This window comes from Oncorhynchus gorbuscha, linkage group LG13 (assembly GCF_021184085.1).
Source record: "Oncorhynchus gorbuscha isolate QuinsamMale2020 ecotype Even-year linkage group LG13, OgorEven_v1.0, whole genome shotgun sequence".
Classification (NCBI taxonomy): Eukaryota; Metazoa; Chordata; class Actinopteri; order Salmoniformes; family Salmonidae; genus Oncorhynchus; species Oncorhynchus gorbuscha.
This window is the reverse complement of record NC_060185.1, coordinates 49860178-49999831: the sequence shown is the minus strand read 5'-3', so window position 1 is coordinate 49999831 and position 139654 is coordinate 49860178. Positions and strand designations below refer to the sequence as shown.

Here is a 139654-nt window from a genome sequence, read left to right as displayed (position 1 = left end):
AGAATCAGAGCAGGTAGTCAGTCCAGTTCAAGTGTTGATGGCTTGTAGATAGAAACGGTCTCTGAGCCTGTTGGTATCAGACCTCGTGCTCCGATACCGTCTGCCAGGGAGAACCGATCCCTGGGAGAGCAGGGAGAACAGCTCGTTCCAATGGCAGAATGTTTGCAATTTAATTTACTCCTTTCCTTTTCATCAAACCTTTCTCTTCCCACGTTATCTAACTATCCCTCTGTCTCTCTCTCTCTCTCTCTCTCTCTCTCTCGTAGGATCATTCTGGAAGAATCCCCAGTTCCAGCTTGTCCTTGCCGAGCAGGACAAGGAAGAAGATGATGATGATGATGATGAGGATGAAGAGATGACCCCGGAGGAGAAGATGGTGGCAGAGAAGCAGAAGAAGAAAGCAAAGCAGTGCACCGTGCTGGTGGAACTACTGCAGAAAGACCGGAGAAAGAGGAATAAAATTAACTTTCTCCACATCGCCTTCCACATCTACAGGGTGAGAGAGAGAGAGAGAGAGATGTGTTGTCAATTGTATGTGCTGTGAATGTGAACGTTCTACATTTTCAGTTAATATGATGTCTTTCCTGTATCTGCAGGTTCCTCCAGAGGTGAGTATTTTGTAGTAAAGTATTTGAAAAACACAACTATTTACTTTAGTTAGATTACACTTTTAAATCGACCAACCATGGTCGCTGCTCCCTCTCTCTCCACCATCTCCTTTACTCCATATTTTCTACCTCTGCCTTTTTCTCTCTCCTCTACCCTCCCACTCTCGTAGCTCCAGGGCCTGTGTTTGGACCAGAGTTTCTTCTCTAACCAGCACCCTGTGGGGCGCTCTGGGAAGTACCAGCCCCTCAGGTACTTCAGTAGCCAGTCTTTACTGCAAATATGTCACATTTTTATGAAAACAGTCAATACACTTATTATTAGATTTTCTTTGGAGCCTTTATTTAGGCAGAGGAGTCCCATTGAAACCAATGTCTCCCTTTCAAGAGAGCCCTGCATAACAAGACCAAGCAATTACACAGACACTACAATCAAGGCAGGAGTATAGGAAACACACAAAGAAAAATACAAAAACCACAAATATAAAAGGACCTCCATATATACTTTCATTCATTCATTTACTCCCATAGACGGTTGTCTTCTTTTTTGTCACCGTAGGGCTGTGTGGAGGAAGGTGAGGCTGGACCCGGGAAACTACGTGATCCTGGCCTCCACCTACAGGCCCAACGTGCCTGCGGAATTCTTCCTCCGCGTCTACTCCAAGACTGGCAACAATCTGGGGTACAGAGAGGAGGGTGGTGGGGGGGTAATGATGATGATGAAGATAATTAGTAACAGACTGATGGTGCTCCTCCTTGTATTCCAGGACACAAGACTTCACTTGCTCCACTGGCTTCCTCATGGTGAGTTAAACCTTTTCTGAAGTCTACTTCTACTGCAGTCCTGCTCTCCAGTTCACCAAGCCAACTGTCTGTGTGTGTGTGTGTGTGTGTGTGTGTGTGTGTCCTTCACAGGTAATGTCAATGCCACCAGTCTTGCCAGAGGATCGCAAGAGAGTACAGAAGACCTTTGATGAGGTGGCGGGCCCGGTAGGAATTCTCTCATCTCTAAATCTGACTGAACCACAGAAGATAAATGTCTCCCTTAGACAGTCTTAACCTCCTGTTCTCTCTCCCTGGCAGGATGACAAGCTGAATGCTAAGGAGTTCATGAAGCTGGTTAACTCAGGTTAGATCATTCATGAACCCATAAGAGTCTAAGCCCTGTCTAATCCGGAGGGGGGTTTAAGACCCCTTGAAGTATCCCAAAAATATATTCAAAAATAAAAAAATATACATTTTTTTAGCCTTACTGCTATTGTTCAATACAAACACGTTGAATAACAGATTCACAACATGAAACAACAGCTAAACGATGAATCTTGTGTGGCCTGTGGGTATGTGTTCGTGAGAGTCATATTATTGGGCAGCCCAAACTGTTTGGACGCTATAGACAGACGTTGTCAGATTGGCTCAGATGAGGAAGGGCGACGTAGGCGAATGTGGTGGATTGAGACGCTTGTTATTATTATGCTAATTAGATTTCCGTTGACATCAACCTTTGGGGGTTTAATGAACTCAGGTTGTCATTACAAGGTGATATGTTAATTTAGTCAAACCATGTTGCAGAACTCTTTAAACTGCTGCAATGAAGGCTACCACTATTGCATGTTGCTGGGGAATATTCGTACACAGCAGTACCAGTAAAAGCCAGTAGGTGGGAGCAGAGTAGTAAGAGACACATTTTTTGGGGAAACAGATTACTTTTCTAGGCAAAACCTCATAGCTAGTATACCATTACAATCCTCTGCCTCGTTTACCCCTCCCCTCTCTCCCTCTCTCTCAGTTCTGGAGAAAGACTACCAGCTGCCACTGGAGACATGCAGACAGCTCATCTTTGGAGAGGAAGTATCCTTTAATTTGGCCAGTTGTCACAGCGTTTCCCCTTACATCTCACAGGCTTTGTTTTTCTTGCCAGGACCCGTATCCACAAAGCATATTCATAGTAGATCTGCTGATCTAGGATCTGTCCATATAATCTTATTGATTATGATCTAAAAGGCTAATCTGATCCTAAATCAGCGAGGTTGGATGTTAGCTCATTAGAATATTGGCCACATCGAATGGGTGTCACCTCTGTTATATATAGCTTACAGTGCCTTGCAAAAGTATTCATCCCCTTGGCGTTTTTTTCCTATTTTGTTGCATTACAACCTGTAATTTAAATATATTTTTATTTGGATTACATGTAATGAACATACACAAAATAGTCCAAATTGATGAAGTGAAATGGAACACCATTAAATCCATTATTTAAAAAATGGAAAGAATATGGCACCACAATAAACCTGCCAAGAGAGGGACGCCCACCAAAACTAATGGACCAGGCAAGGAGGTCATTTATCAGAGAGGCAACAAAAAGAGACCAAAGATAACCCTGAAGGAGCTGCAAAGCTCCACAGCGGAGATTGGATTATCTGTCCATAGGACCACTTTAAGCCGTACACTCCACAGAGCTAGGTTTTACAGAAGAGTGACCAGAAAAAAGTAATTGCTTAAAGAAAAAATTTTGTTTGCCAAAAGGCATGTGGGAGACTCCACAAACATATGGAAGAAGGTACTCTGGTCAGATGAGACAGAAATTTAGCTTTTTGGCCATCAAGGAAAACGCTATGTCTGGCGCAAACTCAACATCTCTCATCACCCCGAGGCCACCATCCCACCATGGTGGTGGCAGCATCATGCTTTGGGGATGTTTTTCATCAGGGACGAGGAAACTGGTCAGAATTGAAGGAATGATGGATGGTGCTAAGTACAGGGAAATTCTTGAGGGAAACCTGTTTGTCTTCCAGAGATTTGAGACCGGGACGGAGGTTCACCTTCCAGCAGGACAATGACCCTAAGCATAATGCTAAAGCAACACTCGAGTGGTTTTAGGGGAAACATTTAAATGTCTTAGAATGGCCTAGTCAAAGCCCAGGCCTCAATTCAATTGAGAATCTGTATGACTTAAAGATTGCTGTACACCAGCAGAACCCATCCAACTTGAAGGAGATGGAGCAGTTTTGCCTTGCAGAATGGGCAAAAATCCCAGTGGCTAGTTGTGCCAAGCATACCCCAAGAGACTTGCAGCTGCAAAAGGTGGCTCTACAAATACTTTTTTATTGACTTTAGGGGGGTGAATAGTTATGCACGCTCAAGTTCCTTTTTTTTGTCTTGTTTGTTTCATAATAAAACATATTTTGCATCTTCAAAGTGGTAGGCATATTGTGTAAATCAAATGATACAAACTCTCCAAAAAATCCATTTTAATTCCAGGTTGTAAGGCAACAAAATAGGAAAAATGCCAAGGGGGGTGAATACTTTCGCAAGCCACTGTAGCTGTAGAAGAACGCACATCTGTACGGTTTCACATTGTACATCACTCTGACGTTTAATGACATGAGCTTTGAGTTTGAGAAAGACTGTGATGAGAAGGGGTTCCTCTTGCTGTTTGCAGCACAGAAGGTTGTTTAGGAATCTTTGAGCTTACTCAGAGTGAGGTTGTTGCAAGTCAACACCTTAAACACAAAAACAAATTTGCTGGAGCACGTTAGCAGTTATTGATACAGATTGCACCTCGCCTGTGAGTTTGCCAGTGAGAGTTGGGAGAAGGCACAAATGAAAATGAAAGTTTGGTATGATAGAAAGGCCCTAAACTGCACTTTCAGTGTGGGTGACTAAGTTCTGGTTTTGTTTCCTAATCTGGGGTCAACGTGCAAGCTTGCTTTTCAGGCCATTACTCCATAGTACAAAATAAATGGCAATCTGGATTACATCATTGCCACACTGGAGCGCAGGAAGAAACCCTGGCTGGGTCATGTCAACATATTAAAACCATACTACCCCCGTTACCATCCGGCGTGAGAAGTCGGTGGAAACCGGTAGTGATGTTCTACCTGTTGCCACTGCTGTCACTGTTGACTATAGTCTTCCTCAAGAGCATGAGGAAAGCCCAATATACCCTGTGCCCGTGGGATGGCTGAGTAACTCAGATTCTAGATAACCTTGATGTCTTTTTGGCACACTTGTCTCTGGAGGAAAAAGTCAACATTGTTGCACTGCTTTTAGAATATCAGGGTTTATTCTCAGGTGTGCCAGACATTGACATTGACATTTGGGACTCTGCCCCAATCAAACAACATGACTATCGAGTACATCCTGAAAAGAGAAAGAAACTCCACAGTGAGTTGGATTTTATGTTTGAACACGGCATTGCAGATGGGTCTCTGCGGTTTTGTTTCCGACAACTAAGTCGGACAACAACTAAGTCGGACTCCTCCCCTTCTCCCCAGAGTCGACGATTGTGTGGACCGTGTTGGCGCTGCTAAGTACGTTAGCAAGTTCAATCTGCTGGAGGGATATTGGCAGGTCCCTCTAAACCGAGCACACCAAAGAGCTGTCTGCTTTTATCACACCTGATGGTTTGTTTTCCCGTTTGGGTTACAAAACGCTGGAGCCACTTTTCAAAGGCTCATGCATATTGTGCTACGTGGTCTGGAGAATGAGCACCCTTTTTCAAAGCAATTGGCCTGACATCAAAAACAGTACTTGACTAATTGAAAAAAGATGCTCGCTTGGGGAACCGGCTCTTCAGCACTTCAAGGTTTATGTATCGGTCTCCACCTCTGGTGGTCTATACCGATTGTAACCCTGTCGTTTTGTTGCAAAAGACGAGCTCCGTGAATCATCGACTCTTTCGCCGGAGTCTCATATTGCAGGAGTTTCCTGTTGAAATCAGACAACTTGGTTGCTGATTGCCTTTCAAGGGTAGGCAGTCCATACGTTGTATATTTAGCCAGTGTGTAGCCCTTGCCAACATTTTATTTGACTCCACATTTTGCTGTATTGGAGATTTGTTTTGGTTGAGCTCATTCCAAGGGGAGGAGAGTAATAGAAATGCATGTGGTTTTACCTCTGTTTCTCAAAAGAATATATATATATATATATATTTTTTTTTTGGTCTTGTATTTAAGTATTGATAGCCAGTAGATAGCATGTTTATATTGGAGAAGGTGACTTGTTTAAGTAGAGACGCATTTAAGTCAATCATGTTGTGATATGGAAGTGGTTTTCTGTTGGTTGTGAGCAAACTTGTCCAACAAAAATATAGGATATATTTGTTGTCTTAAGGGGGGAAGGTGTTACAGGCTTTGGTTTTCCCATTTATGTTCCGAGGTTGGAAGTTAGCACAATGGCCACAACTAATGGTGTCACCTCATTAATCCGTATGTTTTACACCTGTGCTGGCTTGTCATCTTGTTAACCAGGTGTTTCACCTGTACTGGCACAAGTGATTATTTAAGAGCTGCTGGCCCATTACTGCACTTGGCTTGAGAGATGTGGAGGGTTAACACCTTTTAGTTGGCACTCCCTATTTTTTTTCTCTCCAAATAAACCTATCCTTATTCTGATCTTCCCTGTTTTCGTTTTGTACCACTTTTTGGTTTGCTTCCGGCCTAAGTTTGGTGTGGGGTTTTATTTTGTTTGCCTCTTCTTGGGCAAATTTAGCGGGCCGCTCATGGTGAGTGTCTTTTCCGTCCCAGTTGTTGCTCGTCAACTTTCAGTGGACACCTCCATGAGTGTCTTTCAGAACCCCTCCTAAAACCCCACCTGTCTCGTTTGGATTGTCAGTGACTTTTGTTAGTTCCCTCTTCTGTTTGAGCGACAGTTTTTTAAAATGTTCTTTTCTTTCTGGGACACGGAACAATCGGCACTCATACTCTGATATGCTTTGTGGATACGGGCCCTGGCACTTTTGAGTACCTCTGTCTGTGTCTGAGAGCGATCCCTAACCCACCTGTCAGACTGGGGGGCGTAGCAGTCTGACCCGAGAGCAGACAGAGCCTGTGCTGGCCTCTCTTCGCAGTCTGCAGGTACGACTGCATTGCTTGCCGTTTAGGGTTTTAGGCTGGGTTTTCTGTTAAGCACTTTGTGATATCTGCTGATGTTAAAAGGGCTTTATGAATAAATGTGATTGATTGACTGCTTAAGGGACAAGCCCCAAGGTGTTAAGCAACAAGTGATTCCGGAACTGAAGTCTCAATCCTCGTTACCATGGTGGTATTAAATATTAGCAATAGGGATATTACTGTGCAACGTAGACCTTCTATTTTCTCCCAAGATTGCAAAACCATTCGTATGTTGATGTAGTGCAAATCCGTTTGGAATGTATCAACCTTTGTGCTGAGAAGTCGTGTTTTTACCGTCAGTTCCGAGTTTCAAAGAGCACCAAAAACTACACTAAACACCTTAGCATTTCTGCCACCACAAAAATAGACCCTGGGTCAGTTCTAACGCGATCAACAACCACGGAACTACCGCGAGAGTTTGGAGTTATGTTTTGAAGCCAGAGGATGAGTCTGAGTTGTATATTTCACTGTTTTACACGTTTTGTACATTTTCCGTTAGTAAAACGGACAATGTTTATTTTTTAAATTAAAATAACTGATGTTGCGTGTATTGTTGCTTGTATGTGTGTGCTTACTGTGACTGTCACCCTTATATTGGCTACACGAGACGTGGGAAAACGACTTTGCGTAGTAAAATGCATCAGTTAGACTCCGGAGTGAGGGTTACAGTCTGGGACAAAACACTGGACCACTTAACTAGCGAACAGAAATTAGAAACGCAACACCTCGGCCAATCCCAAATCGACCCTATGCACTTGTGGAGATCTGAGAGGATTTGATTGATATAAGCAATAAGGTGAATCTTCCTCATAGCCTATCGAAGGGCAAGGTGGTGCCTATACCATATTGATTGCGTCTGTCAAACCTTCTCAGACAATATATTAGTGACAACTCTTAACGCTGGAAATACATGTCCGCAAAGATGGAAGGCAGGCGGGAGGTGGCGAGATCGGGTGTGTCATGGGTGTGTCGGATCCAGAACAATAACAGAGGGGCGTGGCCTGTTGGAGCCCTATAAGGCCAGAGGGGTTGTGGTATATTGACGTTCTTAGGCACAACGTGAAGCAGAATGCCTGGATACAGCTGTCTTATATTGGCAATATACCACAAACCCCTGAGGTGCCTTATTGCTATTATAAACGGGTTACCAACTTAAATAGACCAGGAAACAATTTTTCTGTCTGATATGCACACTAGTGATGCGCAGATCGACTCATATCCCACTGGCGGGTTTATTGTCATGAAATATTGCGTGGATGAAGGAAGGGTGGGCGAGTTTAATAAAGAGAAATGAATTCATAAGAGAAAAGGGAACTGTACAGCGCATTTTCTGTATTTGCAGGTTCGGCTACAGCTACCCAACCATCCTTCATTGACCTCGCTCTCTCTCTTTCAGTCCATCTTCTTCAAGTTTGATCAGGACTCTTCAGGGACTATGAGCCCCTTTGAGCTTAGTCTGGCCCTCCAGGCTGCTGGTGCGTACACACACACAATCTCCCCCTCTGTTTCTGCCTCTTATCCTCACTCCCTAACTCAATCTCTAACTCAGAGTTTACTCCGTGATTTTTTAACAAGGTGGTGCTGCGGAGTACGGCGGGGGGGGGATGTTTGTGTTTCTGTAATGCCCATTTCCTGCAATCTTAAGCGGAACAATACCCTATGGGTGCGATGCCTGTCCTTAAACGATAACAAATCAAGTTTTACATAGTGGCGTAGCAAGTCCGCAGCGCCACTCATATTCTCTGGGGAGAGAACCCTGCCATTCCCTCACTACCTCACTTTCATATCCTTGTTTACATTTCACACTTCACCCCTGCTGAACAAAAAACAGCATAGACCAGCACATGCTGCTGGGTTTGCTAGTGACCAGCCGTCGTTGTGTTTTGGACATTTTGATGCTGATATGCTGGTGACCAGTTTATGCTGATGATACTGGTATTGTCACACCTGCTCCCTCCCTCCGGCGACGTCGGTCTACTAACCACCAGTCCTGGCAACCATCACTGCGCACACCTGCTCCCTGTCGTTAAGAACACCTGACCTTCAATACCACCCTTATTACTCTCCCTTCATACAGCCCTCAGTAAGCCTCGGTCGCCAAGCAGCAGTTCTCACACGTTCGGCACGCTTCTCGCTGTTTTGTATTCTTTCATTATTAAACTCACCTTCTGCACCTGCTTCCTGACTCCCTGCGTGGACGTTGCAGAATGCTGCCTTATTACCGAGGGCTATCTGAAGGGACCGGTGACGTCGAGCGTTGGAGGGAGCAGGATCACAGTGCTTAATCATATAAGACAATACATTACAGATATCATACATTGAGGGCATAGTTTTTCCCCATAACACAGTGGCTTCACCCACAATCTGCATTCAGAATGACTGCCAGGGTTAGAAAGATGAATAAATGAGACGACCAAACCATCTAAACTGGAACAACTAACAGATTGGATTGGTTTGACTGATCAGATCCTTTCACATCAGATTTTTTTCAGAGCTGATCTGATTGGTCAAAAGTTGAGCCAAATAAAGGCTGGTCCGACCCGGACCAAATCTGAACCAAACATAGGCATCTATGATTTGGTCTGGACCGGACCAAAAATCTACGTCTAAAACCAGTCAATGTCGGTCCGTGCTTAGTGGGATGCTGGTCAGACCAGCTAGATCAGGGGTGTTCAACTCTTACCCCATGAGGTCTGGAGCCTGCTGTTTTTTTGTTCTTCCTGATAATTGCACCGATCTGGTGTCCCAGGTCTAAATCCGTCTCTGATTAGAGGGGAACAATGAAAAGACACAGTGGAACTGGCTTCGAGGTCCAGGGTTGAGTTTGAGGGAGCTAGACCATGCTGGACAGGCATAGACCAGCTTGGTCACCAGCATTGTGGGATCAGCATGACCAGCTAGAACCAGAGATGGGCAACTCCAGTCCGAGGAGGCCGGAGTGGTGGAACACTTGTTCCCCCATTCCTAGCAAATACAGCTGAATAAAGAAATTGCATTCTAGTCTGATTAGTGATTAGTTGATTATAGGAGTCCAGTGTGTTCGCTGGAGCAAAAGTGTGACACCAATCAGGCCCAGAGGACTGGAGTTGCCCATCCCTAAGTCAGACCATGCTGGTCAGACCAGAATGACCAGCATCAGAACAGCACGGACCAGCTTGAAATGCATGCTGGTTTATGCTTTTTATTTTTCAGCAGGGACTCCACTCTTAAATGGATAATAACACATTTCTCTCTCCTTCCCTCTCATCTCTGCCTCATCATTCTCTCCTCCCCTCTCTTCTACCTCCTTCCTGCTAGGTGTGCAGTGTGATGGCCAGGTCATACAGCTGCTGTGGGAGAGGTTTGGCTCTGGGGAGCTGCACCTGCCTTTCCATGGGTTTGTGGCCTGTGTCTCCAGGCTGCGCAAGCTATTTGGTATTTCAACACACACACACACACACAAACACTTAGGTGTGTTCTATTTTGTAGCAGGTTATGATATTGTGTTTGTTTGTGTCCCTTCTCCCCAGCGTTGCTTAAATCAGAGAGCAACCCAGAGATCAAAGGCGTAGAAATCAATGCCGTGAGTCCTCCTTGACCGTAAAATCAACCAAAACCCTGTCCCGAGCCCTGTCCACATCCTGGTTCAACCCTAACCCTAGCCTAAACCACAACCCTAACCCTAAACCTAGCTTCATGTCCACATCCTGGTTCAACCCTAACCCTAGCCTAAACCACAACCCTAACTCTAAACCTAGCTTCATGTCCACATCCTGGTTCAACCCTAACCCTAGCCTAAACCACAACCCTAACCCTAAACCTAGCTTCATGTCCACATCCTGGTTCAACCCTGCCTAAACCACAACCCTAACCTAAACCTAGCTTCATGTCCACATCCTGGTTAAACCCTAACCCTAGCCTAAACCACAACCCTAACCCTAAACCTAGCTTCATGTCCACATCCTGGTTCAACCCTAACCCTAGCCTAAACCACAACCCTAACCCTAAACCTAGCTTCATGTCCACATCCTGGTTCAACCCTAACCCTAGCCTAAACCACAACCCTAACCCTAAACCTAGCTTCATGTCCACATCCTGGTTCAACCCTAACCCTAGCCATAACCCTATATCTCGACAGTAACCATGAACCATAACCCTCACCTGTCCTGTGCCAGACCATATCCTCAAGCCTAACTTATACAGTACCTTGACCCTGACCCCACCTCTAATACAGACTATACCCTTACTAATGCCCTCTAACCCTGAATAGTTGCTGTTCTTTTACAGTGGCTGCTCCGACTCCTGACCGTGTGAGAGTGCTCTGTAAAGGAGGTTTCTGCGTGGGCACTGCAGGGAAATTCTATCTGACCAGGAACATATGATAACATCATGCCTCCATAACATCATGCCTCCGCTGGCACATATTACACAATCCATGTCTCAGTCTCAAGGCTTACAGATCCTTCTTTAACCTGTCTCCTCCAACTAATCTACACTCAGTGTATATCAGCTATTTCAGCTAAATATTTCCAGTATTCCTGTTATATATATTCAGTATTACAGCCAAGTATTCATGTTCCCTCTTTCATCGTTTGACTTTTAAATAGTGAAAATGTAGTTAAACTGTTGAAAATTATCATAAAATGTATCCCAAAATAAAAATCTGCTTCGATAATGTAAAATTATTTCTGTGTTTATAAATACAGCCCAGCCTCACATACACGGTGAGTACGGCCTGCCCTGGTGAGGGAGTGAAGGTGATGTCTCAGCCGCGCAGCACACACAGTCTCTATACTTATCATACTGACGCCACGTACAGCATCAACACGCACTTGCCGCCTCCTCCGCTACTTCCCTCCCTCCTTTGCGCCCTCCCTCGCGCTCTCTCTAGTAACTCCGTCTCACAATCTGCCTCCTTCTCCCTCTGTTACCCTGTGTGCTCTCAAAGTCACAAAAACACACAAGCATGTATGCTCTTGTCCTTTCTCCTGATGCTCCTATAAATAGAAGCTTTGCTCAGACACAGCGTCCTGTTCATCTTTAGGTAACTACACACAGGTTGCCCATGGCAACAGTCCATCCACCTCAGGACAGAAAGGGGGGATAGTCGACAGATCATACATACACACACATACACACATACAGTGGGGCAAAAAAGTATTTAGTCAGCCACCAATTGTGCAAGTTCTCCCACTTAAAAAGATGAGAGGCCTGTAATTTTCATCATAGGTACACTTCAACTATGACAGACAAAATTAGAAGAGAAAAAATCCAGAAAATCACATTGTAGGATTTTTTATGAATTTATTTGCAAATTATGGTGGAAAATAAGTATAAGTAAGTGGGAGAACTTGCACAATTGGTGGCTGACTAAATACGTTTTTTGCCCCACTCTACATACATACATACATACATACATACATACATACATACATACATACATACATACATACATACATACATACATACATACATACATACATACATACATACATACATACATGCATGCATGCATGCATGCATGCATAGGTGAGTTAGTGTGACAGCAGTGGTCTTGCCCAGGCTGGGCCCAGCAGACATAATACACATGTATCAGGATGGGGTACTCCTCTCTGTTTCTCTTTCCACTAAAAAAACAAATACAAAAAAAACACACACAACGTAGAGGCTGAATCAGTTCAAGCCAGCAAGATAATAGAGGTATCCAGCACTCCCCCCCCACCTCCTGTGAGGTGCTGACTGTGATGCTATGACGTAGGCTTGGCGTCTGTTCTTGGAGGTGCTGTTATTTCTGTGCCGTAGTGGCAGGAGAGGCTACAGGAATAGTGCTGGAGTTGTGGTGCAGTGTGGGGGTGTTTTCGGCTGTACAGCCGTGGTGGCTGGGGAGGGGGGGGGTGCATACGGAGACTGCCAAGCTGCTAATTTAGCCCAGGTTCACTTGGTCAGGCATAATGTGATGAGGTTACGCCTATCTCAGTCGTCATAGTGAGGTATTTAAGGATGTGTGTTGGCATGGGACACAGAGTGCATGATTTACCAGAAGAGGTGATTTGAGACGCAGAGAGACGGATCTACATTTACTGTACGCCTCCTCTCTGTCTTCTGTTTCTCATCACTCTGTTGCTATTTATTCGTCAGACCGTCACCTATATCCTTGGCAATTTACTAGAAATTGTGCTGTAAAAGTGACCGGTGTGCCACAGTCACTGACTGCTAGTTGAAACAACAACTAATTGTGAAATGTCAAGCAGATATAACATGATTTAACAGTCTGTAAGAAAAGCATGTGGTCATAGATGCTTTCACTTGAGTAAAACTTTGACAAGATCATGTAAATATTTTGACAACTACATTTGACTGAGTAGCTACAGATGAATTTATTCTTCTTCATAGTCAGGATTAGCCCCTTTTAAAAAAATGTTGCATCACAAGCCAAATCAGTATTTAAACCGTACTAAAGTCACATCATTCACTTCACTGGTATATACAACCCTGTTACAAAGGGATAATTCAGCCAAATTACATATTGTTTTCCTTACCCTGTCAGCAGTCTATGGACAAGGTAAAACAGTAATCCATGCTTTGGGTTTTGTTTAGCTGACCACTGTCTCCAGGGAGCATTTAGGCCACAGAATTGCTCCCTTAAGCCTTTGTGGGCCATAACCAATGCAAGTCAATGTCCTAAATATGAACATCTGTTTTTCCCTTGTCGGTGTCTAAAAGGTAAAGATGGAAGGATGCAGACACTGCAGCCCTCCAGGGTTGGAGTCGTGTTTCCCTGCTCAGAAGTAAATGCACTGTCACGTTTAGGTTAACGGTTTAAGGTCATCCTTGTGCTGCGGTATGATTTCCAAGCCCTGGTTTGCATGGCTATGCTGGCCCAGTGAGTATGTTGATGCAGAAGCAGTGAGACTGTAGCAGAGGAGGAATGGGGGTGAGGATCAGAGATGGGAGGGGGGGGGTACACTATTAACAAAAAGGGTTCCAAAAGGGTTATTCGGCTTTCCCCATAGGAAAACCCTTTTCGGTTCCATGTAGAACCCTCTGTAAAGGGTTCTACGTGGAACCAAAAGGGGTTATTCGATGGGTTCTCCTGAGGACAGCTGAAGAACCCTTTTAGGTTCTTATTTTTAAGTGTGTAGGTGCAGAGTTGTAAGAGGGGTGAGTCGTAAAAGAGGTTGGGTGAGGAGTATAATGCAAAAGCAGTGTGTCGGTAAGGAGCAGAGGGGAGTGTGGATGAGGGGTGAGGAGCAGAGGGGAGTGTGTGGATGAGGGGTGAGGAGCAGAGGGGATTGTGAGGGATGAGGCCCAGAGGGGAGTGTGTGGGTGAGGGGTAAGGACCAGAAGGGAGTGTGTGGGTGAGGGTTTAGGAGCAGAGGAGTGTGGGGGTAAGAGGGGTGAGGAGCAGAGGAGTGTGGGGATAAGGGGTGATGCGCCGAAGGGAGTGTATGTGTGAGGGGTGAGGCCCAGAAGGGAGTGTATATGTGAGGAGCAGAGGGGAGTGTATGTGTGAGGGATGAGAAACAGAAGGGGGTGTGTGGGTGAGCGGGGTAAGGAGCAGATGGGAGTGTGTGTGAGGGGAAGTGGGGATTGTGTGGGTGAGATGGGTAATGACGGTGGAGATGGGGTGAGGGGAAGAAGGAAGAACATGCAGAACTCTTTGTCTTGACATCTCTTTCTCTCCCATCCAATCTCATTTGAACTATCTTTCCTCCAATGTCTCTAAATTCTTATTTTCTCTCTCTCTCTCTCCCACTCACTCCCTATTTCCCTCCTTGTAAAGTGCCTTGAGAAATAGGGCATCCCTTATATAAGTAAGAAGGGGAGGAGGTAGGGGAATATGGAGATCAAGAAATAGGTTGAAACAAAGACATCAGGAGAAAATTAAATGGACGAAGAGACACAGTGAGCGAGAGAAAAGTGAGTGGGGGGAATAATCATTTTGGCATTCGACCCTCTCCTCCATCTCTTCCTCCCTGTCTGGCAGTTGGCCTGTTGAAAATAGGCTAGGTTTGACGTGCTGTCTGAGTCACGAAGAGCTGCGGAATACTAAAACCCACTGATTGCATTTAACTTTGGGTACCCAACTCATTTGCAGTGCATGATACAATAGATCAAGCCATGCTCATTTCTGCTGACGGCTAAGGATTCACTCAGACAAAAAAAGGAAGTCAATTGAAAAAAGAAAAATTATGCAGTCGAGCATTATAGACACGGGTATGTATTGACAGGCATCCCGTCTATATTTATTGTATATGCTCTTACTAAAACGTATGTTAGCAATTAAATAGATAGAACCTACAATTAGTTGCAAATACTTGACGTACCCAGTTGCGGCCCACTTTCTGGAAGCGAACCACACATATTTTGTCACTTTGCTCTATCAGCATTAAACACGGCACCCTCCCTAGGAAAGAGCGTGACCTTGACAATTTATTGTTAAAACGAGAGGTGCCTGGATCTTGCTCCCTTCGGTCCCAACGTAGACTTTGATCTGAAGCCATTCTTGTGTTTATCTTGTGTTTATCCATTGTAAATGTTTGTAGGCCCATGTAGCCACATTGTATCTATGATCGTATGTTATCCATTCGTGGTCTTTATATGTTATAGTTATATCTGTAAATCAACCAATGAAATCAAGCCACACCCTGCCATGATTACAGACACCTGTGTGTGTCCTTTCAAAGTATATAAATTAGTGACCCACAGTGTTTGTCATTATATCCTGATGAAGACAGCTTGTCTGTTGAAAACGTTGGATATAAAATTAGAGTGCAAGGCTCTCCTTTTCTTTGTGAAGAACCTACAAGCTATCCGCAATATTAAAGCTGATCCATTTCCCCATTTTGAAAGTCATATTGTTTTTGTGCATCTCTGAGCCATGTTCTATCGATTCCCGGGGTCGTACTATACAAAACTTGTCATCCTGGCTGTATTTGTGCTTGCTTGAAGGGTGAATAGCTCGGATACACATGAAAACAGGAAATTACCCCGGTAATCGATAGAGCATCACTAAGAGATGCACAAAAACGATATAACATTCAAAATAGGTGAATATTTGCTTTAACACTTGTCTCACTCCAGCATTCTGAGTTCATTATCTACCACAAGAGAAAGTAAAAGTTAATGACCCTGGCTGTCTGTTTATTTGTCTGTCTGAACACCACAGAGCGACGCAGGAGGAGCAGAGGAAGGATAGGTCTAGTTAATCAAGTTATTTCAGTCTAGCCCTTGCAAATCCTTTGTTTTACACTCCCTGGTCTGTGGTCCAAGTATAACACAACCCAGACAGCTCTACAGTGAGAGAGAGAGAGTGCAGGAAGGAGGTAGCGGTATGACCTCATTCTGCTCCCAGACATTCCAGATGTTTCCAGGCACGACTGAGTGTTTCGCGAGATACCGCCACACAGAGGTGGACAGGGGTTCCCCGTCTCCCTCCCCAGATAAACAGAGTGTGGAGACATGATACCTACTTAACTGTAGTTATGGAAGTGTGAGGTAGAGACGTTACTCTTTCCAGTACATACCTCCGATAGTTGCAACGTTTTAATAATAGGTCAACACTAAACAGGGGGAGTGTTCAACATAGTGGTAATATATCATAGTTTGACATATGTATTAAAGCAACTGTAGCCAGAAAAAAGGAGGAAGTTAACAGATTTTAACAAACAGAAAAAGGAGAAGTCCACAGGTTCAAAAGTTTGAGGGTCATTGTGAGCTCATAGAAGTTTCGCTCAAGCGGCCAATGGTATTCATTTCTGCTATATCCCAGTTAATATAACAAATACAAGTCATGTTTGCTTAGGCTGAGGCAATGGCCCATCTATGCTGCCAATAAATAATTACTGGATTTAACGGACTAGGAACAGAGAGGAGAGGTTGTAGGGGCAGAATTTCTCCCTTATATCAGAAAAATACGTACTGCCATACAACTGTGTAGCCAAGAGCTAACCCCCAAAGCAAGCAATAGCCCCGTAACCTGCCTGCCTCAAAGTCCTGAACTATTCTGCAGAACTTGTCCCGCAAACCAAGTGAGTAGCTGCAACAGACAGAGAAGGAAAAGGTTGAGAGTACTTTGGAGATAAAGTTAGCTATATTTCTGTGGTTAACAGGAGGGGGTGGGGGTTGTGGTGTGTTGGAGAGCAAAGAAATCCAGGTCAAACTTATTTCAGTGGGGAAAGTCTGTGAGAAGGATTATGCAATGTTGTTGGGGTGAGCAGACAGAAGGGGTGTAAACAACACCATTCTGGAGTGGGACGGGCCTGGCTGTTGCCTGGTAACAAATATTTGGGTCAGGAAGACTAGGGAAAAATGCCACGCCTCTCAAGGAAACAGGCACAGGCCTCATGTTAGCAAATTTAGCAGCTTCCCGAAAATACGCAGGGACAAGCGAAACAAACCACACTGAGGCACAAGACCGATCTACTGGTTCATTACAAATTTAGTACCTCTGGAATGGAAAATGCATGAACTCAGACACTGATAGAAAATGTAAAATCTCAACAGTTATGCAGGTTTATACAGCACTTGTAACACCCCTGTGGTGTATATTGCTATACATTTGGCATTTAGGCTACCTGATATCAATGAGACTGTCTCAAATGCTTTTGGTACACTAGATACCAAAAGGAGTATACTGTAAAACTATAACATTAGGAGAATAATAAAGTCATCTGCATGGTGGTTCATACTGATTTGTTTTCCACGTTGCAAGTCTCTAGTGCACACAAAACAGGTCATAGGCTGATCCAAGGTGTGTGTGTGTGTGTGTGTGTGTTTTAGAAAACTATTTTAGACTGTTATGGGTCGATAAAAGAACCATACTAGATCGTGGGACCAGGCTAAACAGGGCACATATGAGAAACAACTAACAAAAATGTGGGTAATTTTCTTATCAAATGTATTTTGAGATTTGTATTTTATTAAGAACCGGTTTCCCTGAGTAGCTTACAATACCAGTTCAGCCTCAGTCATTTGCTTAAATCAAATCAAATCTTATTTGTCACATACACATGGTTAGCAGATGTTAATGCGAGTGTAGCGAAATGCTTGTAGTGTAGCGAAATGCTTAAGAAAATGGTGAATGATAGTCAAATAATATAGCCAACTATGACCTTGTGGAAATTGTCCCTAACATATTTTATTGCATGAAAATTAGTATTAACAACTCTTGGATGCAGATGACAACTGAATGGCTAACATCCTGAATGGCTAACATCCTGAATGGCTAACATCCTGAATGGCTAACATCCTGGGCAGAACAATGTACACTATTTCAATGTACACTATTTTGAAGAAATCCATTCCCGACCAAACCAACTAGCCACGAGTAGCAACCAAGAGGAATCTCGTGAAAAGCAAGTTGGGGGACAATTTAGCTTGCTGTAGCTAGGCTAGCGAGAATGCTTGCTATGCTGCGTTGTTGTAGCTAGTATCTCCCGACGCTTCAAACGACTACAAGTTAGATGTATGCATGCAAAACCATTAACGTATTTGTAAACGGAGATGGCAGGGCTATAAAACAAACTTTAAAACACGCAAAATGAGCTGTTAAACGAGTGGATGCGAGGAAAAGCTACATTTCAGTCAGCCATGTTATTCCTGCCTCAACTACCGCTCTGCCCCTGCCCTGTCACTCAAGAACTGGTTACTGCGGAAACCGGTTGCCAGGCAACAAAAACAAAAAAAGACAACAGTTCTTACGTCTCTACGTCAGGCGTGTTGGAACTGTATCTCCACGGCAACGCAACGCTGTACAAACATGCAGCAGACGTGGTGAGAAAGGGATTGTGGTGAGAAAGGGATTGTAAGCACATGGTTGGTCTGTAAAACCGATGTAGTCTTGTTTTAGCCGTTATATAACATAGACAAGTCTCGTTGATTATATATGTATGCATACTATACACAGCTTGGCTTTTCTTGTTTATGTCTAGCTTGCCTCAGCTTGCAGTGCAGATGTGTTTATGACAAGGGAATTGCTGTTTGCAGATGCTTTTTATTTATTTAACTAGGCATGTCAGTAAAGAACAAATTCCTATTTACAATTACGGACTATGAACAGTGCGGCCTATGGCACTGCCTTGTTCAGGGGCAGAACGACAGATGTTAACCTTGTCAGCTCGGGGATTCGATCTAACCACTAGGCTATCTGCCGCCACAGTCCATGCCAACTATCCCTCAATTCAACGACCTTTTCCTTTCTTAAACAGCTTAATGGTAGTTGTGGTTGTTAGTCAGTGCAATAAGAATGTGAAATGTAAGGTATGATATTGATCTCAATAATAGCCCGCCAGTCCTATCTTCTTGATAACTTCCCTGATTATGAACCTCCTTCCTCTAATATAATACAAAATTTGCTGCTCTCCTGTGTAGGTAAGAACATGTACGCGGTATTGTTATGACCTCAGAGTTTACCATGGACCATCTGTACGGATTAATCATTGCGATTGAGCACCGACAGAGTACAGAACGTTCCTCATCGGTGACGTTGTAGTGCTAACTAATTGTTGTTATCCCCACTATTCCCAGTCATTTAACACACCGATGTATTCTACAACATGCCTGCCTCGGTGACATTTTACGACATTTTACCCCCCCCCCCCCCCCCCCCACACACACACACTCCCTCACACACCTCCCACCTGCCATATTCCCATTGGCGTCTTTACGTAGAGAGGAGCAGGCTACAGAAACGAAAATCAATCATGTTTATATACAGTTCGACAGAGGATGATGTTTGCAGTGACAGCAATGTATTTCCGTCACTACTGCCCACGATCCGTGTCGGAACGCTCTGCTTCAATCTGTTTACATATTTTCTGGTGTTAAAAAGTTTGGAGACTCTTGAATAAAGAATTACCCCTCGTTGGAATACCTAGGATAGGATAAAGTAATCCTTCTCACCCCCCCTTAAAAGATTTAGATGCACTATTGTAAAGTGGCTGTTCCACTGGATGTCATAAGGTGAATGCACCAATTTGTAAGTCGCTCTGGATAAGAGCGTCTGCTAAATGACTTAAATGTAAATGTAAATGTTGTTATTCTGGGAACTTGTGTGGGGGAAAAAATTGACAACATAATCATTGATCAGCGACGCCCTCTGCACATTTCACACACCACGCTCATGAATAACACATAGTCTATCTTGCCATCTTCTAGATGAGTGCATAGACTCACCGTCCATAAGATGAGTTGCCTGAAGATGCTCCACTCATACAAACACATGTCGGATGGAAGTCCAAAAACACTTGCTTATTGCTTCACATGCTTTGGCTCGACCTTCTCCATTTCAGTCTAAAAGAGCAGCTCATAAACTTCTATTGATGATATTTGATGCAACGATAAAGAACAATAAATGTATGCGTTCAAACTTGCCAGCGCGAAAAACCTGTCGAAATCCCAGCAGCAGATGATCCCGTTCTAGAACGAGGGATTCCACGGCCTCTTCAAGAAAGGGAACTCCCGAGGGCGTGTCCGTGAGAAAGTTTATCCGAGAGGATTTCCTCTCTTTGCCTGGTGGGTTTCCTTCCTCTTGTGAGCGATGTCAAACCAACACAATTGCGTAAGAAATGGACAATGGAATGTGTATATGTTTATAATGGCCAACCGGTCTAAATACGCCTACTTGAAATGTGCCAGCACGTTCATTGATGTACCTTTAGAAGTAATTTCAGTAATATCCCATTTCATTGTCACTAGGCTATAGCCTACAGTATATACTAGGCTATATATCTGCTAACCCTGCTAGCCCTCAAAGTTGTACCTGATCTGGAGCTTAACTCTACAATATTTAGGCTTTTTTACTGAGTAGAAAATAATTATTAGTCTACATGAGCAGACACCAAAATACTAAGAACAAGTGCATTTGGATGATCATTTCATCTGCTTTTACAATAAATCATTTGGCTACGTGCACACTAAAACATGTTGTTTCATTAAATTTACTATCCGAAAATGTTTACTGGTTAGAAATATTTCGTGGCTGTGTTAGTAACATTTTCTATTCTCGTCTGCTGTACCGTTTCTGTGGGAGAGGGAATCCCTAGCTAAACGTCATTACCAAGGATACCAAACAAAAACATAACCCCATAAATGGGCACGTACGTCAGCGGAACTCCGAGGCGGGACTTCGTGTCCTTTACAATGCTTCGCTCGTACTCCATGGATTCATTCATAAGACAAGACTCGCTTCTGTGGGCCGAGACTCTATATCGCTGATCAGTTTATCCATAGTGGACTTTTACATGGATCTATAATTGCACATTGGAAAAACGGACAAAGGACATATTTTAGCGGACTCTGAATTGGATCAATGAGTTTTTAAAATCCGGAACGTAAGGACTGTTTCCATTGCAGCGAACTGGATTTTATTCTTCATGCAACTTTTTTGGAAAGAGACCAAGAGCATCTTACCGGAGCAGAATAAGGAACACATTAACGGTAAAATACTTTCTTAACTTGAATGTTAGATAATGCAGCAACACGGTTCTTATTACGTTATTTTCGATATACATGTAGGCTACACGTAAAGCAAGGTTTCCAGTTATGCATGTTTACTGTTGACCCTATCTTAGATACATGAGATTGCATTTCAATGACAGCAAACTGACAGCTGTCTCACCTCTCTCCCCCTGCCCATGTGTGTGCGCTCGAACTGCAGGTGACGTCACACTCATTCCGGGAACTATAGGTTTTTCACTCCGCTCCTCCGGGGTAATGTTCCAAGGATTCCCCGGTGACTTTGATACCATCTCCCGTGGAAGTTCGTCCCCGTCTATTGAGTCTCAGTACCTTTCCTCCGTGGACTCCTTCGGGAGCCCGCCGGCCAGTGCCTCACAGGTAGGTCCAATAAGTCCAATGTCTTTACTTTGAGCAATGATTCGAGAAAGGGAGCTTATGTGTCCTTTCCGCAAGTTTATCATTATAATATTGAGGCAACATTTCATTTGACAGATGTTTATATAATAATGCATGAAGTCTGATGTATGTTTTTTATGATGATGGTGCCGTGGGCTGTAATTCCAGGAATATGGGTTGAGTTTCGAATGATTTCATATGATGCTTTACAGTTCAGTAGCATTTGCAAATGCTGGTGCAGTTATACCTTGTCGCATTAGAGTTCAACCATGCAGAGTTTGGATTTATTAACCTGGGTATCATCATTATTATAAGCTTGTTATTACATAGGTTATATGATAGGGAAAGGCAAGAACATTTCCCATTCACGTCGCATCAACAATGCTAAAGATATGCTGCTAATGTCCTGGAAAATTACAGGGACTTTAACATGATTGAAATAAAGGCTGCCGGCCGGCATGATCTCGGACTCAGGCTTTGCCAATGCTACTAGCAACGTGTACTGTCTTTGGAGGTTGGTTTACAGCGCCCCGCGCAACGGATGACATCGTTTTGGCACTCTCCTACGTATGCACAAAAATACTCCGCCTTTGCTCGCTTCTCTCCACGCTCCCAGTTCAGGGCTTGCTGTGACGTAAATGCGTTCTATTTTGGAGTGTTACGTTGCGTTGCTAAGGGAACGCCGGGGAGGAGGAAGGAGGAGGGGGGGCTTTTTTTGAGCGAGTTGATTGGTTTAGGCGGTCTCCTCAAAGCTGCATGCCCCCTTGCCTTACACGCTTTGATATGAATATTAATGTATTCCGAGTTTACTACAGCATCACTGCTCGTCTCAGTTCTAATTAAAGCAGAGAGCCAAGGATAGATTTGGGCACCTAAATCTATTATTGCAGTGATCTATTTATAACGTTGTTCTGCAGGGATTTTGGGAGACTCCAACTCTCACTGGCATTCAATCATTCCATAAGAGTGACATTTCCTGATAAGCTTTATTACTTATTGTAAGCTTGTAATGAGCCATGATGTTATTATAAGGGTTATACATGTGTTACATTTTAACACATTTAAATGGATTGTTGTTATTAAGTTAGGATCATAATGAGATCATAATAAGACATTATAAGGGGGACATACAATGCATTTATAACAGTATCATAATGCATTATACCAGTCAGCTTCTTATCCACATGGTAAATGTTTGCATTGGTGGAATTTTATTCAACGTTTGTTTATAGATGACTTGCAATTAGAATGGGTGCGTCAAACTGTGCCCTAAAGGGTGTGTCTTATGGACATCAAGGCTATGCGATCTTCTGCTGTGATATCTACCCTCTTATGTTCAAGGAAATCAACATCTAAGTTGTTCACAAAGCAATGTTTAAAGAGCAAGACACTTTGTTGTCATTGCATTGTATAGCAGCATCACATTTCTCTGTCTGTGTTCAGGCCTAACCCCTCCATCTCTGTGTGTTCCAGGATTGTGTGTCTGCTGGAGGCGGGGACGGGGTAGGCAGTGGAGGAGTGGATATGCCAGGCTCCTTTGTGCCCACAGTCACAGCCATCACTAGCAGCCAGGACCTGCAGTGGATGGTGCAGCCAACTCTCATCTCGTCCCAGGCCTCTGGCCAAAGTGGGACCCAGTCTGTGTCCCTGGTAGACCCTTATGATCTGCCAGGGCCCAGTTATTCCTCTGGCTCAGGTTTTACTCCCGCAGGCTCTGATACCCCGGGGCAAGGCTCAGCCCCGGGCCCCATCCGCCAGTCTAGGACTCGTAGTCGCCGTGTACGAGACGAGTCTGTGAGTGACGATGGAGATGTTGGTGTGTTTGTAAGTGTGTGTGTATGCCCTGTGTGTCATTCTTTATATGTAGAATGGGTAGACAGCAAGAGTTAACACATTCACCACATTTTTTTTAACGATACTGTATCTGATGAGATATCTGTTATTCTAAGCTAGCGAGATAGAGGCAAAGACCAAGTTTGGGTTTTGTTTTAATCTCTCCTTATTCTTTTCCTCCAGTTGACTTCAGAGGAGCAGGAGAAGAGGCGTGTTCGACGCGAGAGGAACAAGCTGGCAGCCGCCAAATGCCGAAACCGCCGGCGCGAACTCACTGACCGACTGCAAGGGGTGAGCTTGGCTGGGGTTCTTACTGTCAAAATGACTTATGGTAATAATTATATACAGTGTGTTACGCTACATTACTAGGCTTATGGTAATGACTGTTTATGTGAGTAATAGGAACACAATGTTATTTAAGTGGCTGGTTATTAACAGAAGTTGAAGTGAGCAAAGATGATTATAGTGCTTGTGAAGGTCTATTGTGCCTACAGTTGTTATAGTCTAATTTACCAGTCCTAGCATAGGCTATGCTATCTATTCCAAGGAGGAAACATGTAGGCCTATCTATATCTAGAAAGATAGCCATGCATCCATCTACATAGACATAGAGGGTTAGACTATACAGCGTTTTGAATCCTATCTCTCGCCTGTCCTCCTTCCCTCCACAGGAGACCGACATCCTGGAGGAGGAGAAGTCTGAGCTGGAGGCTGAGATCTCTGAGCTGCAGAAGGAGAAGGAGCGCCTGGAGTTTGTCCTGGTGGCTCACGAGCCCAGCTGCAAGATCCCCTACCAGGAGCAGCAGGCCTCAGGCTCCACACAGCTCCAGCATCAGCCCCTACTGCCCCAACAGGCCCCCGTCTCCATCGTGGGCTTGACTGTGGAGGACACTTTCTACCTGCCTCCCGCCTACACCTCGCAGCCTTCTACTTCGCAGCATCAGCAGCAGCCGGGGATGATGCAGGAGGTAGCGTTTTCTAGTTCTTTCTATGGCTCAAGCGAGCCTGCGCCGGGTGGGCCGTGCCTGGTGGCCGACGGTGGGGGTGGTGGTCACCATGATGGCGCGGCCGCTGGCAGCTACAACCCTTCATACACATCTTCATTTGTGTTCAGCTACCCAGAGGGAGCCTGCGGGGTCAGCGCTAACCAGAGAAACAGCAGCAGCGAGCAGTCCTCTGGTTCCCTGAACTCGCCCTCGCTGCTCGCGCTCTGACTGACCGACAGAGACACACACCACGCGCGCGCGCCCCTACGCCAATCACTTATATACGGCAAAAAACAGTTGCTCATGGTAGACGAGGTCAACAACATGGATGAACATACATTATATAATGAGCCAATCAAAAATCGCACACATTCAGACCGAGTAAACATGACATCAAGCAAAGTTTGACCACATAGCATTTAGTGCACACCATTGTCCTCATGAGGAAACTAAATATAACTCATCAAGTATTTAAAGTGAATTCAAATTGAGTCCAAAACTCTGGGCTCTGAGTTGTCAGTCGATCTGTGAAAACATTCTCCTACATCATACCCAGGTTAATTCACAATGAATCTTTCAACGTCTTGTGACGTGCACGTACAGTGCACACAGTAAATAGAAAACATGCTCACCTGCGATCCAACAGGCACACTTGTCCTCCCCGTTGTTCCCTCTGTCGGTCATTCCTCTCTCACTGCTCCTGCTCTCATCTTCTTCACCCCTCCTCTTCATGCTGAATGTATTTGTGCAAGCGGAAATAGGGAAGAAGGACTTAGGTTTGGGTCTTCTTTTGTGAGGCCAGACTGCTGAGCTCTTGCTCTCCCCTCCTGCCTTCCTCATCCTCTCGGTTCCTCTTGCTTCTTCGTCGTTAGTTGTGACTTGGAAAGGGGAGGGCGTCACAGCCTCCAGCTATTTGGCTCTCTCTCCTTTTTATCCCGCCGTCTACTCTTCGTCCATCTCTCCATCTTTGTTTCTCTCCTCTCTGTCTCTCTCTCTCTGAAGTCTTCGAACCCTGAGAGCACGCAGAGCCCTTCCAGACCCTGGGACCTTGACTGAGCGCCGGCCCACCTCACACGTCCCCCTTGCCCCCCCCCCACATGGACACGGACGCACCCCCCACTGAGGAGCCCTGGAGTGTTTCGCTCAAAGTAGAGCTTTAAAAAAAACAAAGCAACAAAACAAAACAAAAAAACCACATTGAAAAGACACAAAATAGGATGGACACAAATGCAAAAGGGTTGTCACTCTTTTCATTCTTCTCCTGAGCCATTGTTGGATGTTGAAACGATGGAGATGAAATGTTGCGCTGGTGAGATGAGGACGGCAGGAGAGTGAGAGAAGAGGCTTTAGCCGAGGTAGAGGTCTAGAGGGAGAGCTGAAACTTTGGCAGAGACAAAGGATGAGCCCCCTGTACTTTTAAACCTAAATTGAATTTTAACCCCCCCCCCCCCCCCCAAAAAAATCCAGCTCTTGCCAACTGTGTGGATGGGTTACCTCTTACTGGCATAGTACCGCTGCCATACTGCAAAGTCTCTTCACCCTGGGCCCACACAAATACTCATACCGTCGCTTTCAAGCATCTGAATTGTCCTTCATTCGTTACTGATACTATTGTGTACAATGTTCTTCCCCCCTCCTTTATCACCAAGTATTCTCTGTTGTCGTTTTTAAGTCTTACCTTTGACAGAGAAAATGTCATGATTGAAAAGAAGAAAAAAAACATTGAGAAAGGCATGTCCTTTTGGTAAAGAGCTTTTTGTCAGACATGAGTTTATTGGTATCAGATGTGAACCATTATATTTTTATTTTATTTTTAAAGATACTTTTAAAAGGAATATTCAACCAACCTCTGAACATTGGGATGAGCGGCCTCGCTTCCTCTCCTAGTGGGAGGTGCATTTATTGTGAGTGTATCCCACTCTGAGCCACTTGGCCCGCTTCTATCTTTCTTTTGATTGAGGTTGACACGATGTTAGAGCACAATACAGAGGCCGGACACACAGAGGAGACGAGAGGAGGGGGTGTTTGTGAGTATGTGTTCTTCATTCGCCTGTGAATTTGTTCTTTTTCATTTTCAAGTGACATTTGTTATGTTTTATGTATAAAAAAAAAAGTTTGGTTTTGTCCTCCGCTCTTACCTGTGTTGCCGATGCCGGATGTTTTTGTTCTTTCAGGGGTGGTTTCCCCCTTAATGTTACTATTATTATTGCATTGTGTTGTTATTAGATTTTTTCAATATTATGTTTGGCAACTTCAGAGGCATGTGCACTATCATAAAATGTTATATGTGTCAAAAGTATACTTAAAAGCATACGCATATACATACAGAAGATATGTATATTGAAGTGTATGTACAATGATTGTAAAGTATGAATGTTTGAAAATATAAAAATGGGATATTTTTGTCAATGAAGAAACAGAGGTGGTTGTTGAGGCTGGTTTTAAAATTGATATTTTTCTAAAAGAACAAACAATTATAATAAATGACCGTACTTAACCATTCCCTCAATATGACGCACATGATCACTGCCTGTGCTCATACGTTTTATATATAAAGCACATTATTCATGATAACTATATCTAACACGTGATACTGCATGTACTGCGGCTCGTCAGTATGATGAGATTATTGAGGTGGTACTATTGCCTTTTGGCTTTTACATTTGCCTGTCAGTCCCAATGCCTACACCACCAAAGCTTAATGTCACCACTTAGTCCCCTTTGGATCCAAAATGAGGAAACTAATATGAATTGAATGTCAAAATACATATTAAAGTATTCATGATGCAAATCATTTTTTAATTGAATGTTTTTTGTTGAGAAGTCTGTTAAGAGTCTAGTGTGCATTCTTGTTCAATAAAGTAGTTATCATGCGATTCAAATCGACAGACATTTTTGGAGAGCTTTTACGAGAGTTGCTCTCTTTAAAATATTCACCTCATAGTAGTTATTGTTGAAATATCAATGGAGGTGTGATAGAGGGAAAAAAATATGTTTGGCTTATCATTAGAAGGGCTAAAGTCTTAGTTGTTGAATTCAAAAGAGGGCCCCTCCAAAATAACTGACGTGCCAGGCTTCAACTGGTAAGACAAGGGACAGGCCTCGTATGCCCTTTTTGAATGACGAACGTCATAGCCTTTTCATTTCCTTCCATGAACCTACCATGGCATTGTTGATGATGTGTGAAAGGGGTTTTATGCTGATAGATGGCACGTGTACGGAACGGTTTTGTGCCGCTACCTGTAGTACATCGGATGAACTTATAAACTGTACCGCGAGCTTTCATTCACATAGCCCTGTACATCCTGTTCTGGCAGGTTCACTTACAACAAGTCTTATCAGTGATGAGGTCCATGGGTCCTATTCCATCAACAGCGCTCACAGTCTCCAGAGTTGGACAAAAACAACAATGCCGTGGTTCTTTCACTGAACGAGAGCATGTTTTGAATATTCATGCCGACGATATTCTTCTTATTTCACACCCTAAACAGGTGTCGCATTGATTTCTTGAATCCCAACCGTGCATTCTCTCAGAGAACGTTCTCTTCTACCCTTCTCTCATCTCCGGAAATGGCATTTTCTGCAGTGTCCAGGCTGGTGGCCAATACTGCCTTCACACCACCTCCCTCGTGTGATTTGTTTATTCACACCGTCACTGGAGGCCTACAGACAGAGGCAGAGAGAGACCGAAAGGTAAAGACAAGAGACAGAGAGAGAGGCGGATTGAGGGAGAGAACTGAGAGGATTAAGTCATTTTGGACGTTCCTTTCCTAACAATCCAAGTAGAGATGGGCCATGGACACATGTAGAAACGATGACATAAACTCAGTAACTTTGTCGCATCAGTGAACCTGCCTTCATACAAATACCTGATATAAGACTGACTGGAACAGACAAGAGGTCTTTGACCATTTTTGTGAACAACAAACAATTTGTTTTCCCCATGGGTTGCAAACGTACGATGTTATGTACTGAAATGGAGACTGAGATGCAGTCATATCGTCGGAGGTAGACATGTAGCAAGTCATCTGAAGAACTTCATTTACGCAGTGCCAGAAGTGTTCTGGCACTCTCTTTCTGCTACGCTATGTGTCCAGTGTGACCATGTATTGCTGTGATTTTCAGCCCCTGTTATAAACTGTACCGCGAGCTTTCATTCACATAGCCCTGTATCTATGTTTGGGCCAAGAGGTCTTGACCTAATTGAGTGGAGGTTGAGGGGTGGACCTTGATTATAAATATATGAATCTTAAAGAAATATTTCAAAACACTCCATTTCTTAGCATTTTCCTTTGATGCCTTATTTCTGTTATTTCCTTCAATAGAACCTTCGTCTTTTCCTCGAATGCCTTCTCTAGAAAAAGAAAAAAAATCAGACTGTATATGTTTGTCTTTTTCTGTGAAGCAACGGTTGCATTGTTGTGATCAGCAGTGACCAATGAAAATGGACTCAGAAATTTATACTCGACATTGAGACTATTTGTAACAGCTGAGGCCCTAAACTAAATGGGTTTTATTGGAGGATATTGAGAGGGTGCTGCATCAGTGGTACAAACACTTTTACTCAACTGATCGATCTAATGATGGTACTTTGATAACTACACACTTGTCCTTGTCCAATGCATAAAATAAGTATAATAATTGATGAAATGTAATACTCAATAGCCTTCTCTTGCTTCTGTTTCTGAATGAATCAATTTACCCTCTGATTATATTATACAGTACTGTCGATCTTTTTCAAATGGACCAGATGTTATGACAGTCAATCGGTCATATTTCTTTCTCTCTCCCTTTCTCTCTCTATGTCCACCCCATTCTAACTCCTTTCCTCCATTCTCTCTTATTTTACTTGAGGGGGGGGGACTTTACTCATTGTTGTTGTTGATAGACTGTGAAAGCTGAGTGAACGATCCCCTCCGTAACTGATTATATTACGGTCCAAATCTTCATTGTCGAAAATGGCATTCAATAAACAGCAACATATTGTTAAGGTTATTTGTTGTGTGTGTGTGTGTGTGTCCGTGTCCCAGTGGAGGCTGGTGGGAGGAGCTATAGGAGGATGGGCTAATTGTAGAGGCTGGAATGGTATAGATGGAACAGAGTCAAACGTGGTTTCCACATGTTTGACCTGTTTGTTACGGTTCCATTTATTCCATTCCAGCCCTTAAAATGAGCCCGTCCTAAAGTTCCTCCAACCAGACTCCACCGGTGTGTCCCCATTCCTCATTTCTATCAGAAAATGTAACGTCAGTGAAATGTCTCCAAAAAATGAACGACAATTTATGGCAGTAGATTGAAGGCATACACTGCACTCTGGTGGTGAAAATATGCCACTTCAGAAACGCAACGGAAATTACGTCACGAACGAAGCTGTCTCCTGGATGCAGCTGTTCTTCTGTAAACATGGCGTCCGTAACAACAGGTGAGTGATATAAAAGGGCCCAGATAAGACTCCTCAAATATTTAATTGTTATCAATTATTCTTAGAATAGTGATGAAGGATATTTATTTTTCGGAATGGAAGAAACTACACTGTCTGTGTCTAGCGAGCATAGTGTGTAAGGTCTCAAGTGCCGACTAGAATGTAGTAGCTAACGTTAGCCGTTTAGCTAGCTAGATAACGTTAGCTATTCAAAATTGCTCGTGCATCATTCTTGTTTGTGGTTAAAACATTTTTTTTTGCCACAAACAAAAGTGGGACTGATGAGTAGTTTATCATTGACACCACAGAGTTGACTGATAAGGTACGAAGTTGAAGTCAATCTAGCTCACATTTTCATTCACATGAACGTTAGCTACTGTCAAAATGGCTAGCTAGCAAGTCAACAAGTAGCTAGTTAGCTAGTCCACAACTACACATGTGTCGTTCTAACATTAGCGTGATGAAGGAGAGGTAGATCACTAGTCTAACAACTAACGTTACCGAAAGGTCGCCTAGTTTCATTATCATACGTTTCGTGCAGGCCATCGTGAAATGAATCCTAGACAGAACGGTGGGTTAATTAGTTTAGTTAGCAAGTTATGTTATGTTATATGTTCGCGACGAGTAGCCCACTCACTGCAACCAAGGCCCTTTAGCTCATGTTGGGACTGACTTTAGCTGCCTATTTTCTCCCTCTAGTTAGCTAACCAGAGACCACTCGGTTTAATTAAAAAACTATGTTGTTTTGCCTGATACTGTTAAATGAAGTCCTTTACACCCCACTGATCCGCTTTGACGGCAACATTATCGTTCTGGTGGAAACACTGGCAACATCAAATGTGTCTATGAACCCCAGTGAAATTTCGCTGTCACCACAAGGCGATCCATCATGGATTTGATAAATGACACCTAGCTGGCTGGTCGAGCATGTGCTGTCTGACTTCAGCACGCTGTCCTGTCACCATGGTTTCCACTTGGAATGTTCCATTGGAGCTCACTACTATATGGATATAGCCAAATCAGATGGCTTTGAATTTGAACTTTGAAGGTCAGTAAGTTATGGCTTTTAGTATTGCCAGTGAAAAATAGGTTTGTCAAAATAGGTTTTAAGATCATCACTTTTGTACAAGTAGAGCTATATTAAACACTAAAGCAATTCAAGTCAAGGTGTTTGTTTTTAATCAGCTACTTGAGCGGGTTTTAACGCTCCTCCCTCTGTCTTTTCAGCCACCTCGGAGTGGATCCAGTTCTTCAAAGATGCTGGGATACCTGCTGGTCTGGCTGTCAACTATGCCGTGTCTTTTGTGGACAACAGGTAATTAAGGATGTCTTCACTCGTGATAGAATTAACTGGTATATGACTCCTTGCCGTTCCTCAAGTTATAACTCGTTAGTTGCTTAATGGACCCTGGCAATCTGTGTGAAATGTTAACTAGCTAAAGAACTATCTGAACTAATGTTTTCCCTCTACAATATGTGGTTAATTTTCAGAATGAGAGAATTAGGTGAAAATGAGGCAATGTTTTAAACAAGTAGATTCTGGGATCAAGTGTAGCTGGAGCTGGGCCTGGCTTATGCCAATAGCTGTGAAAAACACCACACACTTTCCCTCTTTCAATACAGTGGATAAAAAGGGGTATGCCAGGTGTACTCTAGCTGAAATTATGCCAACTCACCATGTCGCTGAATCAGTGGGAGCCCTGAGCTTGTTTCCCGGCAACAATACGGTCCCATCTAGGGGTGATGGGAGACAGTGACACCCTTGTTCCTTATGTCCAGTCGACTCCGTAATTTGTTTTTTTTTTGTTGCCGTCATTGCGGAAAACCCCGCTTCACAGAGATAGGATGTTGGAAATGGAATCAACGTTTTCAATGCTTTTGTCGATGTCAGGATATTCAGCTTTGATTGTAAATCCAGAAGGTCGGCAGAGATGAAGTTCTCTCAAACATACTTTTAAGGCCACCGTCATTTGCAACCTCAAGGAGTTGATCTTCTTCCTGCACAGACATAGACGATTCACCTGGTACATTCACAAATGGGTCACGGATCCATTCCTTCGCACTTCGTGGGTCTTTTGGTGGTTGGGAAGTAACGCTCGAACTCCATTGACAGTGAAGCTAGGGGATCGCGCACCAGCTGGGAGAAAGACGGCCCAGTCTGTCTCCCAAAATCCCCGCTCATTTTTGGAACATGTCAAATATGCCCCTGTCCACTCGCCTTCCCCACAGTTCCAGTTTGGCTTTGAATGCAGCCACATTATCTGCCAACTTAAAGACAGTTGTCATTCTCCCCCGGAAGTGACAGGTTGAGTTCGTTGAGCAGGTTAAATATGTCGCACGGGTAAGCGAGTTTTGCGGCCCATTCCTCGTCATTGAAATGTGCTGCCAGTGGTGACTTTATTTCCTGAAAGAATTCTCTGCAGCGGCTCTCGTAACTCAAACACTGGCAGGCGATCTCCCCCTGGATAGCCTATATCCACATACTACGCACAGGGGACTGCGAGTCACCTGTCGCAATAAAGCCATATTTTAGGTAGGACATCATATTTTCTATTGAATGAATCTTCTTTTTTTTTTTGCTGTCTCGGGCTCTGCTGTCTCTGCTTTATCGACATCGTCATTGGGCCTTTTATCTTCTTTAGCCCTTCCCGAAGATCTCGACGTTTGCTTGTTTTTATTCACGGCAACTAACGTAGTTGGTGAGCAACACAGCTCAGGCAGACGGCGAAGTGCGCTCGCGTTACTCAAGTTCAGAATCGGTAAACTGTTGTGGGCGTGACAGATATTAGAGTGGTGAGAAAAGGACCAACAGACTGCGCCAAGTTCAATGTAATTACTGCACAAATAGCCTCTAATTGTATATAATTATTATTTTATTTGACAGATTTAAAAAAATATACATATTAATTATAATGAATTATCCTTTCCGTGCGTGGGGCCGGTGGTTGGGAACCGCTGATGTAGATCATATTCTTTGTGGTTTGCTTTTGTTCAAACCTGCATTTCCCCACTAGGAGAGTTTTAAAAAAAAAGTTTAATTTAATTAATTTTTTTGCATGTTTCAGTGCAAAAAGAAAGTGTCACCTTTTTGGGCACTCACCAGTTTGCATCCCTGGAAAAAGTATGTACTGGATAAGAGCGTCTGCTAAATGACTAAAATGTAAATGTGAACAATTTGGTATCGAAGTCGTGAATCATTTCCATTCATTTCAAATCAATTCTCGTCCATTCTTCTATTAGTAGGAATTAAATATCTATTTTCTCTCGCAATCCCACCTCCTTCTCTCTCACCCTCTCTGCAGGGTCCAGAAGAACATGCTGATGGACCTCAGTAAGGAGATCATGATGGACCTGGGCATCACTGTCATCGGTGACATTATTGCCATCCTCAAACACGCCAAACAGGTCTACCGACAGGTAAGGAGACGGCTTGTGTAGATCATGTTCAACCAGTCTATCGTGATCGACAGGATGGTAGACCACCGGTCTAGAGAAATGATGGCCGGAAAGATAAAATCACTGACCTGTTGCATCATTAATTTCACCCTCAAAACCAATTCTTCCTTTGGCTGCCTCTCCTTCCAGTTCTCTACTGCCAATGACTGGAAGGAACTACAAAAATCTCTGAAACTGGAAACACTTATCTCCCTAACTAGCTTTAAGCACCAGCTGTCAGAGCAGCTCACAGATTACTGCACCTGTACATAGCCCATCTATAATTTAGCCCAAACAACTACCTCTTCCCCTACTGTATTTATATATTTATTTTGCTCCTTTGCACGCCTTTATTTCTATTTCTACTTCGCACATTTGTCTCCTGCAAATCTGCCATTACAGTGTTTTACTTGCTATATTGTATTTACTTCGCCACCACGGGCTTTTTTTTTTGCCTTTACCTCCCTTATCTCACCTCATTTGCTCACATCGTATATAGACTTATTTTTCTACTATTATTGACTGTATGTTTGTTTTACTCCATGTGTAACTCTGTATTGTTGTATGTGTCGAACTGCTTTGCTTTATCTTGGCCAGGTCGCAATTGTAAATGAGAACTTGTTCTCAACTTGCCTACCTGGTTAAATAAAGGTGAAATAAATAAATACAATTTAAAGAGCTTTTCGGGCACATGTTGGGAGCACTTCCTCCAATGCAGCACTACAAGTCATGCGATAGAGATATGGTGCTTTGCCAGAAGACTTGCTGTTTTTAATGCTGTTCTGACAGCAGTTACTCCAATACTGCCTCTCTCCCACCACCTCCCCTTCCCGTCTCCAGGACATGTGCAAAATGGCCACACAGGCCATAACCTCAGGACAGTCCAGCGTTCAGACCGAACTACGAAGAACTGCCAACACCCGTGAGTATTTTGGTTCAACACAATGAACCGTTATGAATTTCATACCAGTGATTTGCCTTTTATGTATCGCCTTTCTCAACGTGCTTAACAGTGTAGGACGATAAGTCGCCCCTTCCACCGCCAATGAGTAGCGTCACCCAAGAGGGTAATGCACGGGAGCCATTCTGTGCCAGAATCCTCACCATATGTTTCTAATCCTCCTGTTTCTCTGCAGCCGCCACACGTATGATTGCCAACGCCTTGAGCCGCGACTCACCGCCAAACACACCAGCCCATCACCCTGACAACCGGGCAATCTCTGTGACAGTGTCCAACAAACAGGCCAAAGGTGGCAAAGCAGGTAGCTACCCCTCTTTTCCACTCTCTGTGTGGACTGGCCTTCTCACTCTATCTGCCGTAGCTGGAGGCAAAATCTCCTTAGCATAGATGTCACACTTGACTCTCTCTGTCTCCATCCCACAATATCTCATTCTTTTTCTTCTCTACCTCTTTCCTCCACCTCTCTCTCGCCATCCTATCTCTCTTTTTCCCAGTGCTGAGCCGGCCTGCTGACGAGGGGAACGGTCTGCCGGTGAAGCGTCGGCGCGTGACTGCAGAGATGGAAGGCAAGTACATCATCAACATGCCCAAAGGCACCACGGCACGCACCGCCCGAATCCTGGCCCAGCAGGCCAAGAAAGGTAGGGCCTCACCTTCTGGCCACGGTGAACCAAGGAAACTAATCATTCAACGCCCTTTAATGCTCATCCCACTAACATTATGGTCTGACGCATCTAAAGGAAATGGGTCTTGGAATGTCTTTATCTCTTACCATGATAAAGATGACCCCTATCCCTCACTAGAACCCCCCCACCCACACAAACACACACACACCATCCCACTCTTTCAATTTCTGTGTTTGACAGTATATTTATCTTTTTAACTCTGTTTCTCTTACCTATAAAAAGGGAGCAAGCGGATGTCTGTGTTTGAGCGACTGGGAGCCGAGTCCAAGGCAGATACCACCACGGGCAGCAGCAAGGTGAGCCCTCACTTTTGACACATTACATGTGTGTCTGTGTGACTGACGTTGATTGTTAGTCAGGGCATGGCCTCTCTGCTCTCATGGCCCGTCTCTCTCCAGGCCACGGGTGTGTTCAGTCGTCTGGGCCGAGCAGACGGAGCGGAGGAGGAGCAGGGAACGGCAGGAAGGGTTGATGTAGACGGAGTGGAAGAGGAGGAGGATGATAGTGACGGAGAGGGTTCGGTCCTACAGTACGCTGGCGTCCTCAAGCGACTCCCACCCTCCCAGAAGAAAGAGCCTGTGGCCCCCAAGCTGGCCCCCACCACCCTCCGCCGCCTGGGAGGGAAATTCAAACTCCCCCCCACTGATTCTCCCTCCTCCTCGTCCTCTTCCTCCCCCGATGGCCTCCCCCCTGCCAAGCTCAGCGTGCTTCAGAGACTGGGCAAGCCCCCTGCTTCCCCACCACCTGCCGACACCCAGGACAGCCGGGTGACCAGCACCAGAAATAAGGCCCGGCCAGGCCTGGCCCTAGCTAGCCCCAAAGTCAGCAGCAGCACCAGGGCTGGAGGAGGAGAGAGTTTTGGGGCTCAGATGGACGTAGGGTCAGTCAATGTCTTTAAGAGACTAGGCAGCAGGAGGACCTAACACATATCAGGTCATGTCTAGACTTAAACCGTACCTTTTCATTATTTGGTATTATTCCCCTGACGTGTTGGAGTCATGAAAAGCATTGTGTTATAATATCCAACCTTAGATGTTTGAGACGACCACTGCAATCGGCCTGGGTGAATGAACATTTTGGATGTTTCATCAGGTTTTGAAAGGTAAGTTTAGTTTCTATAGGCATAAATTTGACCCATCTGAGCTAACTACATTTTTAGGTTAGACACATTTCCTCCACGCTGCTGTTCCTCTGCCAAACAAGGAGATTAAACCTTCTGTACCCATCTCCAGCTTTTAGTTGTATTGTTTTATACTATTGTTGTGGCATGGAACCAACACTGGCCTCTTGACCTCATATGCCTCCAGTTGGGGATGCCATCCGTTACGTCACCCCCCCCCCCCGGAAGGCTAGTTATTGTGACATGTTGATAACATCACATAAAGAGCTAACCAGGGTACCAACAGAGACCTGTTTGTGCTAACGTTCCACTCCTTGTCATGGTATGTTTGTTATGTGAGGGGTGGAATGTTAGCACAAAACAGGTCTGTATTGTAGGCTTTTACGGAGAGCTGCTTCTAGTGAAGCTGGCTAAGTGACACAATGGATTGTTGGAATGCACGATGTAATGTTATTCCCCATATCACGTAAGCACTCACCTCACTTGGGCCGTGATGACCTGGTACAGGAGAAGTACAGTCCACTGCGAAGACTTTAATGCTGTAACTCTGGCCCTGGACTGGACAGCAGCAACTGGCAAACAGCACATCAATGAACCTCTCAACCCACAAGCAAGAGCATCTCATCACCTCATTTTATATGAACTGTATCTGTAGAAATGCGTAAATGCATATTGCTTGATGATGCCTACCTTTTTTGAAGGCTCCACCGCCACATTGATCCTCTGGTTTGTGTACAGCCATCTGCTTGAAAGCCAAGAGATTCTGAGTTGTCTGTTCACGGAAGAGGAAGTTACCCACCCTTGACCTGGAAGTAGATTTTACTGTGAGTCCGGGGCTTATTCAGTACGTAGAAATGTAAACGTATAGAGCTCACATGATGCTTTAGTTGACTAACAAGAGAAGCATGTTAGTTCTGCACCATACCCTTTCTATCTAAATGTGCTTTCCTCTATAAGCCCCTGGTTTGTCATAATTCAGCATGGTATAGGAACTGATATGTAATGTCCCCTTGATATCGATGCAATACTTAGCAGGTGTTCACCCAACTCAATTCTTTTATTTATTTTTTATTAAACTTCACACTGGAACTTTGCTACACTGTATATATATATTTTGAAAATCATGACAAAAAAAAAACACCCAAGGTTTTATTGTTTTTAAGATGTAATGGAACAAGGCACCCTGCCTGTGAAAGTGATCTTGAAGATAAACAAGAAAATGTCGGAAAAAGTCTTGCCTGATTTATTTTCATTCTGTCTTTGAGCTAGCTACTCCAGCCGTCCCGCCCCCCAGGATTTCAGTCCTACAGCGTGCTCTTGAACTTTGGACCTTTCTCTTTTAATGAGATACCCTATCATTGAAAATGCAGGTGTGAGACCAGAGTCAATATTTGGCTTCTCGGTGGAAGAAAAGCTGATCATTTATCGAGGAGTTCAATAATATGTCTGGGAGTGTTGTGTGTTTGTCTGGGAGTGTTGTGTGTTTGTCTGAAGGAGTGGTGTGTGTTTGTCTGGGAGAGTTGTGTGTTTGTCTGAAGGAGTGGTGTGTGTTTGTCTGAAGGAGTGGTGTGTGTTTGTCTGGGAGTGTTGTGTTTGTCTGAAGGAGTGGTGTGTGTTTGTCTGAAGGAGTAGTGTGTTTGTCTGAAGGAGTGTAGTGTGTTTGTCTGGGAGAGTTGTGTGTTTGTCTGAAGGGGTGGTGTGTGTTTGTCTGAAGGAGTGGTGTGTGTTTGTCTGGGAGAGTTGTGTGTTTGTCTGAAGGAGTGGTGTGTGTTTGGGAGTGTTGTGTGTTTATCTGAAGGAGTGGTGTGTGTTTGTCTGAGAGTGTTGTGTGTTTGTCTGAAGGGGTGGTGTGTGTTTGTCTGGGAGAGTTGTGTGTTTGTCTGAAGGAGTGGTGTGTGTTTGTCTGGGAGAGTTGTGTGTTTGTCTGAAGGAGTGGTGTGTGTTTGTCTGGGAGTGTTGTGTGTTTGTCTGAAGGAGTGGTGTGTGTTTGTCTGGGAGAGTTGTGTGTTTGTCTGAAGGAGTGGTGTGTGTTTGTCTGAAGGAGTGGTGTGTGTTTGTCTGAAGGAGTGGTGTGTGTTTGTCTGAAGGAGTGGTGTGTGTTTCTGAAGGAGTGGTGTGTGTTTGTCTGAAGGAGTGGTGTGTGTTTGTCTGAAGGAGTGGTGTGTGTTTGTCTGAAGGAGTGGTGTGTGTTTGTCTGAAGGAGTGGTGTGTGTTTGTCTGAAGGAGTGGTGTGTGTTTGTCTGAAGGAGTGGTGTGTGTTTGTCTGGGAGTGTTGTGTGTTTGTCTGAAGGAGTGGTGTGTCTGAAGGAGTGTTGTGTGTTTGTCTGAAGGAGTGGTGTGTGTTTGTCTGAAGGAGTGGTGTGTGTTTGTCTGAAGGAGTGGTGTGTGTTTGTCTGAACGAGTGGTGTGTGTTTGTCTGGGAGTGTTGTGTTTGTCTGAAGGAGTGGTGTGTGTTTGTCTGGGAGTGTTGTGTGTTTGTCTGAAGGAGTGGTGTGTGTTTGTCTGGGAGAGTTGTGTTTGTCTGAAGGAGTGGTGTGTGTTTGTCTGAAGGAGTGGTGTGTGTTTGTCTGAAGGAGTGGTGTGTGTTTGTCTGAAGGAGTGGTGTGTGTTTGTCTGAAGGAGTGGTGTGTGTTTGTCTGAAGGAGTGGTGTGTGTTTGTCTGAGTGGTGTGTGTTTGTTGAAGGAGTGTCTGAAGGAGTGGTGTGTGTTTGTCTGAAGGAGTGGTGTGTGTTTGTCTGAAGGAGTGAGGAGTGGTGTGTGTTTGTCTGTGTGTTTGTCTGAAGGAGTGTGTGTGTTTGTTTGGTCTGAAGGAGTGGTGTGTGTTTGTCTGGGAGAGTTGTGTGTTTGTCTGAAGGAGTGGTGTGTGTTTGTCTGGGAGTGTTGTGTGTTTGTCTGAAGGAGTGGTGTGTGTTTGTCTGAAGGAGTGGTGTGTGTTTGTCTGAAGGAGTGGTGTGTGTTTGTCTGAAGGAGTGGTGTGTGTTTGTCTGAAGGAGTGGTGTGTGTTTGTCTGAAGGAGTGTTGTGTGTTTGTCTGAAGGAGTGGTGTGTGTTTGTCTGAAGGAGTGTTGTGTGTTTGTCTGAAGGAGTGGTGTGTGTTTGTCTGGGAGAGTTGTGTGTTTGTCTGAAGGAGTGGTGTGTGTTTGTCTGAAGGAGTGGTGTGTGTTTGTCTGAAGGAGTGGTGTGTGTTTGTCTGAAGGAGTGGTGTGTGTTTGTCTGAAGGAGTGTTGTGTGTTTTGTCTGAAGGAGTGGTGTGTGTTTGTCTGAGTGGTGTGTGTTTGTCTGAAGGAGTGGTGTGTGTTTGTCTGAAGGAGTGGTGTGTGTTTGTCTGAAGGAGTGGTGTGTGTTTGTCTGAAGGAGTGGTGTGTGTTTTGTCTGAAGGAGTGGTGTGTGTTTGTCTGAAGGAGTGGTGTGTGTTTGTCTGAAGGAGTGGTGTGTGTTTGTCTGAAGGAGTGGTGTGTTTGTCTGAAGGAGTGGTGTGTGTTTGTCTGAAGGAGTGGTGTGTGTTTGTCTGGGAGTGGTGTGTGTTTTGTCTGAAGGAGTGGTGTGTGTTTGTCTGAAGGAGTGGTGTGTGTTTGTCTGAAGGAGTGGTGTGTGTTTGTCTGAAGGAGTGGTGTGTGTTTGTCTGAAGGAGTGGTGTGTGTTTGTTTGTCTGAAGGAGTGGTGTGTGTTTGTCTGAAGGAGTGGTGTGTGTTTGTCTGAAGAGTGGTGTGTGTTTGTCTGAAGGAGTGGTGTGTGTTTGTCTGAAGGAGTGGTGTGTGTTTGTCTGAAGGAGTGGTGTGTGTTTGTCTGAAGGAGTTGTGTGTTTGTCTGAAGGAGTGGTGTGTGTTTGTCTGAAGGAGTGGTGTGTGTTTGTCTGGGAAAGGAGTGGTGTGTGTTTGTCTGAAGGAAGGAGTGGTGTGTGTTTGTCTGGGAGTGTTGTGTTTGTCTGAAGGAGTGGTGTGTGTTTGTCTGAAGTGGTGTGTGTTTGTCTGAAGGAGTGGTGTGTGTTTGTCTGAAGGAGTGGAGTGGTGTGTTTTGTCTGAAGGAGTGGTGTTTGTCTGAAGGAGTGGTGTGTGTTTGTCTGAAGGAGTGGTGAAGGAGTGTGTGTTGTCTGTTTGTCTGAAGGAGTGGTGTGTGTTTGTCTGAAGGAGTGTTGTGTGTTTGTCTGAAGGAGTGGTGTGTGTTTGTCTGAAGGAGTGGTGTGTGTTTGTCTGAAGGAGTGGTGTGTGTTTGTCTGGGAGTGTTGTGTGTTTGTCTGAAGGAGTGGTGTGTGTTTGTCTGAAGGAGTGTTGTGTGTTTGTCTGAAGGAGTGGTGTGTGTTTGTCTGAGTGGTGTGTGTTTGTCTGAAGGAGTGTGTGTTTGTCTGAAGTGTGTGTTTGTCTGAAGGAGTGGTGTGTGTTTGTCTGAAGGAGTGGTGTGTGTTTGTCTGAAGGAGTGGTGTGTGTTTGTCTGAAGGAGTGTGTGTTTGTCTGTTTGTCTGAAGGAGTGGTGTGTGTTTGTCTGAAGGAGTGGTGTGTGTTTGTCTGAAGGAGTGGTGTGTGTTTGTCTGAAGGAGTGGTGTGTGTTTGTCTGAAGGAGTGGTGTGTGTTTGTCTGAACGAGTGGTGTGTGTTTGTCTGGGAGTGTTGTGTTTGTCTGAAGGAGTGGTGTGTGTTTGTCTGGGAGTGCTGTGTTTGTCTTAAGGAGTGGTGTGTGTTTGTCTGGGAGAGTTGTGTTTGTCTGAAGGAGTGGTGTGTGTTTGTCTGAAGGAGTGGTGTGTGTTTGTCTGAAGGAGTGGTGTGTGTTTGTCTGAAGGAGTGGTGTGTGTTTGTCTGAAGGAGTGGTGTGTGTTTGTCTGAAGGAGTGTGTGTTTTGTCTGAAGGAGTGGTGTGTGTTTGTCTGAAGGAGTGGTCTGAAGGAGTGGTGTGTGTTTGTCTGAAGGAGTGGTGTGTGTTTGTCTGAAGGAGTGGTCTGAAGGAGTGTGTTGTTTGTCTGAAGGAGTGGTTGTGTTTGTCTGAAGGAGTGGTGTGTGTTTGTCTGAAGGAGTGGTGTGTGTTTGTCTGAAGGAGTGGTGTGTGTTTGTCTGAAGGAGTCGTGTGTGTGTTTGTCTGAAGGAGTGGTGTGTGTTTGTCTGAAGGAGTGGTGTGTGTTTGTCTGAAGGAGTGGTGTGTGTTTGTCTGAAGGAGTGGTGTGTGTTTGTCTGAAGGAGTCGTGTGTGTGTTTGTCTGAAGGAGTGTTGTGTGTTTGTCTGAAGGAGTGGTGTGTGTTTGTCTGGGAGTGTTGTGTGTTTGTCTGAAGGAGTGGTGTGTGTTTGCCTGGGAGTGTTATATGTTAGGGGTTGAGTCAGGGAGCTCCCCATCTTGTCAGTGTTACCTCCCTGGAGATGGGTGTCTTAGCCTCCCCCTCACACACAAATGCGCTGCATCACAGACAAACACAGGCAGGAGCACAGCTGGTACCACTAACCAGGCTTTGACAGTGACAGACAGATGGGAGGGATGGTGCAATGTGACAGCCTGTCCAGTATTCTCCCACTCACTGTTTCAGACAGACATAATACATGGAAGAGCGAGAACTCTCATCGACCTTCACTTCACTGCTTTCACCTCTGATTTGTAGTATCAGTGGTGGGAAAGGTACCCAGTTGTCATGCTTGAGTAAAAGTCAAGGTACCTTAGTTGAAAATGACTCAGGTAAAAGTGAATCACCCAGTAAAATGGTACTTGAGTAAAAGTATTTGGTATGCGTGAATAGAACCATTTTCCTGTCCTGCTTAAGCATCCAAAATATAAGGAGTACTTTTGGGTGTCAGAGAAAATGTATGGAGTAAAACGTACATTATTTTCTTTAGGAATATAGTGAAGTAAAAGTATTGAAAAATATAAATAGTAAAGTAAATTACATATACCCCAAAAAAATACTTTAGTACTTTAAAATATTTTTACTTAAGTACTTTACACCACTGTGTAGCACCCACCTAGCCTGAAATCCAGAACCTGTTTAGCTAAATTTCCACTCCTTCAAATCCAATCACATCAAATTACATGTTTAACATGCCCCGAATACAACAGGTGTTTACTTACAAGCCCTCAACTCCATTTCTCGAACTACATCATTTGGTTAAGAAAATATTTACTAAATAAACTAAAGTTTTAAAAAATTCTAAAATGTGACACAAAATAAAAAATAACAAGATTATTTACAGGATATACCAGTACTGAGTCAATGTGTGGGGGTACAGGTTAGCTGAGGTCATTTGAACATGTAGGTAGGGGTAAAGTGACTATGCATAGATAATAAACAGCGAGTGGGGGGACAGAGAGAACAGTCTCACTATACATTTGTTCGGTCTCCTGAGGGGGAAAAGGCATTGTCGTCTTCGTGTGTTTGGACAATGATAGTTTGTTGGTGATGTGGACACCAAGGAACTTGAAACTCTCTGTACTCTGTGTCATGTGATCATGACAGGAAGTGGAATGATAACTCAAACTGACTGGTACCCACCTAGATGATGAACAGAAAACATTTTTGCAACAGTGTCCTCATCAGATCTTACAGTGGAGAAGTGATTGGGTGTAATTACGTGTCCGTGATCTTTCAGGGCCAGAGCAGCTTTGTCAGATGGAAAGTCCTCTGGGTCACTGCTGCTTAGTAACCAGCACAGTCCCACAGCAGGTGATGCTGTTCATTAATGTGAACAGTGGAACATGGGCACAGTACATTCATAATAGAGGAGTGTTACCGAACAACAACAACCATGGATTCTATACCAGTGTAGGTTTGTGTCCTGTGGAATTAATGCAGACTAGGCTATACAAAAGGGCACAACACTGGTATTTTTGTGGTTCCAATGGAATTTGGTCACAGATCATTAAAATGGACACCATTTGCCCCGAGAAAAATAAGTGCCACCGAATTAGCCGACGTAGGTACACTACACAAACAAACGTATGTGGACATGTGCACGTACAAACATCTCATTACAAAATCATGGGCATTAATATGGAGTTGGTCCCACCTTTGCTGCTATAACAGCCTACACTCTTCTGGAAAGATTTATACTAGATGTTGGTACATTGCTGCGGGGACTTACTTCCATTCAGCCACAAGAGCAATAGTGAGGTCAGGCACTGATGTTGGGTGATTCGGCCTGGCTCACAGTCTGCATTCCAATTCATCCCAAAGGTGTTCGATGAGGTTGAGGTCAGGGCTCTGTGCAGGCCAGTCAAGTTCTTCCACACCGAACCCAACAAACTGTTTCTTTATGGAGCATTGTCATGCTGAAATAGGAAAGGGCCTTCCCCAAACAGTTGTCACAAAGTTGGAAGGACAGAATCCTCTAGAATGTATTTGTGTATTTGTACAGTGCCTCTGGAAATTATTCAGACCCCTTGACTTTTTCTACATTTTGTTACGTTACAGCCTTATTCTAAAATTGACTAAATTAACAAGTTTCCTCAGCAATCTACACGCACCTCCCCATAATGACAAAGTGAAAACAGGTTTTTAGAAATGTATAAAAAACATTTTAAAAACGGATACCTTATTTACATAAGTATTCAGACCCTTAGCTATGAGACTTTGAGCTCAGGTGCATCCTGTTTCCATTGATCATCCTTGACATGTTTCTACAACTTGATTGTAGTCCACCTGTGGTAAATTCAATTGATTGGACATGATTTGGAAAGAAACACACCTGTCTATAGAAGTTCACACAGTTGACAGTGCATGTCAGAGCAAAAACCAAGCCATGAGGTTGAAGGAATTGTCCGTGAGGGTGAGGGGCAGCAAACAGCTCACTACACAACATACACTTAGTATTACTTTCTTGGCTACAGTATAATTATCTCCCTGGCATATTACTAGATTTATGTTTTGCTGTGCTTACTTGAACAGGAAGGTGGCGCTGCGGTTCTTCTTCTATGCTCTAGAAAGAGGCAAGAGCTCTCGATTTGGAATTCCGACTTGGATGACCATTCAGAATCATTTTCTGTATTTTCCTAGACGTCTTGAACTCACTGAAGTCTGAGATTTCCCAGTTCCGAGTTTCCAGATGTCTTGAACGTGGCAGAAGTCATGCTGGATTGATAGCATGGCCAATGTACTCAAACTTTACCAATTGGATATCATGAAATTGGGGAGAAAAAGGGGGTCATTTTTTTACATTTTATTTCAAAGGATAAACATTCAAATGCAATGCCATGGACCAGAACTTATGATCTTGTCACATCGTTGCAACTTGTTTTTGTCCAGTGGCCGATAAGCAATGATACGTGTTATTGATAATTTTTCATCAAATGACAAGGATTGAAAAGGATTTGCCACAAGAAGATGACATGAAGATGACTGCTTGTCTAGCTTGCTAGCTAACATTTTGAATGTATGATGTTGACATGTCCAGTACAATCAAAGCTACGGTAGATATGTGATTTGACGTTATTTTATCTGTGACCAATCACCTTGAGTCTTCTTTGATGGACAGTTCTAATGTAACTCTATGGCAGCACCCAAGGGGCCTGAATGTCTAGCTCTACCTGTAGATTTTGCGCTGACGTAGTGTCCCATGAGTGACAGAACACTGAGCCAATCACGGCACAACAAGAGAACATCACCAACCCCTACTCTCTGTATTTTACGCTAGCTGCCCCACCACCACGGAAAGCACTGAGCTAGGCTGAAACACCTGCATTTTGGAGCTGCCTTACTCAAGAAAGCAAAAAACGAAAAGGCAAATGAGATGCCTAGTCAGTTGAACAACTGAATTATTTCAACTGAAATGTGTCTTCCACAGGCTACCTGTCGAGACCATGTTTGTAGGCGGCTTTATTAACTTTTTAAAATACATTGTTTACAAATTATATGTGATACGTATTAATGCCAAAAAAACTCTGCCCCACCTGTCCTGAATGATGAGTCGCCACTGGATGGCTGTGTGGCTGAAATAGCTGAATCCACTAATTTGACGGGGTGTCCACATACTTTTGTATGTATAGTGTATATGGAATAGTTTTGAGTTCATTGATTTAATTTGCGCAATTGACAAGTCTTGCCATTTGGATCAGAGCTAGAGCACATAGGCTTACTACAATAATGTTGTTGATTACAGGTTTTAAAACGACAGATTTGTAGAATAGATTTAGTCTCTAACTCCTGGTAATAAATGTTGGTGTTGTTTTTTTAGTTTTATTTCCCGTTTCTTTGCATACATCCATCATGACTCTTGATTGGTCATATGAATCAAAGTGAAGATTGCTTACAACTTTAAGGTGAAAAATCCGATTGAACTCCGCACGACTCCTCGATTTCCCCACAATGCATCACGCGCGAGTCCACTGGCTGTGGTGCTGAAGCGGCGCATGCCGGGGGCTCGAGCGCAGACACACAATCGAAGGCATCCTCTCGCGCGATGGTCAAAAATAGATAGAAGAGGGCTTGCAATTCAGGAATCAGTTCGTTTCAGCATTGGCATGTCTGGCCAATTATTTGTGATTTTTATATAAAATACAATTTACGGTAGTCTGAATTTGTGTAAGCTGTTTTGATAGCTTATTGCCTATTTGCGCGGTGCGTGCTAGGTTTTTATTCTCTCGCTCTCATCTGTATTGTTGTTGCCTGCCTGTCTCGCGCGTTCTTTATGCACAGCACGCCGCTCCAGTCCTCTCGGAGTAAATAGACCTTCTTCGGAACAGCATGGCCCGGTCCAGTCGCGGCCACTGAGAGAGATGGAAGCAAAACAGCACTCCATAAAGAGCCTAAAGAGCTACCCAGAGGCGGGGGGCCGGAGCCTGGCGGGGGACGTCGGCGTTGGAGGAGGGTGTCTTGCCGGCTCGGCACAGATGGAGATGGAGGCAAACATACAGAAATCCATTGACTTCAAGGTGGAGGGTCACCGCTGCTACAAGGAGAAGAAATTCCGGGAAGCGATAGGGAAATACCACCGGGCTCTGCTGCAGCTGAAAGGGGTGCATTTAGTGGATGAAAGCACGGACTCCGAGGTCAACCTCCTGAGCCAAGCCGCCGTCAAGCTGACGGAAGAGCAGCGGAGAACCGTGGAGATCACGGAGATCGAGTGCTACGACAGCTTGACAGGTGAGGAGTAGCTAGCCTAGTCAGTGTTGTTGCTCAGCGTCGCGGGTCTTGAGCATGGAAGCTCGTATACTGAGATTCTGCCATTGTTCGTTCCGGTTCACGGGGTTAGGAAGGAACTCGTTTAGACAATTATCAAGTGTCAAGCATAATTTCCGCTGCCGTGAGGCCTGTATGAGGTTGGTTAATAAGAACAGGCTTAATAATACATTAATAGCTGGCGCTTTGCACGGTGGACAGCGCAATGGAGCTGAATATAGACGGGTAGATGGCGAATGTGTCCATATTTTTCATTGTGATATTCCTGTCCGTTCAACGTGAAATGTATTGCCATTCTCGATTAATGCAGACATTTTTATCTCGATATAAAATCATTTCCTTACTGTGATTTTTTTCAATGAAAAAAAATGGTCAAAAATGAACTAAAATAGCTTCTTAGCATAGAGGAATTCGTCAAGCAAGAATTTTGCTAGGACTGTCTGGTGGTGGTTTGAGTGGAGTGGAAAAAACTCAAACTAGCTGTTATTGACCGAGAGGTTTGGAACTCTGTTTCTTATTGTTCTATTAACTAATGTACCGTCTAACGATGTCACCAGGCAGGCCAAAACTCCATCCCACCAAAACAGGCTGTCATTTCAGGCAGTCTTTTCGAACAGCTCTTCCACCATAAGGGCTTTATCATTTTCAAAATGTGACAGTATTATTCCAACCTCATAGTGTGGAAATGTATATAAAACAGAGGAAAATTACATTTTTGACTGCACTGGGCCCTAATCATTATTTTATTAGTAACCAGCACAAAGGTTAATTATAATACATTTATAGAATTGTTTTTGCCTCAAGCCATGTCTTCCTCTTGTGATTCTTATCAAGTTTTTTTCCACTGTCTATCTCTCTTTGTTGTGCTCCATTCAAGTACATTGAAACTCACAACACTTTTTATGGTTAGAATAATTGACAATATTAGTATTTTCATGTCAGCATTGTCATGTCTGGTCATCAAGGTTAATCCCTCTATCAAACCATCCACAAGTGTCAGTTAAATAGGCTATGTATGTGTAATGTAATTTGAAAAGATAAACTGATATTTTACTCAGAATCTTAAAATCTCTAACAATGAGATTTGAGTAAAGCTGAGCTTACAGATATTTGTTATTGGTAGTGCTTTGAGTAAGAAACAGGATCATCTATTCAATAGATGTGAGATTAAGAGATTGCCTACTGCCAGATAATCTATGAAACAGATGTATGAGATTTGATTTTTAACAGATACAGTAGTCTGTCTGGCACATGTGAGTTGGCCTATAGGAGATTAGATGTGTCTGTGGGTCTAATGATGACAATATAAATATTGTTTACCACAGTGACAGTAGTCTGTCTACATGAGAGTATGGCTAAAATGTTACGTAATGCATTGTGAAATCTATTTATTTATTTAAATCAAATAAATTAAAATAATAATTTTAGGGGTGGATCAGCTTAATATTGTGGAAAGATTGTTGCTTCCATCAATGTAATTGTCTGCAAAATTTCCAATCCCCCATATCTTTTTTGGTAAATATATATATCCATATACATACATGTATGCATACATATACAGTTGGAAGTTTACATACACCTTAGCCAAATACATTTAAACTCAGTTTTTCACAATTCCTGACATTTAATCCCAGTAAAAAATTCCCTGTCTTAGGTCAGTTAGGATCACCACTTTATTTTTAGAATGTGAATTGTCAGAATAATAGTAGAGAGAATGATTTATTTCATATTTTATTTCTTTCATCACATTCCCAGTGGCTCAGAAGTTTACATATACTCAATTAGTATTTGGTAGCATTGCCTTTAAATTGTTTAACTTGGGTCAAACGTTGGGTGAATTTTGGCCCATTCCTCCTGACAGAGCTGGTGTAACTGAGTCAGGTTTCTAGGCCTCCTTGCTCGCACATGCTTTTTCAGTTCTGCTCACACATTTTCTATAGGATTGAGGTCAGGGCTTTGTGATGGCCTCTCCAATACATTGACTTTGTTGTCCTTAGGCCTTTTTGCCACAACTTTGGAAGTATGCTTGGAGTCATTGTCCATTTGGAAGACCCATTTGTGACCAAGCTGTAACTTCCTGACTGATGTCTTGAGATGTTGCTTCAATATATCCATATAAAGTGCACCAGTCCCTCCTGCAGCAAAGCACCCCCACAACATGATGCTGCCACCCCCGTGCTTCACGGTTGGGATGTTGTTCTTCGGCTTGCAAGCCTCCCCCTTTTTCCTCCAAACAAAACGATGGTCATTATGGTCAAACAGTTCTATTTTTGTTTCATCAGACCAGAGGACATTTCTCCAGATAGTACAATCTTTGTCCCCATGTGCAATTCAAACTGTAGTCTGGCTTTTTTATGGCAGTTTTGAAGCAGTGGCTTCTTCCTTGCTGAGTGGCCTTTCAGCTTATGTCGATATAGGATTAGTTTTACTGTGGATATAGATACTTTTGTATCTCTTTCCTCCAGCATCTTCACAAGATCCTTTGCTGTTGTTCTGGGATTGATTTGCACATTTCGCACCAAAATAAGTTAATCTCTAGGAGACAGAATGCGTCTCCTTTCTGAGCGTTATGATGGCTGCGTGGTCCCATGGTGTTTATACTTGCGCACTATTGTTTGTACAGATGAACGTGGTACCTTCAGGCGTTTGGAAATTGCTCCAAGGGATGAACCAGACTTGTGGAGGTCTACAATTCTTTTTCCGAGGTCTTGGCTGATTTCTTTTGATTTGTCAAGCAAAGAGGCACTGAGTTTGAAGGTAGGCCTTGAAATACATCCACAGGTAGACCTCCAATTGACTCACATGATGTCAATTAGCTTATCAGAAGCTTCTAAAGCCATGACATCATTTTCTGGAATTTTCCAAGCTGTTTAAAGGTACAGTCAACTTAGTGTATGTTCTGACCCACTGGAATTCTGACCCACTGGAATTGTGATACGGTGAATTTTAAGTGAAATAATCTGTCTGTAAACAATTTGGCTAAGGTGTATATAAACTTCCGACTTCAAATGTACACATACACATACCTATATAAATATACATACTTTTTTTTAGAATATACCTTTATTATTGTGAAATATATTTGGTGAGTGATATACTTAAGCAATAAGGCCCGAGGTGGTGTGGTATACACATTTCATAAGACTGGAGACCTCTCCACCCTTCCAACGGTCTGGCTACCCAGAGTCCTGCTGGACAGAAGGGGGGGGGGGGCATGTCGTGTTGAGTTAGGCAGCATTTTGATTGGCCAGCTGTCTTAGTTTCAGACGCATGATACAGGGGCAACAGAGTGGGCAGCCTCACCTCTAGCGCCTGTGTGTGTGTGTGTGTGTGTGTGCTTGTGGGTGATTCTGTTTGTCCCAGCGATCGTTCCTCTGAAGAACAGCAGCTAACCAAGGGGCTGTCTGATATGGAGAAGGGTGGGGGTACACAGATTGCTTCTCGCCCTGCCATTATCACAGTGCCAATGCTGACATTGCCGTGTGTGTGTTGTCTGTTTTATGTACAGGGATGTGCAAGCTCATTGTGCGTGTGTGCGTGCTAGACTTTTGTTACGACAAGGACAGGACTATTGTCTGTCTTGTGCCAGCCACAGCACCCTTTTAAATGACTTGGCTACCCGGACAAAGGCGGCCCAGAAATATTCACTAAATGCAGCGATTTTGCCGTCAGCATGGCGCAGACAGCGATTGTGTTTGAGACAGAGATCCAAGACAGGTGATGGGAGAGAAGCAGACATCAAAGGAGACAAGTGATGATAGAAAGAGACGAGAGGAGGAAGCTGTGTGCGAACGACAAAAACAATAAAGAACTGCATACGGCTGTGATGGCGGTTTGGGAGGAAGAATATATACTGAGAAAAGAGGGCGAGAGAGTAACAGAAAAATGGAGGTGTGTGTGTACAGTGTTGTTACCTGATTCTTGTATGAGAGAGAGCTAATTGAGATGAATGGCCTATTTGCCGTCGCCCTTGTTAAAAGAGCCAACGTGCTGTTTCCCCACGGGGCTGTGGTACTGTTTCTAAGTGGGTTACACCAGGCTGTAGACGCTCTGGAAACGGTGCTGCAACACGTTGTCCAGAGGGAGACCGTCAGCCACGCAGGTTGATCGCTTTTGGGATGAATCATGTTCCGCAGGCAGCACACCCACCCACCCACCCAAACCACATGCCGTGCTCACAGATACATATGATAACAGCCAATATACTAACAGTTTTCCCACTGTTCTTTTCGTACATGGCACTCAAAGCACTTCCCGAGAATGAGATCCTATGAGCGAAAGACGTTGAAAATAAGTCTTTTCAACGTCTTCTGCTGACTGGGGAGGAAGACTATGAAAACAGCAGGAAGCAGTTGCTGGATTATTAGATCATTTTAAACAATACAGATTGCTTATTCAGATAAAGAGAGGTCTGCTGTCGAGAACGGACGTCAGTACTAACTCCTTTTGTTGGGGAGATTGAACCGTCTTTTTTCCCCTGGCCCATTTCCTCTGATCTCTGACTCAATTATTCCTTTGTTCCGTGTGATTGGCTGCGATCGGTGCGTGAGTCATGAGTCACAGCCTCGGGTTACAGCAGCAGCGGCACGATGTTATGAGCGGAACCGCTTGTTTCCTAACACCCAGCACCTTTTATTCACCCATCAGGATGTTTCCTAACACCCAGCACCTTTTATTCACCCATCAGGATGTTTCCTAACACCCAGCACCTTTTATTCACCCATCAGGATGTTTCCTAACACCCAGCACCTTTTATTCACCCATCAGGATGTTTCCTAACACCCAGCACCTTTTATTCACCCATCAGGATGTTTCCTAACACCCAGCACCTTTTATTCACCCATCAGGATGTTTCGTAACACCCAGCACCTTTTATTCACCCATCAGGATGTTTCCTAACACCCAGCACCTTTTATTCACCCATCAGGATGTTTCCTAACACCCAGCACCTTTTATTCACCCATCAGGATGTTTCCTAACACCCAGCACCTTTTATTCACCCATCAGGATGTTTCCTAACACCCAGCACCTTTTATTCACCCATCAGGATGTTTCCTAACACCCAGCACCTTTTATTCACCCATCAGGATGTTTCCTAACACCCAGCACCTTTTATTCACCCATCAGGATGTTTCCTAACACCCAGCACCTTTTATTCACCCATCAGGATGTTTCCTAACACCCAGCACCCTTTACTCACCCATCAGGATGTTTCGTAACACCCAGCAACCTTTACTCACCCATCAGGATGTTTCGTAACACCCAGCACCCTTTACTCACCCATCAGGATGTTTCCTAACACCCAGCACCTTTTATTCACCCATCAGGATGTTTCCTAACACCCAGCACCCTTTACTCACCCATCAGGATGTTTCGTAACACCCAGCAACCTTTACTCACCCATCAGGATGTTTCGTAACACCCAGCACCCTTTACTCACCCATCAGGATGTTTCGTTACACCCAGCACCCTTTACTCACCCATCAGGATGTTTCGTAACATCCAGCACCCTTTACTCACCCATCAGGGTGTTTCGTAACACCCAGCACCCTTTACTCACCCATCAGGATGTTTCGTAACACCCAGCACCCTTTACTCACCCATCAGGGTGTTTCGTAACACCCAGCACCCTTTACTCACCCATCAGGATGTTTCGTAACACCCAGCACCCTTTACTCACCCATCAGGGTGTTTCGTAACACCCAGCAACCTTTACTCACCCATCAGGGTGTTTCGTAACACCCAGCAACCTTTACTCACCCATCAGGGTGTTTCGTAACACCCAGCACCCTTTACTCACCCATCAGGGTGTTTCGTAACACCCAGCAACCTTTACTCACCCATCAGGGTGTTTCGTAACACCCAGCAACCTTTACTCACCCATCAGGGTGTTTCGTAACACCCAGCACCCTTTACTCACCCATCAGGGTGTTTCGTAACACCCAGCAACCTTTACTCACCCATCAGGGTGTTTCGTAACACCCAGCAACCTTTACTCACCCATCAGGTTGTTTCGTAACACCCAGCACCCTTTACTCACCCATCAGGGTGTTTCGTAACACCCAGCACCCTTTACTCACCCATCAGGATGTTTCGTAACACCCAGCACCCTTTACTCACCCATCAGGATGTTTCGTAACACCCAGCACCCTTTACTCACCCATCAGGATGTTTCGTAACACCCAGCACCCTTTACTCACCCATCAGGATGTTTCCTAACACCCAGCACCTTTTATTCACCCATCAGGATGTTTCGTAACACCCAGCACCCTTTACTCACCCATCAGGATGTTTCGTAACACCCAGCACCCTTTACTCACCCATCAGGATGTTTCCTAACACCCAGCACCCTTTACTCACCCATCAGGATGTTTCGTAACACCCAGCACCCTTTACTCACCCATCAGGGTGTTTCACCCAGCAACACTCACCCAGCAGCACCTTTACTCACCCATCAGGGTGTTTCGTAACACCCAGCAACCTTTACTCACCCATCAGGGTGTTTCGTAACACCCAGCACCCTTTACTCACCCATCAGGGTGTTTCGTTTACTCAATCAGGGTGTTTCGTACCCAGCAACCTTTACTCACCCATCAGGGTGTTTCGTAACACCCAGCAACCTTTACTCACCCATCAGGGTGTTTCGTAACACCCAGCACCCTTTACTCACCCATCAGGGTGTTTCGTAACACCCAGCAACCTTTACTCACCCATCAGGGTGTTTCACCCATCAGGGTAACACCCAGCAACCTTTACTCACCCATCAGGTTGTTTCCCATCAGGGTGTTTCGTAACACCCAGCAACCTTTACTCACCCATCAGGGTGTTTCGTAACACCCAGCACCCTTTACTCACCCATCAGGATGTTTCGTAACACCCAGCACCCTTTACTCACCCATCAGGATGTTTCGTAACACCCAGCACCCTTTACTCACCCATCAGGATGTTTCGTAACACCCAGCACCCTTTACTCACCCATCAGGATGTTTCCTAACACTCAGCACCTTTTATACACTGTTCTCGAATGCTCTTCTTATTGCCATGATGTTCCAACTTGTGTGTGTGTGTGAACTCTACCACTCAGCAGCAGATCCACCCATAGTCCTTTCAGGAGATTGGCTTTCTTTTAGAGACAATGCATTAAGCCAAAGAGCTGCGACGAGGGCATGATGGACACTTTAGAAGGTTTAGGCTGTGTGTTATTTCATCGATGTCCATTAACATTTCGCCGCGGTATGTTTACACTAATCCATCAGGCTCCTAGAATGCTCATGGGGTTCATTTACAACTAACTGAAGGTAGTGGGTGTACCAGCACAACCTCCCTTAGCTCCATCACTGGCCAGTGTGTGTGCGTTTGTTTGTGTGTGCGTGTACGCCTGCATGTGTGTATCCGCGTCTGATGCAAAGGGTCAATATTTCTCACCACATCCATTTCCACTCAGGGCTATTACATCGAGACCGTCGGTGAACTCGTGACCCTTGACTTGCAATCACAGGCCCCCGTAGCAACGAAACGTCAATGAGTGTGTAGATACAGTATCACCAGCATCCGTTTCTCCCCAGAAAAGGAATAGACAGCCAAGAGTCTTAGAAGAAGACTCACAGTACCGCTACACTTCCCCAACCATCTTGAGATGCATGACATCACCCTCTAATTTTAATCTCATTCCAGAAGGGAACGGGGATGTAATACTGTCAGAGCCTGTGCCCAAATGTCACCCTATTCGCTATACAGCGCACTACTTTTGATCCGGCCCTGGTCAAAAGTAGGGCACTATATAGGGAATAGGGTGCCATCTAGAACACAGACTTAGTCCTCAGAGCTATATAATACTGCAGAGGGGGTGCTACCTGTCACGAGGCCTAGCCTACGATACAGTCCAGTCAGCCCCCTCTTATAAAACCAGAGTGGAGTAGCAAAACGCCTCCCTTTTCACCCACTGCCAATAACGTCACTAGAGGAGGAGATGGAGAAGAGGATGTGTATAGTGGAGGAAGAGGAGGTGACGGAGAGGAGGATGTGTATGGGGGAGGAAGAGGAGGTGATGGAGAAGAGGATGTGTATGGTGGAGGAAGAGGAGGTGATGGAGAGGAGGATGTGTATGGGGGAGGAAGAGGAGGTGATGGAGAAGAGGATGTGTATGGTGGAGGAAGAGGAGGTGATGGAGAGGAGGATGTGTATGGGGGAGGAAGAGGAGGTGATGGAGAAGAGGATGTGTATAGTGGAGGAAGAGGTGATGGAGAGGAGGATGTGTATGGGGAGGAAGAGGATGTGATGAGAAGAGGATGTATATGGGGGAGGAAGAGGAGGTGATGGAGAGGAGGATGTGTATGGGGGAGGAAGAGGAGAGATGGGGAAGAGGATGTGTATGGGGAGGAAGAGGAGGTGATGGAGAAGAGGATGTGATGGAGAGGAGGATGTGTATTGGGGAAGAAGAGGAGGTGATGGAGAGGAGGATGTGTATTGGGGAAGAAGAGGAGGTGATGGAGAGGAGGATGTGTATGGGGGAGGAAGAGAAGGTGATGGAGAGGAGGATGTGTATGGGGGAGGAAGAGGAGGTGCTGGAGAAGAGGATGTGTATGGGGGAGGAAGAGGAGGTGATGGAGAGGAGGATGTGTATGGGGGAGGAAGAGGATGTGATGAGAAGAGGATGTATATGGGGAGGAAGAGGAGGTGATGGAGAGGAGATGGAGGGGAGGAAGAGGAGAGATGGGGAAGAGGATGTGGGGGAGGAAGAGGAGGTGATGGAGAAGAGGATGTGATGGAGAGGAGGATGTGTATTGGGGAAGAAGAGGAGGTGATGGAGAGGAGGATGTGTATGGGGGAGGAAGAGGGTGATGGAGAGGAGGATGTGTATGGGGGAGGAAGAGGAGGTGCTGGAGAAGGAGGATGTGTATGGGGGAGGAAGAGGAGGTGCTGGAGAAGAGGATGTGTATGGGGGAGGAAGAGGAGGTGATGGAGAGGAGGATGTGTATGGGGGAGGAAGAGGAGGTGATGGAGAGGAGGATGTGTATGGGGGAGGAAGAGGAGGATATGGAGAGGAGGATGTTTATGGGGGAGGAAGAGGAGGTGATGGAGAGGAGGATGTGTATGGGGGAGGAAGAGGGGGTGATGGAGAGGAGGATGTGTATGATGGAGGAAGAGGAGGTGATGGAGAAGAGGATGTGTTTGGTGGAGGAAGAGGAGGTGATGGAGAGGAGGATGTGTATGGGGGAGGAAGAGGAGGTGATGGAGAAGAGGATGTGTATGGGGGAGGAAGAGGAGGTGATGGAGAAGAGGATGTGTATAGTGGAGGAAGAGGTGATGGAGAGGAGGATGTGTATGGGGAGGAAGAGGAGGTGATGGGGAAGAGGATGTGTATGGGGAGGAAGAGGAGGTGATGGAAAGGAGGATGTGTATGGGGGAGGAAGAGGAGAGATGGGGAAGAGGATGTGTATGGGGGAGGAAGAGGAGGTGATGTAGAAGAGGATGTGATGGAGAGGAGGATGTGTATGGGGGAAGAAGAGGAGGTGATGGAGAGGAGGATGTGTATGGGGAGGAAGAGAGGAGGTGATGGCGAGGAGGATGTGTATGGGGGAGGAAGAGGAGGTGCTGGAGAAGAGGATGTGTATGGGGGAGGAAGAGGAGGTGATGGAGAGGAGGATGTGTATGGGGGAGGAAGAGGAGGTGATGGAGAAGAGGATGTGATGGAGAGGAGGATGTGTATGGGGGAAGAAGAGGAGGTGATGGAGAGGAGGATGTGTATGGGGGAGGAAGAGGAGGTGATGGAGAGGAGGATGTGTATGGGGGAGGAAGAGGAGGTGATGGAGAGGAGGATGTGTATGGGGGAGGAAGAGGAGGTGATGGAGAAGAGGATGTGATGGAGAGGAGGATGTGTATGGGGGAAGAAGAGGAGGTGATGGAGAAGAGGATGTGATGGAGAGGAGGATGTGTATGGGGGAAGAAGAGGAGGTGATGGAGAGGAGGATGTGTATGGGGGAGGAAGAGGAGGTGATGGAGAGGAGGATGTGTATGGGGGAGGAAGAGGAGGAGATGGAGAAGAGGATTTGTATGGTGAAGGAAGAGGAGGTGATGGAGAGGAGGATGTGTATGGGGGAGAAAGAGGAGGTGATGGAGAAGAGGATGTGTATGGGGGAGGAAGAGGAGGTGATGGAGAAGAAGCTAGATGCCCTCAATCTCACACAAATCATCAAGGAACCCAACAGGTACAATCCTAAATTTGTAAACAAAGGCACCCTCATAGACGTCATCCTGACCAACTGGCCCTCCAAATACACCTCCACTGTCTTCAACCAGGATCTCAGCGATCACTGCCTCATTGCCTGTATCCGCTACGGAGCCGCAGATAAACAACCACCCCTCATCACTGTCAAACGCTCCCTAAAACACTTCTGTGAGCGGGCCTTTCTAATCGACCATGCCCGGGTATCCTGGAAGGACATTGACCTCATCCCGTCAGTTGAGGATGCCTGGTCATTCTTTAAAAGTAACTTCCTCACCATTTTAGATAAGCATGCTCCGTTCAAAAAATGCAGAACTAAGAACAGATTCACTCCAGACCTGACTGCCCTCGACCAGCACAAAAACATCCTGTGGCGGACTGCAATAGCATCGAAGTTTGCATCCTGTTGCTCCAACTCCAAAAAGTTCTGGAACACTGGAACAAGAGCACCTTCTCCCAACTGCCCACTGCACTGAGGCTAGGTAACACGGTCACCACCGATAAATCCATCATTATCGAAAACTTCAACAAGCATTTCTCAACGGCTGGCCATGCCTTCTGCCTGGCTACTTCAACCTTGGCCAACAGCTCCGCCCCCCGCAGCTACTCGCCCCAAGCCTCTCCAGGTTCTCCTTTACCCAAATCCAGATAGCAGATGTTCTGAAAGAGCTGCAAAACCTGGACCCGTACAAATCAGCTGGGCTTGACAATCTGGACCCTCTATTTCTGAAACTATCCGCCGCCATTGTCGCAACCCCTATTACCAGCCTGTTCAAACTCTCTTTCATATCGTCTGAGATCCCCAAGGATTGGAAAGCTGCCGCAGTCATCCCCCTCTTCAAAGGGGGAGACAGCCTGGACCCAAACTGTTACAGACCTATATCCATCCTGCCCTGCCTATCTAAGGTCTTCGAAAGCCAAGTCAACAAACAGGTCACTGACCATCTCGAATCCCACCGTACCTTCTCCGCTGTGCAATCTGGTTTCCGAGCCGGTCACGGGTGCACCTCAGCCACGCTCAAGGTACTAAACGATATCATAACCGCCATCGATAAAAGACAGTACTGTGCAGCCGTCTTCATCGACCTTGCCAAGGCTTTCGACTCTGTCAATCACCATATTCTTATCGGCAGACTCCGTAGCCTCGGTTTTTCGGATGACTGCCTTGCCTGGTTCACCAATTACTTTGCAGACAGAGTTCAGTGTGTCAAATCGGAGGGCATGCTGTCCTCCTCTGGGGGAGGAAGAGGAGGTGATGGAGAGGAGGATGTGTATGGGGGAGGAAGAGGAGGTGATGGAGGGGGAAGAGGAAGAGCGAGGGAGAGACAGTTGGTTTGAGGTGTATGGAAGAAGAGGAGGGTGGAGGAGAGAGGAAGATGAGGGTGAAAAGGAGGAATGGGGGATTGTGTTTTTCCTTGGTTCGTATGTTGGCAGTTCAGGGGTTGCGTGGTTCTATGAGAGCCATGGGCGCATTATGCCAGGTCTGCAGATGGCAGAGCTTCACTGTGGGGGCTCGACTGGGCATTCTGTACTCTCCTCTTTACCATTTCCGTTGCTGCCAAGAGAGAGGGAACAAGAGCGAGAGAGAGGGAGAGAGAGAGAGAGAGAGAGAGAGAGAGAGAGAGAGAGAGAGGAGAGAGAGAGAGAGAGAGAGAGGAGGAGGGTCAAGGAGCCAAGAGAAGGGGCGCTGAGCGTGAAGAGGGGGAGGGTGGGGGAAAGAGAGCGAGAGAAACTGGACAGGATGTTAAGGGCACTGTTAAATATGAAGAGATTCGAAGAGGAACAGAGATGGAGAGAGAGGGGGAGGGGGGGGAGAAAAGAGTGAGGTGACTTTGGTGGACCTTTTTGACCTCTGGGAGGAGGATGTTACATTGTTCTTCATTGCTGCATTTGCATATCATTTGTCATTGTAAGTAAGGAGATGAGAAATCACGTCCAAGGTTAACGGTATTATATCATCGCCCTGGCAGAGCTGGAGTGCTCTTGTCATGGCAATAAAATGATCCAGTCATCTGTGAAGGAGGGAGGGAGGGCCTTTTTTAGTCCTCAGTTGAAAGTCACGCCATTAGCTTAGAGGAGACTGAAACAGATGCCCTCTCTGACACTCACAGACAGAGAGAGAGCGAGAGAGAGAGAGAGAGAGAGAGATATGCACTAAGAACATACAGAGCGTTTTTTGTCAACAGCTACAGTAATGAGAATTTGTAAGAATGATTTGTGCATATCTAACTCACTGTGCTCCAGTGAACAGGAGAGACAACTTGTTATTTATCCATAAAGCTTCATGTTAATATAGGCGGGGACCACACTGTGTTCCCTCAGCCCTATGTTCCCTCAGTATCCACTGAACCAAATTCAATCAAAATTGGCACAAAATATTATTGTTATAAGGTAGAAAATGCTGTTTATTTTAATATCTACATATGTAATGGTATAAACTGAGTATACAAAACATTAAGAACACGACATACAGTCCATTCGGAAAGTATTCAGACTCCTTTACTTTTTCCAAATTGTTTTACTTTACCTCCTTATTCTAAAATGGATTCAATTGTTTTAATTTCTCATCAATTGTCAAATCTAATTCCATCAGTGTAGATGAAGGGGAGGAGACCGGTTAAAGAAAGATTTTTAAACCTTGAGACAATTGAGACATGGATTGTGTATGTGTGTCATTCAGAGGGTGAATGGGCAAGACAAAAAAGTTATGTGCCTTTCAATGGGGTATGAAAGTACCAGTCAAAAGTTTGGACACCTACTCATTCCAGGGTTTTTCTTAATTTTTTACTATTTTCTACATTGTAGAATAATAGTGAAGACATCAAAACTATGAAACAACACATATGGAATCATGTAATAACCAAAAAAAATACATTTTATATTTGAGATTCTTCAAAGTAGCCACCCTAGGCCTTGATGACAGCTTTGCACATTCTTGGCATTCTCTCAACCAGCTTCATGAGGTAGTCACCTGGAATGCATATCAATTAACAGGTGTGCATTGTTAAAAGTTAATTTGCGTAATTTCTTTCCTTATCGTGTATGAGCCAATCAGTTGTGTTGTGACAAGGTACAGGTGGTATACAGTAGATAGCCCTATATGGTAAAAGACCAAGTCCATATAATGGCAAGAACAGCTCAAATAAGCAAAGATAAATGACAGTCCATCATTACTTTAAGACATGAATGTCAGTCAATCTGGAAAATTTCAAAAACTTTGAAAGTTTCTCCAAGTGCAGTCGCAAAAACCATTAAGCTCTACGAGGAATCTGGCTCTCATGAGGACCGCCACAGGAACGGAAGACCCAGAGTTACCTTTGCTGCAGAAGATAAGTTAATTAGAGTTACCAGCCTCAGAAATTGCAGCCCAAATAATTGCTTCACAGACTTCAAGTAAGAGACACATCTCAACATCAACTGTTCAGAGAAGACTGCGTGAATCAGGCCTTCATGGTCGAATTGCTGCAAAGAAACCACTACTAAAGGACACCAATAAGAAGAACAAACTTGCTTGGGCCAAGAAACATGAGCAATGGACATTAGACCAGTGGAAATCTGTCCTTTTGGTCTGATGAGTCCAAATTGGAGATTTTTGGTTTCAACCACCGTGTCTTTGCGAGACGCAGAGTAGGTGAACGGATGATCTCCGCATGTGCAGCATGGCTACCACAGCATTCAGCAGTGATACGCCATCCTATCTGGTTTGCACTTAGTAGGACTATCATTTGTTTTTCAACAGTACAATGACCCAACATACCTCCAGGCTGTGTACGGACTATTTGACCAAGAAGGAGAGTGATGGCGTGCTGCATCAGATGACCTGACCTCCACAATCACCCGACCTCAACCCAAATGAGATGGTTTGGGATGAGTTGGACCACAGAGTGAAGGAAAAGCAGCCAACAAGTGCTCAGCATGCTGTATGTCGGAACTCTTTCAAGACGGTTGGAAAAGCATTCCAGCTGAAGCTGGTTGAGAGAATGCCAAGAGTGTGCAAAGTGGTCATCAAGGCAAAGGGTGTCTTCTTAGAAGATACAATTTGATTTGTTTAACACTTTTTTTGGTTGCTGCAAGATTCCATATGTGTTATTTCACAATTTTGATGTCTTCACTATTATTCTACAATGTAGAAAATCGTAAAAATAAAGGAAAACTGTTGAATGAGTAGGTGTTCTACAACTTTTGACTGGTACTGTAGGTGCCAGGCGCACCGGTTTGTGTCAAGAACTGCAATGCTGCTGGGGTTTTCCACACTAAACAGTTTCCCGCGTGTTTTAAGAATGGTCTACCACCCAACGGACATCCAGCCAACTTGACACAACTGTGGGAAGCATTGGAGTCAACATGGGCCAGCATCCCTGTGGAACGCTTTCGACACCTTGTAAGTCCATACCCTGAGGTTGTTCTGAGGGCAAAAGTGGGTTGCAACTCAATATTAGGAAGGTGTTCCTTTATGTTTGGTGTACTCAGTCTATATGGAACCTACTGAATATGTTCAGTCACAATGACCTTGACCTTTTGTCAATTTTACAGCAGCCTAAATGGCCATTTCTGAGATTTGTATATTTTTTTTATCTTAGCGTCTACTCAAGTATTTTTTATGATGATTGGCTTTCATATGTCTAATCTTGGTCTAATGTTGTTATGGTCTAATGGTCTAATGTTGTTATGGTCTAATGGTCTAATGTTGTTATGGTCTAATGTTGTTATGGTCTAATGGTCTAATGTTGTTATGGTCTAATGGTCTAATGTTGTTATGGTCTAATGTTGTTATGGTCTAATGTTGTTATGGTCTAATGTTGTTATGGTCTAATGGTCTAATGTTGTTATGGTCTAATGGTCTAATGTTGTTATGGTCTAATGGTCTAATGTTGTTATGGTCTAATGTTGTTATGATCTAATGGTCTAATGTTGTTATGGTCTAATGCTTTTATGATCTAATGGTCTAATGTTGTTATGGTCTAATGGTCTAATGTTGTTATGGTCTAATGGTCTAATGTTGTTATGGTCTAATGTTGTTATGATCTAATGGTCTAATGTTGTTATGGTCTAATGTTGTTATGGTCTAATGGTCTAATGTTGTTATGGTCTAATGGTCTAATGTTGTTATGGTCTAATGGTCTAATGTTGTTATGGTCTAATGGTCTAATGTTGTTATGGTCTAATGTTGTTATGATCTAATGTTGTTATGGTCTAATGTTGTTATGGTCTAATGTTGTTATGGTCTAATGTTGTTATGGTCTAATGTTGTTATGGTCTAATGTTGTTATGGTCTAATGTTGTTATGGTCTAATGGTCTAATGTTGTTATGGTCTAATGGTCTAATATTGTTATGGTCTAATGTTGTTATGGTCTAATGTTGTTATGGTCTAATGGTCTAATGTTGTTATGGTCTAATGTTGTTATGATCTAATGTTGTTATGATCTAATGGTCTAATGGTCTAATGTTGTTATGGTCTAATGGTCTAATGTTGTTATGGTCTAATGGTCTAATGTTGTTATGGTCTAATGGTGTTATGGTCTAATGTTGTTATGATCTAATGGTCTAATGTTGTTATGGTCTAATGTTGTTATGGTCTAATGGTCTAATGTTGTTATGTTCTAATGTTGTTATGTTCTAATGTTGTTATGTTCTAATGTTGTTATGTTCTAATGTTGTTATGGTCTAATGTTGTTATGATCTAATGGTCTAATGGTCTAATGTTGTTATGGTCTAATGTTGTTATGTTCTAATGTTGTTATGTTCTAATGTTGTTATGGTCTAATGGTCTAATGTTGTTATGGTCTAATGGTCTAATGTTGTTATGGTCTAATGTTGTTATGATCTAATGGTCTAATGTTGTTATGGTCTAATGGTCTAATGTTGTTATGGTCTAATGGTCTAATGTTGTTATGGTCTAATGGTCTAATGTTGTTATGGTCTAATGGTCTAATGTTGTTATGGTCTAATGGTCTAATGTTGTTATGGTCTAATGTTGTTATGATCTAATGGTCTAATGTTGTTATGGTCTAATGGTCTAATGTTGTTATGGTCTAATGGTCTAATGGTGTTATGGTCTAATGGTCTAATGTTGTTATGGTCTAATGTTGTTATGGTCTAATGTTGTTATGGTCTAATGTTGTTATGGTCTAATGTTGTTATGGTCTAATGTTGTTATGATCTAATGTTGTTATGGTCTAATGGTCTAATGTTGTTATGATCTAATGTTGTTATGGTCTAATGTTGTTATGGTCTAATGGTCTAATGTTGTTATGGTCTAATGTTGTTATGGTCTAATGTTGTTATGGTCTAATGTTGTTATGGTCTAATGGTCTAATGCTGTTATGATCTAATGGTCTAATGCTGTTATGATCTAATGTTGTTACGATCTAATGTTGTTATGATCTAATTGTCTAATGTTGTTATGATCTAATTGTCTAATGTTGTTATGGTCTAATGGTCTAATGTTGTTATGGTCTAATGGTCTAATGTTGTTATGATCTAATGGTCTAATGTTGTTATGGTCTAATGTTGTTATGGTCTAATGGTCTAATGTTGTTATGATCTAATGTTGTTATGATCTAATGGTCTAATGCTGTTATGGTCTAATGGTCTAATGTTGTTATGGTCTAATGTTGTTATGGTCTAATGGTCTAATGTTGTTATCGTAGAATGTATGCACACATGACTGTAAGTCGCTTTGGATAAAAGCGTCTGCTAAATGGCATATATTACCTATATTATTATATATTATATGTGAAATTATATGGCCTAGCCACTGAGCAACAACTGGTTGAATCAACGTTGTTTCCACGTCATTTCAACCAAACAAAGTCAATGTGATGACTTTGAATCAACCTGGAAAACTGATTGGATTTGAAAAAAGGCATCAATGTAAGGGAATTTCATATTTGTTTCACCCAACTTTTTTTTAAACCCAAATTCAATGACATGGTGACATGTTTTGTTGGATTCACGTTAGTTGACAACTCAACCAAATGTAAATCAAACCTAAACGATCAACTGACATCTGTGCCCACTGAAATATTGAATCATTAGTGACCGGAAACAAATTTCTCAGTTGAATAATATAATATTTATCTCCACATTTTTCGATCATATATTTGGCACAAATAAGCAAGGCCATTGGACGGACTAAAAATGAAGGTCAAGGTACACTGAACAAAAATATAAACTCAAACTGCAACAATTTCAAAGATTATACTATTACAGTTCATATAAGGAAATCAGTTAATTTAGACCCTAATTTAGGCCCTAATCTATGGATTTCACATGACTTGGAATACACATATACCTTAAAAAAAACGGACTGGCAAGGATCAGAAAACTAGTCCGTATCTGGTGGGACCACCATTTACCTCATGCAGGGCGACATCTCCTTCGCGTATAGTTGATTAGGCTGTTGATTGTGGCCTGTGGAATGTTGTCCCACTCCTCTAACGGCTATGTGAAGTTGCTGGATATTGATGGGAACTGGAACACGCTGCCGTGCACGCCGATCCAGAGCATCCCAAACATTCTCAATGGGTGACATGTCTGGTGAGTATGCAGATCATGGAAGAACTGGGACATTTTCAGCTTCCAGGAATTCTGTACAGTTCCTTGTGACCTGGGGCTGTGCATTGTCATGCTGAAACATGAGGTGATGGCGGCGGATGAATGGCATGACAATGGGCCTCAGGATTTTGTCACGGTATCTCTGTGCATTCAGATTGCCATCGATAAAATGCAATTGGGTTCATTGTCCGTAGCTTATGCCTGCCCGTACCATAACCGTGAGGCCAGTCGGACGTACTACCAAATTCTCTAATACGACGTTGGAGGCTGTTTGTGGTAGAGAAATTAACATTAAATGATCTGGTAACAGCTTTGGTTGGACATTCCAGCAGCATGCATGCCAATTGCACGCTCTCTCAAAGCTTGAGACATCTGTGGCATTGTGTTGTGTGATGATCTGATGATGTCCAGTTAATTTTGTGCGTTCCTTACTCACATTTTAGAGTGGCCTTTTATTGTCCCCAGCACGAGGTGCACCTGTGTGTGTAATGATCATTCTGTTTAATCAGCTTCTTGATATGCCACATCTGTCAGGTGGATGGATTATCTTGGCAAAGGAGAAATGCTCACTAACAGGGATGTTTTTTCATTTTTTAGATAAATTAGGTTTTTGTGCGTATGGAACATTTCTGGGACATTTTATTTCAGCTCATGAAACATGGGACCATGTTTAATTTCTATATTTTAGCCTCTCGTCTGATATGAGCATTTGAACACCTGAGTAAGCTCCACTCATTGCACTGGCGACGCCCTAGCCTTGACCACGACATTTTTCACCAATGCCCCCCTTGTACTTTCAATCAGTTGAATTTGAGCTTTTTCAAGACCAGGGGCCCTTTTTCAGTCACATTTCTGGAGCCCAAGAAACAAACACTTCGCTTCCTAGAACATATGGAAATGAAAAATGTTTATGAAGGAATGACTTTTTGGAGGGTTACTCTCAAAAGGATTTATTAGGTTTAAAAATGTTTCGACATGGATGCCAGGCGCATGGGCCTCCAGAGCGGATCTGTTTTTGAAGTTCCTTACTTATTAATTCATACAACAGTGGATCAACTCTTGGGGGAGTGACGCAGCGGTCTAAGGGCGTCACTACAGTGCTAGAGGCGTCACTACAGACCCGGGTACGAGCCCGGAGCTGTGTCACAACCGGCCGTGATCGGGAGTCCGAAAGGGCGGCGCACAATTGGCCAAGTGTCGTCCGGGTTGGGGGAGGGCCGCAATCTTCTGCGCTAACGGCAAAAGTTAGCGTCTGTCTGTCTGTCCTCGGTGACATCATCCACCTAGCCAGGTCATCCTTCTCTCTCTCTTTCTGCTGCACACTGATGTCCAGTTAATTTGCTTGCTGAAGGCCACAACAACATCACAGTACCACACAAGGGACCCAGACATACAACATAGTCCCCTCTGTCTGGAGAACACAACAACACTTCAACATACACAAACACTGCTTGTAACCACATGCAAATGGAGAAATGGGCAATGGGCATGGCACTGATGCACAGTAAAGTCATATGAGTAGGGCTGTGATCATATGAGTAGGGCTGTGACCGTATTACCGCCACACTGGCAGCCATGAGTCATAACCTCAGTAAAATTCCATGTGAGTCACGGTAATCTCCTCTTATGCTCTCTGGACATGCGTTGTTAGTATCCAACTATCATCAGGTCACTAATGGCCTGGTACTCAGGGTACTAATTGTCCCTCTAACCACTCAGACATTTTTTGTTGTTGTTCATCAATGCAATGCTATCAAAAATCACATCAAACACTTATCGTGGAAACAGTATGTGCCTTTAATAACTCACCCTCACTGTGATAATCAGTTTGAAGAAAACAGTTCAATGGGATGAAACTGAGTGGAAAACATGGTCATTGGAGGTGTTGTTTCAAAGCCTATAACGCAACGAAATGGACAGCGCTTTCTGATTATTTCAAAACATCCCATATGCGTATTAGAGCTTATGCCTAGGCCTGTTGCGGTGACCGTATTACCACCACGCCGATGGTCACGAGTCGTGAAGGCAGTCAAATTCCACATGACCGTTGAGTCACGTAATTAGGCTTCCCCAAGCTCTGATGGTGCTGCTGGTCATTAGCAGCCTAACAAACTTACTAACAGCCTGCTACTCAGCACTCTTTTGTCCCTGCAATCACTCTGACATCAATGCAAATGTATTCGAAAATCTAATCAAACCGTTAATGAGAGCCCATCAGCTCATGTTGTGAGACATTTCTATAGGTTATGCAATTGCGGGAGAAAACAGAGTGATGGCCTCTATTAAGAAGAGGAGGATCCCATCCTAGGCCTACTAAATGTATTTCTCAACCTTCCTTGTCATGTATTGTATTGTCATGTCTTGTCCCTGTGCTTTCTCTTCTCTTCGTTTCCCCCTGCTGGTCTTATTAGGTTTCTTTCTCTCTCTCTATTCCTCTCTCTCTCTATCGTTCCGTTCCTGCTCCCAGCTGTTCCTCATTCTCCTAACGACCTCGTTTACTCTTTCACACCTGTCCCCTATTTTGCCCTCTGATTAAGTCTCTATTTCTCTCTCTGTTTCTGCTTCTGTCCTTGTCGGATTCTTGTTTGCTGTTTGCTTTGCTTTTGTTCCGTCCAGTTGTATTCTGCCTCGTCATCAGATACTACGTGTGAGCAGGTGTCTCTATCCTCTACGGCCCGCGCCTACCCGAAGGGACCTGCAGTCTGTTGCCGCTAGCCCTGCAACTCTCCTCAACAACTAGAAGGGGGACTCTCCTGTTAAACTAGAGGATTTGTGTTTTCCCTGTTTGGACTTCCCCTGTAATGATTGAGGATTTATGTTTTCCCTGTTTGGACATTAAAAGACTCTGTTTCCGTTATATCGCTTTTGGGTCCTCACTCACCTGCATAACATTCCTAATATTAAGCACATTGCTTATATTTAGATCAGGAGTATGGCCTAGCTGGCTGCCATGAAAATAAAACCACTGGGAAAAGCGCCCTCCGTTCACTATTGAAGTGCATAGATGACATGTATTTTTTTTCGCTGCCCCTATTTCGATACAGGTGCATGATAATGGTCCATTCTCAATTCAGACACGATTAAATGAAGAATAGTCTGATTGGGGGCAATATTTAAAGACACGATTAAATGAATAATAGTCTGATTGGGGACAATATAAGCCTATCACTTGTGAATTATATCTTATCACTTATGAATGATGCCCAGCATAAGAAACAATGCCTTTTTTTGTGACTTGTTCAATTCATAGTCACACACCTCATGTGGCTTAGCCCATAGGCCTATGTGTTTTAATAAGGTTTGTATCACAACTAAAGTGGCCAAATAACTTCTTAAAATTAAGCACATTAATCCGCTTTACAAGGGGTGTAGAGCCTAACTGGCATATATAAGCAGTGCATGAGTTTCAAGTTTGGGGAAGTTAATTTTCACCATAAAAATGCACCTTCATAATAAAAGTATTACATGCATAATTTAATTTTTGGTCACTTTTGATAATGGTGTTTTCTGCTAATGGAACATTCATGCTTATAGTCTACTATCATGTGCGCATGTCTGTGCTTATGTGAAGAAATAACCTAATAGTTTATCAACATTTTAAGCTAAACGTTCTGATCTGTTGTGTCAGCCACATTGCATAAAAAAGTTTTTTTTATTTTTTACTAGCCATTGTATTGATCTATCGCATCCCACAACTGTCCAAGACTGTTTTGAATATGTATTTAATGCACAGAATAGAATAGGGACATTTGTACTATGGGGGATAGTAGATTGGCATATGCTAGTGCTTTTGCTTTTCGTTAGGCCTACTCATCTTGTTGCCGGATGTGTCTGTCTTAACTTGTAGCCTGTGAGAGAGACTCGATCACGTGACGAAGAGCGGTGAGAGTGAGAGACGCTTCGGATTGCGTAGCACACTCGGGGAGAAGGGCACAACGTAGCATCCGGGCCATCCGGACCGCATTGCGGTCACAAAGGGGATGCTGCGTGAAATTCGAGCCATTATCAAATGATTGTCAAATTGTGAATGATAGACTATTGGCGACTGTACAGCCTGCGCCCAAAAAACAAAGCAGAGCTCATCCCTTTCAAGTGACTTTTTTTCAAATCATCACTAGAGTCTAATCATGTAGCCTTACAATGTATTAAAAATCAAAACATATATCCCAACGTTTGTAGAACAACTAAAGTTACATCAACAACTCTAAATGAAGCATATAGGAGTCCCTATTTCTTTATTATTCGCTCAATACAGACTAGACGCATGTGCGCACTCCCTCAAATCGTGTGGAGAAAATATCATATATTTTATTGAGCTTTGTTCAATTGTATTCTTCATACTATAAAATAATGCAACGGAATTATAAGCAAACATTGTCTGCTAAATGAACTAGTGTAGCCCACAGCCATTTGGCAATAGCCACATCTGGACCTAACTTAAGGACCGCTCTGTATGCTATTCTTGTCTTCGGAAGTAGACTACATTTTCTTCATATCATGCTTCTTTAAGACCTGTCTAACATAAACCATGTTTTCTTTTGTGAAGGTGTATGCTATAATCCATGGTTTATAATTAGACTTTTTAAAATGGTTTGTGCATAAGCCCGGAGACGCGAAATGTGTTTATGTTAATTACGGGTCAATTACCATGAGACCGACAGTTATTTGCTTGACAATCACCAGCTGATGAAGTTTCGTGACCACCGCAGCCCTACTTTTGCGTAGGACTATATATGAGCCCAAGATGAAAATAACCCTGAATTAAAATAATGATTGTGCGTTAAATAACACATAGCCTACAGAATATTACTCATGGCAGAAAAACATTTTAAAAACATAATTTAAAATGTCCTTGGTACATAATTGTTCTAGCCTATACTCCAAAATTCAACAACTTAGCCTAAAACTATATTGAAGTTCTATTTGATTTTGAATAGCCTAGTAATAGGGAATTTCTTATATTTTCGTAATTAATATGCTGACACGTTTACCTTTAGCTACATAATATCTCACCACTGCGCGTTGCCATCTCCTCCGCTCTCACCTTCATTGCTTTCTGCAGTGCCATAGAGAGGGGCTGTCAACAGTTTATTGAAATATGTTTTGTTATGATTTTTTTTTACTATCGATTTTCGCGAACAGATTTCACTTGGTTTCCCAGATTAAGCGCTGGGTCGCTGCAGGAACAGGGTTGTAGAGCCCATGGCATACAGAGTTTGGGAGGAATACCCCCAGTTGCGCAGCGAGAGGCTGCATGTTCCTCAAAGAGTGGTTGATGTGTGGAGTGAAATTTACTGGAGAGGCCTATGCTGCCATGACTGAAAAACGAAATCTGCTGGAAAGTGGCCTCCATTCGCTTTTCGAGTGCGTACAGATGACGTCTTTCCCCCCCCTACCCCTGTTCCTGCCCATTTGATAATGAGACATTCTAAATCGACACTAATTTGACATATTAGTAAAGACAAGATTCAATTGAGAGTCGTCTGATGGGTGAAAATATGATCACTTGGGAGAACAGCGTGCGCCGCCTGAGGCAAAGAACAGAGCGCACGTTTTTTTCTTCTTTTTTTGCGACCTTCTCAAATCATCAACAGCCTGTAGTCGCATCATGCAGCCCATATATGTTTTGATTTGAAAGATGTTCTAAGGTTTGCATCATTCACAACTTAAGTTGCCAAATAACTCTAAATGTATTGTACAGTCCCTGTGTAAAATGATCACTTTTACGCTCAACGTAGCCACTTCATATGCACACTTGCTCCGGAATAGGAATATAAACGTTCTATTTTATTCAGCCAAGTTCAGTTATATTATTCTTACTATAAAACCATATAATATTAAAAAAATAATGGCACGGGACTTATTAGCATATCTTGTCTGCTAAATGAACAGGCCGAAGTCCTATGGCATGGCGCGTAGCCAGAAATCACACAGTAGGCCAACCCATCTTCTGTTCTTCTGGAATACAATATAGAATGGATTTATTGTGATGGTGTATATTTAAGTGATTTATTATACTTTAAAAAAAAGTAGATCAGCGCTCATCAACGACTTGTAAATGAGGCTTGTATGCAATGGAGCCCTGGAGATGCTAAACGTGTTTAGGTTAAATTAACGTCAATTACCGCGAGACCGGCAGGCTTTTGCATGATAATCGGCTGACAAAATGTCAGGACCACCACAGCCCCTACATCCGAGAGCACTAATTCACATTGGGCATGCTGAGGTCATCTTACTGTCGATGAAGTCATTACAAGGATAGCTATTTCAATCATATGAATATTTCACTAGATGAGCCATGAATTGAATCCGCTACTATTATGGGTGATGTAGCAATGCAGTGGTTGAGGTTTGGGGCGTTAGGGGAGGGAGGGAGGGAGATTGGCAAGAGAGAAGCGCTGTGGCGCCATCCGGGGATGGCAATTAGAGAGGCGTGGAGGGAAAAAATGGTTTCTCTGCTCGTTTGGCAGTTTCGTCTTCAGCACTCCATAGACGGATGGAAGCCTCCGAGGGTGCTGTGGATGTCACCGAGGCCTACACATGCACAGAGGCTCATATTGAACCACTCAGGCGAGCAACAAGAGGGTCTAATGATAAGTGATGATGTGTGTGTTCTAATGACGATATGGGTCTGCATTTGTCTCACTACTGCAGGGACACAGCAACCCAGGAAGCTCATTGGTATAACTGGAACAGAGGATGTAAATGATGCCCCTCAGTCCTATCAATCAATGAGCATTCAGGACTATAATAAATTAATTTAGTTTTTTTAAATGTTGAAATTCTCCCTGAAACCTTGACAGGGATGTTGGGGATTTACATCTGACGGGGGTTTGAATTATGCTTGCAAGTGAAGAAATATCAATGTGATCAACTTCATAGGTAATATATACACAGTTGATGTCGGATGTTTACATACACTTAGGTTGGAGTCATTAAAACTTGTTTTTCAACCATTTCACAAATGTCTTGTTAAACCTCTCTGGGATATGTGGGACGCTAGAAAATGCAGAGCGCCAAATTCAAAATAAATTACTATAAAAATCAAACTTTCATTAAATCACACATGTAAGATACCAAATTAAAGCTACACGTGTTGTGAATCCAGCCAACATGTCAGATTTCAAAAAGGCTTTTCGGCGAAAGCAAACGATGCTATTATCTGAGGATAGCACCTCCGTAAGCAAAGAGAGAAACCATATTTCAACCCTGCAGGCGCGACACAAAACACAGAAATAAAAATATAATTCATGCCTTACCTTTGACGAGCTTCTTTTGTTGGCACTCCAATATGTCCCATAAACATCACAAATGGTCCTTTTGTTCGATTAATTCCGTCGATATATATCCAAAATGTCCATTTATTTGGCGCGTTTGATCCAGAAAAACACCAACTTGAGCAACGTGACTACAAAATATCTCAAAGATTACCTGTAAACTTTGCCAAAACATTTCAAACTACTTTTGTCATACAACTTTAGGTATTTTTTAACGTAAATAATCGATAAAATTGAAGACGGGATGATCTGTGTTCAATACATTCGGAAAACAAACTGAAGCATGCTTTCTGGTCACGCTCCTCTATCTAACAGTACACTTCAAGTGACCCTTGCTCAAGATGGCCGTACTTCTTCATTACACAAAGGAATAACCTCAACCAATTTCTAAAGACTGTTGACATCCATTGAACAGAGAGTGACCTCAAAAAGAAAAGTCTGAATGGTTTGTCCTCGGGGTTTCGCCTGCGAAATAAGTTCTGTTATACTCACAGACATGATTCAAACAGTTTTATAAACTTCAGAGTGTTTTCTATCCAAATCATCTACTAATAAGATGCATATCTTATCTTCTGGGGATGAGTAGCAGGCAGTTGAATTTGGGCATGCATTTCATCCAGACGTGAAAATACTGCCCCCTGTCACCAAGAAGTTTTAGCAAACTATAATTTTTGCAAGTCGGTTAGGACATCTACTTTGTGCATGACAAAAGTAATTTTTCAACAATTGTTTACAGACAGATTATTTCACTTATAATTCACTGTATCACAATTCCAGTGGGTCAGAAGTTTACATACACTAAGTTGACTGTGCCTTTAAACAGCTTGGAAAATTCCAGAAAATGCTGTCATGGCTTTAGAAGCTTCTGATAAGCTATTTGACATCATTGACGTCAATTGGAGGTGTACCTGTGGATGTATTTCAAGGCCTACCTTCAAACTCAGTGCCTCTTTGCTTGACATCATGGGAAAATCAAAAGAAATCAGCCAAGACCTCAGACCTCAGAAGAACTCATCGTCGGGAGCAATTTCCAAACGCCTGAAGGTACCACGTTCATCTGTGCAAACAATAGTACGCAAGTATAAACACCATGGGACCATGCAGCCGTCATACCGCTCAGGAAGAAGACGCATTCTGTCTCCTAGAGATGAACGTACTTTGGTGCAAAAAAGTGCAAATCAATCCCAGAACAACAGCAAAGGACCTTGTGAAGATGCTGGAGGAAACAGGTACAAAAGTATCTATATCCACAGTAAAACGAGGCCTATATCGACATGGGGACGAAGATCGGACTTTTCGGACAAATGTTCTCTGGTCTGATTCTCTTGTCATGTTTGTCATTTATTATCATGTCTTGTCCCTGTGCTCCCCATGCTATTCGTTTCCCTCTGCTGGTCTTATTTGATCCCTCTCTCTCCCCCTCCCTCTCTCAATGTTCTGCTCCCAGCTGTTCCTATTCCCCTAATCATCATTTAGTCTTCCCACACCTGTTCCCGATCCTTTCCCCTGATTAGAGTCCCTATTTATTCCTTTGTGATCCGTTCCTGTCCCGTCGGTTCCTTGTTTTGTATTCACCATGCTGTGATTGTGTTTCGCCCTGTCCTGTCGTGTTTTTGCCTTCATCAGATGCTGCGTGTGAGCAGGTGGCTCTATCAACTACGGCCTGCGCCTACCCAGAGACCTGCAGTCTGTGGCCGTTTCTCTAGTTATTCCCCTCTACAGACTAGAGGATTTTTGTTATTCCCTGTTTGGATTTAAATAAACTCTGTTTCTGTTAAGTCGCTTTTGGGTCCTCTTTCACCTGCATGATGCCGCTCTGTGGTTCCGTTTATAAACTCCCCTCTGTTTCTGTTAAGTCGCTTTGGGTCCTCACCTGCATGACAGAAGGAACCGACCAAGGAATGGACCCAGCGACTTCAGACGCTCGTTACACTGCCGTCGAGATCCAAGGAGCCATGCTCGGCAGACACGAGCAGGAATTGTCTGCTGCTCGCCATGCCGTGGAGAACCTGGCCGCTCAGGTTTCCGACCTCTCTGGACAGTTCCAGAGTCTACGTCTCGTGCCACCTGTTACTTCCTGGCCTGCCGAGCCTCCAGAACCTAGGGTTAATAACCCACCTTGCTACTCCGGGCAGCCCACTGAGTGCCGCTCCTTTCTCACGCAGTGTGAGATTGTGTTCTCTCTCCAACCCAACACATACTCTAGAGAGAGAGCTCGGGTTGCTTACGTCATTTCACTCCTTACTGGCCGGGCTCGAGAATGGGGCACAGCTATCTGGGAGGCAAGGGCTGATTGCTCTAACAAATTCCAGAACTTTAAAGAGGAGATGATTCGGGTTTTTGACCGTTCAGTTTTTGGTGGGGGAGGCTTCTAGGGCCCTGGCTTCCTTATGCCAAGGTGAACGGTCCATAACGGATTATTCCATTGAGTTTCGCACTCTTGCTGCCTCTAGTGAGTGGAACGAGCCGGCGCTGCTCGCTCGTTTTCTGGAGGGACTCCACGCAGTGGTTAAGGATGAGATTCTCTCCCGGGAGGTTCCTTCAGATGTGGACTCTTTGATTGCTCTCGCCATCCGCATAGAACGACGGGTAGATCTTCGTCACCGGGCTCGTGGAAGAGAGCTCGCATCAACGGTGTTTCCCTGCTCCGCATCGCAACCATCTCCCTCCTCTGGCTTTGAGACTGAGCCCATGCAGCTGGGAGGGATTCGCATCTCGAATAAGGAGAGGGAACGGAGGATCACCAACCGCCTGTGCCTCTATTGCGGAGTTGCTGGACATTTTGTTAATTCATGTCCAGTAAAAGCCAGAGCTCATCTGTAAGCGGAGGGCTACAGGTGAGCGCAACTACTCAAGTCTCTCCATCAAGGTCCTGTACTACTTTGTCGGTCCACCTACGCTGGACCGGTTCGGGTGCTACATGTAGTGCCTTGATAGACTCTGGGGCTGAGGGTTGTTTCATGGACGAAGCATGGGTTCGGAAACATGACATTCCTTTCAGAGAGTTAGATAAGCCTACGCCCATGTTCGCCTTAGATGGTAGTCATCTTCCCAGTATCAGATTTGAGACACTACCTTTAACCCTCACAGTATCTGGTAACCACAGTGAGACTATTTCTTTTTGATTTTCCGTTCACCGTTTACACCTGTTGTTTTGGGTCATCCCTGGCTAGTATGTCATAATCCTTCTATTAATTGGTCTAGTAATTCTATCCTATCCTGGAACGTTTCTTGTCATGTGAAGTGTTTAATGTCTGCCATCCCTCCCGTTTCTTCTGTCCCTACTTCTCAGGAGGAACCTGGCGATTTGACAGGAGTGCCGGAGGAATATCATGATCTGCGCACGGTCTTCAGTCGGTCCCGAGCCAACTCCCTTCCTCCTCACCGGTCGTATGATTGTAGTATTGATCTCCTTCCGGGGACCACTCCTCCTCGAGGTAGACTATACTCTCTGTCGGCTCCCGAACGTAAGGCTCTCGAGGATTATTTGTCTGTGTCTCTTGACGCCGGTACCATAGTGCCTTCTTCTTCTCCGGCCGGGGCGGGGTTCTTTTTGTTAAGAAGAAGGACGGTACTCTGCGCCCCTGCGTGGATTATCGAGGGCTGAATGACATAACGGTTAAGAATCGTTATCCGCTTCCCCTTATGTCATCAGCCTTCGAGATTCTGCAGGGAGCCAGGTGCTTTACGTTGGACCTTCGTAACGCTTACCATCTCGTGCGCATCAGAGAGGGGGACGAGTGGAAAACGGCGTTTAACACTCCGTTAGGGCATTTTGAGTACCGGGTTCTGCCGTTCGGTCTCGCCAATGCGCCAGCTGTTTTTCAGGCATTAGTTAATGATGTTCTGAGAGACATGCTGAACATTTTTGTTTTTGTCTATCTTGACGATATCCTGATTTTTTCTCCGTCACTCGAGATTCATGTTCAGCACGTTCGACGTGTTCTACAGCGCCTTTAGAGAATTGTCTTAATGAGAAGTGCTCTTTTCATGTCTGTTCGGTTCCGTTATTTCCGCTGAGACATGCTCTTGCTGCCCCTCTCACAGCTCTTACTTCTGTCAAGACGTGTTTTAAGTGGTCAGTTCCGCCCAGGAGCTTGTTACGGACAGCCTTCTTCCCGGCCGGGCGGGGTTTTTGTTAAGAAGAAGGACAGCGCCCCTCTGTTCGGTTAAGAATCGATCATCCTGTTGGACCTTCGTAACGCTTCTCGTGCGCATCAGAGAGGGGGACGAGTGGAAAACGGCGTTTAACACTCCGTTAGGGCATTTTGAGTACCGGGTTCTGCCGTCCTCGCCAATGCGCCAGCTGTTTTTCAGGCATTAGTTAATGATGTTCTGAGAGACATGCTGAACATTTTTGTTTTTGTCTATCTTGACGATATCCTGATTTTTTCTCCGTCACTCGAGATTCATGTTCAGCACGTTCGACGTGTTCTACAGCGCCTTTTAGAGAATTGTCTCTACGTAAAGGCTGAGAAGTGCTCTTTTCATGTCTCCTCCGTTACTTTTCTCGGTTCCGTTATTTCCGCTGAAGGCATTCAGATGGATTCCGCTAAGGTCCAAGCTGTCAGTGATTGGCCCGTTCCAAGGTCACGTGTCGAGTTGCAGCGCTTTTTAGGTTTCGCTAATTTCTATCGGCGTTTCATTCGTAATTTCGGTCAAGTTGCTGCCCCTCTCACAGCTCTTACTTCTGTCAAGACGTGTTTTAAGTGGTCCGGTTCCGCCCAGGGAGCTTTTGATCTTCTAAAAGAACGTTTTACGTCCGCTCCTATCCTCGTTACTCCTGACGTCACTAGACAATTCATTGTCGAGGTTGACTTCAGAGGTAGGCGTGGGAGCCATTCTATCCCAGCGCTTCCAGTCTGACGATAAGGTTCATCCTTGCGCTTATTTTTCTCATCGCCTGTCGCCATCTGAGCGCAACTATGATGTGGGTAACCGTGAACTGCTCGCCATCCGCTTAGCCCTAGGCGAATGGCGACAGTGGTTGGAGGGGGCGACCGTTCCTTTTGTCGTTTGGACAGACCATAAGAACCTTGAGTACATCCGTTCTGCCAAACGACTTAATGCCCGTCAAGCTCGTTGGGCGTTGTTTTTCGCTCGTTTCGAGTTTGTGATTTCTTACCGTCCGGGTAGCAAGAACACCAAGCCTGATGCCTTATCCCGTCTGTTTAGTTCTTCTGTGGCTTCTACTGATCCCGAGGGGATTCTTCCTTATGGGCGTGTTGTCGGGTTAACAGTCTGGGGAATTGAAAGACAGGTTAAGCAAGCACTCACGCACACTGCGTCGCTTGTCCTAGTAACCTCCTTTTCGTTCCTGTTTCCACTCGTCTGGCTGTTCTTCAGTGGGCTCACTCTGCCAAGTTAGCTGGTCATCCCGGTGTTCGAGGCACTCTTGCGTCTATTCGCCAGCGCTTTTGGTGGCCGACTCAGGAGCGTGACACGCGCCGTTTCGTGGCTGCTTGTTCGGACTGCGCGCAGACTAAGTCGGGTAACTCTCCTCCTGCCGGTCGTCTCAGACCGCTCCCCATTCCTTCTCGACCATGGTCTCACATTGCCTTAGACTTCATTACCGGTCTGCCTTTGTCTGCGGGGAAGACTGTGATTCTGACGGTTGTCGATAGGTTCTCTAAGGCGGCACATTTCATTCCCCTCGCTAAACTTCCTTCCGCTAAGGAGACGGCACAAATCATTATTGAGAATGTATTCAGAATTCATGGCCTCCCGTTAGACAGAGGCCCGCAATTCACGTCACAGTTTTGGAGGGAGTTCTGTCGTTTGATTGGTGCGTCCGTCAGTCTCTCTTCCGGGTTTCATCCCCAGTCTAACGGTCAAGCAGAGAGGGCCAATCAGACGATTGGTCGCACTACGCAGGAAACCCTGCGTCTTGGGCAGAACAGCTCCCCTGGGCAGAATACACAATTTTGACGCTCCCCATTCCTTCTCGCACAAATCATTACTTCTGAAATGTATTCAGAATTCATGGCCTCCCGGACGTTCTGTTCTGTTTGAGGTGCGTCCGTCAGTCTCTCTTCCGGGTTTCATCCCCAGTCTAACGGTCAAGCAGAGAGGGCCAATCAGACGATTGGTCGCATACTGCAGCCTTTCTTTCAGAAACCCTGCGTCTTGGGCAGGAGTTGTCTGGGTTACCAGCCTCCTCTGTTCTCATCCCAGCTTGCCGAGTCTCGTTTGTCCAACGTTGTGAGCGCACCTGGAGGAGGGTGAGGTCTGCACTTTGCTGGAATAAACGCAGGATTAAGAGTCAAGGTATTGTTCAGAGAGTCTTTCCACTCGCAACCTTCCTCTTACGACAGCTTTCCTCCGTTTCATTGGTCCGTTCCGTGTCTCCCAGGTCGTCAATCCTGTCGCTGTGCGCCAGGACATCTTCGTCGCGTCCATCCTGTCTTCCATGTCTCCTGTGTTAAGCCCTTTCTTCGCACCCCCGTTCGTCTTCCCTCCCCCTCCCGTCCTTGTCGAGAGCGCACCTATTTACAAGGTACATAAGATCATGGACATGCGTTCTCGGGGACGGGGTCATACCTTGGATTGGGAGGGTTATCCTGAGGAGAGGAGTTGGGTTCCGTCTCGGGACGTGCTGGACCGTTCACTCATCGATGATTTCCTCCGTTGCCGCCAGGATTCCTCCTCGAGTGCGCCAGGAGGCGCTGGTGAGTGGGGGTACTGTCATGTTTGTCATTTATTATCATGTCTTGTCCCTGTGCTCCCCATGCTATTCGTTTCCCTCTGCTGGTCTTATTTGGTTCTTTCCCTCCTTCTATCCCTCTCTCCCCTCCCTCTCTCACTCTCTCGCTCTCTCTTCTCTCTATCGTTCCGTTCCTGCTCCCAGCTGTTCCTATTCCCCTAATCATCATTTAGTCTTCCCACACCTGTTCCCGATCCTTTCCCCTGATTAGAGTCCCTATTTATTCCTTTGTGATCCGTTCCTGTCCCGTCGGTTCCTTGTTTTGTATTCACCATGCTGTGATTGTGTTTCGCCCTGTCCTGTCGTGTTTTTTGCCTTCATCAGATGCTGCGTGTGAGCAGGTGGCTCTATCAACTACGGCCTGCGCCTACCCGAAGCGACCTGCAGTCTGTGGCCGCTTCTCTAGTTATTCCCCTCTACAGACTAGAGGATTTTTGTTATTCCCTGTTTGGATTTAAATAAACTCTGTTTCTGTTAAGTCGCTTTTGGGTCCTCTTTCACCTGCATGACATCTCTGGTCAGATGAAACAAAAATAGAACTGTTTGGCCATAATGACCATCATGTTGTGGGGGTGCACCTCGCAAAATAGATGGCATTATGAGGGAGGAAAATTACATGGATATATTACATCTCAAGACATCAAGTCAGGAAGTTGAAGCTTGGTCGCAAATGGGTTTTCCAAATGGACAATGACCCCAAGCATACTTCCAAAGTTGTGTCAATATGGCCTAAGGACAACAAAGTCAAGGTATTGGAGTGGCCATCACAAATCCCTGACCTCAATCCTAATAGAAGATTTGTGGGCAGAACTGAAAAAGCGTGTGCGAGCAAGGAGGCCTACAAACCTGACTCAGTTACACCAGCTCTGTCAGGAGGAATGGTCCAAAATTCACCCAACTTATTGTGGGAAGCTTGTGGAAGCCTACCCAAAATGTTTGACCCAAGTTAAACAATTTAAAGGCAATGGTACCAAATACTAATTGAGTGTATGTAAACTTCTGACCCACTGGGAATGTGATGAAAGAAATAAAAGCTGAAATAAATCATTCTCTCTACTATTATGCTGACATTTCACATTCTTTCCAGATAAGGGAAAGAAACCCGCTGAATGGAGAACGGAAAAAGACACAAAAACACTGGGTGAGAAGTGGACGGAGACAGAGAGAGGTAGACAAGTGCAAAAGGGAGATGAGGAGAAAGAGAAAAAAAGAGAAAGAGTAGAAGGGCAGAGAGGAGGACAGTGCTGTGTCACCTCGTTGGAGCCAGTCTGCTATTAAAGGCAGCGAGCAGCAGCAGCAGCTCCCTGCCCTGTCCTTCTGAATGACGGAGACAAACATTCACCGTAGACTGGTGCTTCAGGGAGCTATTATTAATGGGCCTGGAGAGAATCTGTGTATGCAGAGAGTAGCCATGTTGAAGTGTGATGGCACTGCAGGCGGTATATTCACACACGCAGGCTAGTGTGTGTGTGTTTGTCTGTCTCTGTGTGTGTGTGTGTGGTTGTGTGTTGATTGGGCTGGTAGGACTACGAGGGCTGGAGTGGAGTACCCACTCTTTGTACCTCCAGATACCAGATTTCCAAACTAATGAACACTGGGTATCAGCTTGTTACTAGATCCTTATGGCTACCAACATACTACATTTTCTGACGTGCAGATACCAGATACCCAAAACATCAGCGTGTTCTTGTGGAGTTTAAGTTGGGCTTTATCACGGGTTCAGGGGCAGGCTCATAGCTCTAGGCAGCTGGTAGCCTAGCGGTTGGAGCTGTGTTTCGTTAAGTGAAATGTTGCCAGTTTGAATTCCCGAGCTGACAAGGTGAAACATCTGCCGATGTGCCCTTGAGCAAGGCACTTAACCCTAATTGCTCCAGGATTGCCGTTGATAAAGGTTGACTCCCCCACTGGGCTCAGATGTAAATGCAATGTCTATTCCCACTCTTGGAGGGTGTGTGAGGGAGTGTGGGAAAAACACATTTCCAAGTCACGCGTGTGTATTAATACACGCTTGTACAAGTGTAAAATATGTGAGAGAGAGAGAGAGAGAAAGTCAAGGCAGTTTGTCAGTGATTCAAGGGAGGCAGCGGTCACTATATCCGCTCTGGTCAGTGAGTATCAGAGGTCAATGATGACACAGTGGAGAGGAGATGAGGAGGCAGCGGTCACTATATCCGCTCTGGTCAGTGAGTATCAGAGGTCAATGATGACACAGTGGAGAGGAGATGGGGAGGCAGCGGTCACTATATCCGCTCTGGTCAGTGAGTATCAGAGGTCAATGATGACACAGTGGAGAGGAGATGGGGAGGCAGCGGTCACTATATCCGCTCTGGTCAGTGAGTATCAGAGGTCAATGATGACACAGTGGAGAGGAGATGGGGAGGCAGCGGTCACTATATCCGCTCTGGTCAGTGAGTATCAGAGGTCAATGATGACACAGTGGAGAGGAGATGGGGAGGCAGCGGTCACTATATCCGCTCTGGTCAGTGAGTATCAGAGGTCAATGATGACACAGTGGAGAGGAGATGGGGAGGCAGCGGTCACTATATCCGCTCTGGTCAGTGAGTATCAGAGGTCAATGATGACACAGTGGAGAGGAGATGGGGAGGCAGCGGTCACTATATCCGCTCTGGTCAGTGAGTATCAGAGGTCAATGATGACACAGTGGAGAGGAGATGGGGAGGCAGCGGTCACTATATCCGCTCTGGTCAGTGAGTATCAGAGGTCAATGATGACACAGTGGAGAGGAGATGGGGAGGCAGCGGTCACTATATCCGCTCTGGTCAGTGAGTATCAGAGGTCAATGATGACACAGTGGAGAGGAGATGGGGAGGCAGCGGGGTGACAAAGAGATGGGAGTCCGAGATTGATGCAGGTAAGGTAACGTGAAAATGGATGTGTGAACTAATTCTAAAAGGATGGACAGCAAACTGATCACCACCATCATCAGTGGCTTTAAATTAGCCAGCTCACAGCTGGCCCTGAGAGAGAGGAAGGGGGGGGCAGACAGAGAGTGTGAGGGGATCGAGGAAAACAGAGTGAGATGGGAGGAGAAAAAAGAGAGAGGCCTCCTCATCAGGCAGTGGGAAGAGACAGGAAGAGTGAGCGCTGGCAGTCGATCGATGCAGAGTTTTCTCATACTTTACGCTGTTTGACATGTCTCTCCACCATTTCTTTCTTCGCCCCTCCTCACTCCTTCATTTACACTAGGGTATCTCTCCCTATCGCTATTAACCATCAACGTATGTATTTTGCTCGTTGTTTATCACAACAGAGCTTATTTCTCTCTCTCTCCTCCTACACTCTAAATGCTTCTCGCTCTTTTCTCGCCCTTCTTTTGTGGTCTGATCTTTTTATTTCGATCAGGCTCCTTTGTCCTCTCTATTTAATCTCTTCTCTCTCTTTCTGACATCTATTCTCCCCATCTCTGACTCCCCCGGCTCTGGGATAAAAGGCAGTCTTCTGTTTTTCAGACAAAATGCTCCAGGCACATTAGTGTGAGGATTCTGAGAATGTGATAAACTGCTCGCTTCATCTCTCTGTCTCTCTCAAACGCACACTCACTTTCACTCAGAAGCTGTCATTTGCACCTGTTAGGTTTCTCCCAAAGAAAGATTTAAGAAGCTGGTAAATTCCGGCATTTTCCCAAGTATGTCGCACCATCATTCTCCTCCCTTCTTCTTCTCCTCTTCTTCCTCCACTTCCTCCTGCTTTGAGTCTGCTCAGTATTCCAGACCGGTGTGGTGCTTAGCGATATGAAAGAGAGAATCCTTAGAGAGAGGGTGTTTTCAGATCACTGACACTGACACTAACTCAATGTGCACAAGGTCATCACCAAACCACTTAAAGACTCAGCTCTTTCCTGGCTTCTCCCTAGATAGCCTCTCTCTCTGTCTCTGTCTCTCTCTCTGTCTCTGTCTCTGCCTCTCTCTCTGCCTCTGTCTCTCTCTCTGCCTCTCTCTCTGTCTCTGTCTCTCTCTCTGTCTCTGTCTCTGTCTCTGCCTCTCTCTCTGCCTCTGTCTCTCTCTCTGCCTCTCTCTCTGTCTCTGTCTCTCTCTCTGTCTCTGTCTCTGTCTCTGCCTCTCTCTCTCGCTCTCTCTCTGTCTCTGTCTCTCTCTCTGCCTCTCTCTCTCGCTCTCTCTCTGTCTCTGTCTCTCTCTCGCTCTCTCTCTGTCTCTGTCTCTCTGTCTCTCTGTCTCTCTGTCTCTGTCTCTCTGTCTCTGTGTTATTCTCTGATGAGAGCTAGAAGAGTGGATGGGCGATGATAACAATGGATTGAAGTGAGAGTTTATTTTGATGCTACCATTATCACACCGTGTCCGGATGCAGCCCTCGATGCGTTTCCCCTGACAGCCCATCCATCTGTCTAACGGCTCAGTGGGTTGTGGTCAGGGTGCAGTGTGTGTGTGCTTTTGTGAGTGTGTGTGTGTGTGTGTGTGTGTGTGTGTGTGTGTGTGTGTGTGTGTGTGTGTGTGTGTGTGTGTGTGTGTGTGTGTGTGTGTGTGTGTGTGTGTGTGTGTGTGTGCGTGCGTGCGTGCGTGCGTGCGTGTATGCGTGTGTGTGTGTGTGTGTGTGTGTGTGTGTGTGTGTGTGTGTGTGTGTGTGTGTGTGTGTGTGTGTGTGGTGTGTGTGTGTGTGTGTGTGTGTGTGTGTGTGTGTGTGTGTGTGTGTGTGTGTGTGTGTGTGTGTGTGTGTGTGCATGCATATTTCTACCCGTGTTTGTTCAGGCCCATGTTTTTACACTGTTTAATCATGTACATTTCGACACATATTTCTGTGTGCCGGGCACTCGCGTGCATGTGTCTGTGTGTACGAGCTTGTGTGTTTGTGAGAAAAGAGAACACTCTAACAGCGTTAGCCATTATATAGGCCATTATGTGCTGGAACTGAATCCGCTGAAAGCTTTCCCGTACTCTACTGGCTCCCTTACCCCTGTAGGATGATGGATGGACGGGAGGGATGGAAGACGGAGGGGGGGGTGCGCCACGTTTTTATAGTTGGCTGGATGGAAAAACGAACATGGTTCATATCTAGAGTACACAGAGGGAATCCGATGTGGCTGGCAGGAAGACTGTTTAGAAAATCAGCTGAGTTTGAGGAAACAATTTGACCTTTGGCCCCTCTGTTGTGATCTCAAATCTGCTGAGTCATATCCACTTATCAAACGTGAGAGTTCTCCATCCCCTAGCTTTCTATTTTAGCTCCCTGGTGGCTCGAATAACTTGAACTCGCTTGAACTACGCGCGCGTGCTTGTACATACGTGCTTGTACGCGTGTGCGCGCGTGTGTGTGTGTGTGTGCGCCAACCCCTCTGCTCCCCCATCTCGTCCCTCCCAACCCGCCTTCTCATTGCATGCGAAGGAACAAGGTCTAGTGTCGTGAAAGTGTAGGCATACATGTCTGGAGGCATTGTGGGTTTAAAAACAGAGTGGAGCGAGGGAGGGAGGGAGGGAGCAAGGGAGGGGTAGAGAGGTTTTTGTAGAACAGCAGAGGTAGGGTCGTTCCACGATCCGTGTACATTTTGCTTCCCTTTTATATTTGAAGTAGAAATTGTGCACCAATATTGCATTTTAAATGTCTGTCATATTAAATGAAGTTCCCTTTAATATAGACTACCTGGGCCATTTTATAAATCAGATGTTTAATATGAATAAAGACTTAACCCCCAAACATCTCAGTGTTTTCACCATCATTATAATTTATTTTGTGTGACTAGCGATTCTTTCACGTCTCTCTCCCTCGTTTTGAGGTCAACCATTTTGACGTGAACTGAACTCTCGTTTTAATGTGAGGAAACTCTTCCTTTCTTCATTCTTATTTTCCCCGAAAGAAACATTGAACAAAATCATTTCTGGTGTTTTGTGGTGGGAAACTGAGCGCGTGGAGCATAATAGGTCAAACCCTGTACAGAAGAAGAAGTGAAAGCTGCATTCAATAGCCTCTCTCTCTATTGCACAGAACATGCATTCATTTCCCCCGTCACAGGGGGTTTATGGCGGATTTAAGATGAAAACCTCAACCATGATACAGTCAACACTGTAACTTTAATAGCACTTCATTGGCACTTACTATATTCATCTATTTTGTTTAACCCCTTGAGATGGGAAAACGTGCGTTTTATGAAGTTGAACATGTGCTCTTTAGGACGAAATCTTACAATTCGGCAATATGTGTAGTTATTTACTAAGTTACACTATCTACTACATTCGTGGAACGACCCAGTACTTGACGTCGGTTGACTCTGGAGAGGACTGAAATGAACTGTGTAGCAGGTCTCTAGCGACAGTCTGTAGACAGTCTGTAGACAGTCTCAGAACACAAACCGGTAGAGCTCTATTGGATGGGATCTTGCGTTACTTAGAGTGATGCATTTGTCTTGCAGTCAGACACCCAAAGCTAGAGGTAATCAACATGGCTCCATTTCCTTATCCTATCTTGTTGTCAATTGGCGTAGTGGCAGGACACAAACACGCACGCACGCTCGCCACGCACAAACACACACACTCTCCCAGAGACCTCTTTGAGTTACAGGAAGGTGACAAGCGCTGGAACACATACAGTCTCCCAGTGTAACCCTCCCCCTCTCATCTCCCGTCCCCCCCCGTCCCCCTCCCACTGCGTCCCTGTCCCCCTCCCTCCCGGTCTCTCGCTCCTGACTCACCCTGGCTCCCGGCTAATAGATCCTGACTCATGCTATTCACAGAGCTGTCTGTGTGTCAAGGGCAGAGACAGAGGATGGAGGGAGGGAGGTGGTGGGGAGGAGGGGGGCAGAGACAGAGGAGGGAGGTGGTGGGGAGGAGGGGGGGCAGAGACAGAGGAGGGAGGGAGGGAGGTGGTGGGGAGGAGGGGGGGCAGAGACAGAGGAGGGAGGGAGGTGGTGGGGAGGAGGAGGGAGGGAGGTGGTGGGGAGGAGGAGGGGGGTAGAGAGGGAAAGGTTAGAGGAGACTAGTACAAAGTGGTGGAGAGAGAGGGAGAGATGTTCTTGTACTGACACAGGCTTCAGTGTGACGGGGGAGGGTATAGCTATAACTCTGTGTGTGTGTGTGTGTGTGTGTGTGTGTGTGTGTGTGTGTGTGTGTGTGTGTGTGTGTGTGTGTGTGTGTGTGTGTGTGTGTGTGTGTGTGTGTGTGTGTGTGTGTGTGTGTGTGTGTGTGTGTGTGTGTGTGTGTGTGTGTGTGTGTGTGTGTGTGTGTACTAATGACGTTACAGACATGAGCTGGTGAAAGGTGCTGCTGTAAGACACACCCATACGATTAATGACCACAATGAAACACAGTGTTTCCAAAGTGCTATTGTTCATACTCTACCTTTTCATATCTCAATAGTGTCATCACTATCTCCTGCCGCATATATCACCTGTATCTGTCTTCTGTCTTCTGTTCCCTGTGAACCTGTCTCCTCTCCCTCAACCTTCTCTCTCTCTCCCTCTCCCTAACTCGCTCTCATCTCATCCCTCTCTCTCTCTCTCTCTCTCTCTATCCCTAACTCTCTCTCTCTCTTTCTCATCTCATCCCCCTCAACCCTCTCTCTCTCTCTCTCTCTCTCTCTCTCTCTCTCTCTCTCTCTCTCTCTCTCTCTCTATCCCTAACTCTCTCTTTCTCATCTCATCCCCCTCAACCCTCTCTCTCTCTATCCTTAACTCTCTCTCTTTCTCATCTCATCCCCCTCAACCCTCTCTCTCTCTATCCTTAACTCTCTCTCTTTCTCATCTCATCCCCCTCAACCCTCTCTCTCTCTCTCTCTCTCTCTCTCTCTCTCTCTCTCTCTCTCTCTCTCTCTCTATCCCTAACTCTCTCTTTCTCATCTCATCCCCCTCAACCCTCTCTCTCTCTATCCCTAACTCTCTCTTTCTCATCTCATCCCACTCAACCCTCTCTCTCTATCCCTAACTCTCTCTCTCTCTTTCTCATCTCATCCCCCTCAACCCTCTCTCTCTCTCTCTATCCCTAACTCTCTCTCTCTCTTTCTCATCTCATCCCCCTCAACCCTCTCTCTCTCTCTCTCTCTCTATCCCTAACTCTCTCTTTCTCATCTCATCCCACTCAACCCTCTCTCTCTCTATCCCTAACTCTCTCTCTTTCTTTCTCATCTCATCCCCCTCAACCCTCTCTCTCTCTCTCTATCCCTAACTCTCTCTCTCTCTTTCTCATCTCATCCCCCTCAACCCTCTCTCTCTCTCTCTATCCCTAACTCTCTCTCTCTCTTTCTCATCTCATCCCCCTCAACCCTCTCTCTCTCTCTCTCTCTCTATCCCTAACTCTCTCTTTCTCATCTCATCCCACTCAACCCTCTCTCTCTCTATCCCTAACTCTCTCTCTTTCTTTCTCATCTCATCCCCCTCAACCCTCTCTCTCTCTCTATCCCTAACTCTCTCTCTCTCTTTCTCATCTCATCCCCCTCAACCCTCTCTCTCTCTATCCTTAACTCTCTCTCTTTCTCATCTCATCCCACTCAACCCTCTCTCTCTCTATCCCTAACTCTCTCTCTTTCTCATCTCATCCCCCTCTACCCACTTCATGTCTGCCCTGTCATGAAATAAAACTTCACAGTAAATATCCTTCACTCTAAAGGTGTGCAAAGTTAGCTAGATTCCCCCCTCTTTTTCCGGGGCCAGTTCATCTCTTTTTAAATGTACTCAACAGCATAAGCTATATTCTCTATTTGAATGTGTAATACATTGACCAGGTTTATTATTTTATTTATTTTTGCAGCGTCCTAGCTTCTAGCTATGTTTATCTCCCTGTCATCCTGAAGGAGTAGTGCGCTAGCTGAATTGTACACTGTTTAAAAGGCCTGGCACATCAGCTCTTGCCCTCGCTCTCTCTCTCGCTCTCTCTCTCTCTCTCTCTCTCTCTCTCTCTCTCTCTCTCTCTCTCTCTCTCTCTCTCTCTCTCAACCTGTCCAAACTCTTTTTTGTTTTTTTACCCCTCTCTGAATTCAGTCCGATGCCGACAAGCTATACGGGCACGAAAAGAGCAAACCAAGCAACATTTTTCAAAAGAATGCACAATAGTCCAGAAGTGACTGTTTCCTTTCTCCCCATCCCTGTTTCTGTGCAGCGTGCCTGTTGCAGTCCGAGCTGGTGAACTATGAGCGTGTGAAGGAGTACTGCCTGAAGGTGCTGGGCTACCAGAGGGACCACTTCAAGGCCATGTACCGCGCTGGCATCGCCTGCTACCACCTGGGAGACTACGACTGTGCCCTGCGCTACCTGCGTGACGCCAAGCACCGCGAGCCCTCAGGTAGGCTGAGACCGTACGGCCGGTCAGTAAAGTCTGTCAGTAAAAGAGAGAATCTGGTTTACTCATGTCATCTTATCAGGACATGTCGCTTAATGCCAGCGGCAACACTAACAATTATCTCCCTCTATTTCTCTCTCGCTCTCTCTCGCTCTCCTTCTCTTTCTCTCCTCTCTCTCTCTCGCGCTTTCTCTCTCTCTCTCTCTCTCTCGCTCTCCTCTCTCTCTTTCTCTCTCTCTCTCGCTTTCTCTCTCGCTTTCTCTCTCTGTCTCTCTCTCTCGCTCTCCTCTCTCTCTTTCTCTCTCTCTCGCTTTCTCTCTCGCTTTCTCTCTCGCTTTCTCTCTCGCTTTCTCTCTCTCTCTCTCTCTCTCTCTCTCTCTCTCTCTCTCTCTCTCTCTCTCTCTCTCTCTCTCTCTCTCTCTCTCTCTCCCTCTTCCTCTCCCTCCCTCTTTGTGACACAGACACAAACGTGCTGCGGTACATCCAGTTGACGGAAATGAAGATGAATAGGGAGGGTCAGCGGGAGCGGGAGAGCGGCAAAGAGGCCCTTGGCTAACCTTTGACCTTTTGGCCTCTCTATCACTATGGCCTATGCTACGACCCATCCTACGTCACCTCTCCTCTCTGACCTCCTCTCCTCCTTTATGGAGCCCAGTCCCATTGATGACTGGCCCGAGCGATGCGCCTCAACCATGTAAAAGAACAGGGCAGAAAAAGCCCTGTCTCTCTCCCTCTCTTTCTCCTCCTTCCCCCCCTCCCCACCCCCCCTCCAGGCGCTGTTGTTCTGTACCCCAGATGCAGACTGTCAAACCAAGAAAAAACGAAGCAGAGAGAAATACTATACTATACTCATACAAAACAGTCATGGTTGTTCGAATGAAAAAAAAACTGCTTAAAAAAATATATGATCAAAGACAATTGCGTAATTTAGAGAAGGTGTAAAAAAAAAAAGTTAAATAGAGTAGAATTTATTATTTATTCTTTTGATGTGAGGACTGAGGAGAGGTCCAGGGTTGGGAAAGGGACCAGGGGAGGGCAGGGGAAGGAGTTTAGGAGAAAGGAAATGGTGTAACACATATCAAGACCTTAGGCCAATTCAACTGTACACCCTGACCCCTGCCCTGTCACAATGGAGGGAGGTTTGAAAGCCAATGACCCAGACTTGTCCCGGAGAGAGATTGTCCCCCCAGTACAGTACAGATCAGGCTAGCCAGCAGGCTACATCTCTGTCCTTTTCATACGGAATAGTCTTCAGACAAGCCGACCTGTGCGCTCATGTTCAATCAATCTTCTTTTTCGTTTTCAGCTTGTAGTACCTTGTCTCTATTTCTGGACGGTTTTTAAATTCAAGGGCTAATTCAAGTGTTTGTCATTTGTCCTTTGATCATTTTTTTGTCTCCTGTTTGATTTTCATTGCACTTACGACTATCGGTTGTTATGAACCTAAATGTGTGTCCTTCCTCTTTCTAAGGAACAGAACAAACTAACTCCCACCGGACTCGCTGTTCCTCTGTTTAACAGGTGTGTTTTTGTGAACTGGTGTCTTGAATCTGTTGTCCAATCCCCCCTGGAATGTGTTGTGTTGTCAGACTGTTACCCCCCCCCCTCTCCGCTTTCTAGCTAACGATGTCACAATGGAAAATAGCCAGTGGAACTGAGGTTCTATCAAGCACCCTTGGCTGCACAGAGTTCTCTGATTTTTTTACTCTGAGATCTTCTTCCAGGCCCTTGATCACTCGTGCTGAACCTTCCCAGACGTCAGTGACATCACAAGACACTCTTGGCAGTGTTCGTGCAGGGAATCCGATCCCACATGCTGTATCCGTCTGAGGTGTAATCAGCCATCTGAACCCAGTCAGATAAAAACATCAACCAGAGTGTGCCATTTGAGATTCCAAATTTTGTTGTGCATATTTTAATAGATACCAGTGTTGCGACAAACAAAGAAATCGGTTCAGAAAATAAATGAGGACAAAAATCGCTGTCTCCATAGGCAGATTACACAACAGTAGTGGTAGACCAAGACAAGGGAGGATTGTGTTTGGGGCAAGGCCAGATAATGGACATATTACACATACAGACCATCATACCACTGCATACTTTCTAAATACCAATCCCAGTGATGCTGAAAAAGCCTGAAGGGTTTCTAGGATTTATAGAAATACGTAGACGTACCTGCCCTGTTCTAAAGGAGAGGTTTGAGTTGACCTTAATTCCGCCATCTATTACCGTGTAACCCAGTTTCCCTCACCCTATGTGCAAGCCAAGCCCCTGCATGGTAATGTGTGGCTCAAAGGGGAAGCCATTTTGGATGTCAGGGATAATGTCTGGTTCATTGCTTTCTATAACAGGGCAGGTTGCTCCCCCTGGCCAATGTATCCCGCTAATACCCTCTATGCTCCCTGCAAACGTAGAATGGGTTAATGGAGTAGTCGGGCGGCATAGCCTGAAAAGGACCTCGGTATCTTGCGTCTCGCATCGGGTAATTTCCTGAGACTTATATGGTCCAATGCAAGTGGTGGTCTGCCTCGGCCAAGACGAGGAGACGAATTCCAGAAGGACTTCAGAGCAGTGGATAATACAAGAGCACAGCGATAACAGATCTCATCACTTGCCTGTGGCCTAATATGAGGGACATTGGGACCAAAGTGCGTCAATAAGAGGAGGCTGTTGAGGGGAGGACGGCTGACAATGATGTGCGGAACGGTGGAAACCACGTGTTTTGACGTCTTTGATGCCTTTCCACTATTCTGCTCCGGCCATTACCACGAGGCCGTCCTCCCCGACTCAGGTGCCACCCAACCTCCTGTGGTGTGTGTCAATGGGACTCTGGAGAGGCAGCAGCGCGATGCCTGGAGCACATTTGTGTGATCCAGAGACGCGCTCCACTGTAGAGGGAAATGGGCCGGCAGCACCAGTAACACAGCAGGAGCACAGTGACACTCGGAAACTGTGGAGATGGGATTATGGTAAAGCAGCGTTGTGAAGAGGTTCGGGGGAGGTTTACACCTTGGTACAGAGACACGGCGTGGAAAAACCCAGAGGCACCAAGAACTCTCTTTCTTTCTCGCGCTCTCTATTTCTTTCTCACGCTCTATATCTCTCCACCTCTTCCCCTCTCTCCAGATCTCTCTCCATACCTCAATCTCAATTTAAATTCAAATTGCTTTATTGGCATGACGTTTCAATGTCCATATTGCCAAGCCTACTTTGCAAATGGATATATATTTAACAATATTAACATCATAAACAAAATGTAATAATAATCATCCGGATTGTCAATGAAATATACACTGAGTATACCAAACATCGGGGCATGGACTCTACAAGCTGTCGAAAGCGTTCCACAGAGATGCTGGCCCATGTTGACTCTACAAGCTGTCGAAAGCGTTCCACAGAGATGCTGGCCCATGTTGACTCTACAAGCTGTCGAAAGCGTTCCACAGGGATGCTGGCCCATGTTGACTCTACAAGCTGTGGAAAGCGTTCCACAGGGATGCTGGCCCATGTTGACTCTACAAGCTGGGATGCTGGCCCATGTTGACTCTACAAGCTGTCGAAAGCGTTCCACAGGGATGCTGGCCCATGTTGACTCTACAAGCTGTGGAAAGCGTTCCACAGGGATGCTGGCCCATGTTGACTCTACAAGGTGTCGAAAGCGTTCCACAGGGATGCTGGCCCATGTTGACTCTACAAGCTGTCGAAAGCGTTCAGCAGGGATGCTGGCCCATGTTGACTCTACAAGGTGTCGACAGCGTTCCACAGGGATGCTGGCCCATGTTGACTCTACAAGGTGTCGAAAGCGTTCCACAGGGATGCTGGCCCATGTTGACTCCAATGCTTCCCTCAGTTCCATGTCAAGTTGGCTGGATGTCTTTTGGGTGGTGGACCAATTCTTGACACACAGGAAACTGTTGAGCCTCAAAAATCCAGCGGCGTTGCAGTTGTTGACACAAACCGGTGTTCCTGGACCTACTACCAAACCCCGTTCAAAGGCACTTACATTTTCTGTCTTGCCAATTCACCCTCCGAATGGCACACATACACAATCCATGTCTCAATTATCTCAATGCTTAAAAATCCATCTTTAACCTGTCACCTCCCCTCACCTCCCCTTCATCTCCACCGACTTGAAGTGGATTTAACAAGTGACGTCAATAGCTTTCGCCCGGATTCACCTGGTTCCGTCTACGTCGTGGAAAGAGCAGGTGTTCTTAATGTTTTGTATACTCAGTGTATATCTCTCTGTCTCTTACTCTCTCAACCTCACCACTGTGCAGTAGTGCTGTATTGGTCCCTATGGCTGGCTGAGCTGGGCCTACTCCCACATGGCCCTATAGGGAATCTCCCCATGGTCCTATCTCCAAGGCATCCATCCACCATCCTGTTGTTATCCCAGTATGCTGAGTCATTATCGCTCCGTGTCTATGGTTACTGTCTACACATAAAAACAGGTCAGGGCTAAGTTCTTCCCACCCCTGCCCTAAACATGACCCATTATGAGATACACAAAGGAATGACCCTGGACCAGTTATTGTGGGAATAATGTTACAACGTGCTGTCTGTGCAAATATAGATAGAGAGAGACATCGTCTCTTTAGCCGTCTAGTTCTGAAAAGACACGGCAAAAAGCACAAACTAAAGTGGGAAAGTAAATAGGGGCCGTTTTTCTTCTCTTTCCTTTGATGTCATTGAGGTACATGTTTGTCAAATGTCAAAGTCGTTTTTTGTGCTTACGAAACAATTGTGAACAAAATACGAAACTGAAAAGAAAAACGAATGGCTGTTAAAAGCTTTACCTTATTGAGTAATTTTAGCAATTGATGAGAACGCAAGTGAAGGGGGAAGTGAGTTTGGTGTCGCTACACCACAGGCTCTCTGTCACCGTGTCTCTGTGTGTAGATGTTAAGTAGGATTTGTTGTCCCCTGTTTTTGGGAAAGTCCATACCCAACTCTTAAGAGTTTGTGAACCCCACAAAGTGACAGTGGATCTCGTTGAAGAAAGTGGGCGTTGGAGAACCGAACCAGTTACACAGTAGAAGTTATTAATGAGCTACAGCAACGAAGAACTCCGCTAATCTGTTTTCCTTTAATTTTTCCTCGTTTGCTTGTACCGGAGAGTAGGACTTGATGATGAGTACATCGTGGTTAGAACTACATTTTTCCCCCCCATTGGACCAGGTGAGGAAACGTCCGTTCAATATTCCAAATCCAAAACATTGGAGGACATGATAACTGGTTACATTGAACTGCTAGCCCGGGAATGCACTATTGATTGGTAAATGAAGACTATAAATAAAAGTTGAAAATGAAATTGTGCCTGCGTGGTTGTCTTCAGGGTTGTCCGAGTGTACGGTGATACCTCAATGTAGGAGGTAAACAGCAACAGACACACACACACACACTTCTCTCTGCCCACCCATCTCCCTCCCTCGCTCCCCCTCTCTTCTCCCTCCAAAGGTAATAATCTCTGTTACTACTGACTGCCCTGTTTAATTGCTCCCTGAGCTCCAGAGAGAGAGAGGGAGGAGAGAGAGGTGCTGAGAAAGGCATTGGAGGAAAGATGGAGGGGGAGAAAAGGAGGGATGGTGCGAAGAGATATCCCACTGGGCACACACTGGTTGAATCAACATTGTGTCCATGTCATTTCAATGAAATGACGTTGAACCAATGTGGAATAGAAGTTGATTTGACGTCTGTGCCCAGCGGGGTAGACCTGCTGAAAGGCGCTAGGGGGAAGATGCTGAGCTATAAAATTGCAAGATATGGAGGAAGCAAGAACGCACATCAAAGGAGACAAAAAGACAAAAGGGGAACAGGGATATGAACAGACATATAGAGGCACTGTGACGCAGCTACCTCGGCACAGGTGAAACCCAGACTGGCGTCTGTAGGTGAATTGAGGATATACATGAGACCTTGCTAAACAAATCCTTATTGAGTCTAAAACACCTGTCCATTTCCTCCATCATCCCATTTCCCTCTTTCCTTTGCTGTTGCTTTTAATAGCGTTGCCACGGATGTGAAGGGTGGTTGCTAGGCAACTGGCAGGCGTCTGGAACTGAGTTGGCTCGGCGGATAGCACTGACAGACAGAGCAGTGAAGTGGATCGGGACTGCGCGTGTGTGTGTGAGAGAGTTGTTTGTGCCTTCTAATTGAACGCCTCTCATTTGGTTTTCAGTTTCGATGCATATATTCATGAGAGCCGTGTTTTTATTCATTAATTCCATGTTACAGATTAGCTGAATGAACAGCTGACGTTCTGTCATCCTCCTCACTGCTAGTTGCTATGAGCCCTGTTTATACCAAGTGCCAACATGTGTTCCATGTCCTGATCTTGTCCACATTTTGATTGTCCCCACAGTTTTAGACAGGTATAGATGATTAAAAGGTTCATTGTGGTCTGTTTATGAGGTAGTCAAGGATGCATTGTCTGTATATCGTACAAACGTAGAAGGATCTGGACAATGAAACAATTGAAATCAGTACTTATTTTGAAACAATAACTGTCAAATGATTTGTATACAGGGAAATCTGGTGACAATGCGGACACATTTTAATACCACGTGTAGATGCAGCGGCTAATATGTGGACGCAATCAGAATGTGGACAGGATCAGGACAAAGGACGTACGTTCATTCAGCTAAACCAGGCACAAACTGGCCTATGAAAGCACCCCGATAAGCCTGTTAGATCAAGTCAGGTGTCTGAGATATTGAGATGTCTGTTGTGTGATTCTAGCAATTATGTTAACAATGCAACATACCCGATATCTTCGCTTTACAAGATTCCTACAGGTCACCTACACAATTCTGTCACAAAGGCAACACAAAAATCCTGTTGGACTATTTAGTAATGGTGGTCTCATGCTCAAATGGGAGCAATCCCTTAATACTCATAACAAAAGACAGAGGATAATGTCAGAGTGTACAACTCCACAGAAGGAAACCTGAAAGATACCTGTGAACATCTAAATGACTATCAAAATGCACAACCAGCTACCATGCTTGTCCAAGTAAGTATATTTGGCTCAAAGTGACTTGTTCGGCTTTGATGACATCTAGAGGATGATAACTGTTATTGCAGCCAGGCGTTTCTTCTGCTCACAGAGATACAATATAATGTGTGTTATTTGAAAAAAAAAAAGCCATGGAAAGGTTCAGCTATTACAAGCATTAACGCACACGGTAGAATATAACGGAATGTAACGACAGTCAACGTTACGGATATAACTCCACAGAGCGAGTGACAGGAAGAGCAGAGACACAGCAAGCGCCTCTCTTCCTTCTTTATTACGTAATTCATTCAATCATTCCTCACCGCAGCCTCAACAGTCAACAACACATCACTCTTTCGTCGCTCTGGATAAGAGCGTCTGCTAAATGACTTAAATGTAATGTAAATGTCATGTATCCCAGAACGTCACGGATTGAGACAGATCGAAGACAACCTCCCATCCATACTCTACATGAACGTCAGTCTGTAGTTTGCTTGGTTTTCCTTGGTTGGTCTGTGTTATATTAACAAATATATATATATATATATATATATATTCCGGGACAGAGAATCATAATGACAATAATGAATCATTATTTCAATTATAACAATCATTTTAATAAATACTCTGAGCGTTCTTAACCACACAAGGAGAATAAGGATGAGTTTTGCTCACCCCTCTACCTATGGGATTGACATCATCCCATACAAATAATAACACTCAACACACACACACACACACACACACACACACACACACACACACACACACACACACACACACACACACACACACACACACACACACACACACACACACACACACACACACACACACACACACACACTCCCATATACACATAGCCAAGTAAATACTTGTATGTAGCCTTGACGAGCTGTGCCATTAAAAAGTGGTATTCATCTTCTTTCAGCAACCAGACAGTACAGGTGCACTCATGGGCCTGCGAGAGAATCCAGAGTTCTCTCGATTCGCCGTCCACATCCCAAGCACCTTGTGTCAAGTCCTTCACAGTCTGTACTCTTGTGACACGGACATGTCAATGTCAATATCATGGCTCTTTAACCAAAGATTGGGCCCTTTTGTTCCCTTCAATGATGCTGTATCACTATCCAGTAGGTGAGGAAAAGGAAGTCAGGGGTACGGAATGTGGGAATTCGTTTTTTGTTGTTGTAGAAAACAGGTAGTATCCATAAACCATTTATTGCAAGTGGATTAACCCTCATTTCCCATGGTCCTCCTCTGCTCTCAGAGGACTTTTGTTAAAAATGAACTGTCCATATAACCGAGCGTATAAGGGGCTCTTTACAGAGCAGTGATGAAGGTGAGAGAGAGGACGTTTGCTGAGAAACTCCAGCTCATGAGTTTCACACTTTCCCTAAATTCCCTAGTTTTCCAGAAATAGTGGTTCAACAATTCCCGTATTTCCTGCTTCTTCCAGGAATCTTTGAACCAGGATTTCTGGTAAAGCAGGGGATTTGGGGGGGAAAATATTGGACATTTTGCATCCCTATGTGGACGTAAGGTAAAGAATGAGGGAGAAAAGTGTCCTGTTTCGGCTCCCTCACTCAATTTGCTAGTTCTACAGTACATCCTTCACACAAAATAACATGTGGTACCAAAACACAAGCGCACATACGCACCCACACAGACACACAGTGTACACCCACACAGACACACAGTGTACACCCACACAGACACACAGTGTACACCCACACAGACACACAGTGTACACCCACACAGACACACAGTGTACACCCACACAGACACACAGTGTACACCCACACAGACACACAGTGTACACCCACACAGACACACAGTGTACAGACACACAGTGTACACCCACACAGACACACAGTGTACACCCACACAGACACACAGTGTACACCCACACAGACACACAATTCGCCAAACCAATAGAAAATGCTGTGCTAAACAGGTTATGGCTGGAATGGTTCAAGCATTGAGAAAAATAAAATGAATTTGCTGTACAGAGCTGAGGAAATAAAGTCCTGTCAATTGTGCTGTGGGGCTTAAAATGGCTTCCCTGTTCCTGTTGCAGTCTTTGGGAGAGGGGGAGGACAGAGACCATCCCTATACAGGAAGATGCTATGTGGAGGTGAGGGAGGTGGAAATGAGTTCTATAGAAGGCGATGCACAAAAAGAGGGCAACTTACGCACTGATTTGGAAGTCCCTCAGGATTTGAGTGTCTACCTACCATGACTACATGTAAATATGAAGGAGGGGCAGCAGGGCCCACATGATGGGACACCCAGAGGTGCTCTCATAACAAATCAGGGCACCCCCACGAAACAACTATTAACATGGACACTTCAAGGGCACTCCCAAGAGAATAATTCCAACCCTGTTGAGATGTGAATGTGTCTACGGCTGGCAAAGCTTCAGCCCAAGTCTTTGGGGAAGGAGCGAGCAGAGACAGACACGACACCTGTGTAGAGAGAGGCAGAGAGTCAACGGGGTGGTTTAGCAGAACGAGTCCGACTGCAGCACATGTAAACCGGGATGAGCACTTGGAAGTGTCCGTCTGGAAGTGGAATGGCTTACGCTTTCCTTCCTTTTAGAGGACAGGTAATATGCGGAAGGTTAGCAGGGCACACTGGTCACTAGGGTACTAAAGGTTTGGACTCTAGGGGTTGCGGAGTGGTCACTTAGAGGAATGTTGTCCAACACTGGGCGGCTTAGGAAGGGACACTAAGACGTGTGCTGTCCCGGATGCTGGGCACTATGAGACTAGGGGGCACAAGGCTTAGGAATGACCACCAGGAGAGAGGTACAGCCCGCACAAGTGGGCTTCAGAGTGGACACTAGTAGCAGTACTGTTCGCAAAGGGATTGGGTACCAGGAATAAAGTGAGCACACTAGGAGTCTTTGAAGTGTGCACTAGGAGCCGTGTTGCCCATATACAGTAATGTGTGACTTAGCCGTAGTTCTGTCCACAGAGCTGTGCAGCCTGGTGCTGTTCACACAGGGGCACGGTGCCGTCCAGATCCTGTCCATCCACGTCCATGTCCATGAGGTTGGGCCTGGCAGCGCCGGTGCTGGCACTGCTGTCCCCAGAGCCCAGGGGACTGTCACAGCTGCTGCCCGGGGACGAGCTCAGGGTTCTGGACAGGGAACCCAGCTTCCATGGGTCCGGTCGCACCCTGGCTGGTGTGGGCCGAGGCCGGGGGGCGAACTCCAAGGTCTTGGGCCTCTCCAAGGGACTGATGATGGTCAGGGGCTCCGGGACCGGGACAGAGACAGGCGGAGCAGGGGCCTTGCGGCGGAGGACCTTTGGGAAGAGGCTGGAAGGGTCAGGGAGACGGGGGATATCTAGGGTCTCCTTGTAACCTGAGAGAAGAGAGAGAAATACAGTGACCAGAGGGAGAGAATAGATGGATGGGAGAACAACATGAACACTTTGTTGACATGGATGGGCCATGCCAGAGCCATGTGTTTTTTTTTAGTTCAGGTGTAACTGAAATATACTCTGAGTGTACAACCCACTCAGGTTGTCTGGATGTCCTTTGGGTGGTGGACCATTCTTGATACACACAGGAAACTGTTGAGTGTGAAAACCCCCACAGCGTTGCAGTTCTTGACACACTCAAACCGGTGCACCTGGCACCTACTACCATACCCTCTTCAAAGGCACTTAAATCTTTTGTCTTGCCCATTCACCCTCTGAATGGCACACATAGGACTCTCTGCATGTCTCAATTGTCTCAAGGCTTTAAAATCCTTCTTTAACCTGTCTCCTTCCCTTCATCGACACAAATTTGAAGGGGATTTAAATAGTTATATCAATAAGGGATCATAGCATTCACCTGGATTCACCTGGATTCACCTGGATTCTGGGCTCCCGGATTAGCTGCATTGACTACGCCACCCATTTCTACGCTGACGATACTCCCTGTTTATTATCTATGTATAGTCACTTTACCTCTACCTACAGTTGAAGTCAGAAGTTTACATACACTTAGGTTGGAGTCATTAAATCTTGTTTTTCAACCACTCCACACATTTCTTGTTAACAAACTAGAGTTTTGGTAAGTCGGTTAGGACATCTACTTTGTGCATGACACAAGTCATTTTTCCAACAATTATTTACAGACAGATTATTTCACTTATAATTCACTGTATCACAATTCTAGTGGGTCAGAAGTTTACATACACTAAGTTGACTGTGCCTTTAAACAGCTTGAACAATTCCAGAAAATGCTGTCATGGCTTTAGAAGCTTCTGATAGGCTAATTAACATCATTTGAGTCAATTGGAGGTGTACCTGTGGATGTATTTCAAGGCCTACTTTCAAACTCAGTGCCTCTTTGCTTGACATCATAGGAAAAAAATCAGGCAAGACCTCAGAAAAAAAATTGTAGACCTCCACAAGTCTGATTCATCATTGGGAGCAATTTCCAAACGCCTGAAGGTACCACGTTCATCTGTACAACAATAGTATGCAAGTAGAAACACCATGGGACCACGCAGCCGTCATACCGCTCAGGAAGGAGACGCGTTCTGTCTCCTAGAGATGAACGTACTTTGGTGCAAAAAGTGCAAACCAATCCCAGAACAACAGCAAAGGACCTTGTGAAGATGCTGGAGGAAACAGGTACGAAAGTATCTATATCCACAGTAAAAACAAGTCCTATATCAACATAACCTGAAAAGCCGCTCAGCAAGGAAGAAGCCACTGCTCAAAAACCGCCTTAAAATACGCCCGACTACGGTTTGCACCTGCACATGGGGACTAAGATCGTACTTTTTGGAGATTTTAGTAAATACTTTCTTAACACTTCTTTTTCTGAACTCAATAGTTGGTTAAGGGCTTTTCACTGTAAGGTCTACTACACCTGTTGTATTCGGCACATGTGACAAATGCAATTGGATTTGATTTGATTCACCCGGTCAGTCTATGTCATGGAAAGAGCAGATGTCCTTCATGTTTTGTACACATTGCATTGCTTCCTGTTCTTCAATCAAAAGCTCATAGTGACATCATGCTTTCCCAACATACTCACCTGCATGTAGGGGGAGGATGCGGGGCCCTGGTGGGGGCGGCATGGGCATGCTGCCGTCCGAGGGGGTCCTGCGGTGCCCTAGGGTTTGGGCGCGGGGGCGTATCGCCCCATCAGAGGGGGTGCGTCTGTGCCCCCTGTTCATGGTTGCAGACACATGGGTGGGCGTGAGGGACTGGTTGGGCTCCCTCTTGAAGCTCTCTGCCCTCAGATCCAGGAGGGGGTTAAGGGCGGGGACAGGGGTCGCCATGGTGAGGGAGGCGCCCACTCCGGGGGTCAACGCCAAGTCCTCAAGGTCCGAGGGAAGGAGGGATTTGGTGGAGTTGCAGTCTGAGAGGGAGGAGAGGGAGAGGAGGGTGACGGAGGGAGAGGGGTCCGTGCAGGGGAGAGTAGAGTCGCGGCGGCGGGACAGCGAGAGGGACAGGGCGCGGCTCGGGGGAGAGGTGCTGCGGCGGAAACGACCCGTTCGCTGGAAAATGCTGTCCTTTTTCTTGCGCTGCTCCTCTCTAAGGTCCTGCTCGTCCTGTTGGACCTAGACACACACACATGGAAACTGGTCAGTCCTTCTACTGTACAATCTACGGTTGTATAATGTCAACTGACACGCATACCAGACCTTGTCAACTCCCAGGTGTAGAGTATAAACCATTATTCCATGTATTAAGAGAGTCTCTACAGCAGGTGGCGGGATTGACTTGTTTTTTTGCCATGGTTTGGGTCATTTTGTCCATCTGGGTGTCACAGACCCTTTTCCTGCTCCTCCCTTCCTCCCCTCCTCCCTCCCTCCATTACCTGTAGTTTCCCCAGCTGTAGCAGGTCCAGCCCCAGACCTACAGAGGCCAGTATTGAGGCACAGCCCAGTAGCAGCAGGTCGCTCTTCTTCCTCTGGCTGCAGCGCCTCAGAGAGTCCTGGTAGCCCATCCCGCTCCCTAGCCCAGCAGGCCCCAGCCCGGGCCCCGGCCCGCCACACGGGGGGCCTCCCTCCTCCACAGACCCGTTACTGCTGGTCTCTGGGGGCATCAGAGACCCGGGCGACTCCTCCAACTCACAGTGCTCCTCTGTCAGAGAGCGAGAGAGAAAGAGAGAGATAAGAAAGTGTGAGAGGGAGAACAAGGCGTTTCTATAAATCAAGAGTCTAACTGATTTTGTATCCATAGTATGTTTTACAATCTCTTTTCTGTTGCAGAAATAGTGATAAACACAGAGACTCACCCATTTCATTGAGGCTGGAGAAGCCGGCGGTCATGGGGGCGTGTTTTGGAGACTTGCCCAGATTCGGGGCACTAGAGGACCACACCTTGCATCCGTCGCCTAGCGACTTCAACCTGCAAGACGAAAGAAGATTGGGTCAATACTGTTTACTGATACCATACACCAAACACTTGCCAGAATAATGTTCAGAGATTATTCGAATACGCAAATGCAAAAATCATAAAGGTTAGCAGGCAAGTAGGAGAATGGGGCTAACAAGGGGCTGTTTTTGGACCATGTCTGTTACCTGTCCTCTCCGCCCAGTCTCTCTCTCTGGAGGGTGGAGCTGGGGCCCCAGGTGCGTCCCTTCTTTTTGCTAGCTGCCAGGTCCTCCTTCTTACACACGGCACTGCGGCCCCATGTCTTATTGCCATCGCTGGGCGTCACTGAGGGCCACAGTGACACAGGTGTTGTCGTTATAACACAGCAAATCAAATTCCTGATGTGCAGTGAGCAATTTGGGATTATGTTGACACAATACCGTCCCTCACAATTGAATAATTGGTATTAACTTTTGGTGTGTCCTCTGTCCTCCAGTCCCCCTCAACCCCTGTCCCTGTCTCCCCCCCACAGATCAACTCACGTCGTATGGCCCTGAGGCGGGGTATGACCCCTGGGCTGGCTGGAGGTGTGGTGCTCTCACTGCCCTGGGGCTTCCTCTTATCCACACTCGGAGACGCCTGCACGGTGATCTTATGCTCGAAACCTGTGTGCGTACAAAACAGGGAGGAATTAGAGTCAAAGTTCCAAAAATGCTTGGTTTTAACAGAAATCCTGGTTGGAAGATTCCCGGAATCAGGAGGGAATAAGCTAAAAAAAAAAGCTGGGAATCCTCCAACTGGTATTTCTTGAAAACCTGTGGATTTTGGAAAAGTTACCAGAATTTTGCTATCCTAATAAGGATAGAAAGAAAAAATTATGATGCCCTATTCAAATAATAGGATAAATGTTTGGGTGCAATATCTGCCACCACCCACCAGAGGGCAGACTGATGCTGTTGCTGTCTCGGCCCAGTTTGAGTAGTCTGCTCTTTTTGAAGTGGCCCTTGCGCTTCTTGACCCTGGGCTTCTCCTGGTACATCTGGTGGATGATGATGTTGAGTTCACGCTCCACGATATCGATCTCTCTCTCAGCCAGCTCCTGCTCCCTCCTCTTCAGCTGCTCCTCCTGCTCCCTCTGCTCCTCGGCCGCACGAGCCAACGCCTCCTCCCAGGAACGCAACTCCTACAGGAGAGAAGAGGGGCATGTCAAGGAAAATGGGAGCATTTGGAACAAAAATGTAGATGTAATGTTACAGCAACATTAACACCCTGTCGAAGATCATCACATTGCCAAGGCAACAGCACTTTGCAACCTGCACTTTTGAGGGTGATAGTGACAACATGCCCCACGTGACCGTGTGGGCTCCTCTCACCTTCTCCTTGGCCCTGAGCTCGTCAAACATCTGCTGGATCTCCAGCCTCCAGTCCTCCTGCAGAGAGTGGAAGGACTCCAGGGGCATCTGAAACATGGCCGACTGTTCGATGGCCAGCAGTCGCATCAGGATATTAGTGAAGGACGGGCGACTGTGGGGGTTAGGGCTCCAGGACTCTGAGGATGGGGAGAGGAGGTTGAGTAAAAATAACTTTCATGTAAATTCCCACACAACAAAGTACAGCGGTCTTTTAGTTGTGCACGTCTCCCCTCCACCTCCACCACTGAACAGACCCCAGTGCTCTGGAGCACCACTTGCTCTCAGATCCCAGATAGACAGACATATAATATTTCAAGTCGTTGGAATGGGCAGAGGAAAAAGAAAGGAGAGAGGAGAGACAGGAGTAAACAGAGAGCAGACACAGTAGAGAGGGGTGACAAAGGAGAGATTAAAGGATGAACAGGGATAAGACGGAGGAGAGGGAGAGAGGGATGAAGATAGAAAGAGCATTAGGGATGCATGGAAATAGTGGAGAACAAAGTGGAGCAAGAGACTATAAAATCACCAGTTTGCTGACTGGGAGGTGAACCTACTCTCACTCTGACCTCCAACAATAATTAGACGTGAAACTGGGCTGACAGGAAGCCATCTTGGCTCTCATCAATAAGTGAAACTGGGCTGACAGGCGACCATCTTGGTTCTAATCAATAAGTAAAACTGGGTTGACAGGCAATCATCTTTGCACGCGAACCTGGCCTGACAGGCAACCTCTACTCCACAGGTTAAACTGGGCTGACAGGCAGCCATCTTGGTTCCTACCTGCCAGCAGGAGTGCGAAGGGCTCGGGACAGGTGGACGGTACAGGCAGGGTCAGTTTGTTCATGGCCACTCCGTACGCCACGGCCAGCGCATCTATCTCACGGTACGGAACCTCTCCTGTCAGCAGTTCCCATAGCAACACCCCGAAACTGAGGAGAGAGAGACAGGGGGGGGGGGCACTTGTCACAGGCACTTGTCATGATTGTACAGGCTATTCATATATACTTAACACACCCTTTATGCTACCTACTATACATGGCGGATATAAATTGCCTCTGAGGGTATGAATAGTGGAAGTATTGAAAGAACAAGGACACTAGCTACTGACTGTGGGTGTTGCATCTGAACCATGCTGTGTGTACTACATGTCCCATAGTAACAAACAAAAAAACAGTACAGTTTACATGACAGAGTGTTGTACCTCCAGACGTCGCTGCTCTTGGAGAACAGGGAGAGTTTGATGACCTCGGGGGCCATCCAGGCATAGGTGCCCGCTGCGCTCATCTTGGTGGTCTGGTGCCACTCCCGTGCCAGGCCAAAATCTGTGATCTTCAGGGTCCTGCCACCCAGATCCTCCCTCTCAATGGGCTCCAGGATCAGGACTGAGGAGAAAGGGGGCAGGAGAGGGGGGGGGGGGGAATAGTTGGAGAGAAGGGTGTGGGGAAAGAGCGACGGACAGAAGGGGGGGGATAGGTGGAGAGAGGGGAGAGATAGTTTGAGTTTGTCATGCATACCACTAACTCTACTACTCTCCATCCTCCAACAGAGGCCCTTATCCAAAGCATAGCGCACAGCGCACAGCGCGCACAGCACACAGCACACAGCACACACCCCACCATCACATACATCGATAGTAGGTGTGGTTATTGAAAAAAGCAATTCAGGTTAAGTGTGTGATTCAAGGGATATGCAACCTGGGGATTATCAGCCATTATCTGGTCATATTCCTCTAATAGGCTATAGGCCACATCTGTCATCAACCTGTATTTTCCTCGGGTCTACACTCAACATGTAGCTCCATTGACAAAAGGTTTGGTCAGAGCAGTGTTCAGGTCTCTGCCTCACCGACATTATGCACTGTGCCCAGCACGTCCGTTCTGAGAATTTCCATACGATGTTGCAACCGTTTCAAAGTCTCTGGGTGACATAGGTGAGTTGGCTTTTCCTGTTGAACTCCCAGCATTGGCCTTTCTGCTCTCTCCTGTCCTCTCCTCTCCATGCACTTCCTCGTTCATTTCCGCATGAGGGCTGGCTATGGAAATATTTGGTGTACACAGTCCACAGTGCTGGGAGAGAGGAGGGGATTGTACTTGCTTATCTACAGGCGTATGCAAAGGGAGGCGGGGAGAGGCACAGCACACAGCTGAGTCTTTGTTTAAGCACACACACACACACACACACACACACACACACACACACACACACACACACACACACACACACACACACACACACACACACACACACACACACACACACACACACACACACACACACACACACACACACACACACACACACACACACACACACACACACACACACACAGACCTGGCTCACGTGAAACAGGTGTGCCTCTGAGACTCATTATATGCCTACAGGCAGCTAATGTCAAGCACACACAATCCAAAGGTAATGTCAAGCACACACAATCCAAAGGTAATGTCAAGCACACACAATCCAAAGGTAATGTCAAGCACACACAATCCAAAGGTAATGTCAAGCACACACAATCCAAAGGTAATGTCAAGCACACACAATCCAAAGGTAATGTCAAGCACACACAATCCAAAGGTAATGTCAAGCACACACAATCCAAAGGTAATGTCAAGCACACACAATCCAAAGGTAATGTCAAGCACACACAATCCAAAGGTAATGTCCAAGCACACACAATCCAAAGGTAATGTCAAGCACACACAATCCAAAGGTAATGTCAAGCACACACAATCCAAAGGTAATGTCAAGCACACACAATCCAAAGGTAATGTCAAGCACACACAATCCAAAGGTAATGTCAAGCACAGTACATGTAGTATATGTTGAGTCTTCAATTGATCAAGATTTCACCATATCATGGGCTTTTCTTAATCTCCCGATGCCGACCACTATTCATCAAATAGCATTCGGACATTTCCTTTTAGGTCAATCAACAACGTGCTGGGTTCAATGGCATGATAACATACTGTATACTTTATGCATACTGTACTTTATTTCTCACCCAAATACACACAATATCCCATAATGGCAAAGTAAAAACATGTTTTTATAGACATTTTTGCAAATTTATTGAAAATGAAATATCTCTTTTACATAAGTATTCAACACTTTGCAGAAGCATCTTGGCAGCGATTACAGCTGTGAGTCTTTCTGGGTAAGTCTTGAAGAGCTTTCCACACGTGGAGTACGTAACATTGGCCCATGTTCTTTTCAAAAACCTTCAAGCTCTGTCAAATTGGTTGCTGCTCATTGCTAGACAGCCATTTTTAGGTCTTGCCATAGATTTTTGAGAAGATTTAAGTCAAAACTGTAACCCGGGAACATTCACTGTTTTCTTGGTAGCAACTCCAGTGTAGATTTGGCCTTGTGTTTTAAGTTATTGTCCTGCTGAAATGTGAATTCATCTCCTAGTGGAAATCAGACTGAACCAAGCTTTCCTCTAGAATTTTTGCCTGTGCTTAGCTCCATTCTGTTTATTTTTTATCCTGAAAAAGTCCTTAACGATTACAAGCATACCCATAACATGACGCAGCCAACACCATGCTTTAAAGATATGGAGAGTGGTACTCAGCAATGTGTTGTTTTGGATTTGCCCTAAACATTGTATTCAGGACAAAAAGTTAATTGATTTGCAAATGTTTTTGCAGCATTACTTTCGTGCCTTGTTGCAAACAGGATGCATGTTTTGTAATATTTTTTTTATTATGCACAGGCTTCCTTCTTTTCACTGTTAATTAGGTTAGTATTGTGGATAGTTTTCTCCTATCACAGCTATTAAACTCTGTATCTCGTTGGTTATCACTGCATTGTCGGAACTAGAAGCACAAGCATTTCGCTACACTCGCATTAACATCTGCTAACCATGTGTATGTGACAAATAAAATTTGATTTGATTTGATATCTGCTTAAAGTCACCATTGGCCTTATAGTGAAATCCCTGAGTGGTTTCCTTCCTCTCCGGCAACTGAGTTAGTAAGGACGCCTGTATCTTTGTGGTGACTGGGTGTATTGATACACCATCCAAACTGTATTTAATAACTTAAACAATATTATTGCGCACAGAGTGCAACTTATTATGTGACTTGTTAAGCACATTTTTAATCCTGAACTTATATAAACTTGCCAAAACAAAGGCGTTGAATACTTATTAACTGAAGACATATCAGCTTTTCATTTTTCATTAACTAGAATAAACTTTTAAAATCATAATTCCACTTTGACCCTTATGGGGTATGTGTGTATAGGCCAGGGTCAAATATATATATATATATATATATTACAATTCAGACTGTAACACAACAAAATGTGGAAAGGTCAAAGGGTGTGAATACTTTCGGAAGGCACTGTACAGTATGTCACAAAAGGACTTGGGCAATAGTTGGCGGCTCATTTCGGAGAGCATTGCACTTGCATCACCAGGGTTGTGGGTTTGATTCCCACAGGGGACCAGTAGGGGAAAATGTACGAACTCACTACTTTTAAGTTGCAAGAGATAAGAGTCTTCTAAAATGGTAAATATCGCCTGTCTATTCGTTAACATGCACATTTGTGTTCGTGTGTGCATGTGTCTGTATGTTTCACATGTGTGTGTGTGTGTGTGTGTATAGCTTCCACCCAAGTCTAATCTGAGGGACAGGGAATAAGGGACGGCTGATGACAATGATAATAAGCCATTGTCGTCCCCCAGCTCTCTTTTCTATTTCAATACCACTGTCTCTCTCTCTGTGAGGGACAGCTGTCTCCCCAGGGCTGGCTGGGCTCTCTCTCTCTCTGTGTGTGTGTGTGTGTGTGTGTGTGTGTGTGTGTGTGTGTGTGTGTGTGTGTGTGTGTGTGTGTGTGTGTGTGTGTGTGTGTGTGTGTGTGTGTGTGCGCGTGCGTGCGTGCGTGCGTGCGCGTGCGCGTGCATATGTGTGTCGGTGAGTGCCTGTGAAAGATGGAGAGAGTAAAAGAGGCAGAGAGAGAGGGAGGCAGAGAGAGGCAGCGAGTGTGGGAGAGGCGTGAATGTTGTGCGTCTGTTTGCATGTGAAACTGGGGGTGTCTGTGTCCGTCCGAGTCCATGTGTGTCTTTGAGTTGACACTACTTTGATTTTGGTGTTCGACTACAGTATGTGCGCTCCACGTCGCGGTGTGTGAATATGTTGGAGCGTGCGAGTGTTTGTGTCTGTGTATCTCACTGAGCTTGGGAGCGAGAGAGGGAGAATGTGTACAGATATCTGTGATCAAAGCAGAGCCACCTGCTCTCCACTAGCTCTCATGTTGTCACCATGTTTTCAGCTCCAGCGCAGCATTTCACAGTGTAACCACACTAATTACTTATACAAAATATTGAAATATTTACACATCTACTGTAGCTAAGCTTGAAAAACAACACATACATATTATTCACAAAGAGGTCAAGTATTCCCGTGCCGCATGGCATTAACGTTGACGTCAGTTACTGGCACTCAAAAAAAACACAAAGTGCCATCAACATCAACGAAGTGCCATCGAGTTTCCATTACCTTCCTCCGCCACAGCCCAGACATAACCTCCCCCTCGTTCTTTCCTTCGATCCCTGCCATCACAGAGGACAGATAAAGACTAACCGTGGAGACTTAACCTCAGGGACTTAAAGAGGCAATCTGCAATTTCTACATCCATTTTGCGATTTGCCACACCCATCATTTAGAACATCAACGAAGTGCCATCGAGTTTCCATTACCTTCCTCCGCCACAGCCCAGACATAACCTCCCCCTCGTTCTTTCCTTCGATCCCTCCATCCCCAGCCACTGGACCCTGACCCTCAAAGGAGAGCAGAGGAATGTTGTGAGTCACTCTTTACACAGAGGACAGATAAAGACTAACCGTGGAGACTTAACCTCAGGGACTTAAAGAGGCAATCTGCAATTTCTACATCCATTTTGCGATTTGCCACACCCATCATTTAGATTATTTTTATCCATAGCTCTGCCTATGATTTTGAGAGCGGTTACATTTCTCCAGCCCCATCCCTCAAATGTTTACCAAAACGGGGTGTCCGCTTTGTTAAGGTTAGTCATGACAACAGGTTATGGTAAGTACAGGTGGCCGGATCCCCTTTGGGATGGTGGAGGGGAGGGGACAAGACTAAAACGCTTATTACTGTATATAATGCAGTGATCATATACATTTATATATGAGTAACTATGAAGGCAAAAAAAAAACACGACAGGACAGGGCGATACACAATCACAGCAAAAACACGACAGGACAGGGCGAAACGCAATCACAGCATGGTGAATACAATACAAGGAACCGACGGGACAGGACGGAACACAAAGGAATACTATTAAATGGGAAGTACCTTGGTGTCCACATCACCAACAAACTATCATGGTCCAAACACACCAACACAGTCGTGAAGAGGGCACAACAACGCCTATTCTCCCGCAGGACACTGAAAAGATTTGGCATGGGTCAATCAGATCCTCAGAAAGTTCTACAGCTGCACCATCTAGAGCATCCTGACTGGTTGCATCACCGCCTGGTATGGCAACTGCTCGATCCTCCGAGTGCAAGACGCTAACAAGGGTAGTGTGTACGGCCCAGTACATTACTGGGGCTAAGCTTCCTGCCATCCAGGACTTCTATACCAGGCGGTGTCGGAGCCCTAAAAATTGCCCAAGACTCCAGCCACCCTAGTCATAGACTGTTGTATCTGCTACAGCACAAAAAGCGATACCGGAGCGCCAAGTCTAGGTCCAAAAGGTTTCTTAATAGCTTCTTACCCCCAGGCCATAAGACTGCTGAACAGCTAATCAAATGGCTACCCGGATGCTCCTCGAGAACCCGGTCGCCCTAACGGGTGTTAAACGCCGTTTTCCACCCCTCTCTGATGCACGAGATGGTAAGCGTTACGAAGGTCCAGCCGTAAAGCACCTGGCTCCCTGCAGAGAGGGAAGGCTGATGACATAAGGGGAAGCGGAAAAAGTTAATTCAGCCCTCGATAATCACCAGGGCGGGAAACCTTCTTTTTAACAAAAACCCCGCCCCGGCCGGAGAAGAAGAAGGCACTATGGTACCGGCGTATTAGCATTGATTTGCTACACAGCGTAACCAGTTAGTCTACATTACTTTGGTGTGGGGTGACTTTAATGTGCAGGGTCATCAACCTCAGTTGTTATGGTAACCAGGACAGAGGTCGTGCTCTGTCAGACAGGAAGCTAAGGAGCTGAGACTGAGATGGAGAGATGAGCCTGGGAGAACTAGGTAGATTTGACAACACAATTAGTAAACAGTGGCCTCACTGACCTGGACCTCCGTATGCTCCTCTTCCCCCTCCTACTCTGTCCTCATCCCTCCATTCCTCTCTCTCTATCTTTCCCTCCCCTCACTTTCTTTTCCTCCAACCTCTCTTTCACTTCTAACTTCTTCCCCATCCCTTCCTGTCCTTAATACTAACAAGAAGCACATGGCTGAGCTCTTTAATCACACCTTCATTAAGCCAAGATTCCTTGCCCGTCCAACACCTCCCAGCCCTTCTAATTCAACTAGCCCTGATGCTCCTCCCTCTCTTAGGAGTTTATTTAAGTCAGAATAACAGAAATCCTCTAGAAGGAACTCGCTACAAAGTGACAATACAAGGAACCGACGGGACAGGAACGGAACACAAAGGAATAAATAGGGACTCTAATCAGGGAAAGGATTCTCCCTGCAGACGGTCACTGAGTCTGAGATGCTAAAGGAGCTCCTTAAACTTGACCCCCCAAAAAATATCTCTGTCAGATGGTTTAGATCCTTTCTTCTTTAAGGTTGCAGCCCTTATCATCTCCGAGCCTATCTCTCACCTTTGTAACCCGTGGCTCCTCTCTGGGGAGGTTCCCAGTGTTTGGAAGGCAGCCACGGTGCATCCTTTATTTAAAGGGCGAGCTCAAGCTGATCCTAACTGTTATAGGCCAATTTATATCTTGCCCTGTTTATCAAAAGTGTTGGAAAAATCAACTGACTGGCTTTCTTGATGTTTATAGTATTCTCTCTGGTATGCAATTTGGTTTCCACTCAGGTTATTGTCACAATCTGTTTTTCAGGTTAACCAGTGTTTTGTTCTCAGCTCCTGCTTTTCCCAGTCTCTCTTTTTCTTGCCCTCCTGGTTTTGACCCTTGTCTATCCTGACTCTGAGCCCACCTGCCTGACCACCTGTACCTTTGCCCCACCTCTGGATTGTTGACCTCTGCCTACCCTGACCCTGAGCCTGCCTGCCTGCTGTCCAGTACCATTAACCAACCTCTGGTTTACTGACTCCTGCCTGCCTTGACCTGTTTATTGCCTGCCCCTGTTGGAATATTAAACCATTGTCAATTCGACGTGTCTGCATCTGGGTATTACCTTGATTCCTGATAGTTATGGATGTGTCACTGCAACCTTAAATGTCCTAAATAATGTCACCATTGCCATTGATTCGAAGCAATATTGTGCTGCTATTTTTATTGACTTGGCCAAAGCTATTGACTTGGCCAAGACCATTCCATTCTTGTGGGTCGGCTAAGGAGTATTGGTATCTCTGAGGGTCTTTGGCCTGGTTTGCTAACTACCTCTCCCAAAGAGTGCAGTGTGTCAAGTCAGAACATCTGCTGTCTCAGCCACTGCCTGTCACCAAGGGAGTACGCCATGCTCTTCTCAATTTACATCAACAACATACACTAGATTACCAAAAATATGTGGAGACCTGCTCGTCGAACATCTCATTCCAAAATCATGGGAATTAGTATGGAGTTGGTTCCCCCTTGCTGCTTTAACAACCTGCACTCTTCTGGGAATTCTTTCCAAGAGATGTTGTAACATTGCTGCGGGGACTTGCTTCCATTTAGCCACATCGGGCACTGATGTTGGGCGATTAGGCCTGGCTTGCAGTCCGCGTTCCAATTCATCCCAAAGGTGTTCAATGGGGTTGAGGTCAGGGCTCTGTGCAGGCCATCCAAGTTATTCCGATCTCGACAAACCATTTCTGTATGGACCTTGCTTTGTGCAAATTTGGAAGCACATAATCTTCTAGACTGTCGTTGTATGCTGTAGGGGGGTTAAGATTTCCCTTCACTGGAACTAAGGGGACTAGCCCGAACCATGAAAAACAGACCCAGACCATTATTCCTCCTCCACCAAACTTTACAGCTGGCACTATGCATTTGGGCAGAGAGCGTTCTCCTGGCATCCGCCAAACCCAGATTTGTCGATCGGACTGCCAGATGGAGAAGCGTGACTCGTCACTCCAGAGAACGCAACTTAGACTTGTGTGCGGCTGCTCGGCCATGGACATTCGATTTTTACTCACTATGCTTTTCAGCACTCGGTGGTCCCGTTCTGTGAGCTTGTGTGGCGTACCACTACGCGGCTGAGCCGTTGTTGCTCCTAGATGTGTCCAATGCACAATAACAGAACTTTGACCGGGGGGAGCTCTAGCACGGTAGAAATTGGACGAACTGACTTGTTGGAAAGTTAGCATCCTGTGACGGTGCAGCATTGAAAGTCACTGAGCTCTGCTGTAAGGCCGTACTACTGCCAATGTTCGTCTATGGAGCTTGTATGGCTGTGTGCTCGATTTCCTGACACCTGTCAGCAGGCGGTCTGGCTGGAATAGCCGAATCCACTAATTTAAAGGGGTGTCCGCATACTTTTGTGTAGTATAGTGTAGTTCAGGAAGGACTCAACATTAGGACCCCCAACCCCAACTCCCCCACCCCGACTGGTGTGATTAATACCTTGGAGGGTTTATAGCTTCAGGTAGTCACATCAAAGAAGTACTTGGGAGTATGGCTAGATGGTACACTGTCCTTCTCTCAGCACATATCCAAGCTGCAAGCTAAGGTGAAATCTAGACTTGGTTTCCTCTATCGTAATCTCTCCTCTTTCACCCCAGCTGCCACACTAACCCTGATTCAGATGACCATCCTACCCATGCTAGATTACGGAGACGTAATTTAGAGAGAAGGCAGGTAAGGGTGCTCTCAAGCGGCTAGATGTTCTTTACCATTCGGCCATCAGATTTGCCACCAATGCTCCTCATAGGACACACTGCACTCTATACTCCTCTGTAAACTGTCTATCTCTGTATACCTGACAATAGACCCACTGGTTGTTACTTATTTACAAAACCCTCTTAGGCATCACTCCCTCCTATCTGAGATATCTACTGCAGCCCCCCTCCTCCACATACAACCCTCATCCTCCCGTTCTGCCAGTCACATTCTGTTAAAGGTCCCCAAAGCACACACATCCCTGGGCCGCTCCTCTTTTCAGTTCACTGCAGCTCGCGACTGGAACGAGCTGCGAAAAACACTCGAACTGGACACTTTTATCTCCATCTCTACATTCGAGGACTCAATCATGGACACTCTTACTGACACTTGTGGCTGTTTAGCGTGATGTATTGTTGTCTCTACCTTTTTGCCCTTTGTGCTGTTGTCTGTGCCTAACAATGTTTGTACCATGTTGCGCCTCTGCCATGTTGTGTTGCTACTGTGTTGTTGTCATGTTGTGTTGCTACCATGCTGTGTTGTCATGTGCTGCTGCCACGTTGTGTTGTCGTCTTAGGTCTCTCTTTACGTAGTGTTGTGGTGTCGCTCTTGTCGTGATTGTGTGTTTTGTCCTACGTTTTTATTTTAATCCCAGCCCCTGTCCCCGCAGGATGCCTTTTGCCTCTTGGTAGGCCTTCATTGTAACTAAGAATTTGTTCCTTGTGGACTTTCCTAGTTAAATAACGGTTTAATAAAAACAAAACAAATGAAAGTATTTCTCTTAGTTAATCTCTTTCCTTCCTCTCAGTCCCCCACCTCTCTCCCTCCGCCCCTCTCTCTCTCTCTCTCTCTCTCTCTCTCTCTCTCTCTCTCTCTCTCTCTCTCTCTCTCTCTCTCTCTCACCCCTTATCATCTCCCTCTCTCTGTTTCTGTCCACAGAGGAACAGGTGTAGCCTGCAGGGTGGAACAGCTGTTGCCTCCAACGAATCAACCCCCCCCCCCCCCGCTACACAAAGACCCCTGCACCCCGCATCCCTCCCAGCCCTCCACACACACAGACACCACTCTGATACCTGCTGGGTCTACTAGTCTAACAGGGCAGAGCACTATCCACCGCCGTCCTGCAGATTAAACATCCCCTGCGATGAAGCTGCTCAGGCAGCGTGGCATGTTTAGACTGTTCTCCTCCTCCTCCTCCTCACTAGGGACAGGACCTTATGACTGGAGTGTGTTCTGCCTGCAATTGCCCACCTCAGTTGAATTTCCAGACCGAAAAAAATTCTTCAAGAAATAGGTTGCAAGATTTTCTCTACATGGTGGCAAGAGGGATTTCTGAGAAGAGGGTTTTGGGCTGGCTAAACGTTTAGGTGACAGACGTGGCTGTGAGCCAACCAGGTAGAATGATTGGCATGGCTGTGAGCCAATGTGAGAGTGCAAAGGGCTCTATAATCCTTCTACTCCAATAGAGGTCTTTGATACAGTCACTACCCCCGCCCCTCAGGGCCAGTCTGTGGGACTCCGTTTCAGATCACAGCCCTGCCGACAAAGCCCCCCTCCCATATACCCACCAAGCCATCCCCTACTCACCCCCTCCCATGTCTGTCTGCCATTCCAGCTGTCGCCTGCCTAGGATCAACTCAGACTACCAACACTGGGGAGGTGAGATGGAAAGAAAGAAAGAAAGAAAGAAAGAAAGAAAGAAAGAAAGAAAGAAAGAAAGAGAGAGAGCAAGAGAGGGAGAGAAAGAGAGAGAGAGCGATGGGTATGGGTATGGGTATGGGTATAGGGGGAGAGTAAAGGTGACCACATGCTTACCTTCTGAAACAGTTTGTGAATATATTACCAGTCAAAGGTTTGGACACCTACTCATTCAAGTGTTTTTATTTATTTGGACTATTTTCTACATTGTAGAATGATAGTGAAGACATTAAAACTATGGAATAACACGTATGGAATCATGTAGTAACCCAAAAAGGTGTTAAACAAATCAAACGATATTTTATATTTCACATTCTTCAAAGTAGCCACCCTTTGCCTTGACGACAGCATTGCACACTCTTTGCATTCTCTCAACCATTGAAGAATCCCTACTGTTGACTAATCCCTGACGAAGGGACGTAGACTTCGGCGGCTACATTTCGGCTTGGAAAAAAACACGGAAAAAAAACCTTGCCGGAAAAACAAAACGGACAAAAATGTCCAAAAACGGTGTCATAAAACATGCACAAACGGTTTCGGGTGGGACGTAAGCAGATGCCTTTAAGGGAGAGGGACAGAAGGAAGGGACAGAGAGTCTGAGGAGAAATAGGGGGGGGGGGGTAAGAAGGAAGGGACAGAGAGTCTGAGGAGAAATGGGGGGGTGGAGATAAGAAGGAAGGGACAGAGAGTCTGAGGAGAAATGGGGGGGAGATAAGAGGGAAGGGACAGAGAGTCTGAGGAGAAATGGGGGTGGAGATAAGAGGGAAGGGACAGAGAGTCTGAGGAGAAATGGGGGGGGTGGAGATAAGAAGGAAGGGACAGAGAGTCTGAGGATAAGAAAAGGGACAGAGAGTCTGAGGAGAAATGGGGGGTGGAGATAAGAAGGAAGGGACAGAGAGTCTGAGGAGAAATGGGGGGAGATAAGAGGGAAGGGACAGAGTCTGAGGAGAAATGGGGGTGGAGATAAGAGGGAAGGGACAGAGAGTCTGAGGAGAAATGGGGGGGGGTGGAGATAAGAAGGAAGGGACAGAGAGTCTGAGGAGAAATGGGGGGATAAGAAGGAAGGGACAGAGAGTCTGAGGAGAAATGAGGGGTGGAGATAAGAAGGAAGGGACAGAGAGTCTGAGGAGAAATGGGGGGGGATAAGAAGGAAGGGACAGAGAGTCTGAGGAGAAATGGGGGGTGGAGATAAGAAGGAAGGGACAGAGAGTCTGAGGAGAAATCGGGGGGGTGGAGATAAGAAGGAAGGGACAGAGAGTCTGAGGAGAAATGGGGGGATAAGAAGGAAGGGACAGACAGTCTGAGGAGAAATGGGGCGGGGTGGAGATAAGAAGGAAGGGAGGAGACAAGGAAGAGAGAAATGACAAGAGAGAGACAGGAATGAGGGCAAGGGCAGAGGGATGAGGATAAACTGGCAGACAAGGTGGCGGAGAAAGGAGGGCAAGGGCAAGATGGAGAGGAAAATGGAGCGAGATTGGTAGAGGATTAGTGGCATGACAAATAGAGAAGTGGAGTCGATGAAAAAATGAAGGGTGAAGGAGTGAAAGAGATGACTACTTTTTTTTTCATCGTGCTGGTAGGATATCTGGTAGGATATTCTTCATGTCTTGATGTCCATCTAGGTCTTTCTTTCTTTCGCACGTTCCTGTTCTGACACTCACCAAAGAGAAACCATACACCAGTCAAGAACACTAACCCATCTCACAAAACACTACACTGGGATACAAGTCAAGTACAGTATACAACACAGCTCTTAATTGTGCATGGCACCATAGCCGGCGCGTCCATGAAGCTAAGGGCAGCTTTCCCTAAAGTAAATTGAAATATTATATAGCCTAACTCCCATCTATACAGAAATCAATTAAATCATTCAAATAGGCTACTAAAGCATGATTTGGCCTCAGAGGATCATTAGCTTCTGCTGTGGATTGTTTTACATCTCATTGCCTACAGTCGGAAGGAAAGATAGCGTGCACAATTTGGGCAGCGTGCGAGGCAAATACAAAATCTATGATTGTTGAATTGTGACTGTCAGTGAAAAGTAGAGAGGCCCAGCCAAGCATATCGCAATATTTAAACATACAATGGCGGGGGAACTATAGTTTGGAAAGGAAATGGCTGTTGCTGTAAAGAAGACAATGCAAATACTTGAATCTGTGTTACAGTTGATCAAAATTCAACAGTATATTATGTTATTGGTACCAGCGGAGAGCATCGGCCTTATCCCGGGTGAGTACACTGCGCACTGCGCATATTCATTCTTTATCATTGTTGGGTCGGTGTCAAGTTTGTTTTTGGACAATACTTTTTCTCCGGGCAGGAGACAATACTTGTCTCCCATTCTCATAGGCCTATTATATTGATCTGTTTGCCAGTGTCAATAGAGTAGCGTGGGCTACCATGTCATTTATCATATTTAAGAAAAGGTTCTGCTAATGTCTCCAGTTTTATAATGTGAAATGTGTTTATAAAATCAAATTTTAAAAAGTCCTGTGCAAAGAAAGAAGAAACATATCTCATATAGCATATAGCCTTAGCCTACTCTATGCAATACTCTCTCAGGCATACACCGACCGGTCTTTTTCTGCGAACAGTGAGAGTTATATTATTAGCCTTAAATGATGATTATCGAATCTACTCATTACATTGCGAATAGTAGGCTATCTTACGTAAGTGTTTAAATGCGATGATGCGTGGAATGCTTCATTGTAAAGGTGCATTTCTATGGTGAACATTTGCTTCCCCAAACTGGAAACACAAACGCCGGCCTATGTTTGATACTTTACAGGAAGCCAATAAATAACATCAGCATAATGGATGCTGCACCCACAGTATCGCAGCCAGAATTGCTGCACTTTGCCTGCTTGGATATGGAGGTTGTACTGAATCTGCTCGCATGTCATCGATACCCCTGGTTGGCTCCATTCGTATTAACCAGAGGCCATTTGGGCTCTAATCCTGAGCCGTGCAGTTGCACAGTTTCACCCTGGAGGCATTCACTTTGTCTCCACACAAATGCAGCTGCCAAATTCATGTGACCAGGCAGCCTGGTTCTCATAAAGGGTTGAGGTATTAAGTGAGACTGCTTTCCCCCCAGTATGTGGAGCAGGACTGCAGGTTCACTATCGAGATTTGTAAAACTGGGTATTTGAATTCGAGACACATTTCACTCCCCACCTCAAACACTTGGGAGTAAAATTGACATGGTTTTACCGAAGAAAAGACATCTCTTAGCATTTGGCCGATCCATTTGGCCCTTTTTGTTCTGTCTATTTGAGACACAAACCATATCGACACCAGGGAATCCATCTAAATATTGCTGGACTGGGAGGCTAGTCTTAGATCCACCAGGCTCTGTAAAGCGAGCAGGTTCAACACACAAACACAGTCCAATGTTCATTTCACACAGTGACATTAGCCTTGATTTCTACAACAGCCCGTCTTTTTTTATACCTATTATAGGTCGGCACGTAGTTCTAGTTGTAGTTCTTTATCGTACCGTAGTTTATCCCTGTGAAGCCGTGTATAACTGCATCATGGAGTCGGTGCAGCAGTCGTCCCCTGCTTATGACCCCATGACCTTTCCGCAAACATGCACACGGACACGTTTCCGGGCCGGTAATACTATGTGATGTCCAGGGAAATCATAACACCTAGGATGTTAGCATTCTCCCTTGTTTTCAAAGAGCACGCCACAGTATAGCTCTCAGTGTGTCCTCTACTCTTCTGTGGTTGGTCAAGGAACCTGGCTCAGGGGGACACCCTGTGTGTCGCGCTGGTATAAAGGATTTGGAGACAGGCGCAGGAGTACACAATCATTTTTTAAAAATGTTTAAATACAGCCAAAAACAAACACGTATACAAAAACCCCGGGCCGTACCCAAACAAAAGAGCGAGGGTAAACCTCGCTGAACGCCACGGGGGCGATATATAAAAGCCCGCAGCATAACAGCTGCACCAACGCGTAGGTGCTCACACCACCAACGGACATGGGAACGATAACCGACAAAAAGGCAGAGGGAACAGAGGGCACATATATAACATACTAATCAGGAGAATGGGAACCAGGAGTGTGTAATCAGGCAAGACAGTCCGGGGTTGATGATAATGAATCCCGTTCAGTGAAGCCTAGAAAGTCGGTGACGTCGACCTCCAGGAACTGGTGAACAGAACGAGCAGCATTCTAGGGCTCCAGGGGGGGGGGTCCGTGACACAGTGCAAGGCCCCCTGTGTTGGGCCTCCCTTCTCTCAGTCCCCCCCCCCAGTCCCCTGGAGCCCTAGGCCCAGTGCAAGCCTGGCCAGCAACAATGCCCTTCTAACAGCAGTCGCCACACACAGCCTGGCCAATGTGCCTTGTGCCAGCTTCGTCTGTATGTGTGTGCATGCACGCGTCTGTGTGCAGCGTGTGTTCTCTGTGGCTGTTGTCACGTGAGGTTGGCAGAGGTAGGCTGGGTGCCAATGTTGCCCTGTTAACTGGTTTCTGTACAGTATGTACAGTATGTCACCATTCTGGGAATGTCAGGAATGCAGGGAAATGAGTCTTTAGGATGAAACTGAATTACATGTCAAATTCCTCAAATCAGTGAATAAGTGGAAACTAGAGAAGTTCATGGGGTTGGGATACTGTGTAGTGTGACCTGTGTCCTCATTAGTTTACTGGTAGCCATTGGCCTCATCTCTTATCTGTTCATTGACTTGTGTAGACAGTACCAGTGTGTGTGTGTGTGTGTGTGTGTGTGTGTGTGTGTGTGTGTGTGTGTGTGTGTGTGTGTGTGTGTGTGTGTGTGTGTGTGTGTGTGTGTGTGTGTGTGTGTGTGTGTGTGTGTGTGTGTGTGTGTGTGCGTGCGTGCGAGCGTGCGTTTCTGCAATCTGACTGACCATTGATCGGTGTCATTTCAGACACACTGAGTTTCCCCTGCAATCTGACTGACCATTGATCGGTGTCATTTCAGATCACACTGAGCCCTATTCTGCCCTTTCCCCTGCTATCCCTCTTTCCCCCTCTCTATCCCTCTCTCCCTCTTATCCATCTTTGCCTCTCTATATCCCTCTTTTATCCTATTTCCCTCTACCTCTCCTCTTTCCCTCTATATCCTCTATACCTCTCTCTATTATCCCTCTTTCCCCACCTCTACCTCTCTATCCCTCTCTCCCTCTATATCCCTCTTTCCCCTCTCCATGCCTCCATCCCTCTCCCCCTTTCTCACTGTGGGCACTTTCATCATGTTTATCAACTCAGGGGGTCTAACGGAGCTTAACAGACAGGGAATACAAACATCTGTTTGCAGTGTGCCCCTGTTCTCACGGTGCCTCTGCTGAGTCCAAGGCCTTTCTGAGAGCCAAACACAGAAGTAAGACAGACAATACTGACACTACTACTCACAGGATTGGCCTCATTTGACCTGATTGGAGACAATTTGTTTGTTCTCTTTGCGACCAATTACTATGTTAAATGAATTAGGGCAGGGCAGGGTAGCCTAGTGGTTAGAGCGTTGGACTAGTAACCGGAAGGTTGCAAGTTCAAATCCCCGAGCTGACAAGGTACAAATCTGTCGTTCTGCCCCTGAACAGGCATACTTTATCAGAGGAAGTACACTGACCTGACCTCCCTGGATGCTTTCCCTTCCAGCTCCATATACCCTACCAAGGATGAGGAGATCAGTTAAATTAGGTAGTCTGACAAAGCAATCTATTGCATTAGAATAAATGCTAAGCCAATAAATAACCCAAAAAATAGAGGAAAATCTGAGGGACCATTGTAACAATCTGATTTGCCCCCAAATGTTTTATAGGCCATCATTGAAAATAAGAAATTGTTCTTAACTGACTTGCCTGGTTAAATAAAGGTAAAAAATTAATAAAAATTAAATAAAAAATTGGTTGATTGGTGAGGTGTTTTGGATGGGAACATACAGATGTGTGGAGTAGGAAGAGCGGTACAAGAGGAACTGTATGATGTTGAGTCCTCTTAGTCTGTGGAACACTCTGACCGTGTCTCCAACTGAGCCCATCCCCATCCCTCTACCGCTCCCTCCCTCCACCACCCCCTCCCCCAACCTAGCCCGCAGGGCCCACTCTGCAGCAAGCTCATTCCTTCTCCTTTTCTCTACCCATCCATCCCTCCGTCCTGTCATTCAAGGTCTACAGTCGACCTCACTCCCTCCGTCTCTCTGTGTCGTCCGTCCTCTCCGCGCCCACTCCCCCCGCGGTGACTCCTGTCATTGTGAGCCCAGCTCTGTCTTGGCTTGTTGTGTGAGAATGGGGTCATTGTTGCTGCACTACCAGTGAGTATTTCCTACCCTAGCTAGCTAGCACCACCGTGTCCCTCTGTCCCACATCCATACACACACATATATAGCGCATTCGGGAAACTATTCAGAACCCTTGACTTTTTCCACATTTTGTTACGTGACAGCCTTATTCCAAAATGGATTAAATATTTGAATGCCCAATAATGAAAACAGGTTTTTAGACATTTTGGGGAAATTTAAAAAAACATTTAAAAAAACAGATACCTTATTTATATAAGCATTCAGAACCTTTGCTATGAGACTCAAAATTTAGCTCAGGTGCATCCTGTTTCCATTGATCATCCGTGAAATGTTTCTACAAACTGATTAGAGTCCACCTGTGGTAAATTATATTGATTGAACCTGATTTGGAAAGGCACACACAGTTGACGGTGCATGTTGAGGCACAGATCTGGGGAAGGGTACCAAAAAAATCCTGCAGCATTGAAAGTCCCCAAGAACACAGAGGCCTCTATCATTGTTAAATGGAAGAAGTTTGAAACAACCAAGACTCTTCCAAGAGCTGGCCGCCCAGCCAAACTGAGCAATCGGGGGGAAAGGGCCTTAGTCAGGGAACTGACCAAGAACCCAATGGTCACTCTGACAGAGCTCCAGAGTTGCTCTTTGGAGATGGTAGAGCCTTCCAGAAGGACAACCATCTCTGCAACACTCCACCAATCAGTCCTTTATGGTAGAGTGGCCAGACGGAAGACACTCCTCAGCAAAAGGCACATGACAGCCCACTTGGAGTTTGCCAAAAGCCACCTAAAGAACTCTCAGATCATGAGAAACAAGATTGTCTGGTCTGATGAAAACAAGATTGAACTCTTTAGCCTGAACGCAAAACATCACGCCTGGAGGAAACCAGGCATCGCTCATCACCCGGCCAATACCATCCCTACGGTGAAGCATGGTGGTGGCAGCATCACGCTGTGGGGATGTTTTTCAGTGGCAGGGACTGGGAGACTAGTCAGGATCGAGGGAAAGATGAAAGAAGGAAAGTACAGAGAGATCCTTGATGAAAACCTTCTTCAGAGCGCTCAGGACCTCAGACTGGGGCAAAGGTTCACCTTCCAACAGGACATCGACCCTAAGCACACAGCCAAGACAACGCAAGAGTGGCTTTGGGACACGTCTCTGAATGTCCTTGAGTGGCCCAGCCAGAGCCCGGACTTGAACCCGATTGAACATCTCTGGAGAGACCTGAAAATAGCTATGCAGCGACGCTCCCCATCCAACCTGACAGAGCCTGAGAGAATTTGCACAGAAGAATGGGAGAAACTCCCCAAATACAAGTGTGCCAAGCTTGTAGCGTCATACCCAAGAAGACTTAAGGCTGTAATCGCTGCCAAAGGTACTTCAACAAAGTAAAGGGTCTGAATGCTTATGTAATGTGATATTTCCATTTTTGCTTTGTCATTACGGGATATTGTGTGTAGATTGATGAGGATGTAAAAAAAAAACTCAATTTTAGAAGAAGGCTGTAACAATAACAAAATGTAACAATAACAAACAACAATAACAAAATGTCTGAAAAGTGAACGGGTCTGAGTAATTCCCGAATGCACTGCATATGCAATTGCGTACACACACGCACGCATGTAACACATACAAAGACCTGCATGCACAAACACACTACTCTCAGTGATACATTCAAGGAGGGGAGGATGCATTGCCGAAAGCATTCAAACAGGGCCCTTGATTGATTCATTCATTCATTGAATCAGGTGCCGTAGTGCTGGCCAGTATTTTCCTACTGCTGCCACGAAGAGGACTCAAGTCGGTCTGTGACGGCTCTTCTAGCAGGAACATCCCTCTTTCGGAGTGTGGGAAAGAAGCCAGACAGACAGGCTACTCCGAGCGCTAATCCTTTTCTAAACAGACACACATTTCAACTCTTTTCAATGGCACGCTATGCACTAATCCGATAAATAGCAATTATGGAACGTGTATTCATATCATAATTGAAGGATACCTATATGTAAGATGAGTCCAACTCACACCATCTAACCGAATAATATCCAAGTTACTAGTTCCTGTAATTAATGCTGAATTATCCCGTGGTTGGAAAAAGAATATTACAGACTGGACAGGACAGCTTGCAGACACAAGGCCCCACTATTCAGATGACTGTTAACTTGCTTTCCATTTGAAGTGACGGCCCTCAAAAGAGCAGCAGGTAACGTCAACAACCCCCCCCCTACCCCCCCACCCCCATCTTTGTGAAGCCTATATGCAGCATAATAGCCTATTGTTCAGTATCTTGATGCTCAAACAGCTGTCACAGAAACTCCCAACCAAGGCTACAAATATGGTTTTTAATGGTATTTTCTTGGTTCCTTTCCTTCATATCGACTCGTCCATGAAAGGACTTGATGGGTGAATCCTCGGAGATGGATATCAAATCCAGTCCTTTTACCTATCAGTGGTCATCTAGGAAACGGGGTCATGGGACAGTAAGACCATTGGGACACAGTCATGTAGGTTATATAACATATCTACCTCTGCAGTATAGAGGGGTCGATCTGACTCATGGGTGTCCATAGAACTAGAATCTATAAAAAGGTCTTGGAACCTCTAACTCTAAGTTTACATACACCTTAGCCAAATACATTTAAACTCAGCTTTTCACAATTCCTGACTTTTATTCCAAGTTAAAATTCCCTGTCTTAGGCCAGTTAGAATCACCATGTTATTTTAAGAATGTGACATGTCAAAATAATAGTAGAGAGAATGACTTATTTCAACTTTTATTTATTTAATCACATTCCCAGTGGGTCAGAAGTTTACATACACTCAATTAGCATTTATTAGCATTGCCTTTAAATGGTTTAACATGGGTCAAACGTTTCGGGTAGCCTTGCGCAAGCTTCCCACAATAAATTGGGTGAATTGTGGTCCATTCCTCCTGACAGAGCTGGTGTAACTGAGTCAGGTTTGTAGTCCTTCTTGCTCGCACACGCCTTTTCAGTTATTTTCTATGGGATTGGGGTTAGGATTTTGTGATGTCCACTCCAATACCTTGACTTTGTTGTCCTTAAGCCATTTTGTCACAACTTTGGAAGTATGCTTGGGGTCATTGTCCATTTGGAGGACCCATTTGCGACCAAGCTTTAACTTCCTGACTGATGTCTCGAGATGTTGCTTCAATTTATCCACATAATATTCCTGTCTCATGATGCCATCTATTTTGTGAAGTGCACCAGGCCCTCCTGCAGCAAAGAACCCCCACAACATGATGCTGCCACTACCTTGCTTCACCGTTGGAATTGTGTTCTTCGGCTTGCAAGCCTCCCCCTTTTTCCTCCAAACATATCGATGGTCATTATGGCCAAACAGTTCTATTTTTGTTTCATCAGACCAGAGGACATTTCTCCAAAAAGTATGATCTTTGTCCCCATGTGCAGTTGCAAACCGTAGTCTAGCTTTTTTATGGCGGTTTTTGAGCAGTGGCTTCTTCCTTGCAGAGCGGCCTTTCAGGTTATGTCGAAATAGGACTAGTTTTACTGTGGATATAAATAATTTTCTACCTGTTTCCTCCAGCATCTTCACAAGGTCCTTTGCTGTTGTTCTGGGATTGATTTGCACATTTCACAACAAAGTACGTTCATCTCTAGGAGACAGAATGCGTCTCTTTCCTGAGCGGTATGACGGCTGCGTGGTCCCATGGTGTTTATACTCGCGTACTATTGTTTGTACAGATGAACGTGGTACCTTCAGGCGTTTGCAAATTGCTCCCAAGGATGAACCAGACATGTGGAGGTCTACAATTGGCTTGGCTGATTTCTTTTGATTTTCCCATGATGTCAAACAAAGAGGCCCTGAGTTTAAAGGTAGGCCTTAAAATACATCCACAGGTACACCTCCAATTGACTCAAATTATGTTAATTAGTCTATCAGAAGCTTCTAAAGCCATGACATCATTTTCTGGAATTTTCCAAGCTGTTTAAAGGCACAGTCAACTTAGTGCATGTAAACTTCTGACCCACTGGAATTGTGATACAGTGACTTATAAGTAAAATAATCTGTCTGTAAACAATTGTTGGAAAAATGACTTGCACAAAGTAGATGTCCTAACCGACTTGCCAAAACTATAGTTTGTTAACAAGAAATGTGTGGAGTGGTTGAAAATTGAGTTTTAATGACTCCAACCTAAGTGTATGTGAACTTCCGACTTCAACTGTAGATTCTGTTTCTATGTGTGATACAGTAGACAGGTGATCAGTGGGAAAGTATTTTGGTACCTTATGCTGAGTCATGTCCACATAATGTACAACTCAGTGCAGTGGCAGCAGACACGTTAGCCATCACGGGGAAGAGTTTTCAAGACCTCTTTCTGAAGACCCATTATCTAGGGTGGGTTGGATTTCAACTTGATCAAATCACCTGTCAATAAGGTTTTGAATTGAATGTCTATCAACTAGAGCCATGTTTTTGAGAAATGTGTTGTTAATGACGCGATTGTTCACATGACCATATTCTTAGGGCTTCCCTGAGTCAGCCTACTATATGTGCTTATAAAACTGTTGTAACAATCATATTCCGATTTATTTTCAATTTTGCTGCTAAATAATATGGCCCAAGGAGGATTGGGCACCACTGAGAGAGTGGATCGGTGTGACAGGTATGGCTAAATGGAACAAGGGACAGAGACCTGCCAACCCACAAACACCGCTGTCACATCACTCTAAGGAGGTCACCGTAATCAGATTATCCCGGTTAGACAGTCAGGCTCACTACTCCAGCCTCAGCCAGGCAAACAACCACACAGAGAGAAAGGCAGAAGCACACACACTACCAATACAGTGAGTGTGTAGAGGAGAGGTTGGCAGGCCAGCGAGGGTGGTGGAGAAGAAACAGAGGAGAAGCTGCGGTTGCCTAAAGCTTCTCCGTAAACCGCAGTAATGCTAAACGGGCGGCGGTTTGAAGAGGATATCTGAGACCTGTACACTTGGACAATGAGCTGAGGTGTAACCCTAAACTAAGACGAACCTCTGTTTATCCCCCTCGCTCTCTATCCCTCTCCTTCTACCTCCCCAATCTCTCTCACCTTCTATCTCTCTATCTTTCTTCTCCCTCTCTGTCCCTCGTCTTTGTGACCTTTCCTCTCTCCCCATCTATTTTGCTTCCTTCTCCCTCTTCCTTTGCTTCCTCCTCTCCCTTCATCTCTCGCTCCCTCCCTCCGGGCTTCAATATAAGCATTCCTCTTTAAGTCATCGGCTGAGCACATACTTGAATACTTTGTTTGTTTTCAATGGGAACGTTTTCAATGGGAACGTTTTCAATTGTTTTCAGTGGGACGCGTCATCCATAGAGGAAGGAGACGGCTTGACAGATTGAGACACTCCTTTGAAATCATCTTTTCACACGGAAGAATTGTAAGTGAAGGAATTGACATTTGTGCAGAGAGGCTGACAGCTGAATGACTCAACACAGCCCAGTGTCGTGAAGGAAGTTCTGCGCGGTTGTTCAAGGCTTCACCGTCCAATCTGATCCCTATCGTTACGGTTACTGAGGGCGAGGCGGCCTCTGATATGGCGGCTCTTGCTGCATCGCAGCTTCACAAACCAGAGAGCGATTAGGAACATTTTGTAAGATCTGTGAGCCGGGTGTCTTTAAGCTACAGATACTCCAGATCGCTCTGCCTCTCTCCTTCAAAAAGCCCTGTACTCATCATCCTGTACCCTCAACTCGTATCTCTACACCCCATCCCCCATGCTCACGTCCCACACAGACAGACACACTCACACACACACACAAGCACAGTGTATATACCCCAACATCTGCAACTGCGTCTTTAAACAGTAAGTAGCACAAAGGACCAGAAATAGCTTGGCGAGCTGCAGAGCAGAACTGCTCTCCTTGAGGGGTGGTAGAAAGAGGAGGATGAGAAGAGAGGATCGGAGGAGGAGGGGAGAAGGGAAATATGGCAGAGAGAGAGCCAGCTCTCCAGGGCTGATCTTACCCTGTCATTCTCAACTCAACTGCCTGTGTGTCAACCAGAAAACTCCTATTTCATTTCATCCACACGACACTTGAATGAACCCATCAACACACAGGTTCACAGTACGTACAGTACTGCACATTCTGTAAGTGTCCACTCATCCATCCTCTGTTAAATGGATTTCGTATACTATACGTCCCTTAACTGGAGACTGGAACTAAAACAGGCTTGAATACAGTCCGTCTACAACCTTTATGTATGTGTCTTTGACCAATCAAATGTGTATGCATGGCTGATTCAACATGCAAATAAACCAAAGGAAAGAATGAACGTATTCCCATTCTGAGTGTGATTTGCCCCCAAATGTTTTATATTTGACATGAAATAGGAAAGGACTCATTTGGAGCGAATGGGTCAGAAATGAAATCTTTGAGATGGCAGCAGACACACTGTGGTATGAGTGGAGTGGGAGACGAGTGTTGGCATACTCACTGTTGCTAGACTTGAGGTCTCTGTGTATAACCGGTACAAAGGTCTGATTGTGCAGGTAGTCCATCCCTGTGGCGATCTGCACGGCCCAGTTCACCAGCACCCTGGGGGGTACCTTCTTCCCAGCTAGGGCTCTGTTCAGAGCCCCCCCGCGGGCGTACTCCATCACCAGGCAGAGATTGGGCTCTCGCAGGCACACCCCTATCAGGTTGATGATGTTGGGGTGTCTGAGCATCCAGAAAAGCCTGGCCTCTTGTCGTACGCTTTCAGCTGTGGCGCTGATGTCCTCGTCCGGGTCCTGCCTGGCAGCTTTAACTGCCACCTCCTCCCCTTGCCACATCCCCCTATACACCTTCCCAAACCCCCCCGCCCCGATCACCTCCTCCAGCACCAGCTCCGTGAAGTCGATCTCCAGGGGGCACCCCTCAGGCACCCCACCTGCCACCAGCCCTCCTGGGGTTAGCTGCGGGTAGCTGCCAGCGTCCCTCCGAGTAACGTAGTTGCATGGGAAGATGCCCACCTTGTCCTGGATCTTGCCTGTCCACCAGCCCTCGTCCCCGGACACTTTGGAGTCCTTGGAGAGGACCTCAAGGAGGTCCCCGCGCCGCAGGGTCAGCTCCTCGTCTGCCGTGGCCTCGTAGTCAAACACGGCCGTCCAGTAGGTGGGGGAGGTGGTAGAGCCGCCCTGGTGGCCAGGGTGGGAGTCTGAAGAACCAGAGGAGGAGTTCCAGCTGCTGCCATTCTCAGCCTGGACAGCTGTAGCAGCACACACCGGGGGAGCAGGGGTCATATGTGGGGGCATGGAGGAGAGAGGGGGGCCATAAGGGGGGCCAAGGGGACCAACGAGCATGAGGCCAGGGGGAGGAGGGTCGCAGCAGCCCCCACAGCTGGTGCAGGGCAGTGGGGCTGCTGTGCTGCTCGCTCTGGCATATGGGTCCATGGCTGCTCGGCTGCTGGTCAGCGGTGTGGGCCTGCCCTCTGTCAACTCACGCACAAAATCCATGCAGGGCCCATCAGCCGAATCCAGGCCTCCTTAACCAGAGGAGAGACAGATCAGTGGACAGGCAGGCCAAAGCTCCACTGTCCCGTCACTGTCCCCGTTTACTGGGGTAGTTCCAGTTCCTGTCACCAATCATGTGTGTGTAGCAGTCTGTACGACCATGTATAATTCAGTGTGTATTTAACATGTATTTCTACAATAGGTTCTCTCTGGGGTGTGTTTCTAAAGGGGAAAAAAGCAATCAGGGCAGAACCATGGTCATCCCTGAGAGAGGCTACTGTTTATTATTCAATGGTATGGTCTAGAAAGCTACCAGATAGTTAAGGCTGGCCTGGGAAACCCCCAAAGTGGACCCTCTTCATTACTGTGAGATGAGGTCCTTGTGGGTGGTATAGCTTTGCGCTGCTCTGGAAAGCATGGTCGGGATCTAAACACGGGTCTCTGTAACGTCGCACACTGCTTTTACAACTAGGGTATCTTTGAGCATCTATTGCTATTTCATATTAGACTACTGATTGTATTTACTGGCTCCCTCTCAAGATTCAACAAGCGCCTGATGGTCTGAGTGGGCCACAACAGTTGCGTTTATTATGGCGTCTTACCATTTTTAGTTCCTTACATTTTTGCCCTGATGAGTAACAAGACACAGCCAATGCTGCACTTCATGTCGCCTCATTGAGGACAGATCCTGACTCAGCGATTTAAAGAGGCTAGCTCCTCTCCTTGAAGATTATAAGAGGCCAACGACAGCGAGGAAGCTACACGACAACTGAAGGAGATCGCACATCTGAATCGGTTATTTGTGGATCAATTTGCACCACATGTAACAAAACATTCTGATTCTAAATAGTGTCATCTGTATAGTTTAACATCCTCTGAGCAAGGATCGTTGTTGTTTCCAAACAAGCACAGAGCAGAAGAATATCGCTTGTCTGACATCTCGTTATTACATGGTCATTGGCTTTTTGACAGCGATGAATTACAGCAATTTGTCTTGACTTCGCATTTTGTTGAAATATCAATTTAAATATTTCCCTACTTTGATGCTGCCTCTTCTAGATCACGTAGGCCTACACCGATAAACGTATAAGCCAGTTTAATGTCCTTAAATAGCGTACTCGTCCATTTTTAGATGGGGAATTACGGCGGACAGCAGTCCGACAAAAGACAATTGAGTGCCTGTACATTTAGCATCTTTGTAGTCAGCGCACATCAATGATTGATCGTTCGTCTTGTTACATTGTCCGGCCTAAATTCTGCTCACAGTAATGTTTCAATAAACGCGATACACTGAGCCGACACGAACGCGTAGAGAGTCCAGAGACACAGACACCATTGGTACAGCACGGTCTGTTTTTGCCATTATTATCTAACCTTTATTTCGTAGACTACAAGACGATGCCAATTCAAAACATCTGATACATTGGTAACCATAATCAATAGCCTTGTCTACTTATATGGATACGATGTTTGTACATTTCAGTTATTTGTGATCAAAAATCCCGCACCTGCTGGCTCTACGGAATATGTTTCAGTGCTTCTCGACACCTTCACACGCTAGGTTAGAGAACGAAATAGCCTACCATAACAATAAATGATGGGTTTTGTGAAGGCATCACGCTGTAATTCCAATTGCAAATAGTTGTGTATCTGTTGACGTGATTCAAATAAGGCGATTAATCCTCTACGGTAAGGTGTTTTCTTTGACTATGATAGACAGATGCACCATCTTCGAGGCATTTATAATAATAACAATAATAATGTAACAGGCCTAATAAAAGCCTAATCCTCCCTTTTAGTGCCAAATATAATGAGAATCCAGTCTTTATGTGTATATTGCATCTTGTCTTCTGGTTCAAATAAACCAAATATGAAATATTCAAATATTTACGGGAAAAAAGCCTGGACACCGTGCATCACAACATCCATTGACATTGTCGCATGGGCGTGTGGTCGCATCCAAATATCCACCATCAGATTCCATAATCCAATTCCACAAAATGAATAGTCTTGGAGTCCTTACTCATCTGAGTCAGTCGGGTGGCCAGTTGTCCTTCACAATCAAATAGCTTTTTCTCCAAAAGACGTACCATTTCTAGACGCAGCTGTCAGTATCTAGGCTGACTTTGTGTCCAAATACACCGGCTGGACTGGGTGGAATACGCCGTTGTATTCTGGGAAGTGTAGTTTATTGAGTAGCCTACGTCCACATATCCCTTAATATGTCATAGTTTGGGCTTGGATGAACAAATTAACCTTTGCTTCAATTTGATTATGACAAAATAGGGTTTTAAAATATTATATCTGTTAGACCTTTATTTTTATGGGTAGCCTTTAATTATAGTCAAGGCATTGCTGCACAATAAGCAGCCTATACTGGTCATTGTCAAGTAGTCTAGGTCATTAGGCTGATGCTTTGTGGATCAGTTGAATTATATATTTTTTAATGGTGTGTGCATAAAATTGTGTAGCCTGGGTTTGTCATGTGCACATGTGTTTGTGTGAGAGAGCATGCATGTGTGTGTCTCCAATTATCACACAACATACTCTCTAGGAAAGTATACATATATATTTTATTGTAACTTACAACAACAAGCTTAATGCATTACAATTCCATCACAATTTTTTGGGGGGGATGTTTATCAAGCAGATATCTGGAGACAATATAACACTGCCTAAATGAAACCGAAGCCCCACACTGCCCCCTGGTGATTAGGATGGATGACACCTAGACATTATCGGGGGCAGCTTCACTTTCTGCATCTTCCCTCTCTGTGGCTCCATTGGCTCCCTCACCCAGTCCACCTCCAGCCTCCCATACATACTTTCTCCAGAGGGGTCCATGGTGTGGCTGTTGAGCTGCCAGGGCAGGGGCAGCCCATAGTGGAACTGGGAGGCGGGCCTCTCAAACGACGACTCCCTTAACTGGATTTTCCTCACCACCCTCTGGCCCAGGGACACCTGGCTGGCCTTTCTGGTCTGAAAAGGGGACAGGGTGCAGGAGTTGCGCTGTGCAGCCCCTGGGACATCCAGGGGGCCAAGAGTGGTCAGTCTGGCCCTTGGGGAGCGGAAGCCATATTGGGATACAAGCTTGTACAGGCATTCCCTCCAGTTGGGGTCTCCCTTACCCTTGACGGGCTTCAGCCTGAGGTGTTGTGGGCTGTCTGGAAGTTGCAACAGACTAGCCTCCTTGCTCAACCCCATGGAGCTCACCCCAGAGTCACTGGGGGCCTTGGTGGTGGGGAGCTGGCTGCACAACTGCTTATGAGGCTTGGATTTCTTGTAGAGTTCTATGATAGTGGGGTCATATACCTGTACGTGCCCTTCCTCCGGGATCGCCACAATGCTGTCCCACTTGGCTGTGGACAGGGAGAATTTGCGGAATTTCTTTGGTGAGCGGTGGGGGCGCATGAAGTCGTCCCCTGGTGGGCTGAGTCGCGGCTCCTCTTTCAGGGTAGAAGATTCATGGTTACACCCAAGGGACCTAATGAGAGGGAGGTCAGGAGTCCGCATGTGATCTGTTTACAGAGAGTGAGAGACAGAAATAGACAGTGAAATATAAAAAAAGAGAGGAGAGCGAAAGGAAAGGGAGAAATAGGGGAAAGACTGAAAATTATTAAGCTAAAAAATAATATATTAAATAAATATACAAAAATAAAAAATGATTTGATGAATCATGTCTTGCCACACCATCACCCATGAACCATCACATCGAAAGACTTCCAGGGTTTCTCTCCATGAAACACCACGATTACTAATTAGGGCAGAAAATCAGCATTTGCCTCCCCCTGATTAAAATCAAAAGTGTTCCATCGACAGACACTGCCTGTTTAATAAGCACCAGCAGTACTGCCCTGGAGAGCAGAGGCCTGATTGGGTACTGAGTGATGAGAGTGGTAGCTAAGCGCCCTGGGTACAAGAAGAGAAGGACCAATGATGCTTGGGAACCAGTCAGTCACCACTTTGAAAGGGACTGCTCATTCGCTAGTAATATACATAGCAAAAAGAGCCAAAAGAGACTGGCATCAATGCTAGGTTGTTTTTACAGATTGGCATTCACAATATCAAGTATATCCAACGATCACATAATGTCAACACATGATATATTCGCTTGCAGAGCATATTGAGGAAAAAGTTTGAAAATAATAGTGTATGTTTGTAATGTAAGTGCCTTAATGTGTTTGGACCCCAGGAAGGAGAGCTTATGGGGATCGCTATATATATTTTTTTTAAGTACTAAGCCATCACGTAAAATTATGAACATTCACATTGTGCACTGGAAGCAAAATGTTGACAATCGTATACGCAATCAAACAAATGCACTGGTCATGACAGTCATACTGGGCCTTATAGATCCACAAATTGTACCTTGCTCTGAGCTTGGAGTGCCATTGTCCTCTGCTGTGCACTCCAAGACGGGCCCTGAGAAGAGAGAGGAGAAAAGTGGGGGGGGAATTCAAATTGGATGTCAAATACATTTCCTGTATTGAAATGAATTGAAAGATAGTATAACCCAAATGTTTAGTTTCAAAATGACACTATTCTGGGAAACAAAGCAAACCGTACTGGAGTCCCTGTGGACATATGGCCTGGACAGCCTTCCGCCGATGGGTTTGGCGGGAGCATCTGTGGATTTTTTGTGTTCCAGATCATCAGAAAGTGTTCTTTCTAGATGTTTATAGAGCCTGTGGTTGTGGGAAGGAGTGGTGAGGGGAAGTAAATAAACAAATAATAAACGCATAAATATGACCTGCTAACAAAAGTGGTTGATTTCTGACCTATTTTTTTTATGGAAATGTCAACCACCCTCCGTTCCAGTGATTTGAGCACTACTCACATCTTGGGTACGTCTTCATTGGCCTGCATTCTATTCAGCAGGCTGGTCTTGTTGTCAATGCCGTAGACCCGGCTCAGGATGTTCTTGGCCATCTCCCGCAATTCCATTGCTGGGTCTAGGAGAACCTCCGCCAGCAAGTACAGGTGTTTGTCCTGGAAGTGATCTATCTGATCTAAGTTCTTCATGGCCTCCAAGCGTTTCCAGTGGGGGTTCCCCTTCTGGATATGTTTTAGGAGGCAGGAGGTGAGGTTATTTATGATCTCCACAGGGATGTCGTAGGTCTGGAACATGCTGAACAGGGCCTCTGTGCAGTTCCCATAGACATCCCTGTCCATACCCTCCATGGTCAACATCAGGGATTTCATGACCTCCACCAAATCCACATTAGGTCTAGAGACCAGCCATAGGCTCTCGGAGATATGCTTCAGAAGCTCATTTCCGTTACCAGTATCATCTTCGGGTGGGGATTCATACTCGGTTGGGGTGTCAAACAGCTTAGGCATGGGGATTGGTTTGTTGAGTCTTGCTTCTTTGGCCTTAGCAAGGATGGCGGTGACTACTGGTGAGTGCTCTGGTTCATCCTCTGACTGTGACAATGTTCTGCAAAGGGCTTTGGCCTCCGTTGGCAAAATTGCCTTGGGTGGCTCCTGCTTCAGATTCCAGTTACGCAGCACTGAGTTGGGGAGGAAGCCGTCTGGAGCCACGGGCCAGTCCAGAAGAAGTGTGTCTGGGGGGAGAGGCTCGAATGGTGTTTGAGACTTGTCCCGGTCTTCTGACCCTTCCATTGGCTCGTCCTCCAGATTCAATTCTTCCTCCAAAGTTTCAACCAATCGGAGAGCACAAGACCAGGAACCTGTGAGAAAGGAAATTATTGCTTTAACTATAATTTATAACATGTAAACCTGACTATTTTATAAAACATGTAATTACACCCTAATACTTTAAGTGTGGTCACTTTGCTTAACATAACAAGTGAGGCTGATCCACTCACCAGGCTGATCCCCTTTTACAATTGGTGGAGTTGGTGCCCGAATCATCAGAGGGTTCTTCTTCCTGTCCCTCTTCAGCACGTCCAGTACATTCTTACATCCTGTGCTTTCTGGCCTCACAACATCAAGTACCGCTGGGGTCTCATTCAACTCTGGCGTGGCCTGCCCAGGCTTCAGGAACATCCGTGGCACCAAATAAATATCATAGCAGCTCTGGGAGCGAGGTAGAAACGGGATGGGATCCTCTAGGATGTAATCCGCGGGGGCCAGGTCCAGTACCTGCTGCAGCAGCCTGGCAGGCAGGTAGCGTAGGCCGGAGATGATGCAGATGGTGCCTCCAAAGCAGGCCAGAAGGTCCCCACGGGTGTTAGCGAAGCACAACTGACTAACCGGCATACCTAGGTGTATCTCGGCTAACTGCACACCCCGAGTCTCCCACACTTCCAAAGTGCCCTCGGGTCCCGACACCACCACCAACCCCAGAGCAGCGCAGTAATCCAGGCAAGAGATGGAGGTCGGGGGGTTCCTCTCCATCCACAAACACCCTCCACTAGGCAAGGAGAAGAAGAGAAGACTATAGTTGGGGGAAACAGCAAATACCTGACCAGAGAGCAGTCGGGAGAGAACCAGGTCAGAGGAGCAACTCACCCTGGCCAGAGGTGCGACCTCCACATGGACTTCCCCCATCTCTACCTCCCATATGCTGAACTGCTTGTCTGAGCCGTAGCAGCAGAGCTGGGGCCTGGGCCCGGCCAGGCTGCTCATCTGTAAGATAGCACCATCATGGGCCTTCCTGGCGGGGCATCCCAGTCGGTGGGGGGAGAGCAGCTGGAGCTTCCCGTTGCGGTGGCCACTGAACACCAGGCAGGGTAGGGGGCTGACCCCGGCCCACTCCGCCCCACCCACCATCACCGCCTCCAGGCACATCACGCTGTCATCCAGGTCCTGGTCCCTGGAGGTCCGGATGATCCGCTTAGCTGTGCAAGGGCACAAAGCCATGTCTAGCACCAGGACCTCTGGACTACCACTGGCCACAAACAATTCCTTCCGACTAGGGTTGTAGGCATATCCCAGGGCCTGGTCCAGAAGGAGGAAGGGCCAGGAGAGAAGTAGCAACTCCCCGCTGACGGGAGAGATCAGTCTGGCGATACTATCCTGCGACACAGCCAGGAGCTGTGCCTGTCCCCGACTGCTCTCGACCCGCCTCAGGAGCTGCATCCCACAGCCTGGGTCATTAAACAGCCTGTACACGTTCTGGAGCCTCCAGATGGAGAATGACGAAGGGGAGTGGCAGAGGATACGGTGCTCGCCCAGCGGCCACAGGTTGCGTACCCCCCCAGGGTCATCCAGGAAGAGCTTGAGGAGGAGGTCTCCACTACAGCTCCACTCCTTCACCCAGCCATCCGTGGAGGAGGTGAGCAGCGTGTGGGTACTGGGCCTCATGAGAACCGTGGACACAGAGCGGGCGTGGGCCCTGAACTCCTGCAGCAGACTCCTAGTATCCCAGCTCCACACCTGAAGGGAGAGGAGATTAATGACACACAATCCAAGCATCTCAGTGTATTTCAGAACGTTTACTCTTTAGGAACATACAGTACGGAATCCTTTCTGCGTAAGACATTGTTGACATTTTTATTTTGAGCTCCTCTTTATTCTCGTCCCTTCATACCTGTACAAATCCAATCATGTCGCCCGTACAGAGGTACCTCTGCACCCAGTCAGGCGACACACAGTGCAGAGTACCCTGACCGTGTCCTCTGAGAGCCCTGTACTCTTTCTTCTCCACAAAGTCAAAGCACTTGATGCCGCGGTTGCAGAGCGCGTAAAGCATGGACGCTTGTCTCTCCGTCACCAGGCCACTAATGGTAGTGTCCCTCCTCAAGGAAGTGCAGTGCCAGTCCAGCACCTTGATTATCCCCAGGTGGGTCTGCGCAGAGGTCAGATGTCAGGGAAAACAAAGCTACTTATCAGTCCAACCAAGGTGCGGGAATTGAGTAAAAAAAAGGATGCGTCAGAGAAGTTGGAAGAGAAAATGCTTTTCATCTTAAAAAACAAGAAGGCTGTAGTGCTTCCTATCAAGGATGTTTGAACATCCCACCCACCTGCAGATTAGTCCAGAAGCCCCAGAAGGTGATGATGCCCATGCTGCCAGTCAGCAGCTCCTCGGTCTCCTTGCAGTAGTGCATACAGAGCACAGAGCCCAGGCAATTGGCCCGGTACAGCACCGCCATGCCCTGCGTTGGGTCAGAGAACACGCGCAGAGAGAGGTCATCGCAGGCCCCAACGAAGATCCGCTGGCTGGGCACAGAGACCAGGTGCTCCACCCGGTAGCCCCTGTCCAGGGGCAGGCTCAGGTTGTGCTTTAGATCCCCTCGCAGGTTCTCTGTCCACACCTCCATCTGACAGAGAGAGGTAAGGGTTCATGGATTTGCAGTTTTGAGGTTTTTGCTAATTCTATTTGAGCATCATGCAATGGCATACCACCCTGGAACGAATTGGCCTGGCCTAACAGGATGAATAACATGTTATTGCATAGCATTACTTTATATTATACACAGTATTATCTTTTAATTCACATCTGTAAATCCCCATTTAATGCCCCATTTTCACCCGATGTGAGGTCATGGTGTGTCCCCATTGGAAGCCCACCACCACAGTGCCACTGTGGCTTGAGTTGGTGGTGAGGCACTGTAAGTAGTTCTGTGCACACGAGTATTGGAACTGCATTGCGGGAGTGGCATCCAGACACAGGGCTGTCTCTTCCTCCACATCATCTTCATCAGGATCACAAACTTCCTATAAATATGAATGGGAAATGGTCAAGTTAAGTATTCCCTCTCACCCCCCCTTTAAGATTTAGATGCACTATTGTAAAGTGACTGTTCCACTGGATGTCATAAGGTGAATGCACCAATTTGTAAGTCGCTCTGGATAAGAGCGTCTGCTAAATGACTTAAATGTAAATGTAAATATGTTATTGTAATGACGATGATTAAGATGATGATAATGAGATCATGATCATAAATTAGATTTGAATTAAGATGATGAAGAAGAATGGGAGTTCGAATTCGTTTCCTATGGAATAGTAAAATCATTCCTATGACGTCAGAACTATTCAGGTATGATAAACGACAAAATGTCAAAGCATTTTACTTAACTAGGCAAGTCAGTTAAGAACACAGTCTCATTTACAATGACCACCGTACACCGGCCAAACCAGGACGACGCTGGGACTCCCAATCACAGCCGGTTGTGACACAGCCTAGAACTGACGCCTCAAGCATTGAGATGCTGTGCCTTAGACCGCGGTGCCACTCGGGACCATAAAGTTATACCATACCTTTATAGTTTGTTTCAGCTGCGGAAGAAAATATTTCCATTCCGGAACAATCCTTCTCATTGACGTCATGTTGCACTTTATCCCTTATTCACTTAGACTACATTATTTTCTTTCCTTGAAAAACTGGCCTTATATATATTTATTCTGGCACGACTTTGATGACGTGGCAATAATGTCTTGCAGTTTAGTAGTAAAACGAGGCCTTTGCGTCATAGTGGCAGGCATCATTGTAAGGCGCAGATGGGATTTATGTTTTCATTACCGTCCGAAAGAAAATGATCAAACACTGTATGCACATTTTTGTATTGACGTGTAAAAATGCTTTAATTACAATTCACTACCACAAGGTTGCGCTATTTACTAATAACTTAGCTCCAACTCTATGACCACAACCGAAAATAGACAATTAACGTGGTGCAAAAATCATTTACAGGCACAGTGTAGTTAGCAACTTTTATATTCCAAACATGTAACTGTGTATTTCGGAATAGCGCTGTTGTTTTTTTACGAGACATTATTGCAACAGATTTTTTTGCAATGACCATACTAAAACGTCTATCTGTGTTCAATGCAATGAATGTATGGTTGTAGAATAACTGCCCTCATACATTTACTATCCGTACTACAACAAGCACGCTCGCACAGGCGCAGTGCGGCGTGAGATCGAGTGCTAGCGCAGCACTGTGGTTTCGGCTGGCTTGTGTGATCCGACTCCGGGAGAGCATTCCTGACAACGTCGTGAGCGGGGACAGAAATAAGCTGTCGACTACTGGTCAATGAATGTTTCTCCTAGGAGATGGGGATTTCTAAAGGGATATAAGTTCGTCGAACGTCGATAGGTAAGAAACACTCCCAAGTAGTATTTCCAAAGTAGTTTTAGTAATAGTTAGGTTGCTCAACAACATTAAAGTGGCGAGTCAACTAGCTAGCATTACTCAGTAATGTTACTTGCAACCGGCCATCGCGAGCTAACTTCACAAGCCTGCTTTGCAGTCAACCGCTTGCATACTACTAGGTTGTTTTTAATCGTTGTTGCACCTATCTAAACATGTAGTGGATATACGTCTCACATAGACGTATGTTATACAGTTAACTAGTTAAACACATTGTATATCAATTAGTCTCCGAAATAATGTTTTATGAACTAAAATATGCCCGATCCTTCCTGGTCCGCCGTGTTTCAGTACGCATGCGCGTAGTATTAGAATACTCCGGGTTTGTAGTTTTTTTCTACCTGAGTTAATCACACCTGTAAAGGCCACGCGACAATGGTAAAACTACAAGTTCCAGACAATGGCACCATTGTCTCGTTAAGTGAAACACAGCAGCAGTTGGGAATGTAACCAAGTCAGCTAGCTTGAACGAGCGTTGCATTTTGAAAAGTGCTGCAGTAGGAAGTTGCTAATGTGAGTTTGTTTAGTTATGACTGAATTGCTCATAAAAGGTTTTATGTAAACACACTGCGTTTTCTTTAGGGGATTTGTGTTGGGCAGCGTACCACCATGTTTTGGTGTTGAGTGATTCATGGGTAAAATGTTACAAACAAGCAAGTTAACTAACTAGGTAACTGAAAATGGGTGATCCTAGTATTGGGTGACTGGCTAGCATGCTAGCTAGCTAGCTAGATAATAAAGCCCTCATAAGTGGTCTTACAGAATTCAATCAATCATCTTATATTCAATTATAAAAATGTAAACTGTAAAGAAGTGTATGACAATTTTTTTTCTCATTTAACAGAATGCTAGCTAAGCAGACCATGCAAACCCTGTTTGTACACATTAGTGTCAATGTTGATCAGCTGTCATTGTGACATGTTAAGGTCAGTTGTCAGCCACATGACACCATCTTATCTGCTAGGCATTTGTAAGTTACCAATATCCATGGAATGGAGCTTGTGTGTGTGTGTGTGTGTGTGATAAAATATCCTCCTGATTCAAAGTCACCTGCCTTGTTCAAAGTGATCTGGTTGGGTGGGTGTGCATGCGTTGCAGTGGGAAAGGGGGGTTAAGAGTCTGTGTCATCATATACTAGTCCAAATGTAGCTGGATGCCACAGGAAATAACACGTCAAATATTGGAATAGACCTTTCATCCAGGGGGCAGCATAGATATGATGGCACATAACCATTTATTTTGGTTGCTTACTCCCTGTAACTAATAGAATGACGATAAGGCCAGAACTGGTGAGGAAAAGGTCTAGGCCACTAACTTCCCTGCTTCTGAGAAAGAGGGTGTTTCAGAGCAGCTCACTGACATTACACTCATCACGTCTGTAGTTTCCTCAGGGATAAAAATAGGGGCTTCTTCGTTTAATTTGAAGGAAATGACATTAGAAAGACTGTGCATACTTGTGAAGTTCTGAATACCACAGTTAATGTTAAATAATCACGACCAGGTGTCTCAGATTACAACTTCAGATCCCCCTCATTCATCCGTCACTGAAAGATAGAAGTGCTTATTTGAAACACTTAGTTTTGGATCATTTCCGTCAGGGAATTTTTGTCACTGTCTCATGTTTGATCAAAATATTTGACAAATGTTCTCGAATCAAAACCAGAACTAAGACGTGTTATGTTTGGTAAACCGAGAAGCGAAGTCTTGAAACAGTAGGGCAGGCTATTTATTACCTGGTTGATACGGCTATTTCTCAGGTCATCAGTGGTTTCACCGTTTGGTGACCTGCTGGAGGGTTGATCATGCTTAGGTCATAGGGTAGGCTGCTGTTTGGGCCAACAAGTGAAGTTATGCACTGCAGTCAAATGCACCAAGGATTTTACTCCCTAAAATGTGACTTTGTCATTTACATGTTTTTGGATATTTATTGACATGACTTATTGTTGCTTAATTTTGTAAGTATTTATTTAGCTTTAGCCAGTTTCATAAAGGCTTCACTTGGGGCTCCTGGGTGGCGCAGCGGTCTAAGGCACTGCATCTCAGTGCTAAAGGCGTCACTGCAGTCCCTGGTTCGAATCCAGATCGCCCGGCTGTGATTGAGATTCCCATAGGGCGGCACACAATTGGCCCAGCGTCGTCGGGGTAGGCTGTTATTGTAAAGAAGAATTTGTTCTTAACTGACTTACCTAGTTAAATAAAAGAAAAATATAAAATGCTGCCATTATTGCCTTTCAAAGTTAACATTTCTATGCTGTGCATATTTAAAATAATTAGTGACTGAAAGCCCCTTTGTAAATAATGTAAAAGCAGCATGTTTTGGTTGAACAAAATGTCACGTTAATCCTCTGGTTATGCTTGGGACACCGTAGTAGTGCTTCTTGTTGCAGTTCCATAGGGAACAGTTCTAAATAACCTTGAGGAATATGCCATAGTTTCTTGCTGCTTCTATGAGTAGGCCTACATTATAAACAAAGTACAATACTTTACAATACAAAGGGAATTGTATCTGGGCCACCTGAGTTGCATTCTCCTTGTGAGCTTTGTGATTCACGCCTCTCATCGATGACTCATTGAACTCTTGTGGTTTTTGAAGATAAAGACCTATGATTC

At 45.4% G+C, this 139654-nt stretch overlaps 7 protein-coding genes and 1 long non-coding RNA gene across 24 annotated transcripts in view; 5 read left to right on the top strand and 3 right to left on the bottom strand.

The window, feature by feature from the left end:
• LOC123993085 (calpain-9-like) overlaps window positions 1-11143 on the top strand; it is a 30935-nt gene extending 19792 nt beyond the window's left edge. For 3 of the 4 annotated variants that reach the window (XM_046294860.1, XM_046294857.1, XM_046294859.1), the window contains exons 10-21: window positions 267-496; window positions 597-608; window positions 779-858; window positions 1165-1287; window positions 1373-1409; window positions 1521-1595; window positions 1689-1734; window positions 2392-2453; window positions 6392-6460; window positions 7893-7971; window positions 9794-9910; window positions 10763-11143. In XM_046294860.1, coding sequence (XP_046150816.1) covers window positions 267-496; window positions 597-608; window positions 779-858; window positions 1165-1287; window positions 1373-1409; window positions 1521-1595; window positions 1689-1734; window positions 2392-2453; window positions 6392-6460; window positions 7893-7971; window positions 9794-9910; window positions 10763-10857 — 1025 coding nt within the window. In that variant the 3' untranslated portion in view covers window positions 10858-11143. Of the gene's footprint in view, window positions 1-266; window positions 497-596; window positions 609-778; window positions 859-1164; window positions 1288-1372; window positions 1410-1520; window positions 1596-1688; window positions 1735-2391; window positions 2454-6391; window positions 6461-7892; window positions 7972-9793; window positions 9911-10005; window positions 10059-10762 lie in introns of all 4 variants that reach the window. The other variant, XM_046294858.1, reaches the window with a different exon arrangement.
• A 9032-nt stretch (window positions 11144-20175) lies between these two features.
• Window positions 20176-29119, top strand: LOC123993086 (protein fosB-like). Of its 3 annotated transcripts, XM_046294863.1 has the most exons (6): window positions 20176-20914; window positions 21135-21313; window positions 22805-23125; window positions 23348-23455; window positions 23836-24132; window positions 24287-24352. In XM_046294863.1, exons 1-6 carry the CDS (start codon window positions 20851-20853, stop codon window positions 24350-24352), a joined length of 1035 nt encoding a protein of 344 aa, XP_046150819.1. In that variant the 5' UTR covers window positions 20176-20850. The 3 variants fall into 3 exon arrangements, with proteins under 3 accessions (XP_046150819.1, XP_046150818.1, XP_046150817.1); XM_046294862.1 differs by having other exon boundaries at window positions 20177-20914; window positions 23836-29119; XM_046294861.1 differs by having other exon boundaries at window positions 20178-20914; window positions 22805-23155; window positions 23836-29118.
• LOC123993089 lies at window positions 25950-36869 on the bottom strand. 2 transcript variants are annotated; one of them, XR_006831360.1, is made up of 3 exons: window positions 36465-36869; window positions 36253-36346; window positions 25950-27813 (listed from the first exon to the last, which is right to left on the bottom strand). It is a non-coding gene; the product is annotated as an uncharacterized LOC123993089 (long non-coding RNA). The 2 variants fall into 2 exon arrangements; XR_006831361.1 differs by lacking the exon at window positions 25950-27813 and adding an exon at window positions 32452-32582.
• LOC123993088 (uncharacterized protein C19orf47 homolog) lies at window positions 29375-36996 on the top strand. Of its 7 annotated transcripts, XR_006831359.1 has the most exons (9): window positions 29922-30620; window positions 30800-30887; window positions 32875-32989; window positions 33800-33929; window positions 34144-34269; window positions 34463-34609; window positions 34877-34950; window positions 35053-35756; window positions 36246-36996. XR_006831359.1 is itself a non-coding variant. In XM_046294865.1 (8 exons), the coding sequence occupies exons 1-8, from the start codon at window positions 29554-29556 to the stop codon at window positions 35575-35577; spliced, it is 1224 nt and encodes a 407-aa protein (XP_046150821.1). In that variant the 5' UTR covers window positions 29375-29553; the 3' UTR covers window positions 35578-36996. The 7 variants fall into 7 exon arrangements, 6 of the variants coding, with proteins under 6 accessions (XP_046150821.1, XP_046150824.1, XP_046150826.1 ...); XM_046294865.1 differs by lacking the exon at window positions 29922-30620 and adding an exon at window positions 29375-29572 and having other exon boundaries at window positions 35053-36996; XM_046294868.1 differs by lacking the exon at window positions 29922-30620 and adding an exon at window positions 29401-29572 and having other exon boundaries at window positions 33848-33929; window positions 35053-36996.
• An 8083-nt stretch (window positions 36997-45079) lies between these two features.
• On the top strand, window positions 45080-88731 carry LOC123993084 (tetratricopeptide repeat protein 9B-like). Its single transcript, XM_046294856.1, has 3 exons — window positions 45080-45819; window positions 86675-86857; window positions 87316-88731. Exons 1-3 carry the CDS (start codon window positions 45453-45455, stop codon window positions 87408-87410), a joined length of 645 nt encoding a protein of 214 aa, XP_046150812.1. The 5' UTR covers window positions 45080-45452; the 3' UTR covers window positions 87411-88731.
• A 6921-nt stretch (window positions 88732-95652) lies between these two features.
• LOC123993083 (mitogen-activated protein kinase kinase kinase 10-like) lies at window positions 95653-129108 on the bottom strand. The gene is made up of 11 exons (XM_046294855.1): window positions 125989-129108; window positions 102797-102977; window positions 102376-102524; window positions 101557-101732; window positions 101120-101366; window positions 100726-100848; window positions 100390-100528; window positions 100104-100216; window positions 99684-99949; window positions 98895-99423; window positions 95653-97221 (listed from the first exon to the last, which is right to left on the bottom strand). The coding sequence occupies exons 1-11, from the start codon at window positions 126986-126988 to the stop codon at window positions 96809-96811; spliced, it is 3336 nt and encodes a 1111-aa protein (XP_046150811.1). The 5' UTR covers window positions 126989-129108; the 3' UTR covers window positions 95653-96808.
• Window positions 129109-129559: 451 nt separating this feature from the next.
• Window positions 129560-136274, bottom strand: LOC123994209 (WD repeat-containing protein 87-like). Its single transcript, XM_046296743.1, has 9 exons — window positions 136152-136274; window positions 135422-135607; window positions 134914-135210; window positions 134481-134738; window positions 132814-134326; window positions 131823-132675; window positions 131552-131670; window positions 131354-131407; window positions 129560-130503 (listed from the first exon to the last, which is right to left on the bottom strand). The coding sequence occupies exons 1-9, from the start codon at window positions 136218-136220 to the stop codon at window positions 129698-129700; spliced, it is 4155 nt and encodes a 1384-aa protein (XP_046152699.1). The 5' UTR covers window positions 136221-136274; the 3' UTR covers window positions 129560-129697.
• Window positions 136275-136838: 564 nt separating this feature from the next.
• sipa1l3 (signal-induced proliferation-associated 1 like 3) overlaps window positions 136839-139654 on the top strand; it is a 121110-nt gene continuing 118294 nt past the window's right edge. For 2 of the 5 annotated variants that reach the window (XM_046294853.1, XM_046294847.1), the window contains exon 1: window positions 136839-136990. The gene's annotated coding sequence lies outside the window, so the exon portion shown is untranslated. The remainder of the gene's footprint in view (window positions 136991-139654) is intronic. The other 3 variants (XM_046294849.1, XM_046294848.1, XM_046294852.1) reach the window with 3 other exon arrangements.

Excerpts from the sequence above, each read along its gene's own strand:
- LOC123993086 (XM_046294861.1), top strand. The coding sequence starts at position 20,851 with ATGCAACTTTTTTGGAAAGAGACCAAGAGCATCTTACCGGAGCAGAAT. Across the intron at positions 20,915-21,134 it reads GAATAAGGAACACATTAACG|GTGACGTCACACTCATTCCG; the intron begins GTAAAATACTTT and ends CTCGAACTGCAG. Across the intron at positions 21,314-22,804 it reads CGCCGGCCAGTGCCTCACAG|GATTGTGTGTCTGCTGGAGG; the intron begins GTAGGTCCAATA and ends TGTGTGTTCCAG.
- LOC123993088 (XM_046294864.1), top strand. The coding sequence starts at position 30,596 with ATGGCTTTGAATTTGAACTTTGAAG. Across the intron at positions 30,621-30,799 it reads TTTGAATTTGAACTTTGAAG|CCACCTCGGAGTGGATCCAG; the intron begins GTCAGTAAGTTA and ends CTGTCTTTTCAG. Across the intron at positions 34,270-34,462 it reads GGCCAAAGGTGGCAAAGCAG|TGCTGAGCCGGCCTGCTGAC; the intron begins GTAGCTACCCCT and ends TCTTTTTCCCAG.
- LOC123993084 (XM_046294856.1), top strand. The coding sequence starts at position 45,453 with ATGGAAGCAAAACAGCACTCCATAAAGAGCCTAAAGAGCTACCCAGAG. Across the intron at positions 45,820-86,674 it reads GTGCTACGACAGCTTGACAG|CGTGCCTGTTGCAGTCCGAG; the intron begins GTGAGGAGTAGC and ends GTTTCTGTGCAG. Across the intron at positions 86,858-87,315 it reads CAAGCACCGCGAGCCCTCAG|ACACAAACGTGCTGCGGTAC; the intron begins GTAGGCTGAGAC and ends TTTGTGACACAG.
- LOC123993083 (XM_046294855.1), bottom strand. The coding sequence starts at position 126,988 with ATGGATTTTGTGCGTGAGTTGACAGAGGGCAGGCCCACACCGCTGACC. Across the intron at positions 102,525-102,796 it reads AAGAGCAGCGACGTCTGGAG|TTTCGGGGTGTTGCTATGGG; the intron begins GTACAACACTCT and ends CTCTCTCCTCAG. Across the intron at positions 99,424-99,683 it reads TACAGCTGGGGAAACTACAG|GTCCAACAGGACGAGCAGGA; the intron begins GTAATGGAGGGA and ends GTGTGTGTCTAG.
- LOC123994209 (XM_046296743.1), bottom strand. The coding sequence starts at position 136,220 with ATGACGTCAATGAGAAGGATTGTTCCGGAATGGAAATATTTTCTTCCG. Across the intron at positions 134,739-134,913 it reads GCTTCTGGACTAATCTGCAG|ACCCACCTGGGGATAATCAA; the intron begins GTGGGTGGGATG and ends ACCTCTGCGCAG. Across the intron at positions 134,327-134,480 it reads ACATGATTGGATTTGTACAG|GTGTGGAGCTGGGATACTAG; the intron begins GTATGAAGGGAC and ends CTCTCCCTTCAG.